Source organism: Parasteatoda tepidariorum, chromosome 9, assembly GCF_982258835.1.
Source record: "Parasteatoda tepidariorum strain Cologne lab strain chromosome 9, Ptep-v5.0, whole genome shotgun sequence".
NCBI classification, from domain to species: domain Eukaryota; kingdom Metazoa; phylum Arthropoda; class Arachnida; order Araneae; family Theridiidae; genus Parasteatoda; species Parasteatoda tepidariorum.
In genome coordinates, this window is record NC_141763.1 from 85,056,542 (window position 1) to 85,200,720 (window position 144,179).

Here is a 144,179-nt window from a genome sequence, read left to right on the forward strand (position 1 = left end):
GAAAATTTAAGAAATTAATTGTGATAAATCGTAGGTGGGATATAGAGGTACTACCTAACAGAAAAACTTAATCACTATATTCAGGATATACTTTGCAAACATAACTTGTTAGTCTAGGAGTGAAACAAGAAGAGAATAGGTTCACGTTGTACTGTGTAAAATAAAACCTAAATTTTATTCTTTTTTAACGTGTTCAATCTTGTTTTTGCCTTTCATACACTCAACTGTAACAATTGAGTCCTGACAGATATAGCATGTACCTGCCCCTGAGTAATGGTAAGGCTTAGGATCGAACTCTCAATCGCTTGCTCGGCACTTGAGGCATCAGTCAACTAACGTTGTTGAAGTTCACCTAGGAAAATGCTACTCTATCAACTCAATAGGTGCAATTCAATCTTATAATTTAACTTTATACTTATTTTTATATCTATTTAGAAAATACTATATTTTAATTTTTAAATTCTGTAACAATTTGCTGTCAACAATTATTTAATAATTATTTTATAAATTATTTTTTGCCTTTTTTAAGTACTAAATACATTGCTATTTATTAACCAATATGATCAACATATGAAATAAAAAATATTAATAAAATAAGAGCTATGTATACAGTATATAATTTATGCAGTACACAATGTATGCAGGATAGATATATAATGGTACTTTTATTTTAATTTAGAATTCTTTTGAACATTTTGAAATCATATTCAAACAATATATTACTCTTGAATTTTCTTTAAAATAACTGGATATTTCTCTTTGTTTATTTAACTTCAAACTGTGTACCTTTTACGCAGTTTACTTTCGAATAAACATAAGCTAATACTTCGTCTTTTATATTTCACTAGACGCTATAAGCTTGAACAAATATCTAGTACTCTGAAATTTTTTTTAATAAAAAGCTATTTTGCACGTAAATATACTTGTCTACTCGATTCCTACTGTTTACATTTGAAGCAAAGAAATAACTATTTAAAATACTTTAATTTTTTTTCTACCCATCATGGAATATTTCAAGTATTATTGAAAAGTACTTTTTACTTTGACAAAACTTGAAAGTCTTTATGTTAAAAATATTTATTTTTCGCAAATATTTAAAATAGTTTTTTTGTCTCTGCTTTTTAAAAAACTCGACGGAAAACTTGCCGAATGAATAAATAAAATATTTGCTTATCTATCTCTTAACATTTCCATTTGTTTACACAAGTATCATTAGTTGCTTTCAATATTATTTTTTTATATACCTTACATTCAATGAATAAAACATTTGTAGAAAAAGGATACTTTTTAAGAACCAGCTATATTTTTTAATGTTTATTGTAGCTAAAATATATGAAATATTATAAATTTTCAAATTTCTGAAAAATGTTGTTTTGGATAAAAGACAAAAGTAAAGTGAGCATTATTGTTATCGTGATCATAGATTTGTTTTATTTCTTAACAGTTATATTAGTTAGTTTTCTACCATTAGTTATTTTCTTAATTTATTTTTTACATACCTTAGCTCGAATATGTAAATTATTCATGAAAAATTATGGGCATGCTTTTATATTTTTGAAGTATCAGCTCCTATGATGATTGCTTGAAAGTTTCTCCTTTCATCATAGTCCCGCAGTGGACTGATCGTTAAGACACGGTTCCCAGCAGATCACCGAAGTCAAGCATCACTGGCTGCGGTCAGTGTGCGGGTGGGTGACCACTTGGATCAGTCTGCGTAGGGACCGAGGGTGTGCGGTATTGGACCTCGTTAAACTGTGCTACCGTAAAGTGCTCGACTTTGCGCGCAGGTCGTCGGGCTACCGAAGCGGGGGTGCCATCCCCTCCGCAGAGGATCAGAATTGTGGTGGCATGTCTTTGGATCATCCTCCGGGATGTTTCCCAGACCGTCGCCAATAGCCCATTGCGCAGCTCTAGTGCGACGTAAATTAACAACAACAACAACCTTTCATCATAAAGAAAAAAATATAAAAAAGTGTCTACACTTTGTTTTTTTATCTTTTAGTTTGTAATCAGAAATTAAATCGTCAGCACTTTTTTTAAAGAATAGAACTGCTTTTTCATAATTGTTTACTGTGCATAAAAAATGGGCTATCCTGAATAGCTTTTCATTTAATGATAGGATCATCACTTTCTGGGACTCAATCTTAACGATTCGAAGAGGACGACCTCAAATATCCTTATTAATACAGATGATATTTCTAGTTACGAAATCATAATCAAAAACGTAACCTGCCTTTTTATGCATGGATTCAGATTTCTGACCTCTAAAGTATGGGTGGTAGACGCAATATGGGAGAAATGGTCAAAATAGTTTGGTTATTGTCCGTCGTAAAAAAAGCCGTATTTTTTAAATTCGATTTCTCAGGAACTATTCGACTGATTTCTCTCAAGTTTTGTATTTTGCCACATAAAATGACATTCTTTAAAATAAAGTAAAAAAATGAATTTCTTAGAATCCAGAAAATATTTCGACGATTATTATTTAAAATTAAAAAAAGTAATAAATATTTATTAAAAGTTATATTTTGCAGGTAATCATGTTTGTATTAGCGAGTTTTTACAATTGTGTGCAAGAATTTTGCAATTCGCTTGAAACGTACGCTAGATATGACAAAATACTCAAAAAAATATCATTAAGGGGTTCAAATTGAGGATCGCTCTCTTGACTAAACTGTAAGAGTCATAGATTGCGGCTGCTTTCTGTATTTCGGGGGTCAAAAATTCAAATCTGTCGGGAAAAAAACGGGTTTTTTTCAGAGAAAGTATGTGTTTGTGTTTGATTTTGTAACTTAAAACATCATCTACACTAATTAATTAGCATATTTGAGGTCACTCCCTCATTAAGTGTGAGTCCCAGAACGTAAAGATACGGACATTATTGGATCAAAAGTTATTCTGGGTGGTCCGTTTTTTTTCTCACTTTGTACATAAGTGCCATTAGTTCTTTTTTTAATATTATTTTTTATCTGCCACAGGTTCAGTGAATTAAATATTCATTAAAAAACCAAGGGTATTTTTTGAGTGTAAATTCTTTTTATTTTAAATGCTTATATATTTTTTTAAATTCAACTGAAGCATACGAAAAAATATACGTTTTCCTAAACATAGCAATCATTATTGAATGATTTTTTGTTTGAAATAAAACTGCACACAGAGAATTGCAATAAACTCAGATTTCTGTAGCTAATATTTTACAATAACACGATTTAAATTTTTAATTTATGGAACGAATAAAAAATATTGGATAAATTTTTGCTTGAGTGAGAGATTTTTTCATTAAAATACTACTTTAAATGTAAAATTATAAAAAGCACATATTTTGAAATTATAATAAAGTATATAGTCTTATTTGAGAAACATGTTACGAAATTTCATGATTGTAAAAACTTTTTCTAAAAATCATCTACTACCTTTTCTAGACTTAGGCTTCCAAATTTAAAAATGAACTTATGGACTTGACTTTGAACTTTCAGTAAATGGGTTCTATCCTAAGCTATAAATTAGGTACTCTTGATAGTAATAGGATACAAATTTACTAAAATGCACATTCACTCTTATTAATGTGTTTAATTAAACCACGTTTTCATTCAACTCAAACCAACGTATCGTATAATCAAGTTTTACAACTACAATTAAGTGGTTCAAATTAATAAATATGTCTAGGTTGAAATATATTTCACAGTCATTATGAAAACACTAATTTCAAAATTTCAACTGTTGCCACATAAAGTCCGATAAATTTATGGTACTACATAATAATGTTTTTCTGGTTTAAAAAAAGCACAATAATCCTATTTTTTAAAAAATATATACAGTATTTAAATCATTACGTTAGTATTTTTTTCCGTTTATATGGCAACAGTCTATTGCCACATAAAGTTCGGATATCCTATCCTGTCTTTCAAGGATAAATTAATTGTAGTCTTTAGTTCTGTTAAATTACAGTTCTTATTACACATTTAGTAAAAAATGCAAAACTGAAAAGTTAATGTAACTGAATAAATTGCTTTTATGCCATGCTCAAGGTATCATGATAAAATTGTTAAATTATATTATAAAACCGTATTTTATTGTTCATTTTATTAAAATCATAACCAATCGAGATCTTTGGAGTACCACTGAACCAGATACTTGATGCATTATATTGTTTTCTGGAAATTTTGACCACCCATTTTTTCACAGTGCTGGAATAGTTTTCAAGAGTGTCGATCTAGAATAATTTTAAATTAGTTTTTATGTGTGTGAAAATGTCAAGAACAATTGTTTTCTTTTTTTTCTGCACCACAACAAATATTGAAATGTGCCTAAATTATTACATCTAACGCAAAAATTAATACACTTAGGTGACAAAAGTTATAAAATACCTGTTAATATCGCGTCATATCTCCTCTAGTTCTACAAATTCCAAAATGGAGAAAAAATTGAGGTAGCAGGATTTTTTGCACAAGCTGATCACTCAATTGTATTCCATAAATGTTCAATGGGATTTACATTGGCTAAGTCAATATAATGAAGAAGCCAGATCCTACGCTGAAATTGTCCAGAATGCCCTAAAGACAGTTGCGAACAATTCAAGCCAAGTGACTTAGCTCATTGCCATCTATAAAAATTCCATCGGTGTTTGAGAACATGAGGTCCCTAAATGGCTTCAAGTGGTCTTCAAGTCACTGAACAAAACCATTTCCAGCCATTTATAGGCGCAATTGGACCATAGAACCCATTCAATGCCATGAAAAAGCAACCCATACAACCATCTATCTATCTATGGGGTCTATGTCACATTCTAACTCACCCATCATTTCCGACCTGATTAAATCGAGATTCATCTCATCCAGCTGCAGTTTGCTCGTCCTCTGTAGTTCAACGAATATGGTCACGAAGCTAGTAGGGGAGCTGGACGTGATTTCGTGGTGATTTCGTGCTAGAAGTATAGGCACTAGAGTCGATCTTTTGCTGTCCTATCCCATTACAGCCAAATGTCACCGCATTGCCCTAATGGACACGTCCTTTCTTGTTCCGCTTTGATGCTTGCGGTTATTTCACGAAATGTTACTTGTCTGCTAACACTCGCAATTCTACGCACAAGTCAGGTGGTGTCGGTTTTTAAGTGCAGGTGGTTGGCCGCTCGTTGTTCATGTTGGGAGGTTATAACTGAAATTAATTATTCTTGGCCCACTCGTGATACTGTAGATCTAGGAACTATGAATTCCTTCACAATTTTTGAAATGGATCTCCATCAACTACCATTCCACGTTCAAATTCTGTTATTTCTTGAAACATTCTGAGATGAATAACATGGACACAAATAAAAGTCCTGTCAGTGCACTACCCATACTTACATTTTGTACACGATACTACTGCATCTGTATATTTGCATATTGGTATTCCATGATTTTTGGCTCTTCAGTGCATGTTTTGATATTTAAAGTTTTGAAAAGAAGCAAGGAAATCTTGAATATCACTCTATAAAATTTATCCTGCTGTTGTCAGAAGTGTTTTTTCAAATATATTAAATGATAGATATTATATTTTATTTTCCCATTTTTTTCGATTTAATTACTTTAATATACAAAGATTTTGACCATCACTAGATATAAACATTGCAAACAAATGTATAAGGACTGATAACCTTGTTGTGAGATTTTTAATTGTTGGAAAAATTAAACAAATTGGTATTTTAATTTCCTTTTACACATCCATTTTAAATATTTTATTTTATTTTATAACCATCGTTTAACAACTGACTCAATTTTTGGGTTTACGACTACTAATGCTCTACGCTAAAGTTTTGCAATTTTGACCCCAATCCAGAAGACAATGGAACTCTTGGTTTAAGCATTGAGAAATTTCCTTCATTGAGGAACTAACTCGCATTTATATTCCATGGAGAGGATAACCATGAAAACCTCCCTTGGTTTGCCAAATGGCGAGGGGACTGTAGCCAATGATCCACCCACCACTGAGAATATTTTACGTCGGCACTGTGGTCGGTGTGAGTTGGGTGCGGAATTCGTATCAACAAGCCATCACTGTGAACCCAATCCAACTCTTTGGAAGGCGAGACATTTAAAAGAATCCATCTATGAATGAATTGATCTATGAACATAATTTTGTCTATGAATTCAAACTTTTGCCTTTGAATCAAACTTTTAACCATGAAATAAGGATTGTATTCGTTTAATATTAAGGATTTATTTAAAATAAGTCTTTTATCGATCTTTAACATTCCAATGTCTTATTGTAAATGGTTCAGTTCATTTATATAGAGAAGAGAGGGGGGGGGGCAGAACTGACATCTTGAATAAGTTTTTTATTCATTGGTCATATTCCCTCTTTGAGATCTGGCTGATTAGCAACACTTATATACACTTCCAAGTGCAGCTGCATAATCTAAATGTGAATACTAGGATAGAAATCTGTAAAAGGATGTTTTTAAGGTGCAAAAGTAACTTTCGAATTTCCACTTTATTTGAAATTTTCTCTTTAATTTTTAAGATTGGAATTAATTTTATTTTGACTTTAGATATACACTTCTGAGTTATAACAAACTGTAACTTAATGCGTTATCAAATTTATCCACTTTAGTTTGACCCGTGTAGTTTGACTAATGAGGTAAAAAAACATCCTTCTGTTTTAAAAAAAAAGAAATTTGTGGTTAAACGAAAGAGTTTTGAACTTTTAAATAAAAAGGAAAATGCAGCTAAATGACCAAATTATTGTTACCTCATAAGTTAAGAAACTATTTTATAAATTTCTCGTAAAGAAACTAAAAACATGAAAAATGAAAAAAAAAACACAGAAAAATCAACGAAAATGTAATAATAGCAATGCATAAAAAGAATGAAGATAAACCTTCAAGTAAGTCTTTAAGGAATATTGTGGCCAATTTTGATTAGTAATGTTTGATCAAACCACAACTATCTAGCTCTTTTTGCATACATTTATTAACATGTCCAATATTATCATATAGACAAGCTATGTAAGAGTCAGCCGTAAAAACATAATATACTATATAAACATCGCAAACATGGGATCCGAATGTTATTTGTTGCAGTAAATCGAATAAAATTGAAAGCAGTTTAATATACAGAAAAAAATACAATAAAACAATACTTCACTTGTCTAGATATATTTACGTATCTTCCTCTTTTTTTACACTCATTTTCCCTATTTCCCACTTTTTTTTCTTCTTTTTTTTCGTATGCCTGTTTAGGCAGTGGGGGTGCGATTGTTCATGTTTTTCAGTGGCGCCATCTATGGCCAGGAATTCGACTTCTGCCACGCCATTCACACAATCACAACCCTTTTATAGGGCGGGTCACATTCACACACAAAGGAGAAAGGACATCCATGCCTTACCTGGGATTCGAACCCAGGACCTTTCTGATGCAAGGACAGTTCCCTGCCTCCTACTCAGGCCGGCCGGCCACTTTTTTTTAAAATTTCTTTTTTTTAAATTTTCTTTTTCTAACTAGCAACAGAAGTAAAATTTGGTCTTTCATAGTACTTACGAGGTAAGTATAATCCTTATAGTGTTTTGGAAACTTGTTTTATTGATATGAATGCAGATTCGCTTGTTACTACTTCTCTATAGCGCATTAAAATGCATTAAACCCTGATTTACTCCATCAGCCACATTAGTTATCCCTTGTTTTGTTCTTTTCATCTTTATTTTTATTCCCTTTAGGCTACAGAGGTTTTTCTAGTCTTGTGTCTCCACTTTTTCTTAAAATTTTTAGCTAGCTACTTTACATTTTATATCTCAAATCCTTTTTGTTTGTTCTGATTCACGTCTGGCAAGTCTTGAAAACGGGTGTCAATTTTTGAGCGATTGAAACACGTTGTCGGCTATTTTCAATCTATATATTTTTTGAAGCAAATGAAGCTTTTAGTTAAGTAATATTTTACCGCTTTCGTTTTTTAGGATTATTTATAACTACGTGATTGTGAAGTTCTCATTTTAAATAAAACCATGCTTTAAAAAGAGCATGATTGAAACAAAATACAGTATCTGTGGTCCCTTAGGCAAAATAAAACGTCTCAAAATGTCAGCTAATTTAATATTAAGATTAATAAAAGGAACAGACAAGGTGTGCATTCGCGATCGAATGGTTGATGCTGACGGCACAAGGAGATATCTTTGTTGCAGTAATTTTATAATTAACATATATTTTTTATGAGAAATGTTTTTTTTATATTTAAAGTATGTTTACTAAAAAAAACTAATTTACGTAGTATTTATTTAAAAATGCATTTATTTATTTCAAATATTGTTATTTTCTTTTCATTAGCTAAATATAAATTTTTATATGCAACAATTGTTAAGAAATTAAATTGTCAAAGTGCAACTTCTTACTGAAATAAATAGATTATGATAACTTTATGTCAAAAAATAAAAAAAATAATATTTATTGTTTTCTAATTCACTTTAATAAAAATTACATTTCAATTATTAATTCCTTAAAATAAAAATCCTGTATTCTATTTCCACTGAAAAAAAAATCAAAGTATTTCCTAAAATTTATTATTATATTTTATTTCGAAAACAAATTAAGTATTTCTCTGGTATTTCTTAAAATATTTGATGAAAAAAATTTATTTAAAAAAAAATCATGTATTTAAAAGATGAATTAAGCATTTTTGATCAAAAAAATTGAAAATTAATACAGTGATATTATATTAGATATTGACTAGTATATACTACTACATATACTCTACTAGATATTGAGTGTTGCGGCAATAAAATAAATAAAAAAAATTTCTTAATTTTTGCTTAAAATAAAATAAAAAATAATACATTCTTTTATATTAAGAGATTTGCCAACAGGCCTGTGTAGGGGGCAGGGAACAGCCCTTGCATCAGAAAGGTTCTGGGTTCGAATCCCGGGCAAGGCATGGATGTTATTTTCTTCTCTGTACTATCTGTCCTCACTGCGGGAGCGACGTTGGCCCTCCTAATATGGTGCCCCTGAAAGAGAGGCCAACAGAATCGCTCTGTAAATGCCTGAGTTGACGGATGTTAACACAGGTGGACATTAAGAAATTTGAATTAAAAGTTGACATCGACTGAGATCTTTCAGTCACCAGTCGGATATCTTAGCCGTTAGCCACGAATGCATATCTTGACCACTAATCAATTCTGACATCTAAGTACTTATACTGTGAGAGTTAATATCTTAGGTCAGGGGACGCAGTTGTGGTAAATATTTTCTAAACCTATTTATTGCAAAAATACCCTTCTAATTTTAGCTTGTATCATATTGTTACGATTTAAGTAATTTAGAATAAAATATATTATTACAATTTTAAATTTAAGGGATTAATTGACATCATAGGAGGAATCATTTAAGGATCTATTGCAGTATATAATATAAATGAATGTAAACATGAAAGGTGATCGTATTAGTTTTGAAAACAGTGTTCAAATGTTACCTGATCCTTCCTCCCAGAAGGATCTCTAGATTTTTCTGGTCGGTGCTGTAACAGTGAGTCATTAAGGGCAAACAGTTCTAGATGTCAAGATTTTCACTTTATTTTCACATATCTCATGATGAAGGCTCATTGATGAAGCTGGCTCCCTTTATAGATGGCATTCAATTGCTCATGTGGAACGCAAATTCTAGATCAAATTTTTGAATCAGACGAGACTTCCTTCTTTTAAGGGAAAAATGAGAATCAACTTGTAAACATGAGGGATATGTGAACTTGTAAACATCAGAATCAAGCCGACCGGCCTGTTTAGGGGGCAGGGAACTGTCCTTGCATCTGAAAGGTTCTGGGTTCGAATCCCGGGCAAGGCATGGATGTTTCTTTCTCTCTATCTGTGTTCTATGTCCTTTCTCCTTTGTGTGTGAATGCGACCCACCCTATAAACGGGTTGTGATAGTGCGACGTGGGCGACGCTGCTCCACCGCCGTGGCTTCGCCGCAGGTGCCCACTGGGTAACGAAAAGAGAGTTAGTAGTTCTGGCACTTTCTGTGGACAATGGACTATAGTTCCAAGTTACCGCCATTAAATAAAATAAAAAAAAACATCAGAATCACATTAGATTTGGTAACTGTTACTATGAAAACTCGCCAACTATTGGTGACAGGCACACGTGTCGCCATCCGCGTTGTGCATCTTATTCCGCTAACGTTCGAATTGAAATAAAAATGTGATTTTAAAAATTTAATTGATAAACTTTAATTTAAATGTATTGCCATATTGTACTTTAAAAACTGTGAAGTGCGAGATATTCAACAGGAAGGCGAGCGCGTTGAATGTATTATAAACTCACACCGTGGCTTCCCCAACTGCAGCCAAGAAGGCACGCGGAAAGGAGCAAAGCGCTTCTCGGTTAAAGTTAAGGTGTGAATAATCGATATAAAAATCAATTGATCAATTTAAAGTAGTAGAAGACTATTGTGGTTAAATGAACGAAAACTGAAAAAACTATTAAGGAGTATAATATCGACGCACGTGTGATGTAGCAACATCACAGCTTGGTTTCGTTTCAATAAGAATTTTATAACTGTGCACTTCTCTTTTTAGTCGGAGTTTAACACACGAAACGTAGTTGCAAAAAATAATATTAAGTTGGTTTAGTATGTTGTTATTAAGTTAGTAAGCTTATCAAGATTCGTTTTTTATTGTACAGATGTTTTATTGATAATTTCACACGCGTTTTTTTAATTTATTTTAAATGTTATTTTTTTCTATTTAAAATTAAAAAGTTTGCCCTGTTTTAAATCACTTATATTTGCTGAAGGTCAATCATTTCTGCCATTTCTTTTGGAAGATAAAATGACATCTTAAAGACTATTAATGTTTTATAATTTAGTGGATATATTTTCGAAAATCGAAAAATACAAACTTGTAATAAAATATTTTTATCATAATAATACATTACTAAAGGTTCTTACAAATGATCAAGAAAAAAATTAATTTCCTTTGCAAGAAAGAAAAATCTAAAGATAACTCATTTGTTTGAATGTTTTTTCACGGCAAAAGGGTTAATAAGCAAAGTATGGTTTGCAGTTTGCTAAAAAACCCGAAAAGCCGTTAGATCTAATGATCGGATTCAGCGAAAAAACAACAAATATAATACAAGATAATAATAACGTCCAGATATTTAATTTATTTAAGTATTTAAATATTTTATAGCTATAGCATACAAATATTTAAATACTTGAAGAGCTTTTCCGAAAGAAGAAAAAAAAATTGAAAAAAAAATTGAGGCCATTCTGTCTCTGCATTACACTAGGCACCACGGTTTTCTAATATTAATGAGGCTAAACGAAGGTATATAACTAAGATAAGTATTTCTTTCAATTGTTAAAATAATTATTTGCATAAAAAATACTTTTTTTACGGAATTATTTAGCTTATTAGATTTGATTGTATATCAAATAGAAGTTTAATATTTTTTTGTAAAATTATTTAGCTTCTTGAGTTTTTATTCTTTAAAATGTTATATCCGTTACCGGTGATGCCTGATAAAATTAAAAACAAATATTCATGATATTATTTACAACGATTTTATTTCAGAAAAATAATTAAATTCATATATAATTAATATTAAAACTGTAAATGAAAACATGGTTTGTCTAGAATAGGAAAAATAATGGGGATTATGGTAACAGACGCGACAATTTTCATCATACCAAAAATATGTAAAGTAAAAATAACTAAAAAAAAAATAGCAGCATGAAAAGTATTTAGAAAAAACAAAAAAAAATTCAAATTTTAGAATAATTTTAAAAATTATGCGTTCTTGTACAATTTTATTATTTTTTTTTTCAGTCTGAAAATGACACAAGCTTTTGAAAATCAATGATATAATAACTATTTAGTAAAAATGGCCTTTTAAGTTACAAATTTAGAACAAAAAAAAAACGTTAAAACTATTTTCGTAGAATAAAACGAAGTAATTAATTATTTACTGGTTTATAATCATAAATAAATAAATCAGCACTTGGTACTTAAAATTTTAAGAAACTTGCAGACAAAATAAGTTTTTTCAACAAAAAGCTTACCAAAATCAAATTAGTAGGGGTGCAGATTCATTTAAAAGTATTAATATTTTAAATTTTATTTAAAATATGTGTTATTTAATAATATGAGGACCATATAACGAAAATGCCAACCTGAATTTTCCTATAAACTTAGCAAAATAACGAAAGTCATTATAAACGCTTAAGATAACTTAATAAATTTATTGATCTATAGACTTAACTTTCGAGACAAAATTTTATGATCTCATATAAAATTGTGTATCTTAAAATAAAGTTATTAAATAATAATTTCCAATTTCATAAATTTTGTTAAGATTATGTAAATTTTAACATCATAATTCGTTGTTCAAAGCTAAACTTTCAAATACACTTAAAGCGTTAAAGCGTAGTTATTAATGACTGTTTTAAAAGTAAAACTATGCAGGGATAATTTTGGCATCGTAATTAGTTAAAATACCGCCCACGCGGAGAAAATTTCTAATTTAAGAATAAAAGAACTTCCGCTGAGGACAGAACATTTATGAAATACATCTTAAGTCATTGTTCAAATATCTTCCATAATTTTGAAAATGGGTTTAGTTGTTGTTCGTTTAACAAAGTATAATAATGTTACAAATTCGAATAAATGCGACGAAATTTTAATAAACAATTATCTTCCAGTTAATAATAATTCTTTTAAGTATGAAAATTATTTTCTCAATTCTCTTATATATTTTTAATTCTTTTATATATAAAATGGTTCATAAAATTAATTTTTTTTTATGTTTTGAAGTTTTTATTTATGTCTCAGTAGCTCAGTTATTTATGTCTCAGTAGCATTACGCCTAATAAGGGTAGAATTTTTGTTCTATTTTTTACGATTTCCATATTTGACGCATTCACTGCGTAAAATGGACACTCAGATAATACCAAACTTTGTTCGCTTTTGACAAATCGTTTCCTGGTATATGCGCAAAGTAAAAATTTCGTCAAAGTCACAAAATAACTATTGTTACCTCTTTGAAAAAAAAAAAGGAAATTTCGTCAGAAAAATTGATTTATTCTATTTATTTAAAGAAATAAATAAGTGAACGGCGTAGTTCCTATTGAACAAACTCATCTAACAATCATCATCATCGTCGGCGTGATGTAGGTAGATCAATGTCACTCCAACTACACTTAAAAAACAGATAGCACAGAGAGATAAATTACACCCATGCCTGGATTTGAACATGGGATCTTCCTAGTAACAGGCAGACATTTTAAAAGCACAATCTTTTCTATCCTGACAGCCCCACAAATGTTTAAAAATTGTTCTCTCTGTACCCCAAAGGTTTAGCAAAACATCCAGCAAGAGAGAAAAAAGAATACAAATTACAAAAATTAAATACAAAAGTAAAAGACAAAATAATTACAAAACGAAAACAATGCTCAAAAAACCTACATAAAAATTTTACTTTTTCAAATCAAAGGACACATATTTCTGAAAAATCTTTACCAAACTGAAATTAACATCAAACTACGAACCCATTTAATGCGCAGAAAGAAGAAAAAAAGAATGGAATCTTTTCGATTCAATGAAACTGGGGTACCTAATACCTATTAAAGGGTACCGAAACCTACTTGAGGTATGGGGTACCTACTAAAATACTGGAGGGGTAAATTTAGCCTCTCTCGTTATTCTAAATCAGGGGTTTCCAACTGGCGGCCCGGGGGCCGCATCCGGCCAGTGAAGCCCTTTTTTGTGGCCCGCGAACTTAAATATATTAGTTGTCATTTTTTTAGGACAATTTTCGGAAAAAATCTATATGGGTTTAAAATATATTTCTCGTTAAAAAAAACTAATTTCTTTGTTGTTGTGAAATTTAATATACCAATGGTGAAAAGAAATTTATTTTTCAGGTTTTGCACCCAAGAAAATATTTATTGAAATACAAAAATAATCGTGTATGTTGCTCTTTTTTATTTCATTTTTTTGTATTTTGTGAATATAATTTAGCGTGCGTATCAGAAATTTTCTGGAGGAAATTCTCCGATTTAACTTTTTGAAACCTCTCATTTTAGACGAAAATATTTACACACACATTTGTAAATTTTAAATTTAAAAGGTAAATATCTATTCTCTGGTGGTTGCAGCAGACAAACCTCAATTTTCTCATTGAATATTTTGTGTGCTTCTATGTAAGTTTTAATACCTTAACAATTAGATATCTGTTGCATATTAATTGTTTAATACATAGGTGCACATTAAAGTTTGTAGCCCGAATTTTTATTATTTATTTAATACTTTTAAAATATTATTAATATATAAATATTTTTAAAAATCTACTTCTTATTTTAATTTATTATTCAATACTTTTGTTTTGTACAACTTGGTAAAACTATGACGGTAATATTCAATGTTTCTTCAAACATAAAAGAGTCCTATAGAAAATTTTGATAGAGTTGCGGCCCGCCATTTGATTTGTGTTTTTAATTGTGGCCCCCGGCCTCGTTTAAGTTGAAAATCCCTGTTCTAGATATAAGGTCCTATATACATGCTCATATAAGGCTAAAAGTGGCACTTAAATCGGATAAAAGCACTTAAATCGGACCAAATTATTAAGTCAAAAATACTCAATACTTTCAGTAAAGTATTTTTGAATTACAGATCAGTAAAAACGAGAGGGATCAAAATGGCTCAAGCTATCTTTCTAGGTCGAATAGAAAGACTTAATTCTTAAAAAGCTTGAAACTAGATATCTTGCGAGTAAAAGTTGGTTTGAATCATACCTATAATTAGTGGGTGATCTCCAAGTTTGATCTATCAAATTTTTGTCAATTCAAATAAAAAAAAAGTGCTGAATCGAAAATCCAAATCTTAAAATTCTTGAAATAAATTATTTTTTATCTTGAATTAATTATTTTGAAATTAATTCTTGATTATAAATTTTATATATTGAAAATAATTAATTTTTGAATTAATTATTTTGAATTAATTATTTGAGATGCTTTGTAGACACAAACAAATTAGTAATAACAGAACGAAAAGCTAAAAATCTGAAGAGAAAAAAACATTTTACATCAAGAAAACCATGCTTATTACAAACCTTGCTATAACAAGAATAAATAATTAAAACTTAAAAGAACATTAAATTAACGTTTAATTTGATTGGTTTAGATTTAACATTTAAGTCTAATTCGCGATCGCAACGCTCGAGTACGCCGTCTAGCGGGAGCCTGTAAATATCGGACATTAATTTATCACGTTTTCATTTAGTTCCATCAAAGTCATTGACTGAATCAGACGCCATTTTTTAGCAGCAAATAAGAAACAAAATTTCCCTAAGGAAAAGGCCGAAGAACTTGAAAAAAATCTTCAGAATATTAGTAAATCTTTCAGGAACAGAACACGCCAAACATTTGAAGAAAAATTCCTCAATAATTTTTAATTTCTATTATCAACAAACTTGCAACTGATGACTTCCGATTTCGGATACTGTTACAGATGTGTGTATTAAGGTAAAATGCATTTCTTCTGTCTTCAATTCATTACGAATTAAAGTGAAGTCAACATTGCTTTCGTCATTCCAGTGAATAAATATGAATTCAGAACATACAGAATTGTAATAGTTATAGCATATTCTTCTTCGTTATAGAATAGTATATATTTCTGTATCCATATAATTCGGAAAACAACAATAAAAAATTATCCAAGTTACTTGAAATAGTGCCATTTGTGCTAATTCTTAATTAATTTAAATCGTTTTCTTGGTAAGTTTTTTTTAATTTTGAAAGAATAAGTTCAACTAGAATTCAGCTATTCTGCTTTTAGCTACATATTCAAATTCATATCAATTATAAAATTTTGCTGTGTAGTATGTTATCTAAAAGTAATGAAGGTATAAACTATGTATCTATTATTTGAGAATAAAGTTTTCAAACAAGTAACTTATCATTTTGGAATTCTCCGGGAATCATAAATCAGGTAAGTGCAATGATTTTTACAATAAAAAATTTGCTTGTAAATATTTTTTTTTCATTTGATGATGGTTCTCTACAGAATGGTTTTTTACGTCTGATTAAGAACTATAAGAATAATAAAAAAAGAAACAATATGAAAGTTTTTATTTCAATGTTAATAATTCTTAAAATCGTTTTTTTTATCCTAAGAATTCTTTATTTTCCGTTTTTTAGTTTATAATTTTTTGATAAAAATTGTTCTCAAAATACTTTTGAAAAATTAAATGGTATAACATTATGTGTTTATGTATACTTCTTGTATATTCCAATGTTTGAAATAATATGATTCAGAAAAGTATGGAATAAAAATTCGGTACTTACGATGTATTAACGCCACCGCCGCTACAGATTTGGCGGTTTTTAAGTGCCGCCAATCTACACTTAAAATTTTTGCGACAGTTCATAAAATAAAACACTTTATTTAAAATCAAAATAGTTAATTGGATTTCGGTGGAAAATGAGCCGATATAGAGTTTAGCATAGATTCAAAACAATCATATCGCCATATGAACTCTGATGAATAAGATTTCAAATGAAATAACATTTCCAAAACGTACGTTTGCCAAGATAAAGTTTTATGTTGTGGGAATTGGTACATTTTCGTTTTTTCGGTCAAATATTTCCCTCCTGAAAAAATAAAATTGCATCTTGTTTTGTTTTTCGCAAATCCCAAAGACGAATATTCGTAGCACTAAAAATGGCGACAAAAAAGAATTGTTATTTTGTTTTTGTTTCGTCAGCATTCTTTATTTTACGTTTCTTAGTTTCTAAATAATGATTTTTATTGAAACTTGAAATTTTTTGATAAAAATTGTTGTCAAAAAACTTTGTTTAAAAAATTAAATTTCATAAAATTATGAGGCTTATGTATACTTTTTGTTCATTTTAATTTTTGAACTAATATGATTCTTAAAACTATAGAATGTAAAGTTTAAATGGGCCTTTCATGTTATATCATTAAATTTAGTAATACTTTTTCTCGGGCATTAGGTTTTAACTCTTATAAGAATATACATATTTTTTTCTGTTAATGTACAAATATTTTTCCGATGAGTTTTGGATATTCCTTCTCTAATAAAAAGAGATACCATTTTGTTTTCGGTTGTACAAGAAAGAAGATCAAGCATTTTTCTTTTTTAAATTTAATAAGCCACACTAAAGAAGGAACGTTGCAATGCTACACGCTACATTAACGACGTCTCCAGAGTAACTGAATGACGGTTCATATGGAAATCGCAGGTAAGCGTCTCATACAACAACGCCCCCTATAGTTCGTTGCGATCGCGAATCAGTTAAATATCTCGATCCATAAAACAGTTTAATATTATGATTTAATGGATTATTGAATTAATTAATATTCAAAAACTTTATCGTATTAAGCACGTGAAAGAAAAACTCAATATTATAAATAACAGTTTTATTTTCAAAATGTCTCATTTATAAATATAATACAAATTTAAAAACATCACAATAATCACAGATAATTTTAAAATAATCTTAATTATTTTCTTTCAGAATGTAGAAACTAAAAAATGCAAATAGATTGTAAGTAATTAACGATTTTCAGATATATCTGCATATTTAAAAATTTAATTTACCCGAATATTTGAAACATATAATATTTTACTTTTAATGAACGTACAACTCAATATTAATAAAGTCAACATTTGCACGACCAGTGTGCTATTAAAGTCTTAGTTGCCCATGAACTTGAAAATATTTATAAGAATCATTTAGTGTAGAAGTATAAGTTGTGACATGAAACTACAGGAAAAGTCAAATATAATTAGACGATTTAAAACTTGAAATAAAAAAAAAACAACTCAGCAGATTTAACAGAAAAACTGCGAACTAAAAATAAAGGATATTTGTTTTATTTCCAATTGTAAAGATAAAAATAACGCAGAACCCAATTATAAAATCTCTGAAACATCCTAACACATTTCACATCATTTTGTATTCTTTAACACCATACAGAGTTTAATTAAAATAGTAGGTGCGTTTTCTTGCAACAAAAGAATACCCTTTTTTAAACTTATAAGCACAAAACATGACAAAAATTTCATTGTTAAATTATATAAACGTTTAAAACAAAATAAGAAAATAAAAAGGAGAGAAAAACAACAACGGTAGTGCATATTTATTAAATAAAACAATAAACTTTTTTTTCCAGAAAAATGAAAAAATAAGCCATTTCCAAGTACTAGAATATCAGGATATTAATTAACGGTAAATATGAACAGTAAAGTTACATGTTGATTTAGTTTTCATTTAAATAATGCATATCCATTAAATATGCAAATTATTTAGAAGATCGTTAAAATTTTAAATATGCCAGTAATCGTTTAAAAGATTTCAAAAATTTAGAATATGCCAGCCATCATTAGATAATTAGCTAAATTTTTAATAACCCATTTGTTAGTTAAGTAACCATCAATATTTAGAGTTTAATAATCAGTCATCAACTAGATAATTTTCAAAATTTTGATTGCGTCAGTCAGCATTTAGACAATTGTCAAAAGTTATTATATGAAAGTTCCCAGATAGTAAATCGTTGAAGTTTAGATAACTCCAGTCATCATTTAGATTGTTAATACATACAACTTTCAAGTTGGATAATCGTCAGAATTTAGAATGTGACAGCCATGTGTCATATTATCGCCATTAGGTACCCAGGTAGCACAGATTATCACAGTGACGGTCACATCAAAAACGGTCACCTCCAACATGAGACCTCACTGAGCCATTTTGTTGTCGCACTGTGACGAAACTATGACATATTCACGCCTCAACAGGGTTACTGTGTGACGCCTCAACAGGATCTACGTGTGACTAAGTTGAGACGTGAATATGTCATATCTTAGTCACTCGGGGACATCACTGCTACAATTGAATGTCTCACAATGACCTCATGTTGTCGTCACCTAAGGTGGAGAAAGTAACCTTTTAGACTCATCTGCGCATTGTAATAGAGGGCGTTGTTTTCTTTAGTTTTAAGTGTTTCCTTTTCATTCGGTTTGCTTATGAAATCGCTGTTTGACCTCGTTAAAGTGAGTTTTTATTTTCTGATGATTTTGTTTGAGTTTCTTTTCTAATTTGGATCTATGTATTTCATGTGTTTTCCTGGACTTCTATACAAAACCTTCGGGGTACTGAGGGAGTTACTTTAGGCATTTGCGTCTTCCTCAATAGAAAAGGCTTTGTTTTATGGCTACCGGGGCCGGTACCCCCTGATGACGTCGGTTTCGGTGGTCATATTTTTATTTTTATTTCCTTCCTTTCCTTTATTGCTTCACCTTTACTTTCACATTTTTATTGTAACCTGGTAACGGGGCTATCTGGTTTAACGTTTATGGAATCAACAAAATTTGGTACATGGCAGCTATCATGCAGATAAATGTTAAAATTTAAAATAATCGCTTTATGACTTAGATGATCTTCAGAATTTTCAATATGCCAGGTCACAGTGAGATAACCTTAATTATATATATCAGTAAAACCTGTCTATAACGATACTGTAGGGACCTAAATAAAATATTGTTATAGGCAGGTTATCGTTATAGACAGGTTTGAAATTTAAAAGTATACGTTTAAAACTAATGATAAATTAAACTTCTTTTATAGGCTTCAAATGAAAATTTTACTTAGAATTATGAAACAGCACACAAGAAAAATTTACTTACAATTTTATGAATCAAAACAGAAATTATTTAGAAAAATAATCGGTTAGTTTTGTTTGCTTATTTTTGGAAGCAATTTCCATGCACATAGATTTCAGTTCATCTAATGAATTCAAATGAACATCAGTTACATTTGGTAATGTTGCAACAAAATCTTGCAAAGCGTTATTTAGCAATATGGCATTCTCGGGTGAAATCTTGTCGTGTCGCTGCTGCATCGATGTCTCGTCAGTGTGTCCCCCGTTTTTCTGACGAAGCTCTCTCTCTCCTATAATACCCCTTCACCCATTTCTACTGCTCTAATTTCCCCTAAAAGTGGCTTTTTTTCTCAGAAACAACGAAAGAATATTACATACAAAAGAGATGAAAAAAAAAACATTTTGTTATCTCACATTTATGCTCGATGGGGAGTCGTTTTCCAACGGTAGAAAAATCGGAATAGAACTATCAACTATCAAAAGAGGAAAAATTATCGTTGTAGACATGTTTAACTGAAAAATGGTTATCGCTATAAACAGGTTAAAAATACATTGAGTAAATAGGAATTTCACCGGGACCTCAAGGAAATATCGCTATAGACAGGTTTATCGTTATAGACAGTATCGTTATACACAGGTTTCACTGTATATATATATAGGAATTTCAAAATAATAAACTTTCAGAAATATTGTTGCCATAAAACAGTTTTTCTTTGGAGAGCGTTTAATAATAAAATTAAACGGTCACCTCTAATAAGCCTACCTCTAAAACACCTAGTGATCATCTGTTTCTTTTTAGAACTTAAATTAAAGCTAAATGACGCTTCCTTACAAAGTGCTAAGTTTGCATTTTATTCATTTTAAGTTTTAAATTGTCTAATTATATTATGTGGGGAGTTATGAATCATATTATAATATGAACAATAAATCTTTTTCAAACCATTAAAATTTTATAATATCATTTTGATTTCACATAAGAGAAATAAGTTTGCCTGTTTTGTGAAATAGAATCTTTTAACCAGTACATGGTTTTCCGTAATTGCCATTCTTGATAAAAATTTTTTACAGAATTAGCAAAATTTACTTATATTAAGAGATTTAAACTAGTTTATGCAAGAAAAGAAAAATGATATTAAAATTGATCAATCATTATCGAGGTAAATGACAACAGATTGAAAATTACAAAATTATTTTAAACAAATATAATTAATAATATAATTAATAAATAACAAAATTATTTATATCAAATATATTTGTTTTTGGATGAATCTGAAAAAAAAGTAAATGTTAATTATCTTTTTGACATTTTCAATTCAGCTTCCATTGGAGTAGATTTTAAAAATGATCTGATAATGATTTATGAGCTTTTGAAAAAGCACTTTGTTTTATTATGTCGTTTAATTTCTAATGACTTCAGTTTTATGAAATTAAAACAGGTAGAAATACATTAGAATTGGTGATAACGTAACCTGTTGTGTAACTGTATGTCACACATTTTGTTCAAATTCAGTTAAAAATACATCGAAAATCATGATAACGTAACATCTTGTGTAAGTCTGTCATATTTTGCATTCAAATTTAATAAAAGTCGTATTAGAAATAACGATTACGTAACGTGCCGTGAAAGTGCATGTCACTTTTATGATCAAATTTTTTAAGTAATTGTCACATTTGTATGCCACATTTTTCTATATTTCTAATACATCCTATTATCAGTACTTGTTATTGCTTTCTAGTGAAGGTTTGCTACTGGCTGAACTGACATTCGGTGTTTGTTTAGAACAAGTAATCAGCGCAATAAAAGTCCTCCTAATTTCTGAGCTGCACATGCAATAAACATAAAAATTCATAGCGTAATTTGAAAGTTCTAAAGTGTTAGCAAATGCTCTGAAAAGTTGGAATCCAAAGTGGAACTCGCGATCATCACTTATCAGAATGGTAAGGACCGCTGCTGGCGTCATTCCAATAAAAAATAGAATCACTATTCCAGCTAACAGGATCACAAGTCTTCGTTCTTCTCGATATCGTTTGCTACTTCCTTCTCGCTGTTGTCCAGTCGAATTCGTATTCGACATACTCAACAAATCTCTTCGTTTTTTTATAGTCTTGCGGAATGTGATGATAATGGTAGTATTCAAGATGGCTAACAAAACAACAGGTCCCAATCGAACGATTACTTCCTTTATCATAAGATACACTTTAAAAGCTGTATGAGATGTTATTTTGGAATATTCACACGCAATATATTCCGTTTTGTTTGCAAACTGAACTTCAACGGGATGTTTTTGGAAACAAACTGGTATATAGAGAGCAAAAGCACAAATATACGCAGCGGCAATGGAGCGTTTTGCTCTCTGAGTGTTATGAACTTCTTTAAATCTGGTTGGTAAACACACAGAGAAGTAACGGTCAACAGTTAATGCGACTACTAAAAACACGCTACTAGCCATAAAGGCATTCACTAGGGGCATTTCTACGTGTGCATAATACACAGCTGCTATGTATGATCTAGGCTGCATCCCATGCAACCTAAACATTGAGCTAAGGCTTACAACCAGCGACATAAGATCGGATATGGCAAGCCATGTTAGATAGACGAATGTTACTCCTTTTAGGTTTGGTCTCGTAAGAACGGCTAAGTTGATCGAGTTGCCTAAAATTCCGAGACCAATGATGATCGAGCTGATGATTCCATAAGTGATGAATTTGAGTTTTTCTACAGCTTCGTTCGTATTGTCCGATGGTAGTGGGTAAGAGGTTGTATTGAAGACGCTAGTGTTATCTGCTGCACTGACAAAGTTGTTTTCTGTTGCAGGGCATTCTCCCATTTTGAATACTCTGAAACAAAATAAACAGAGATAGTTAATCTAGTCGGAAAATAAGCATTTTAGTATTTTAAAAGGAATATAGTAAAAATGGAATGAAAGTGAAACAGAAATGCTCCTTCACATATTAAATTTTTTCCCACCTTAATAATAATCTATCAGTTATATTACTATATATTTCCTTCAATTTAAGCTCCTCTTTATCTCTATTTTTCTTAAAGAAATTTAATTGCGATTTTCTTCAACTTTGGAAATATAATTTTTAAGTATGTGACTCTCACGTTTTACAGAGGAAAAGAGATACTACCATTGGGCATTGTTTAATATAGTCAATGTTTTAGAAAATGAACAAGCCTACTGAGCTTTCAAAATTTAAATTCAATTTTAAAAATTTATTCTAATATGTATTATTCCCACATTTTATAGATAGAAAGAGAAACTACTATTGGGCATTATTTTATTTGTGGCTGATTTTCAAGATAAATAAACATATATGCCAAGCTGTATTAAAATTAGACTTTTTAATATTCATAAAATTGAATAAATAGAATTTTACATTATAGTATGTTTAATATAGAAATCACAAAATTTCCTCTCTCCTTCAATGAATTAAAATACACTTCTATAGATAAATTTTATTTTATATCACTTTCATTAAGTTTTCATTAATTCGTAGCATTATTAAATAAGTTTTCGAGTGAATAACTCAGTTAACTTAATTCTTTAACCATTAAACCAGTATAAAACTGCTCACAACAAATTATATATAATTTTTTTCCCTATCGTTTATTGTACAGCGATTAGAAATGGCATTTATTACAAACTTTATTGCAAAAAAACATCAGGTTTTTTTGGTGAATAAGATAATAAGTTAATCTTATTCACCAATGAAAGTTTTAAGCATTCCAAAAATAATGAATTTTTCTTGAATGCAATTTGGCAAAATAGCTGAATATATTAAGCAATACTAACTAATTTAAAGTATTTTTAAAATATACCGATTTTCTAAATTTAAAAATTTAAAATAATACAGAAATCATCTGAAAAGCTGTATTTTCGTCTAACAAGTATAATTAGTTATTAGATTAAATAAATACTTCTATCTATTACGCTGTAATTCTTAATTTGTTAATTAAATATTCCTTGTCATGATAAACAAAACGGCCAATGATAAATGTTCATTTTTAACATAAAACAATTCAAATTTTCGGCAGAACTACTATATTATACAGAGTATTAATGCTAAGAAATAAATGAAAACGAGAAATATAATTTTAATTTAATTACCAAAGCTTGAATATTGGTATCATCTTAGAATTATAACTTCAAGCCAATTGCAAAAAAATTGCAAATCCTTAATTCAGAATTAATTGTGATTGAATCATGAATTGTGATTGAATTATCCTTTAAAATTTTGAATGAATTGAATTAAATCACTGAGTAATACTAACTTATTTAATTAGACTCTAGGAATGAAATAAAAAATATGCAAGCGAATGCCGAATGAACGTTGAATGTTTTCGGATAAACGAAATTGAATCTTCTAAAACTGTTTGGTTAACAAAATAATTAAATATTTTATTAATTTATGCAAGGGGAGCTATTTTTGCAAAATGTTTTTAACCAGAATTATAAATACAGGGAAAAATTACTAAAACATGAATTTCATCATTCTTATTCTTCCTTAATTTAAATTATTTTACATTGATATGGAGAACGAATATAAAATATTTTCCTGAGAAAATTTATAAATATTGCTTTATTTTTCAAATTAGAAATGAAATAAGAAGCGCAGTTAAGAAATAATTTTCCTTTGCAATTTTATCCTCCTAAAAAAGGATATAAATCCTTCTTGGAGGCGAAAAGCATGATTTTTTACAATAAAAAGAAGCGCTTTGTTCAATAATAAGGTATTAGGCATGTTGTATTGATATGATTCAAAATAAATTTTAGAATAAATAAATAATTACAACGCACGTGTGATGTAGCAACATCACAAGGCATGCATGTATAAAAAACGTTCTTTTGCCAAAATTAGTTACACTGTTAGAATTTCCACCCTAAAGTTTCGGCATAATAACCGGCAACAGTCTGTTCATTCAATTGAACATAAAGTTTACAGCAAAAGAGCATTTTTTTTATCTTTATGGTTTTGAAGCAGTTTACAACTAGTATGGTTAAAAAACATGAATATAAAACTATACAGTTTTCAAAGCATTGACAACTAGCATACACTGGTGGACAAAATTAAGAGATGGAAGGCATTTTCGCACATTTCTATGACGCTATATTCTTCTATGACGCTATGACACTATTTCTGGATGGTTATTGATATGGAGGGAACCTGGAACCCGATACCATCACAGCAACATTATCGAAAGGGACCATTATGCTGGGGGAGGACTCATGATTTGGGTAGAGATCATGCAAGATACCTGCACACCGCTCCATGTGTTTGACAATGGTTCCGTGAATGCCCAGAGGTACAGGCAGGAGGTCCTAGAACCCTATGTGCGTTTTTTCACTGGCGCTGTTGGCCCTGAGTTCATTTTTATGGACGACAATGCGCGACCACATGGGGCTCTCATGGTTGATGAGTATCTTGAAAGCGAGGATATTCAACGAATGGATTGGCCAGCCAAATCCCCATACCTGAATCCTATTGAACATGCTTAGGATGCTTTTGGGAGAGTTATTGCGATGCGCCAACCTTCCCCCAGAACTATTCTGGAGTCAAAAATTGCTCTGGTGGAAGAATGGGAGGGTCTTCCACAAGTCCTCCTTAACTCCCTTATTAACAGCATGCATACTCGTTGTGCATGCTGTCTGTCTGTCAGGGCTGATCATACACCATACTTGAGGCAACACACACGGTACAAGCCTCACTTTTATTGTCATCATTTATCCTTAAGTTCAGACTACATTGGATTTATTGGCAATAGGTCTTGCCAGTGAATGCCACTTTCATTTTTGTTTTACATACTTTATTATCATGGAATAAGCTATATCCATACCAAATTTCATTTATTTATATTCAGTATTTTTTTTTAGATATTTGGGAAAATGTCTTCCATCTCTTAATTTTGTCGACCAGTGTAGTTTCAAAACCAGAACAAGGAAATTTAACGGTACTTGCGGAGAGTTTAGTAGCTTTATATTGCTGCAATCTATGCGTAAATTAGAGCATCGTACTTTAATAGACCAGAGTCATATATTGGGTAGTGCAGGACACTGGGAACTCTTCATTGTTGATAGGAATGGAGGAAATAAAGGAGTATCGACACTGGAACTCGAACCCTTCTTCTGTCGGTCACGAGATTGTCTGATTAGCCATCCCGGCTGTAATATGTCCCCAATTGCAAGGAACTAAGTAGCTTCATTAGGTGAGGCGATAAAATTCTGGTTGTTTAATCGTATTCGATGAAATCAGTTAATAAACGATTTTTCAAGCAGTTAGCAGTTTGAATACCGTCTTATTTATGTTAATTTGGCTGTTTTGTTAGAATATGGTAAAATTACAATTAAATAAATTGTTATTTAACCATTCTAACAGAAAAATTTCTAACACTGTAGATTCATCCTTAAATCAAAACAATAAACTGTAATATTCGAATAATAATAACTCTAAAGATTTTCAAGTGTTATACTGCACTCATAATAGCAAATTAAAGGACCTGTGAAAATATAATTTTAACCACATTTCAAAATTGTTACAAATAATGTTTTTTTAGAATGTTTCTGGAATAAAATTGCATGATATCCAAGCAAGTGATGGGAAGTTTTTTTTCTTTATAGAGTATTATACTTATTGGAACTTTCAGGAATTCTAAATCACCTATCAGGAAAAAATATTCATGGACAGTTTTATTAAAATATGTCACAATTGAAAAAAAGGGCGTCTTATCTTTTTTATGTTGTTATCCTAAATATTTTAAAGGCTTTGCAATATTAGGTATTGAAAAGCTGCGCGTACTTAAAAAAGATAAAAATTATTTTGCCCGTAAATATAAAAGGAATTCAAATATTTAAGCGAGTAAAAAATTCCGGTGAAACTAACTTAATATTTCAGGTAAAAAAAAAATAAAAAAAACATAATTCTGGTAATAAAACCAAAAACCATTTATTTGTTAATTTTCCCAGTAGCAATTTACTGAAAATTCTGGTATTGGAAACTATAGTTCGTATTGGCACACATTTAATATAATATACAAAGCGCAAAAGTAAGTTTAATAAAATAAATAGCTTTTATGCCGTGCTCTAAGGTATGATACAATTACAAAATTTTACCACTTCTATAAAATATAATAAATTAATAATAAATTTACATTAATTTAAGTGTTTATTTTTCTACTTTAATTTATTCAATATTAGCATTAGTGAAATATCATCAGTGGTAGACGGATCATGGGTTAGAGTCCCCTTGCTGTCAGGCTAACCGTGGTAGATTCACGTGATCTTCCTCTAAATGTGACGCAAATGCGGGTTAGCTCCATCAAAAAGTCCTCCACTGTGGCAAATTTCCCCTATACTGGATCCAGGAGTTCCCTTGACTTCTGGATTGGGTTCAAAATTACAAGGCTACGAAGTTGAACATTAGTAGTCGTAAACCCAAAAATTGGGTCGGCTGTTCAACGACGGTTATAAAATAAAATATTAGTATTAAAACACACATATTTGATCGAATAATATATATTTTTAAAAATTTCTTTTTTATTGAGTTAAATGTATATACACATAATGTAAATATTTGATTGCTCTTTACAGCACTTTATTTTAAAGTAAATTGCTGTTAAAATATATCTATATTTTTTCCTAAAAACATAAGAATTTGAAAAAAAATAAGTGCCTCTCTTATGAATATTTAATACAATTAAGTCTTGACTATACCTCAATTTAAGAATAAATATATTTGCCAACATAATAGATATACTGAGAACAAGAAAATTTCTATTATATTATAAATATATTTAACTTTGATAGTTCCTATTTTATTTGCATTGTATTTTTTAAAAAACATTAATTTTGAAATAAATATAAAGTTTGAACTCATAACTAACGCACTGCATAGTTTTTCCTTGAAAATATTATATATTTCAACTGGTAATTATATGCATATCTGAATTAAATGTATGTTTTAAATTTGTTTTTTAATTTACCAACAACAATAAAATTTAATGAATTCTATAATTTACCAACAGCAGAACATCTGAAATAGTTCAAATATATGAGTTTAATAATTGTTATTTTAAATTTTAAATATTATTCTATTTATTGTCTATGTTGTATAAAGTCAAATTTTTTAAAAGCTAAAAGTGTAGTTTCATACACCGGAAACATTATTTTTTATGGAATAGATATTCTATATTTTCTATATATTGGAAGTTTTTTTAATCATAATATCAAAAATGAAAGAAAAACTAGCAATGAATAAAGCACAGTTAGTTTTTGTAATATATAAATGTTTAAAAAATTAGCCATATAATTTATAGTATGTACGCAATGCTCATTTAATATTAATTTTGAAACGAAATTTGCAATAACAAAATTCATGCAACAAATAAGATGCAATTTTAATTCACACCGATTTACCCTATTGAGTTTACGAATGAAACAATGCACAGAAATTGGAAGCAAACAAAAGTTAACAGTTATATAATGCTTATAAATATAATGTTAACAGGTATATAATGCTAATGCTGCATATATATACTTTTCGGCTAGCTCAGAGATTCCCAAAGTGGTCTATATCGACCCCCAGGGGTCGACGACAGCCTGCAAGGGGTCCATGTCAAGTGAAAAAAAATTGGGGGTTCATGGAAAGAAAATGGGGGTCAACGACAGTGGATCTCATATAAGTAGGTCCTGATTTTAATTTTGGTATTTCATGCATAAAATAATCAACATACACTGATAGTGCCTACTTACTTACGTTATACAATATTATAATATAAAGACATATATCTATCTACATTCTACATAACTTATAAAAGTATCTATGAAGTAAACATTTTATTAAAATTTAAGTTATTAAAATTATTTTTTGATTTACTACGTTTTTATTTTCTCTGCTTGTAAGGTTTTGTTTCGTAACAAAAAAGTATTTTTCTGCTGTAAATTGTAGCCTAGCCTGCGTCAACTCTTTAGCTAGCTAGACCTCCAACTTTATCTGTGCACAAGATTACGGAGATTTGTCGCTTAGCTTTTACGTGAAAACGTAATAAACAGACCGACAATACACTACTACGGTTTTGTACACACATTTATTTAAGCAATTATAATATTAGTAGCTGAGTACAGGTTTCATAATGCACTATTTTATTCCATTTACATATTAATTATATTAAATTAGTTTGAATTTAATTAATAAATGTAAAAAATTAACATGTGTTATTTTCTTAGGTTTTTTCCCTCTACACTTCACTACAGCTGAAAATTTAAGTCTTTCACAGTGAGTAGCCCTATACCTGCTGTCAAAAATACATTTGAAGCTGATGAATTTACAAAAACATTAATATCCGGTAACCCAAAACCGAAAAACATGGCAAGGGGTCTACGAGACTAATAAGTTCAGGAACCACTGGACTCGCTGGACTCAAGCGAAAAGTAGCCAAAAAAAATGTAGATCAATACAATTTTCAAAAAAAAAAAATTTTTTTTGTTTTGTTTTACATTTTATAACCGTCATTGAAGAGCCGATCCAATCAAGGGCTTGTGACTACTAATGTTCACCTTCGTAGCCTCGCAATTTTGAACCCAATCCAGAAGACAAGGGAACTCTTTATCAAGTATTGAAAGAAATTTACTTTCGTGGAAGACTTTTTAATGGAGCTAAACCACATTTGCGTTACATGGAGAGGAAAACCACGAGAACCCTTAGGGCTAGCCTTACGGGGACTCTAACGCGTGATCCGACCAACACTGAAGATATTTTATGTCAGCAATGTGGTTTGTGCAAGCCGGGTGCGGAATTAGTATTGACCAGCCATCGCTGAGAAAAGAATCAGACAACACTATAGAGACTCTGAAAAATATTAAATTAAATAAATAAAAAAAAAGACAAATATTTCTAAGAAATAGTTAAATTGCTTTTCTTGAGCCAAGCTAACCGAAAACTGCTTTTTTCTTTGAAAAAATCCAGTAAAAATCAGTCCATTAATAAAATTAAATACATTTAATATCAATTCTGAAAAATTTAAAAACCAAAATTCAACATACATATTTAATTTCATTTAGATCATTTCTGTTAATATCCTTTGATTTACGTAAATGAATACACATAGAATTTGATTATGCAAATAAATGCACCTAGAGTTTTGACAGAATGTTTTAAACGTAAAACTCACCCTTCATTCTTATAATATATTGTATAAATATCCTAATGCGTGCATATATGTATTTTATTTCATATTAGGTCTAAAATAAAATTTGTATAAAAAATGATAATCGGTATTGTTTTTTAGCATATTTTTAAAGACAACATGTATTAAAATAATGCTAACAAAAACAAAAATAGATATATTTATCTTTAAAAAGTTAATGCGTTGTTTTTCTCAAAAACTCATGTTCAAAATACAAATTTTCACGAGTTTGAACACTGATTAGGAAAAGTCTTTATAAAAATGAATAATATTATGTATATAAACATGGACATTTAAGATTAATTCTGAAATGAAATATATAAAAATTAACTCACCCTGTGTGTAATATAACTTAAAAAATAATTTCATACTGGTTATCATGAAGTTAATTTATTCACAAAACTAAACAGTCTTAATAATTAGTTTCCCTAAAAAAGCACACTGTATACTATTTTGAGAACTATTTGAGTGCATGAAAATTATTTTTATGACTTCAAACTCTTAACCCGCGTATCATTTTTAGAAATGGAGTCTTGATGCTTTCTCCAAAACGAGGAAGTTCTGATAAAATAGGATTTACGTTCACGCAGTTGTCGGGTATGTCAGATATCATTACACCATGTGTTCTTTTGAATTATTTTTATTTTATTCTGACAGAAAAGGTCGAATTTTACATGCTCATTTTATTGTGTTAACCCACGCGTGAAAATAAAAATTAAGTTGAACCGTGTGTCGATTTCGTAGTATTTTGCTTTCATAAACGTGTTTTTTTATTGTTTAAAATGATCAATAAGTCATTAATGCATTGTTTGAGTTTTTCCGATTTTCCTTGTTCGAATTAAAATGATTTTTATCGGGTGAAGAACTGTTTTATTTATCGATGTTTTTTTTCTTTCTTTTTTTTTGAACTTGAAAAATGTTTCATACTTTTTCTTTAACATATTAAGCATAGTTGTTAATATTTGGTTCATAATGAAAATATTTTTCGGTATGTAAAATCAGTTAATAATTAGTATTTTATAGTTTGGATTTATGCCTATTTTTAACGCAAGAAAGTTTTTTTCAGGTTTTTCGAATGAAGTAATCATATGCTGAGAAAAAAGTATAGTCACAACAGACATAAATACAGACAAAAGTATAATCACAACAGACCAGAATATGGTAAATGTCCCATTTTTCCTGCTCTAGGGGAACCTTAAAAAGCTCCGTAATTCTTATCGAAGAGCATTGACAATAGTATTGATAAAATTATGAATTAAATATGGTTTTAAAAATGTTATAAAATTAGGTTAATGCGCTAAAATTTAGTAATTTGTTTCTTGATTTCTTAGCATGGCATTAAAACCATTTATTTGGCTTAATTTACTATTCAGTTTCGGATTTTTTACAAAATGTGTGGTAATAAAAACTCTAATTTTGGAATATTAGAATTCCCGGTAAACTGTTACTATATGTACCAAAAAAATTATCAAATGATTGGTTTAAATACGCATATTTTGGCTTTATTAACCAAAATAATGTATTTTTTTTTTCATTTTTACCAAAAGAGTCATTACTATTTAATACGGCAATTCTACCAGAATTTATTTCTCTGAGTAGTTATTTACAGTTTGATTTCAATATAGACATATTTCAGTTTGTAAAATGTATCAATAACTATTTTTGTTTTTGTATTGGGAAATATATAAATATTTTTTTGTTTAAATGAATGTTTATATCAGTGTATTTTTCTGAACATATTTATAGTTATTGCCAATTTTTATTTATATTTATTGAATTCTTCAAATTTGAATGTAATAAACACAAAATATAATTTTAAATAAGACTACGTTAAATTAAATGTAGCTTAACTGAGCTTGTGTATTTTCATTTAGGTTTTATTAACAAAATCAACTCTCTTTTAAAAAAGATAACAAGAATTAAACATTATGTGAATGAAAATATAATTGTTGTATTAATAGTGCAGTCAATCATTGTTTTAAGGTGTCTTTTGCATGATAGAGAAAGCCATTTACAGTGCGATTTTACTCTGCATTTTTACTCTTGTCTTGATTTTATTAACTTTAATTCTATATTCCATTAACATGATTCTTTTCTCTGACAAAATAGTATTTTAAACATATTATACCAGTGAAATATATTTAAATTTTAAAGACATAAGATGTGATGGTTTGGAATATTATATGAGGAATCAATTGATACAATATTAAAATCAACGAATATATAAAATATTTTTTTGTCATTTTTTAACTTTTGCTTTTTAACTTTGTATATTTTATAAGCTATTTACGCTTGAAAGTTCTGTGCATCCATTTTCTTACATAGGAGTTAGAGAATGTTTTCTGTGGTGAGTTACGAGTAAAATCTGAGGAAAAAATTTCAAAACAATTTTCGTACACAAAGTGGCATTAAAAATAATTTTGAACTCCTATGCAATGCACATATTTAATAAATATACTGAAGGGTTTGAAAACGTTTACTCCAACTCTATCTTTAGCAGAAAAGTATCCTAAGAAAACAAATAAGAAAAAACATTCATGTAAAAAAGTAATTTCTTTAAAGTTAGAATATTTCAGAGTATCGTCCACCTAAAATTACTCATTACCTTATTATTAATAAATAATAATAATTTAATATAAGCCAAGAATCAAATAATAATTTAACATAAAAAATATTTTTTTTCGATACTTTTGTCAATTATTTTGTACTCTGACCCCTTAAAACAAATAGAATTTATGATAAGAAAAACATTACATATTTAAAGGCATTAAATTAATTTTTTGTATAGATTTTTAGTTAGTTTTATTCAATTAAGCAATCTACCTCTGATAAGCATTTTAATGAATGATAAGCAATTTGAAAACTCAAAAGATTATTTTTTAATAAAACTAATGATTACAAGTTTATTATGATGACAAATATCTGTTAAAACAATAACTCTATATAATTAAAATTATATGACGTCCTATTTAAAGCAATTAGTTTCACTCCATTTATCTATAATACTAATTTTATTATGTGTTTTTATTTTGTTAGTTCAAGCCCCTTCAGTAGTATTAAGAGTATTAAGAAAGTATTAAGAGCGACTAGTTAGCTGGTTGAGCAAAATAGTCACTCTTAATACTTTTTCATCTATCGGAAAAATTCAGAATATCCCCTTAAAAATGAACGACTACTGAATAAGATAAGATTGTAAGCATCAAAACCTGTTTGATTGCTGTAAGCAAATTGAGAGATTAAAAAAAGGAAATGGTATTAGAATACGATATTTATTTAAACACTAATTTACTTTTCTTTACAACTGATGTATAAGTTCAAGTCATGCTTTCAAAAAATAGCGGTAACATAAAAAATACATATTTTGCGCATTTTAGTAAATAATTATACTCTACTTTTTCAAGCATAATGGAATGTTTTTTTTTAAAGAAAACTTCATTTATAAATATCTGTTTTAAATCAATCGAAACAAAATCTATTAGCACTTAACGTCTTCTTTAAGAAATTTATAATATGTTTTTAAAATGTTTTTTATCCGAGTTTTGACAAATTTGCTTCTTTTTTTTAGCAAACACTCTTTATGAAAAAAAAACAAATTCATTAAACATATTTAATATTGATTATCAATTTCCTTAAAAGTAATGATAAAAAAGAGAGGCTTACTTCTTGGATTGATATTTCCTTAAGATAAGTGTAAGAAAGGGACAATCATTTGAAAGCTGATAAGGAGTCAAATTATTACTTTTCTTCTTTTATCAACTCTGTTTGTGATGTCTTCAAAATTTCGGCTTGCTTTGTATCCATTAAATTTGATAAAGTTTGTAAATAAAGGTGCCACCGGATTAAAGAATCATGATTTTCATTCATAATGATAAAAAATTATCCATTCTATCCTGAAAAGAAAAACAACAAAAAATATATTATAAAAGATCAGACTTTATATCTTTTAAAGATAATATTTTACTATCAGAGATTAAAACATTTTTAAATAACGCTTAAAATCTCTGATTGTGCTTAGAAAACTGAGTGCTATTGCAGTATGCTCTCAGAAAAATTAAGCTAATATAGAAAAATAGGAAGGAGAACTTATTAATATGAATATAGTATATTAATTCACCATTATTACCCATTAACAAAATGGGTCTTATTTTGAGTTTGATGGCATGCGCATCTTATTCGGACGTCTAAGCAGTGCGAATGCGTCGTCATTGCATGCGTTGCTATGGCGACAGCTGTTGTTTGATAATTTTTTTCAGAATTCTTTTTTTCACTTTTAATTTTATTGTGCATTAAGTTGGCGAGTTTATTTATCATTAACGTCGATTAGTAACATAGAGTCTTTAATTTGAGGTAATATTTACCTGAAAAACTTTCTAAATTAATTACAGTGTAATCATGTGGAGCAGAAAACGTTACAAATAAATGAACAGCAACCTTATAAAATCATATAACGTAATAGAATAGTTACAAATTATGTAAAATAAATGCAACAATTATCACAGAATTGAGAAATACCTTAATTACTTTCATCCTTAATTCGAGGAACTAAAAATGTATCCATCAAAAAAAAAAATCCTTGTCTTAAGAAATGTACGTTTTATTCATGATTTCTGATTTATAGCACTATTGATATTACATTATATATGACAGACACAAGTAAAAAAAAACACTACGTTAATGTGAGGTTTCTCTAATTATCCTTCAATACATATAAAACAGATGCTGTTATGATTCATTAAAGAAACCCATCATAGGTACAAAGTGTTATGATCTTTCTCTTCCAAGTTAAATTAACCCTCCTTTTTTGAATAAAATAAAATGGTAAATCAACAATATCGAAGCAATATTCCAAGTTGATAATAAAATACAGAGAAATTCTTAATAAACGTTATGAAATTATATTTTAAGAATCTTTATGAATATAGAAGGCAAAAAATATTCATATCATAAAATTATTTATATTAAATATTCTAAGTGAATAAAACAAGGAAATGCATATAACGAAGTTCAAGCAGGACGCAGTAAATGTATGGTTACGTAGGCCTTTTTACACTTCATTTCATATACTATATGCAATTTCAGCTGTTTTAATACCCCCTATGTTGTACATTTTGGGAAATTAGGATAGAATAAAATGTTTTTATAAATGTTCTTAAAATTTTTTACTGCATATGAAGGTGTTTCTGGTAAATTTCACTCGCATTTTTAAACTTGAAATTATTGTCAAAGATCCATCTAAAAAGAATAATGGGTAGTAACTCAAATGCAAAGTGGGCCTTTTTTTGCATAATGCATTAATTATAACTAAACGATTAAACTTGTTGCGAAATTGACAGAATGCAGAACTATTGGGATAAAGCTTTTATATAGTAGAAGCGTTTAACGTTTACCAAAACAAAACATTAAAAAAAAATTAAATAATTTTAATCTATTAAAATTTCTTTTACAGGTGACTAAGTACAATCTTTTGATAATATTAACTGCTACACTCGTTGCCAAACAAAATGAAATAAAAAAGAAAGGAAAAAAATAAAAAAGAGACTGACGTTAATAGTTACAGAAAATATCGTTTGAGCTTTCGCTTTAAAATCTACTTTTTATTGTGATATATCAACGGGATATCTGCAAGTGACGGTAAGTGTGGATACCTCGATCCTGATTGGTCATTGAAACGTGTCATTTGCTTAGGTTAGCAACTGTTCTTTCTATTCGATTTCGAGTAAGCCAATCCCACCAATTATCAATTCACGTGAGTAACATATTCTGCATTCTTCCACAAAGATTTCAATTCTTTCACTATATGGTTCGTACTTAACACAGAAACAGGCACGAAGTCATGTAAAACATAAACAAACTAATTATGCATCGAAGTTGCCAGGCACACAAAGCAAAAATATAGCATGATTACAATAAAATACGTAAATTAATAATTCTAAGTTAAGTAAAAGAAGTAGACGAGAAAGAATAATATTTTAACGAATTCTATGAGTGATATGGTTTTGTATTAAATTAATTTTACGTTAATTGACATTCTAACTTATGTGGGGAAACTTAGCAGCTTAATTTTAACACGCCATTTTGCATAGAAACGATAAGCTGGTGCTGACGTCATAGGTAAGATGTTTGTGTATCAGCATCTTCTTCTTGAGTAACAAGTACCCAATTATTTGAAGTGATACATTTCAAATGCTGATAAAATACACTCGACTTATTTCGCTAAAGATTCATTAAACGTACGTCTCTGCAGTCGCTTACAACCCATCTAATAATAAATATAAATAACCGACCTTCTCTTAATAGGGTATACGTCATAATTCACAATTCAAGAAAGATTAAGTTTCACAACATAATTAGCAATGATACAAACAAACTACAACAATAGGCAATGATACAAGCAAATAAGTTACACAATGATTCACTTATATCCCAATAAACAACCACAAAAACTGGGTTGGCGGCAACAGCAAAATTAAAACCATTGCAAATAAACCATAGAAAAGTAAGATCATGCAAGGGGATAAAACACCAGTATAAGACAACCAAGTTTAATAGATGATTTTAAAGATGAGAAAAAAAGGAGTTAAAAGGTTTTGAGATAGATAAATCAAAGAGAACAATAAAATCAAGTAAATTGTAATATCAAAAGCCAAAAGGGCTTGTAAAATTAGAGGAAGTTAAAATCAAAAGGGCTTGTAAAATCTAAAATGGTTAAAGTCAACTAGAGAATTATTTAAGAGTAAGAAAAGCCAAAAGGCCAAAATAAAAACAATTAAAATTAAACAATAAATTAATGCTAAGAACAAGAAAATTGATTAAACTTCAAAATAAAACAGCCGCCTAAAAAGTAAAAAACTTGAGTTAAAACAATGCTGATCAACATCAAAACAAAATCTGAGTAGACAATTAAAATTCAGCTGATTGAAAGATGATAAAACGTGATAAAAACAGTGAGACACCCGAATAAAATGAGAAATTGGTAAAACCTAAGTGGGCAAGATAAGTGATAAAGTGTCTGGAGCAGGCAGGTTCTGATGCTAGGTGATTATATTTGTCAGTACCTCTTCAAGCGTGGTCTTGATGATTGTTATGATTTTATTCCTGCAGGCCAACTCTGCTTAACACTGATGTTGACTTTTACCATCAAATTGATCTCCACGGAGTGTCTGGAAGTGGGTGCAGTCAAATACGAGGTGGTCTATTATCTGTTCAATTTGGCAATAGTTACAGTTAGGAGTTTTGTTAAATAATCTGTTTTGGTGTACCCCAAACACCCCGTGGCCAGTTAAAAATTGATTTAGATAAAAGTCAGCCTGCAGGCGTTTTATTGAAGGGTCCTTGAAAATACAACCCGTCTAATATCATGTTTGCTTTATCAGTGAAAAGTGACTTATTAGTGACTTATGCTCTATATACGTACAGAATATGCATCATGGATCTATACCGTAAATCTGCTAACAAGCCAGTAACATTAGATATAAAAATTAGTTGATGGATCTGGATTGGCCACATATTAAGAAAACATACCAGAGAGAACGAGAGAACTGCATTGTCCTTGTCACCAGACTGGAAGAGGAGAAGAGATAGGCCTAGAACAACATGACGAATTATTGCGACTTTTAAGGGAAACCAGTTTAATTAGCCGAGTATGAATATTACCTAAGATATCACAATGGACATGAGAGAACTACCTCTAGCGCCTTTCAGGCGAAAAAAAAATCAAGTCAAGTCATGGCAAAGCAATGCTGTACATATAGAGGGACTGAAAGAAAATATTTTTCCAAACAAAATGTTATAGTGACATTTTTCATTGTACGAAGGTATTTTTCGAAAAATTTGCGCCAGTTTCTTAACTTAAAATTCAAAGATCTATCTCTTACGAAAAAAAAAGTATTTAGACTAACTAATTATAAATTGTTCGGGAAATGATCTCCTCAAATTACATTAACGATATTATGCAAACCAAGCAAGCAAAAGCGCAATATCAAAACGAAAGAAGCACTCCTTATATGTAGGGCTACGCAACGTTTTACAATTCGCCAAATAATATGTTTGCATTATCATCGATTTTAGCCCAACCTATGCGATTAATATTGCATAAACATTTTTCATCAAATAAATTTGCCTTTGTAAGAATTGATGCCCAATTTTTAACTTGAAATGAATATCAAAGATCTACCTTAAACCAAAAGAATATAAAAATATTAAAAATGTTTTCCGCCTAATGATCCTTTGAAAGCGGCTTATCATAATATGACGTGATCAAAACAAGGTTACTAAAATACCTGCAAACTACAAATTTTTAGAAACCAGAACTTCTAAATTTGAAATTGTTGACAATCTCACTTATTTTGGTTCAAATATTAATTCCTTAAACGATATAAGCGCGAAAATAAAGATACACATTAGAACAAATAATCGATGCCTTTACGGCTTAAGAACATTTCCAAAGTTAAAATTAAATAATAACGAACAAAAATAATGCAAAGTACAACAATCTATAGACTTGTCCTAATTTATGGATCGAAAACATGGTACGATTAGCAAATACAATAAGATAAATCGCTTGAAGCTTGCGGCTCACATCTGTCTAATGGATTCTTCTTCCTTGAAATTTAAAATCTTCAATTATAAACCAATATGAACTAGTGTTAAAGGTAGGCTTAAGATCAGATGGTTCGACTGTGTGGAAGATGATTTCAAAATCCTATGAATTACTAACAGGAGAGCAATCGCAAAAAAAGAGGAGAATGAAAGAAAGTTCTAGCGAAGGCTCTGACTCACAAAGGGCTGTCATGCCAATAGCAGAAGAACATTACAAGGAAAGCATAATAACCAAATCGGAGTAGGACTTTTTAATGACAGCGATGATATATTATATAACAGGGGTGGCCAACCTGTAGCTCGTAAGCCACATGCGGCTCTTTGATTGATTATTTGTGGCTCTCGATAAAAGCACCCGAGTTTCCTTTTAATTTTGTGCTATTATATTTTAAAAAATTAAATTATTATCGTTCCGTATGTGTTTCAAAATGTCTTTAAAATTACTGACAACAAATATTACTGGCAAACACTGAATTTACAATTGCAGGGGAAAGATAAAATAATATCTAACTTCTCGCAGAGTATATTTAGTTTTCAAATTAAATTATAATTTTTTCAAAAGGTCATTAAAAGTAAAACATTTTGTAATTTTTTTCGAATTAAATTTTTTTTCCAATACTAAACAAGAAAAACTCAACGAGTATATAAAAAAGCTAGAAGGAATATTGACGGAATTCCAAAATAGATTTCAAGACTTGAAATATTTTAAATCGTCTCTTAATTTTTTTCTGAATCCATTTGAAATTATCATAATTCAAAGAGAGTTTTCCATTTCCAATATAATTATGACCCAAAAAGCATCTGGATAATTAGAATTAATTGAGATGCAAGAAGATTAAGCTCTGCAATTAAAATATAAGTAGACGTCGATTACTGAATTTTAGAAACTTGAACTAGAATTGAAGTATCCTGAATTAAAAAAGGCTGCTTGTCGAATTTGAAGGAATTATCAGGAGAAGTAAAACAAATGTGTTTAATTTTTAATATTTAAAAATTCAATGCACATATTTTGCACTTATAATTATGTTTTCAATAAATATAATTTCCTCAAAAAAATTTTAATACCTTTTTTGCGTACCTTTTAATTACGGTTTTAATTGCAGCTCGCGAAAAATTTCGAATTTTAAAAAATGGCTTGACTATCAAGCAGGTTGGCCACCCTGTTATATAACAAAAATCGTTCTTGTACTTTATGCAAATTTTAAATATATTATCCCAATTAATAAGTGATTGAAATCTAATGAAACCTTATTTGATTAAATGAAATAGTTCAATTACTAAATTTAAAATGCCTGCCTTATATTTGAAAGTTTTGAAAAAAAATAAGCTGTGCAAAATGCATTGGTCCTTTTAGAAAAAATGTTTCTCATTCCTTTCATCGGACACCTATCATTCTTAAGCATGTTCCCGATATAACCTTATTCTTATGCCACTGATGATAGTAAATTTGAGATTTTATTTTTATTTGAGTAATTTATTTTATCTAAAACTCTGTCAAAAGCATATTCTCAAAAACATTATTAAAAGAAAAAAAATGCACTATGGATTTATTTCGGTACATTTTTCAAAACATTAACGAAAAAAACACCATTTGATAATATTTATGGAAAAGATGAAAAGACTTATGGTACGAAAAATTGTATAGTCGTGTTCTGTGCTTCTAATTTATTGCCAAGAAACTTACTCATCCTTTATCAAATAGATTTTAAAATGTATGCATAAATCAGAAATTTAGTTTTACTTGAAAAGCCCTTCACTATATAAAAATACAAAAGTTAATAAAGTATTTCAGGAAAACACACACCATAACACTTTGTGCCATTATTTCTCCGTCCAGTTTATATGAAAAATAACCTTGACTGAAGTTTATAAATTTTTAGAATATCAATCATGCAAAGAAACATTTTAAATAGCCTTACCATGAAATTTAGTTATAAATTAAAGCATATAAATAACCAAATTTAAGTTTTATATTAACTATTTTAAAAAAACATTTACCTATGCAAAGAGTTTTAAAAAACATAAATCTTGGTTTCGGGTTCCACTTTTTTTTACCTACCTTTGATGTAATATTTGCGCATGAAACATTTTTTAAGAATAGAATATTAAAATATTCATGTTATATTAACTAGTTTTTAATAGATATATTTTATCATTTTAGGCTAAGGCAAATAGTCAGATTTACATATGATCCCTTTTAATATATTTAAAAGTACCATAGTCAACATTAACAGAAATTCCCACAAAACTGCTATTTTTTGTGTGCAATTTTTAGGCATGAAAACATTAACTTTTTATTTTATAAATTTTTAGAAGATCCATCTATTATGCAGAGATTCATCAAAAGCAACGTTGCTTTTAAATTTAGTTATGAAGTAGAAGATATATGGAACCAGTACATTTTAAAGTTAAATAAGTTCTTAATAAGCATAGTCAAGCATAGTTCTTTCAAAGTAAAACTTAAATGATAGAAATATTTTATACCTCATTTTGCTTCAAAAAATATCTAAAAAATATGCATAATCCGGTGGCTTGAAAGACTCCTAATTAAAAGTCTGGAACAGAGGCCTTCAGACAATTTAACTTATAGCCGCTAGGACTCCATCCCTGAGAATCAAGAACTTAAGCCTTGGATTTACTTTAGTGGGATGGAATTTACAAGTTTAGGAAAAAGGTGCTCATTATAAATCATTTTTAAACTAAGCACTTTTTTAAGGCATTCTGACACTCTTGCCTCTGTACTCGTAAGCTTTTGATTTATTTGCCCAAAAGCTATCTCACTTTATCTTCAAAGTCTTGTTTGGAAATGTGGGAAAATTTCCTCTTCGAAAATAACCAGATAATGAGGTATTTATGGAAGATTGCAAGTCACTTATTTTGAAACTCCTGGGACACAGCCGATGAAAACATTGTTGTTGTTGCTGTTTCTAATGCCACTTGCCACACGGGCAAGCCTGCTTGGTGAAACCGAGCAAATTGAAGGCAGAGTGTGCGCTTCGTGTTTTTCAGTGGCGCCATCTATGGACAAGAATTCGACTTCTGCCACACCATACGTCGCATCCGTTTATAGGGCGGACCCATTCTTACATCTATTCATTCATCCACAGATCGTAATTTTGACCTGAATCAGAGAACGATCGATTTCCAATCCAGTACCCCCAGAGGTATTGATTTGTTATGGGAACATGGAGGACTTTTGCGACACGACAGATTTAACGTGCATCAGTCACTTTACTACACGGGGAATCTTCAGCCCGGGGGTGTTCGAACCCGCAAACATGGGACCAGCGCCCTAACAACCAGGCTATCCCGGTCCCTTGAAACATTATTCTACCCCTAAATATTATTCTACCACTGGTGGACAGCTGGGGGTTCTGAGTTCGATCCTGGTAGTCTACTAAACCAGCGTGCATAGCAGCAAGGTGCTTGTTAAATCTGATGAAGTTGAAAGTTCAATCGTTGATTGTGGTATGGAAATTTGAAGAGAGCCGTACCAGCACAGAGGCTGTCAACGTCATCTGAACAGGGTGAAAATAACGTGGCATTCCTACCACGGTCACTAAATAATAGAGCTCTGAAAAATGGGGCTAGCTGCTGGGTCATGATTTGATTGTGTTTCACTTGTTTTTTTAACTTTGTAAGACATAATTTCCTATCATTAATTAAAATGAAAATGATATGCGAATTAAGCTGGTGAGCTATTTCATTAAAAGTGAACGAAACAAAGTTGAATTGCAAAATTGAATCCGATAGGCGTCCCAGTTTAAATGATTGACACTGATATACATTTCATTAATTTTAGGAATTTCGCCTTTTATGCTAATTCCTTATGATTGCTTTCAAATCATCTGTGATTATTCGACGATAAACAGATTGTCATAAATTAAAAATTATTCAATTAAAAGAATACAAAATAATATATTTCATTAACACTAATGTGGTTTCACAGATTTAGTTTCTACATCTATTAGGATAAACTTATCCAATTATTTTGATAATTTACTACTGCTACTTCATTTACTAACTTCAATTTTAAAGTTCGTTAAGTTTTTCTTGTTATGAAAACTCGTTAAATATATTTTGTCCAGGAGAATATTAAAAGATAACGCAAGAAGTTAATTTTAAATAAAGCCTAAGATTAAATAGTTTGATAAGAAAAAAATAGTTGATTTGTAAACATTATTTTAATTTTAATAAAGTTTTGCGTGAAGTTTTATCTGAAAGAAAATGCATTTAAAGTAATTACAATTCAGTAAAAAATAAATGAAACTTATTTACTGTTTAAAAATCTAAAAATGAAATGTAAATATCGTTATTAATGAATGTTTCATGATAACTTAATATTGATCATAATACAATGCGATTATAATATCATAAAGGAATTATATCGTTTTAGGTTTTTCATAATATTAAAAATTAAAAAAGTAATGTAACAGAGAATATAATTATTAAGAATGGATGATAAGTAAATATTTGAACAAAATCAGTCCAATAGTTTCTAAAGATAAAATTTAAAAAAAATTGTTTAAACTTGTATTTGTATAAATTTGTATTTGCGTATACTTATATTTTTATAAACTTGTATCTGTGTTTCCCAAAACTATTTAACTAATTACGTTTAAAGTTAGATATTTCTTGTTAAAAATTAAACAGTTTAAGATGATGTGAGGATTTGTAAAGCATTAAATTATTAATATTATTTTCCTTTTCTTAATAGCATAACATTTTTGAAATTATTTTTCGCTTGCAGTTATCCTTCAGAAAGCGAATGTTTTATTTGTGTGCATTTCTTATTCGCTTGAAAAGTTCTATAAATCATCCATTTTATTACGTGAAAATCAGACCTTTAACGCTTTGGCGTAGATGGGACACCATAAGTGTCCATTTTACATATTTTTTTCTGATCCTCTAATTACGAACAAAAACATATTTTGATATTTTTTAATTATAATAACAGTCTAATAGTTACTGAAAAATTTGCAATCATTAGAATTACAATGTGTATTAAAACATAATATCCACGAAACTTAGTTTGAAAAAAATATCCTTCATATTCAAAATTCCATGGGTAATTAATTTTTCTAATTAAAGAAATTCAATGGTAAAAGTGTACCTTTCAGAGGTAAAAAATTGCAGGGAAGTGCGGATTTGAAAAACTATTATTTGAAAGTTAGCCGTGTTGGAAAGATTTTAGCTTTGATACAGAAAAAGACACCTGAGTTTCATGCTGATAACCATAAATAATTAAATTGCTAAATATGATATTTTTCATTTATTTTAACCTAAATTAATGCAAAATAACGAAAAAGCATGAAAAATATGTATAATAAATTTTCTGCTTTAAAAAGGTAATTAAAAGTCATCCGTTTTTTTTCTACTTTGCGAACTAGATTTCTTTCAGCTTAATGACTAAAAAAAATTAGCTTTGAAGCGGCACGAAGGTGCACCCCACACAATTTTTATCACGGAATCAATATCTGTATCTTTGGTTTTCCTACACATAACAATGGAATCCTATATGTACTGAAACCACAATTTCATGCTGTTTCATTATTGTCTCCTCAATAGATACCTCGATTGCTCACTTCAGTGATTGTCCAACAACAATAGGCATCCATCTGATCAATGGAAAGCATTGAAGTTCCTGCTTTCCTGTTAGAGTGAGTTTCCTGGATAATCTGGATTCTAGCTTCGATCAGGAAGTTTAATTGGTGGAAAAGTTATTTGTAACGAGTCAGAAGAGTTTATCGATCTCATTTTAAACATTGCGTTTAGAAATGTTTGGTGAAATACCTTTTAAGAATTTTTAAATTTAAAATTAAAAAATAAATAATTTCAATAAAAATATATAAAATTGAAAAGTATAAAAAAAATATAAAATAAAATAAAACACTGTTAGAAATTTAAGGGGAAAAAATGGTCTTAATTGTTATTGTTATTTGTTAATGTTATTTGTTATTGTTATTTGTTATTGTTATTTGTTATTGTTATTTGTTATTGTAATTTGTTATTGTTATTTGTTATTGTTATTTGTTATTGTTATTTGTTATTGTTATTTGTTATTGTTATTTGTTATTGTTATTTGTTATTGTTATTTGTTATTGTTATTTGTTATTGTTGTTTGTTATTGTTATTCGTTATTGTTATTCGTTATTGTTATTCGTTATTGTTATTTGTTATTGTTATTTGTTATTGTTATTTGTTATTGTTATTTGTTATTGTTATTTGTTATTGTTATTTGTTATTGTTATTTGTTATTGTTATTTGTTATTTGTTATTGTTATTTGTTATTGTTATTTGTTATTTGTTATTGTTATTGTCATTTGTTATTGTCATTTGTTATTTGTTATTGTTATTTGTTATTGTTATTGTTATTTGTTATTGTTATTTGTTATTGTTATTTGTTATTGTTATTTGTTATTGTTATTTGTTATTGTTATTTGTTATTGTTATTTGTTATTGTTATTTGTTATTGTTATTTGTTATTGTTATTTGTTATTGTTATTTGTTATTGTTATTTGTTATTGTTATTTGTTATTGTTATTTGTTATTGTTATTTGTTATTGTTATTTGTTATTGTTATTTGTTATTGTTATTTGTTATTGTTATTTGTTATTGTTATTTGTTATTGTTATTTGTTATTGTTATTTGTTATTGTTATTTGTTATTGTTATTTGTTATTGTTATTTGTTATTGTTATTTGTTATTGTTATTTGTTATTGTTATTTGTTATTGTTATTTGTTATTGTTATTTGTTATTGTTATTTGTTATTGTTATTTGTTATTGTTATTTGTTATTGTTATTTGTTATTGTTATTTGTTATTGTTATTTGTTATTTATTTTATCGCACCAACTAGGCCCACCTAATGAAGCCACTTAATTCTTCTCAGCTGGGTACATATTATAGCCGAGAGAGCTAATCTGTCAACTTCAGAACCGGCAGGGGATTTATTCCCAGTGCCACAATATTTACTCCATTCCTTTCAACACATGAGGAATTTTCAATGCCTCTGGAGGTACTGGATTGGAGATCGATCGTTCTCTGATTCAGGTCAAAATTACAATCTGTGAATGAATGAATGGATGTATGAATGGGTCCGCGCTATAAAACGGGTGTGAAGTTTGATGTGGTCGAAGTCGTATTCTTGGCCATAGATGGCGCCACTGAGAAACAAGAAACGCACACTCTGCCTTCAAATAGCTCGGTTTCACTAAGCAGGCTTGCCCGTGTGGCAAGTGGCATTAGAACCAACCAACCATCCAACCAGAATTTTCAGTGTCCAGCATTTTCCACTTTGTGAACTTGGACTACTAGAATACAATATTCTCATTCATGCACAGATGGCAGCACCGAAAGACTGCTTAACACAAAAATTCTAGTATTTTCCGTCTCACACGATAAGCGAAACAACCAGATAAAATTTTCCGGTGTGCTCAAACTAGAGCTGTAGGGTCAAAGAGGAAGAAAACGATTGCAGGTGTCGGAATCGCACTCAGGTCCCATGCACTGATCTCATGAAAATCATTAAGACATATAATTAGTATGCGAACAAAATTATTATTCAAATAAACATTTTGTAAATTATTTAAATAACGATTTATAGCAAGTTAACCGTAACACACTTCAGCATTTTTGAGCCGACATTGTAAATAATTTGGGCTCAAATTACGGTATAAACTACCAGCACTTTAGGGGCATTACGGTAAAATCCTTTTAAGCATAAAATCGTTTTTCTTATAAAATCACACCCTAAAATTATTCCATAAATTTCACAATAATATTTATTTAATTAGTCTGCTTCAGTGGTTTCACGATAATTATTACTATAAAATTTACAGCATGTCAGAGTTTTTTTAGTTCGTAACATGTTCCGGTAAAAGTGGATTTTACGGTAAAAAGTACCAACACCTGAGAGCTAGAATTTTTTACTGTAATTTGCTTCGGATTTTTTTACAATGCATGTTTGATTTAGTTGGTGAAAAAATACAGAAAATTCTAATAACCAAATTAACTTTTCTCATTTGAAAAATTAATTAAGAAGATTATTAAATGAATTTTATGCATCATTTTTAATGGTTTCCTTGTTCCAAAATATTCTTTAAAGATTCTTTTGCAATAAGATTAAAAGTGTGCGTCTGAGATATTGACATTGATCTTTTTTCTTATAATAGTTTTGTACAATTTCAATACTTCATACAAATATATTTTGTCACATATATTTCACATAGAAGTATATTTAGTTTTATTTCTACAAATATCTAAAGTTTATATCATGTATTGTTATGTAATATTATGAAATGTGAGTTTCAAAATATAAAATAATATTTCAATTATAAAATAGACCATAGAGCTGTTGTTTAAGTGATTATTTTTATAATCATAATTCCCGGAGAACTGTCCTTATTTATTTTTAATGAAAATGCAAGCATAAAAATTGTGTTGCTACAGGCTTTTAAACAAAATAAATTAATATGCTAGTCTGAAGAGCACTGATGAAAGAGAGTTGTGGTGATCCAGCAGGGGATAGAATGTTTGCCTCCCAATGAGGTGACCCGGGTTTGAATCCCAGCGATGGCTGCTCAATACGAATTTCGCACTCGGCTCGTCCCTACCACTGTGCTAACGTAAAATATCTTCAGTGGTGGATCATGGATTAGAGTTTCCTTGCCGTCAGGCTAAGTGGGGATTCGTGGTTTTCCTTACTATGTTTTGCAAATAAGAGTTAGTTCAATGCAAAAGTCTAAACTTCTCCCAATATTTTTTTAGAAGTTTCCTTGTCTTCCGGGTAGGCTTCAAAATTACAAGGCTACAGAGTTAAACACTGGTAGTCGTAATTTCAGAATTGGCTTGGCTGTTCAGCGAGTGATATATACTAAAATAAGACAGATGAAATAGTAATTTGTAATATCATTTGAAACGGTTTTTGAAATAATAAAGTATCACAAAATGCTTTGTGGTACTTTAGATACTTTGTGATAGCAAAATGCTATCAAACATTAATAAAATATAAATCATATTTTCATAGTGCAATAAATATAACATATCTATGAAGCTAGCATATCTTTTGATAAAAAAAAATTAAGTGTGAGAGATATGTTAAAGTTAGAGAGAATATTTCAATTGTTCAAGTTTCAGTGTGTATTTAGTATGGTCATTTTCGAAATAATTCGAAAAATATAACTCTCAGTTGAAATTAATTGCTATAGATTGAAACTTTATAATCGCAAAAGTATATAATTTAAATCAAACATATTCATTCGTGCAAGCTAAGAATGCTTGCTATACCACAAATGGAATTTGTTTTAATGGTAGAAATACATTTGTAAATGCACTCCTTTACGCAACTGCGCATACCAAAGAAGGATAAGCTCCATGTACTTTGAACCATTAAATGTAATAATGGAGCTTGCACTATCATTGTTACTAAATAGTAATTATTTTCGATGAAGCATTTAGAAACTAGTGGTGTCTGATAATGGCAATTACTTTTAATGCGAATATTTCGTGCAAAATCAATGGTGAGTAAAATATAGAATACTTCACAGCTGGAATTTTCATTGTGCAATTATGATAAAACAACCGGCAGCGGTCTTTTCATCCAATTATTCGTAAAGTTCAAAGAATATTTTTTATCCTTACGGTTCTGAAACTTTACAACTAGTATGGTCATAAGATCGTAAATACAAACTTTACAGTATTTGAAACCGTTTACAACTATTATGGCTTCAAAACAGTAAAAAGGAAACTTAACTGGACATTGGAGCTAGGATTTTTGCTAGGTAATGAGCACTAGAGAGTGACGACGCAAACTGGGCAGTGCAGAACACTGGAAACTCTTCGAATGTTGAAGAGGATGACGAAAATATTGTGGTGCCAACGATGAGATTTGAACCCCGTGTTGTCATTCACGAGACTGGCAGATGAGCCCTCTTGGCTCTAATATGTATCCAAATGAAAGGAACTAGGTTGCTTTATTATGTGGGCTTAGTCAGTGTGGTAAAATTCCGCTTGTTTAACTGTATTAGGTGAAAGCAATTAATAAACGTCTTTTCTCACAGTTCATAGTTTAAATATCATCTTATTTACGGTAATTTGACTGTTTTCTTCGAAAATGGGTAAAATAACAATTAAATAAATTGTTATTTAACCATTCTTTCCAAGAAATTTCTAACAGAGTTGGATGAATTTCAATATAAAGAAGGAGATTCAAATTATTGTTAGTAATAATATTGCTAGTATTCCAAGTTTTAAAATTAAAAAAAAAACTCTATTGAAATAAAACAATGATTTCAGAATTATAAAAATATAATCCATAAACCTCACTTTAATAAATTTTATTAACTTCAACATTGTAACAAATTGGCATGCAGTTCATATATTCTTTGTTCGATGTTGAGGTAAATAAAATACATTTTTAAATACAGAACTGAAGTTATCGAGCGAAAAATTGCATGTAAATCACAAAATAACAATCGTTTGAAGGAATTAGTGCTACAAAATGTGCGTGTTTTTTAGGCGAAATGTTTTTACAATGAAGCCTTAAACTGATTTTAAGGACCATGAAGGCATGCTTTGTACGTAAGCAAGAAAAAAACGCAAACATAATACACTTTACAGGGAACGTAACTATTTTTATATGTGGTAGGAAGATATAATTCTTGATAAAACATCAAGAAATAGAGATTTATGTGCAATTTCAGAAAAAAAACTTTACATAATATTCATACAGCTATTAAATTATTAACAGTAGAAGAGTAATATTAATGGAATTTTTAAGTATATTGAAGTATGTGTTTACAAAAAATAAATATATTTAAGTTCTGCCCTAAGGAATGTTTATACATGCATAAGTGTTCAGAATATTTAATGTAAAAAAATGTATGTATGTGTGGTGTATATATATATATATATATATATATATATATATATATATATATATATATATATATATATATATATTATGCAGAAAAATGGAATTTTTTTATATAAAATTTGAAAGCAAATTAAAAAGAAATTTTCTATCAACAAAAGATTTAACAAATTAAAAACGAATATCTTGTGGGATAAAACTGGAACTTTATGAAAGTCTGAATAACGTTAAAAAAGAAAAGAATTGGTTTAAACCCAAAATTTACATACAAAATCCTCTGATCCCTCTTGTAAGTCTTTGTAATTTATTCAGTCTATAGAAACAAGAAAACTCTTCAAAAAAAATAAAAAATAAAATTTCAAGATAAGTCTCAGAAAAGCAATTAATTACGAGAATACCTCGAGTAAAGTTCCGTAGAGATTTTGAACAGGATATTCTGATAAAACTAAAAATGTGACAATAGATAAAACGATAAAAAAAAAGTGAGACAACTGAACTCCCTGCACAAAATGTGAGTTGAAAGCTGAATCTGGCTAATCGTAAACGAAAATCAATAGAGTCAAATGGACAACAACAGTCCATGATAATGAAAAATGTGTAACATCATGGCTTTTATTCTTTTCTTGCTTGCATTTTTTAGTATACTTTATGAATTACTGAAAATCTATTTGCCATTACTGAAACGTTTTTAATAAATATATAAGTAAAATAATAGAAAAATAATTTAGCCATTAATTTACGCAAATTTGGTGGGTAGGTAGGTATTTTATTTTTGTCACATTTGCGCTGCACGATGGGTTAATGACGACTGTCGGGGAAACATCTCTGAGGATGATCCGAAGACATGCTTTCACAATTTTGGTATTCTGCTTGCTGTCCTGCTTTGGTAGTCCGACGACCTACGTGTGAAGTCGAGCACTTTATGGTAGAACAGTTTAACGAGGGGTGATACTACGACCCCTCGGTTCCTACGACTGATGAAAGTGGTCACCCACCTGCTTACTGACCGCAGCCAGTGATGCTTGATTTTGATGTTCTACTGGGAACCATGTCTTTAACGATCAATTCATTAAAACTGTTTGAAGCTGGCAGCTGACTAAACAACCTATTAGTAGCAAGATCCGCGTTAAATCTGTCTTGGCCGTGGCTAAACGTTCTATCTTTACTTTTGGTTTGAAATTCTGGAGAGAGTGGCACCAGCTGTCTTCTTTATTTGATCAGAATATAAATTGTGTGTTCCAACTATGACTATTTAAAAAAAGAGTCTAAAAATGGGCTGAAACGTCTGGTTATGATTGGGTGTCGAGACTTAAAAAAATATCAAATACGTTAAGTTTTATAACCTATTAGCTGAATATTCTTTCTTTGCACTAGGAGAGAAAAAAAAAAAAGAAAAATGATCGATAAATCGGGATTAAAATCATGCATAAAACTTAAAGACACATCAAGACACTATTTTTTAAGAGAAAAAATCTTTTTTTATTAATTGTTGCCTTTCTTGTGAGTTTTATGCTACCAAATTGAGCAAAGCATGTTTTAGAATTTCTTCTCTTAGAAATAAAAACTAATTATAATTAATATCATTTGGAGAACTAATTATAATTAATCAACTAACTATAATTAATATCATTAATATCACTCGAGGTTAACTCCTGATAGTTAGAAATTACAACAATTAACAATTTTCACACGTATTTATTCCTTTCGGTGGGCCGTAAAAAACCAATTTCAACCGAGGTTTATTGGTACTAATATACCTCGCTTGAATTAAGCTTTTTGAAATATTATGTAATATCATAAAAATATTTGTAGCAGTAAGCATATTTATATTTTAATAATGATTATGTAACAATTTTAAAATATTTGTAACTGTAAACATATTCATATTTAGTAATAAACTATAAAAAGTATTTATAACCATAAACGCATTTATGTCTTAATAATGAGTGACTAACACTATAAAAATAAATCTTAACACTAAGCATATAATGAGTATGTAATAGTATAAAAATATTTATAAGATAACATTTATTCTTATTTTAATAATGAATGTGTAATACACTCATTATTGAAGCACAAATCTGCTTATTATTATAAATAGTTTTATAGTTTAACACTATAAAAGTATTTATAACAAAAAACATATTCATAGTTTAATAATGAATGCTCAAAACTGTAATACTGTTATAAAAATAAGCATATTTATATTTTTATAATGAAAGTATACCACTATAAATGTATTTATAACGATAAACTTACTATTTTAATAAAATTTAGTTATTTGAAAAGCTATTCTATATGTTCTGCGTTTATTATTGTTTCCTTTCATGTATAAGTGTTGATACTTTTTACTTCATAACTTTTATATCGAATATCGTATTAAACGGAGTTATTCACGAAAAAGAGTTCATAGGATAAATTTTTATATTTTTCTTTTGCTTAAACTAATATTCCATTTAAAAAATAAAAATTTTATTTTTAAATAATTGGAATAAAATTTCTAGTTCAAACACTTGTTATAGATCAAACAAATCGTAATATTTTATTTTTAGAGCTTCTCCGCTTTAATAAATTTAAATTTAAAAAAAAAAGTCAAAAGTCGCTTCAAGCTATTCTGGCAACTATATATCACTTTTCGAAATTTTATCGAAAAATGTAACCTAGTTCCATTTTTTTGGAATGATATGTAGTGCGGGAATTTATTAAATTCAGAATTTCATTACACTTGACTATTGACACTCAGATTGCCAACGGAGATATTTATTAAAGAAATGTATAACATGGAAGATTTTTTTTGTTTCAAATGAAATATAACAGTAATCAGCGAAACTTATTTATAGAGAAAGCTTCCAATTTTTAATAAGTTAACTTATAACCGAAAGTTCAATTTAAATGTCAAATTTGGCGAAAATAAAAATGATGAGAGCAAGTTTCAAAATTAAATAAGGTAAAAACTTTTAATGTATTTTCCTTTCTAATATAGTCTATGTAAACTATACCTTCTTTTTGAAAATGTTGTCATTTAATAATTTATTTCCTCACATATATTAGTAAATTTGTTTCGGTATACTATATATTAGGGTACTAAGAGGTATTTATCCAGTAAAAATGTGACGGAATAGTGTTTATTGGTTATTAAATATAAAAAAAAGCAACGTATTTTACATTTCCCTTTTTCATTATGTGTTTCCAAATTGAAGAAGGGGCTTCATTAAATGATGGTATGTCTGTGTTTATTTTTAACTATTTCACTTTCTTTTAATTTTATTTTTGTGTAACACAAATTTAGTCCTCATTTATTTGTAATAAATATACATATTTAAAATAAATTAGTGAATATATTTATATATTTTGATTAGTGCTCCATCGTGACATTCGTCTAACCTAACATTATTATTCTGTTTGTGCGACATTTGTGTTTTTTCTTTAAGTTCTTAGCATTGCCTTTTTGTACCACGAATTTAGCCTTTGTTTATTTAATGTACTTCAATTCACATGTGGAATGTGTATCTACTATTGTTTTACAGTGTTCGTATTTAATGTTGTTTAATTAGTACGTCGTTGAGACAGTCCTCATTTTAGCGAAATGGCTGTATAACTGCTATTGTGAAGTTATTCATGTCATTTCCACGTTCTTCTAATTTTATTTATGTACAACGACATGTTTCTCTCTGTTTTATATAAAACAACAAAAAAATATTTAAAATATTTCAGAAGTGATCTTATTCAATTTTTTTTAACTAATACGTCATTGTGACAATCGTCATTTTAGCGAAATGATTGATTCTACCTTTGTGACATCAATGGCGTCATTTCCACGTTCTATTGTTCTATTTTATTTAAAATTAAAATAAATAAATGCTTAAAATATTTTAATATTGATTGTATATAATTCTTTTTATTAGTGCGTTGTTCTGATAATCGTCTTTACAGTACCAAAGTAGTTTTATACTCTTTATGTGAAATTTTTACAGATGGCTCTAGGATGGGGGTTGCCAATGATGAAGATTTTAACGCTAATTAACAATACAGAACTGGTTTTATGATTATTGTGAAGAAAAATGGAAACATTGTAAAGCAACTTCCACCAGAGTCTCTGACAATTGTAGCGTTTTTATGGCCGAGCTGATGGCCATTAACCATGCTTTCTCATAACTTGTGGAGAGGGATTATACACACGCTGCAATATACACTGACTCGCTTTCCTCATTGCAAGTCCTTGGCGACCCAACTCCTAAACTTGCCATCATCGACGACACGAAATCACTATGGAGACAAAACAATAAATGCCATTGGGTAAAAGCGCATTGCGGGAATAGAGGCAATGAGGAGGCGGATCAGGCAGTCAAACAGGCCACAAGCATTGGTCAGGTCAATATTGAGGTCCCGAGTACAACCGCCCAGATCAAAACCTTTCTAAAAGCTCATAATATGAAACAGTGGAAATTAGAGTGGCAGAGTTCTGACAGAGGCCGGCCGACGTTTAAATTTTTCAAGGACCCTTCAATAAAACGCCTGACTTTTATCTAAATCAATTTTTGACTGGTCACGGGTTGTTTGGGGTACACCAAAACAGGTTATTTAACAAAATTTCTAACTGTAATTATTGCCAAATTGAACAGATAATAGACCACCTCGTATTTGACTGCACCCACTTCCAGACACTCCGTGGAGATCAGTTTGAAGGTAAAAACCAACATCAGTGTTACGCAGAGTTGCAGGAATAAAATCAAAACAATCATCAAAACCCCACTTGAAGAGGTACTGGCAAATATAATCACCCATCATCAGAACCTGCCTGCTCCAGACACTTAATCACTTATCTTGTCCACTTAGGTTTTACCAATTTCTCATTTTATTCGGGTGTCATACTGTTTCTATCATGTTTTATCGCCTTTTTGCCTGTGAATTTAAATTGTCAACTCAGATTTTGTTTTGATGTTGTGATTGTTTTAACTCGAGTTTTGTACTTTTTAGGCTGTTTTAACTTTGAATTTTAACCAATTTTCTTGTTCTTAGCATCCTTTTCTTTATTTTAATTGTTTTTATTTTGGCCTTTTGGCTTCTCTTATTCCTAACTAATTCTCTAATTGACTTTGATTTTAACTTCAACTATTTATTTTAGATTTTACAAGCCCTTTTGATTTTAACTACTTCTGAATTCCCTTTTGGCTTTTGATTTTACAATTTACTTGATTTTATTGTTCTCTTAGATTTATCTATCTCAACACCTTTTAACTCTTTTTTTTCTTCTCATTTTTGAAATCATCTTTTATATTTGGTTGCCATATACTGGTGTTTTTTCCCCTTGCATGATTTTACTTTTCTATGGTTTATTTATTATGGTTTTAATTTTGTAGTTGCCGCCAACCTACTTTTAGTGGCTGTTTATTGTGATTTAATAGTGAATCATTGTGTATCTTATTTGTTTGTATCATTTCCTATTTGTTGTAGTTTTTTTTGTATCACTACCTATTATGTTGTGAAACTTAATCTTTCTTAAATTGTGAATTCAAAAAATTACGCCATATGCCCTACTAAGGGCAGGTCGGTTATTTATTTATTTATTATGCTCTTTATGTGACACGATTCATGCTTTTTTTCTCGTTCTTCTAATTTTCTTTATGTGCAGCAAAATTAAGTTCTTTTTTCGCTTAAAATAAATTACGTATATAAAATGAATTGCGATTATATTCGCATTATATTTTTAGTACAGTGATTGTCATCATAACAACTAAAACTATTTTATATTGTTTATATGACATTATTTATGTTTTATTCGTACTCTTTTAATTTTATTTATGTATAGTGAAATTTAGCTCTTTTTTGTAATATTAAATATAAAATACGTGTGCAAAATATTATAATAGCGATCGATTTTAATTCTATCGTATTAAGACAATGCAGCGATAATCGTCATTATAATGAAATAATTGCATGCCTGATTATGGGTATAATTTTTTTCATGATGTTTTACTTTTTTTTGTACCAAAGTCATTCTTCGTTATTTAAATAAAAATACTTATATAAAATATTTAATGTTTTTCGCTCTGAATCTCTTTATATTAATGCGTCTTCATTTTAAAGCCAAAAGAAGAAAAAATGCAGCTTGTTTATGGGAACCTGATAAGGTGTTTTTCGTATTGTTTAAATTTTATCTATGCTCTTTATAAAGATAACTCTCCTTTACTTGGAAAATAATACAAATCTAAAATAATTTAATAAAACTAAATTTCATTATTTTTTAATCTTATATCTATATGAAACCATCTTTTAAAATATTATGTAATATAACAAGTTGATACAGAGGTGAATCAATAAATCAATAAATCCGTTAAATTGGGATTTATTTGTCACATTAGTTATTTGCTGAATCAGTGAGTCAGCTAGCAGTTAGTAAATATAAAATCAATGCATTTAAGTGAACCAATAAATGAATGTCAACAGAAGAGGCAAATCATTCTTTAAATCTTGCAAATAAGGCTAAACCGTGATTACAGTTTAGGATAAATACAAAGGCTTACTCTGTAATTTTTTTTACACTGTCTGCGATCTGATGATTAGAATACGCTTCGAACATAATTTTAGCTCAATTAGAATCATATTGGAAAATATAACTTTTATAAATCAGCCCAAATATTAAGGTAGTTTAAGGGTTCAAATAACATAAAAACATAAAAAAATCAATAAGTGTCTAAGCTGACATAAAAGTTTTATGATTATTATAAATTTGATTTATGCATTTTTAAGGAGTGGATATAAAAATCTTAGTATTTAAACAACACGTTTGTTAACAAGAGGTCTTTTTTTATTTTTAATGGAATATATGCATTATGTGCAATAAGTATATAAATAATTTATTTTATTTTAATTAAACTATTTAAATTTCCATTAAACTATTTAAATTCCAAATAGACTATTAAAAGTAATGGGATTTTCCACTTCTCTTCTCAGTAAAAAAATGATACATATAAATCAGAGATCATGCTAATTTCTCCATTTTGACTAAATAGTTTCCTGACATATACCCTGAGTGAATATTTCCTCAAATTAATGATTATCTTCCCTCTTGATTTGATTGTCTTGAGGATTCAAATTTCGTCAAAAGCATAAGACTAAGCGCAGCACACATGATGCTGCATCTCTAGGTTAAATAAAGTGCACATTTAATTAAGAAATGCAGCTTAACAAAAGGAGTAAGAGTAAATAAATACTCACTCATCACCTGGAGTTGGAACCGGGAACTTGCTTCATTAGCAATATCTACGAATCCCTGTATCTTTCCATCATACAAAACAAACTTTTTTAATATTGAGATAAAAAAAAATTTGCGAAGCTCCAGAATTTCTTTAATACTGCACGCAAGGGATCAAATAGTTTTAAAAATTATTTGCTACTATAGTTCGCATTTCGCAAAAATTCAAATGGTTTTGTTAAAAAATAATTGTTCAAAAAATATACAGTTCACGAAATGCTAAAATGATAGTTTTAGCTCATAAAAAGGATATTTATTTCGAATTCTATTTTAATACAGGAAGAGTTTTCAAAAGACTGCAAACACACTATAGATGTTAAACGCGAGGAAATTTGCCAGAAATATGACTAAATAAATAGTCTAAAAAAGCAATAAGAGGAAAGTTAAAAGCGAAGCTCAACACGTAATCTAACTTTTTTATTTCAGTTTATTTTGTATTATTTATTTTCGTCATTTTATGTCACGTCATAGTTGTTCCATTTGCAGCTGCTTTTCTAATAAATTCTATACACAATAAGCCACCCGCATGCTTAAAGGTCAAGAAAAAACTATTCTCAACGATTAATTTGTGGAATAGTAACTAACTTACGTCAGAGGATTCTGCCTGACGTGTTTCTACCTCTATGACATTAAATATCACAAAAACCATGATTTTCGAAAAATGATATTATGGATATTTGCGTATAAATAAATCAGTTGCTCATAAATAATAACAACATAAGCATGACAAATTAGTTTTAAAAAAATCCAGAAGGATGTGATTGTTTTCAATGCAACAGCAACAATTAGGGCATTGTTTATTAGTTTAAAAATGCGAACTCAGAAAGACATGATTTGTTTAAAAAAAACCAAGAAGAATACGAACGTGGTTCATTAATTAAAAAATGCAAACTCAGAAAGACATGACAGATTTCAATAAAGCAAGGGCAATACAAATGTAGATCATTAATTTCAAAATGTGTATTTAGAAAGACACGATTGATTTCGATAAAGCAAGAACAATACAAACATGGTTCATTAATTAAAAAATGCAAGCACAGAAAGGCATGATTTAGTTCAATAAAACAACAATACGAGTATGGTTCACTAATTAAAAAATCAATCATATTGTATTATTGATTTAAATATAGATTTTCGTTATTAAAAACAAATAAGCAGTAGGCAATTATGTAACAGACATTGATAACATATCTCATATTATATTGCGGAACCTAGAGCACCTGAGAATGTCATAATTCAAAGGGTTTAATGTCTGTAGGAACCCAAAAGGTTGAATGTATATCATGATGCGCAAATATTAAATTACGCAATAAACATTCCAAAGGACTGTTACAAGTAGTTTTGAATTTATGTAAAAGTCAATTGGGGAGTTAAAACGATCTCCCCCGATGGGGAACTTGGTGACACTCGTTATTTGACTGCATAAATAAATATTTACAAGAGGAAATTAAAGAATGTATGTCAAGAAAGCACATACAATTATAAAAAGTTTGCTCAAAATATTCACTTGGGACATTCTATTGCAGCAGACTCTAAATTATTAATAAAAGTTTGGAATTTCTTCATAAATGCATAGAAAAAGGCTATTCAAGTGCGGCTGCATTAGTATGTGACATTGCTTATTAACTATATAAGTTTAATGGCATTAACAAAATAAAATATTTAAATATTTTAAACCAACAGGCGAGCATTTACAAACACATTTTAATTTAAATATTATAATTTCAGTTTATTTTACAACAGTCGTTGAACAGGCGACTCAACTTTCGAGCTTACGACTACTGATGTTCAACTCCGTGGCCTTGTAATTTTAAACCCAATTCAAAAGACGTGAAACTTCTGCATCAAGTATTGGGAGAAATTTGCCTTAGAAGCGGACTTTTTGAGGAAAAATAAACCGCATTTGCGTTTCATGCAGAAGGAAACTATGAAAACCTCCCACAGTTAGTTTGATGGCAAGTGGACTGTAACCCATGATCCGTCTATCACGGAGAATAATTTACGACAGCACTATGGTCGGTGCGAGCCGGGTGTGGAATTCATTTCGACTAGCCAAAACTGGGATTCAAACCCGGGTAACCTTAGTGGGAGGCAATCGCTCTAACCCCTAAGCCACCTCGGCTCAAATTTTATATTTGAAGTAGTTAAAATAAAGTAGTTCATAAAATCTATATTTCAAAATGAATGTTTAAGAAGAAACCTGACGATTATCCAGCTCCCCTGAGACATTTTTTCATAAAGCTCACCGCTTCCAAACTGTTACTATTGCTCTAATTTAATAATTTCTTTTTATGAAAAATAAATTAATTGTTTTGTTTTTTTGCATATTAACAATTGAACCATAACCATTGAATCAGTAGATTAACGTCTAAAATGTATTTTTTTTATTTCTTAAAATCATGTTTAAAATATAAATTCAAAGAGAGGAATTGTTTAAGGAATTTTACATTAAGGAAAGAGAGGAATGTTGTAAGGAAGTTTACATTTTTTTAAAGCATAAAGTGTTATTAATGATAATATAACACACTAAATGCTCTATTTAATTGAAGTTTTTCACTGGATATTGAGGAGGAAATAAATGAATTGCTAAATTCTAGTAGGCTAAATTAATCCTAGCGATAATCTAAGATATGAGAGTGTGACACGTGATTCGTAACCACCTATATTTTCATGTAAGTAAGCATTTACAGCTAGAGTAGTGTGGGTGGGACACTATTACATATAATTTAATAAGTAATGAGATTTCGTAGTTTTAGTCTAGACTAAAGAAACAGCGTAACAAATTTTCCTTGAAGAAAAAATCTATTGGTTCAATTCAATTTGATAAATTATTGAAAAACGTTCAACAAAGCTGATTACTAAGCTACAATAGTACGTTAAACGTTCAGCGAATTTAGGGCTTCAATTTTGTGTTCAAAGCAACTTGATAAATTATTGACATAGGTTCAATAAAATTGATATTCAAGCTGCAATATTGCGTTGAATATTTGAGAAATTTTTGGCTTGGATTTTATGCTAAATGCAGCCTGACAAATTATTGACATAGGTTTAATAAAACTGATAGCCGAGCAAAAATATTACGTTGAACGTCTGTCGAAGTTTAGAACTGCAATTTTGTCAAAAAAAAGTAGACTAGCTGTAATTGGAGTGCATAAAATTGAGACGTAAATGTTTTTGCTTTGAAATTTCAACATCTACAGAAACAGTAAATATAACGTAAGAAAACCACATAGATTGTTCAAAAGATCTATAACCATTTCGGTACAACGGATAATAAAGTTCACTATCCCTGTTTCCGTGTCTTGTAGTTGATACTTGTTTAAAGTATCAAATCAACTGTCTATGTTTTTAACTTTCTTCATATATTCAATTCTCGCGTGGTTCTGTATGTTATCGTACTTCAGCAGCTAGATAGCGTATGCTTAAAGGAAGAAAAAAAATTTCTGAGATTTCTTTTCTCATATCTTTTTCTTATTTTTGTTCAAAAAGGACTGAAAGAGCAATTTTTTGTTATTAAACCTTAAGAAAATGGGGAGAAAAAAAATCAAAAACGTCCACTGCATTTTATTTATACATACTTCCATCTATATCTCATACCTTCAATATAAATGCTGAAAGAAAAAAGACCTGAATGCTTCTTATATAGCTTGCTATTTCTTTCTAAATTGAAAGAAATAGGATAAATAGCTAAGCCGTTTTGATAAAGAGTTGCAAAAAATCTGCTAACTCATTTAGAAATCTGAAGAAGAAAAAAAAGGGTTTTAGCTCCCCGTCGAGCTATTTCTTTTCCCCTTTTATTCGAAGACTCGATAGAAGAAATAGAATAGTCTCTGGGTGACCCTTACACAGACTCCTACTGAAACTCTATTAACTCCCCAAGAGTTTCCACTTCGAAGTCTTCTGGGAAGGATCACGTGACCACGGAAGTGATCAAAAACTTCCGTCATCTCGGTATTTCTTACGTATAAGCAGTTCTTTGAATAAATGATATCTGATTACAAAGCACTCTCGGAGAAATAAAAAAAAAAGAATAAATAAATAAAAAAAAATATATCGCATGGCTTTGATCAATGAATCGTAATGATAGCCCTTTCAATGAATTATTCATTAGATAGCTCCTTACTTCCGTCGTCTTGCAAATTTGTCTATCTGTAGACGAATTTTTTATGGAGCTTTGATACTAGAATGCTTTAAAAAATATTCGGTAAAAGTACATATTTAATATATTCGTTATTAATTTTATCGTCATCCTCAGATTTAAGAACGTAATATTTCAAGGAGAAAAAAAAATCTGGTAAAATTACCGCACTTTACAATTAATGGTAAAAAAACTACAATTCTGGTTAACAAAACCAAAATATTTAACCATTCATTCAGTAATTTTTCCTTTCATATAGTAACGGTTTACCTCAGATCCTGGTTTTCAGAATTATAGTTTTATTACTAAACATTTAGTGAAAAATATAAAACAGAAAAGTAACTTTAGCTTTAACAAAACCAAAATATTTAACCATTCATTCGGTAATTTTTTCTTTCATATAGTAACGGTTTACCTCAGATCCTGGTTTTCAGAATTATAGTTTTATTACTAAACATTTAGTGAAAAATATAAAACAGAAAAGTAACTTTAGCTTTAACAAAACCAAAATATTTAACCATTCATTCGGTAATTTTTTCTTTCATATAGTAACGGTTTACCTCAGATCCTGGTTTTCAGAATTATAGTTTTATTACTAAACATTTAGTGAAAATATAAAACAGAAAAGTAAGTTTAGCTTTAACAAAACCAAAATATTTAACCATTCATTCGGTAATTTTTTCTTTCACATAATAACGGTTTACCTCAGATCCTGGTTTTCAGAATTATAGTTTTATTACTAAACATTTAGTGAAAAATATAAAACAGAAAAGTAACTTTAGCTTTAACAAAACCAAAATATTTAACCATTCATTCGGTAATTTTTTCTTTCATATAGTAACGGTTTACCTCAGATCCTGGTTTTCAGAATTATAGTTTTATTACTAAACATTTAGTGAAAAATATAAAACAGAAAAGTAACTTTAGCTTTAACAAAACCAAAATATTTAACCATTCATTCGGTAATTTTTTCTTTCATATAGTAACGGTTTACCTCAGATCCTGGTTTTCAGAATTATAGTTTTATTACTAAACATTTAGTGAAAATATAAAACAGAAAAGTAAGTTTAGCTTTAACAAAACCAAAATATTTGACCATTCATTCGGTAATTTTTTCTTTCATATAATAACGATTTACCTCAGATCCTGGTTTTCAGAATTATAGTTTTATTACTAAACATTTAGTGAAAAATATAAAACAGAAAAGTAAGTTTAACTAGATAAAGGGTTTTTGCGCCATTCTCTAAGGTATCACGATAAAACTACTAAATTTTACCACATTTACCAAATTTCCAAATTTACCAAAATCACAGTTCAAAGACCCATATCTTATTGTTAAATTTAACAAAATTACTACTTCAGCATATAGGTAAAAATTACTGAGCTTTTTGATGTTTCCATAGAACCAGAAACATGGTAAATTTTACAATAATCTGGTAGTTTTGACCATATTTTTTTCTCATTGTGGAAGAGAATGCTTTTCGTAATTCAAAATATGCCGAGCTTAAAAATGACCAAAATCTTTTCAAAAATTCCAGGCGTGTAAAAAATTTTATCGATCACAAACTGTTTTAAAAAATTTTCTGGTTGAAAAATTACTAAAATGCATATATTTGAAATCTATTTTTTTTCTTTTAAAATATCCGTAACTGCCATTCAATTTTTTTTACACTCTTTATGATTCAGTCAGTATGTCTCTTAACTGTATGAATCTAACAGAAAGAATAACGTTCAAAATTCGATACTTGATATCGTTCTATGAGAAGGCTTAGTCACGAGTGCGTTGGCAGTTTATTGATGCTACAAGACATTAAAGCAATAACATTTCTCTTCGTAACTACAAAATAATGGTTGTTTGTTTGGACCGTATGTATAGAGAAAAAAAGGAAGATAGAAACGTAGGAGGGAAGGTTTTATAGCCACTATTTCTCCAATCTTTTATCTTTTATCTTAAAAGACACCCATTAGTTTTCTTTTTTTTACAATATTTTAAGACCAAACGGAAATAAACAGGAAAGCAATGAGTTTTTCCATAAATATGCACTGAAAAAAAACCTATATTCAAAACTACCAGAATATTACAAAATTGATCGCGTGTCTGGTTCTATGAATAAACCAAAATACACCTAGGTAATTTTTACTAAAGCGCTTTGGTAATTATTTAGTAACTTTCATAATAAAATTGTTTTTTAATATATGATAAAATTTCGTAAAAGTGGTAAAATTGGGTAATTGTATCATAGTACTTTTGAGCATAGTATAAAACAATTTATTCTGTCAAATTAAATTTTCAACTTTACTTTTTTTCCTAAGTGTGTGGTCATTAGAAATATAATTTTGAAAGTCAGAATATTCGGTTCATCGTTACCGTATGAACAGAAACCGTTACCATATGAATTTAAGTACCGTATATTCTGCTTTTTGTTACCAGAATTATGATTTTCGTACGATAAATATCAATACCATAAAGTACGGTAATTTTGCCAGAATTCTTTTCTTCGTGTGAAAAGTATTTTTTTTGAAAATTATATGTTTCTAGAACCATAGCTAGAATTACATATAAATGTAAAGAAAAATGTTAATGGATGAAAAACTTACAACAATAATCATATATTGATAGCCTATGTATAATATTTACCTTGAATAGCATATATTTATCTTCAAGCGAATATTACTATGTAAAATAATATAGCGAATATTTCCATGTAAAATAACATATTTGAAACCTCTATAACTTAATTTTTTAATTCCATTTTCAGTTTGTGTCATTATTGAATAAGGGTTATTGAAAAAAAAAAACTTAAAGAGGACAATTTATACGTAATAGCGTCGAAAAGTAATTTACAAACACATCTAAGTACAAATGACAAAAATGTTAGAATAGCAGGAAAACTGTTTCCTTACTGGTCAAAAAATCATTCTACATTGGTTTTTACCTGTTGACCTGAACTTTTAGGAATGATTTCAAACGCTAACGAAGTTAAAAATATATTCATAACTTTTCTGGTATTCATTATTTTCAAACTCTTTGGAAATAGCTTTACCTTGACTTAAACTTCTATTTAAAGTCTATGGCATTATAGAATACGAATAGTTGAAAAGAAATATTAGAAAGACAATAAAATAAATTCAAATGAAGTGGACAGTCATTTCACAATCACCCGTACGTTAAAAGAGAAAAGGTTAAAATACAGACAGTTGTTTCATCACTATTCCAAAACTTTTTCAACACTGTTTTTGCTCTTTTGACCAGGATTTCTGGGAGCCATTTCACATTCAAAAGAAAAATAATGAATCAATTAATGACTAATTGTTTGCTCTATATTCTTATAATGTTTGAAAACTTTTTACTTTGATTCTTTTAAGTTTATGGTACAGAAATAGTAAAAATTTTATAACCTTTAACTTTTTTAGGTAGTTTAGGTGTTGCAAATTTAACAGGCGAAAACTGAAACTATAGTCTTATTTTCTTTTTAAATAATATAGTCAACTTAATTTTTTTATGTCCTTTAATGTAGCAGTAAAATGGCTCAATCGAGATAATACTCTTCTTAATTTACCACTCTTCTTTAATTTGCCATTTTCTTATTCTAAATGGTTAATCCTAGATTTACAGCAAACGCACTAAAGTTTATTGTAAATAACGATATGCTTTGTAATTAGTTTTCTAAATTTATAAAATGTAAATCCTGTTTTCCTCAGATTTGCACAGAGATTTAGTGCAAGGCGAATGATATATCAGTCTTTGATTGCAGTTTTAATATTAAACTATTAATTTAAGATCAGTATCTTAAATTATTACTCCTAACACGCATTGAGCAATGTGTCGGAGTAATATGTCTTCGAAACGTTGTCTCAAAAGATTAATTACATAAAATGAGTGCAATAATTAGTCATTCTCCAAAGGTTAGTTTTACTCGTTTATTCAAGTTTCGTTCGTTTATTCAATTGCAAATTTGCATTAACCATACACCGTTATGATAAATCCTGTACTCGTCTTGGCTAATGCTCTGTTGCTCTCGTGTTTCTAGTAAATGATAGAGAAGAGATAGAATTGGGAAGATTAATCACTTTTGACAGGTTTTAAGTCACAAAGGGATGAAGGATTACAATTAGTGCCCACTGAAAGATATGTAGTCATTTTGTAAGCATTGAATTATGCTGCAGAAAGCCGCTGTTAACAACTGTGATAGTCGCTTTTTTAAACACGTTTAACTGAAAAGGTTAAAAACATGCATTAATATTAGATTCGGATTAAATGATTCTTTTGGATTAAAATTAAAATATGACATTTGAACTAGAACAAAGTTTTCCTACCTTTTATTTTTCAAAAATTAAGGAACCAATATCCAGGTTCGTATGAGAAACTTATTCTGGATTAAATTGTAGCTTAAATAAGCGGAGGATTATAAGAGAGGTTCCAGACTTTTCTTTTCTTTACCTGTGAAATATCACATATAAGGTTCAGGAAAAGTTTTATTCTGGATGAAAATTGTGCTAAAGAATAGGATTAGAACAGATGTTCACAACTGTTTTTTTATCCACCCATAATGTGTTATAACTTTAGACTTAAAAAAAATACTGAGGATTAAAGTACAGCTTAAAAACTTGAATTGGAACAAAGTTTCTAAAATTGTTTCATTGTCAATATTATCTTCCAAGAACATTTTCTCTTGGAATAAAATTGTTCACACAGAATCAATCTGGAAACAAGGTTTTCCTACATTTGTCTTCATATATCAAGAGTCATTTACTAGATTTAGGAGAAAATTTCATTCTGAATTCACACTGAACTAAACGAATTTGACTAGAACATAGGTCACCAATGATTTTTCTCCATACATGAATTATCACATATTATGTTGATAATTTTTTTTCTTGCTGGATTGAAATCAAGTTTTTAAAAAAATGAAGAAGATCAAACGTTCCCAGCCTATTTTTCGCGCATTGTTTTGAATTTTTGTTCTCCTGGAGTAAAATTGAACTATAAAAAAGAGCTGGAACACAGGCTACCAATATCTTTTTCGCATGTTTAAAAAGATTTTTTTCTCCCGCATTGAAATTAGGCTATAAAAAATGAACTAGAAATTAAATTGGCGGCCATTTTTGAGCATTTTAGGTTTACAGGAGCATTTTTTTTTAAAAATGAAAATCGCATTAAAAGAATTGAACTAGAACAAAACTCCTCGATCTTTTTTGTTTATGTATTAGGTGTGCCATGCATTAGGACGAAAAAATAATCTGGATTGCAAAAATTAACCTTAAAATCTAAACTAGAACAGATGTTTTTATCAATTGTGTCTTCATATGATAGTCGTTACATTATAGTAGTCACACATTATCCCGAAAACACATTTCCTATAAGAGCTAAATTGTGCAAAACAAATTTGACTGGAAAAAAGGTGAAAAATATTTATACTAACCTGTTAGATGTCACGTTATAGTTTTAGAGGCAAAGTTTATTATGCGAAAAGTATTGAACTAAAACAGAAGTTCTCAGACTTTTTTTCATAACCTTTATGAGCTACTTATTAGTTAAAAAGACAAGGTTTCTTCTCCTGTGCTAAAAAAAACTAACAAGAACTTGGTTTTCAATCACGTTTCGTACCCCATAGGAAATATTTTCGGTTCATATCACTATACATATACATACAAGTTTTTTTCTTCAAAATTCTAGATACTCAAATAAATTTCTAAATTATAATTGAGGATTTTCATATTTTCATAATATTTTAAATATATTTATTTTAAATATATCATATTTTCATAATATTTATATCTCGTATCTCAAAATAGATGCAACAATTTTTTTTATATGTATATTATTTTAATAAAGTCTTTTTTTAGTTTGCAATTTATACGAAAAGCATAAGTAAAAAGCATATAATCTTTGAAAATTTTCATTTTAAACATTTCTATATTAATAATCTTTAAAAATTTAAATGGAAGAAAGATAATTATGGCTTAGTATAATTTCTTCCGAAATAAATGCAATAATTTTAAAAGAACAAATGTGATAAATTTCAAAAGAATGAATAGGTTTTCTTTCCATTTGTTAATATTTAAAATTTGGAAAAACAGAAATGTCTGACATTTAATATAAATTTATAATGTCAAATGTTACTGGGAAAGGGGGATGAGAGTTGATGTGTAGAACTACCACCAACTCCAACTCAAAGTTATGTGAATATCATAACAATATATTTTAATCCCTTTATCTAACAGTGCAATGTTACATAAACAAATGCTTTATGTAATGTACGTTTTATAATGTTATAAGGAATAATTTTAATTATGTTTAGCGCTTATGTAACGTACGAGGGCTTTTCAAGTAAGAGCCGTTTGAAAATAAAAACCAAACGAAAAAAAAATTACAAGAAGTAAATTTATTTTTCTGATTCTACATATGTTTCTCTTTTTTTCAAGATCGTTACCAAGTTTACTTAAACACCTATCATACCTATCAACTAGATTTAGAATACCCTCTTCATAGTAACTGACCGCCTGCTCCGATAACCAAGAGGTCACGATCGTTTTCACGCCTTCGCCATCATTGTTCAGGTTGCTGCCAAAATGATGCCCGAAGCATCAGAAAAGATCAAAATCACTTAGCGCAAGGTCAGGGCTGTTTCGATGGATGGTCCAAAATTTCTCAGCCAAGAGAATCCAATAAAACTTGGGTTGAGCTGTACAGAGAGTCATTGTCATGGAGTAGCAAAATTTGTCAGCAGGAAGCTTCGTTAACTTCACAAATCTGCCTTTGAATGTGTACAGCACAGCAAACAAGTTTTTTTCCGACTTAAAATGCATCACTGACTTTACTCTTCCAGCGGTTTTTTAAGCTTGAACATTTTAAAATGTCACAGAATTGACTGTACAGGTTACCTACACAGCTGTAACTGAGCACAGTTGTTCCCAATGAACGCCAGGACACAGTACAAGCACTCGTTGCGACGCACGAGTCGCCTATTTAGTGAACACAACAAAACGGCTGTTGCTTAAAAAACAGGCCTCGTATTTCGAACCGTTTAATCCGTAACAATGAATTTTGATCCACTTATAATGTCAAAGTTGCTGGGGAAGGAGGGGTGGTAGACGTGTGGGATAGAAATTCCATCAACTACATCTCAAGTTATGTAAATATGATAATAATGTACTTTAATCCGTTATAATATCCGTTATATATTTGAGGTATACTGGAACAATAACGTATGGTAAAACTGGACAGAAAATTATAATGATCTGAACACATTTTTATGTTTCTATCAACGGCTACCAGAATTAAAATTTCAGGAGAAAAATTAGTTCAATCCCTTATCGTAACATTAACTCAAAATTAAATTTAAAATTTCTTTGTTGTTGAAAGGAAACAGCAACTGTAAACTTTTTAAGTCACCTAAAACTAACTCTTAAACCTCTAGACTAGTAATAGCGAATTAGTAGCCAATGGCTACAACTGTAGTCATTAAAAATAGTAGCCATTTTTAGATAAGTATATGCGCCAGCTCTAGTTTTATTGATTTAATCTATACATTTGGTAAAAAATAGATTGGTTGATATAAATCAGTTTTTATTTATTTGAATCCCATTTTATTTCAATGATCTTTTTATAAATATCTTAAAATTAACTGTTTGGAAATTAATTTGCAATGCAGGTTAGCTCCATCAAAAGTCCTAACCTTGTGTTCTTGATCGAGTTAAAAACTACAAGTCTATGGACTTGAACAATAGTAGTCGTAAACCAAAAAATTAGGTCATTTGTGCAACGTCACTTTCAAAATAAAATAATTTATAAGTGTCATGGTAGTTCAGGGGGTAGAGCACGCTCCTACCAAAGAGGTTATCCGGGTTTAAATCCCAGTGATGCCGAAATGAATTCCGCACCCACCGCACACCGGCGAAAGCTCTAACATAAAATATCTCAGTGGTAGACGCATCATGGGTTAGAATCCTCTTTCTATCGGGCAAGTTTTTGTGGTTTTCCTCTCCATCTAACGCAGATTAGGGATAGTTCTAACAAAAGATTCTACACGATGGCTAGTTGGTTCCAATGCTTGACTCGGGAGTTCTTTTCTCTTCTATATTGGGTTAAATTACATGATTAGGGAGTTAAGCATTAATAGTCAGAATCTCAGAATCAGGTCGGCTGTTCAACGCCAATTATAAAATAAATATAAAAAAAAGATAAGATGTAATAAATTTAAATTATTTATTTATTTCGGTAAAACTGCAATTTTAATTTATATAAAAAACTAAAGACACTAATGACCTCTTTAAAGTAAACACATTTTTTCCTCTCTAATTTTGCGTTAGAAATTTTTAACGATTACTTGAATTGATTTTATTTGATAACTCATTAATTTTCGAAATATATTTTTAACTATAAGAAATGAATTCTTACTACCAGCAGTGCCAATTATTATTTATGAAAATTTCAAGAAATTTATTAGTTTGTCAATGACAAGTTTATAAGCTTAGTCTTTTAATGATAAATTGAAGGCCACAAAGTCTGTTGATTGGATCACAGATCTGGGATAATTAATGGTTGAAGAGTAATATATTCAGCATTTGGCTGTAATAAAGCTTGAATCTTAGTTTCAGCTGACAAATGAAGCTCGCAATAATGAAAGGAAACATTAATATCCAGGAATTTAATAAAAGAATATAATATTAAGTTAATGTTTGTTAAAGTTAAAAAAAGTAAAAATTTGTCAATTGGTTTATCCGGTTTTACAATGTAAGTTAAAAATAAAGATATTGAAATCCGTATTATAATATATATATATATATATATATATATATATATATATATATATTCTTGCTTTCTCTATATTTTAAGCCGATATCTAAAACCAAAAACTAGTAACGAAAATATATAATCTCGTCATCAGCTTACACGATTATATCCGCAAAATTAGTGCTTTCTAATATTCAATATATCAATACTATTGTATATTTTGATTTGGATATGTTAATGTACCGCTTGATGGAACCGCTATTTTTGTGGATATAATGATGCAAGCTTATTTTCTAATTATTTTTTGTAAGTTTGGATGATTTTTAGACTTTTTAAAACTTTTTTATTCATATATAATTTTTTAAATTTATGTTTTAAATTTTCAATATTTTCATTTTTTTATGTCATTTCTTATCTTTTTCCTTCTTTTCTTCACAATTTTAATTTTTGCTTATTCTGAGAGATTTATTTAATTCCAGCTTATGCATCGTTAATACATTTCTGATATATATATATATATATATATATATATATATATATATATATATATATATATATATATATATATATATATATATATATATATATATATATATATATATATATATATATATATATATATTATTTTAATTTAAATTTTTAACTTGAGCTATTAAAATATATATTAAAAGTGCTAATATCCCATTTTCTATTATTGAAAAATAGTTTTATTCTAAAATTTGCAGATAGATTTTCTCGGTCATAAGTGTTAGGGAAATTAGGAGATAATAAATTCAATTTCTATTCGAGAAACTTTTTCCGCAGTCTAGAAAATTGTTAAAGGGTAAGTGCGTGTTTTAGGCTTCGTTATTAATGAATCTTTTCACGAATGGAACGAGGTGCAAAAACTTTTTTTTCTCATGCTTCATTATTCAACTGCAGCCCACGCAGTTAAGTGTTTTGGCTATATAATCGTTCTCAGAAGAAATCAGAAATTGTTATAAAATGCATAGAGGAAGTGTTTATTTTATAAGCATTAAGGGTTAATTCAAATTGTATATTGAAATTCGTCAACTAAACTTTAAAATTCAAAGTCAATTGATGCAAGTAACCTTTTGAAAGATTAAGGCATACCATCAACTTTTAATTATTCTAAAGTAGTATTTATGAATAAATATGTTCTATAAATGTCACGGATTTCTAACTTTTTTGTCATTAAAGAACATACATAGCTACGAAGGCTCGGGGGCTAGAGCATTCGCCTTTGAATGAGGTGAACCGGGTTCGAATCCCGGTGATGGCTGGTCCATACGAATTCTGCATCTGGCTTGCACTGATCACAATGCTGACGTGAAATATCCTCCGTGGTAGATGGATCATGGGTTACAGTCCCCTTGCTGTCATGTTAACCGTGGGAGGTTCTCGTGGTCTTCCTCTTCATGTAAAGCAGATGCGGGTGAGTTCTATCAAAAAATTCTCCACGAAAGCAAATTTCTTGTCTTCTGGATAGGGCTCGAAATGACAAGGCTACGGAGTTAAACATAATAGTCGTAAACTCAAAAATTGGGTCTGCTATCCAAAGACGGTTTTATAAAATAAAATATAAGTACTTGAAAAAATATTTCCATAGTTATTTCCTTGCTTTTATTACTTCAAGTCGCTAGTGTTTTTACTTCTCAGTTTCGGTAATTTACAGATTTTCTTATATCGACAGATTATACAAATTTAATTATACCATTTAATTTACTGATACTCCTAATTTACTGATTTTTACACTATTAAGCTGGTTTAATCATAATAATTCATAGAACTGCTGATAATTAATTCATTTTCCTTCCTTCATTTTTTATTCTTTCTTTCCTCATTTAATTTATTTGCTGCGTCAAAAAGCATTTATGATAGAAGTTGCTACACTTAAGCGTTATTCATGAAATCAATCTGTGTCAATTGCTATTTGATTACAATAACTATATAATTACTATAGCTATTTAAAAACTGACCCTATTAAAAGGAGATAAAAATTTTATGTCAATTGTTATGAAACAATAATTTAAAGACAATTTCAACAGTTCATATTTTTTATCATAAAAACAAAGTAGAACTAAAAACCTATAAAAATTCCATTTATGAAGCTAAAAATATATTTTTGCATTTATTTAATGCAGATTCGCTTTGCCTCACTAACATCAATATAATAACGGAAATAAGAACTATTAAAAATTGCTTATGTTTGCCATTTTTTTTCGTTTATGTTTAATATTTCATGCTTAGCAGAAATTTATTTGCTATTATAATAGTCTGATATTAATATTTCTTTTTGAAATTACTTGGCATTGCCCAGAAGCTTTGAAAACATTAACAAAAATTTATAATGATGATCATTTATTTCTTTAAAATGTAAATTATATAAATAACAATATTTAAGCTCGCTATTTATTCAAATGACTTACTTTTCGAAGCTTATTTTGAGTTCAAATTTAATGCTTCTTATTTTTCTATTGGGGGGGGGGGGTTAAATGTCACAACCCTTTTTCTTATGTTTAAACAGTATTTTTTAGAATCCATAATTGCCTGAAGTCATTTTTAGAAGTGTTTAAAACGTTTCTAGTTTTAAATATGCAGTTAAAGAAGTCTATAAATGATGACATTAATTTGAAGAAATTCTTTCACCGAAGGGCGATTTTCTTTTTGTTAAAAATTGCATCATTTTTAAAAATAAAGACTACTTTGGTAAAACACGAATTTTTCATGAAAATGTAGTTAATACTTTGTATCACAAAAATAGAATTAAAAAGTGTTTAGTCATAATATAAGCGTCTTAAATTAGATAAAAATAATGTGATTTTATGCTGCCTTTTTTATAAAAAAATTGGTTTATGAGTATAAAATTGAATGAAACTTATTGTAATAGGAATTTAATGAGGATGGAATTATGATTATACTGCACATTAAAATTGAATGAAATTTAACAAAATTAAAAAAATAATAATAATGTGAATGAGTTCTTGAAATTGTTGTTATTATACATTCTATAACAAAAAATCGACGCACCAAGAAGCAATCATCCGATTGCTTTGAAATTTCGTATGCATGAATGTTTTGGCTCGATCAGGCTGGAGTGATGCCGACTGGGGACGTATAGTCTTTCGCGACGAATCCCGCTTCCAACTGTGTCCTGACGATAATCGAAGACGTGTTTGGAGACGCACAGGGCAGAAGGGGGATCCTGCCTTCACTATTGTACGCCACACCGGCCCTCAACAAGGCATTATGGTCTGGGGTGCCATTTCCTTTGACAGTCGGACCCCTTTGGTCGTCATTAGAGGTACACTTACTGCAAAGCGGTACGTCGACGACATCCTAAGACCTGTTTTGCTACCGTTCCTTTTGCAGTGCCCTGGACTGGTTTTTCAGCAGGACAATGCCAGACCACATACGGCACGTGTTGCTATAAACTGTCTGCAAGCATGTCAAACACTTCCTTGGCCTACCAGATCACCAGATCTCTCTCCCATCGAGCATGTCTGGGATATGATGGGAAGGCGATTGCATCTGGCACGGAATGTTGATGACCTCGTTCGACAATTGGATCGAATTTGGCAGGAAATACCGCAAGAGACCGTCCGGGAGCTTTATCGGTCTATGCCACGCCGTGTGGCAGTTTGTATCCAGGCTAGAGGCGGGTCAACACCTTATTGAATTTGTTACTGTAACTCTGTAATAAATTATTCAATTGTTCTGAAATTTTGATCATTTACTATTCTGTACATTGTCTTCATATCCACCAATTTTCGTTTCAATCGGACTACTCCTTCTTGGTGCATCGATTTTTTTGTTATAGATTGTATATCCCATTGCAGTTGAGAGAAATTTTATAAAATTGAATGTGTGAAAATTCTAAAGAAAATGTAATTAAGAATATAATTGGTTGGAATTATCTTTTTACTGCACGTTAAAATTGAATGAATTTGAACCAAATAAAAAATAAAAAAATTCCAATGTTTGCTTGAAAATGCTGCAATTATATATCACCTTAAATATGAAGGAAATTAAATAAAATTGAATAAAAATCATTCTAATCGGGATTTAATTAAGAAAGGATTATTAGTATACAGGACATTAAACATGAATGAAATTTAATAAAATTCAATAAATATTATTCAAATTGGTGATTGAAAGTATTGTCTGGATTTATCACGTTAAATATGAAAGAATTTAATAAAATTGAATTAAATCTCTTCTAAAAGGTTTTTTGATAAATTAGCATTAAACAGCACATTAGAATCGAATGAAATTGAACAAATGTGGAAGAAACTTATTTTAATGGGTAATTAAAAGAGTACGCATTACAAGACATATGAAAAAAAATCAAATTTAAATAATTTTATTGAAAATGATACTAATAAGTGCTTTAAAGTATTGTCAGTATATGCCACATTAAGATTGATAAAAATTTTAAAAAATGAATGAATACTTAGGAGAGGTTTTATTCAAAAGCACCTTAAAGCTCTTTATTGAAGGGAAAAAATTGAGAGAAAAGAAATTATATAGTTTTACATCCAAAATATTTTTTCTAAATATATGTTTTGAACGCCTTATAGTTGTAATACAGACAGCGTTTTCTGTTTTTTTTTCTACGTTATAGCTACAAGGAATTGTAGCAATATGCTTTTTTTTTTTTTAATTTTAAAAGGAAAATCTTGTTCTTTTATTTTCAGAGAAAGTTTTGTTTAATGAACCATAGCGCATTAATGTGAAAGAAGAGCAGCCCTTACAAGAAAACAAGGTGTTTTCGAGGTTGGCAGATATAAAAATTACACCTGAGGTAGAAAACGAGGCTCTGTTTTGCACCAAATAACCATTAATAAACCTCAATTTGAACCTTATTTACATCTCACAAAATCAACCTCATATATAACTTGGAAACAATTTAGTTTAGTTCGGAACAAATTATTCACACCAGGAATATGCGTATTTGCTTAAAGTGTGGAAAAAAAGTGATCCGTTCACCTCAAAAACAACCTACCTAAGCTGGGTTGCTCTAAAGTATATTTCCATCAACCTCAAGACAACCACCACACGTGTGCATAAAAACTACTTCATACACCTTGGGAGGTTGATTTCTTAAGATTGTTTTTGCAATCAACTTCGAATATACCTCAAATCATCACTGACACCTCAAAACAGATCAAATAAACCTCCAGAATACCTTAAATTGCTGTAAGGTTGCATACAAGTTCAAGATATTTTTTGAATTAAACAATAATTATTATCAATCATCCTCTCAATGTGTGAGTGCTTTATTATTTTATGTGGTAAGGAAAAATATATATTTAATAACTGCGTTAAAGTGCATCAAGTCGTACGCTTGTTATCATCACAATTTTCTTTTTCTCATAATTGTACCATAGTTTACTGAGTAATAACCGTTGCAGTATTTTCCCGAATGAAGATGGCTTAAGATTTTTAGTACCACATTTTAGCTCCTGGGAAAAAATTCTTATTTTCATTATTCATACTTATTTATTGCGTACTCTAATCTTCCAACTCTAATAACACTAGCGTCTCAAAAATACATATTTGATAGTAAAAAAACAATAATAATTGAAAGTTTGTAATCAATATGTAAATGGTTTTGGTATTACAAATTGTACCTTACTCAATAGAAAATAGCTAAATTATTTCTATATCATGCTAGGAGGATAGGCTCCTGTTCGCTCCTGCTCACCAGTGTCAATGATTGCCTCACAATAATAGCTATTGTTTCGTCACAATACGAATTTCTAGATAAAATCATGGTAAAAAGTACTGGTTCCTTGAATGAAGCTTCAAAAAATCCATTTAACCACGAAATCCCACTTTTACCGTAAGATTTCATACCGTAAGTTTCACTGCACTAATTATTAAATTATTGTGATTCTGTGATATTACAGTAAATCTTATTGTTTTAAAACTAAGCTAGATCAGCTTTTGTGAATGCTCACGATAAAAAATACAAGTACATAGTGTGCTAGTACCATTTACCATAACTTCAGTAATTTAGTATTATGTATCCACAGTTTGGCATAAATTATTCACTTGAAATTATTCACTTGCATATGTACTAAAAGAATCGTGTTTTTTTACTCTTCTTTCGTCCCAACATTCCTCTCATGGTATGCATTAAGATCCGATTTGTTAACATAAATAATTTTTCTCCGAAAACAATTCTAAAAATAACATTAAAATTTTAAGTTATTAGTTCAAATTAGTGAACAAAATTAGTGAGCTTTTAGCCAAAATTTAATATGTTAACTTACCAAACAGGTTGCTGATATGTTATATAAAATTTTTACATGCACCACATTGCGCCTGAAGCTGATCGTTTATTCTAAATCATTTAATAAATCTCTTTATCTGACAAATGTAAAAGTATGTGATAATAATTTTGGCTTAATCCTAATATACGTTACACAGTGGATTTGGTTACATGGGTGATGTTTTATGGGGGATCAAATTTGTAATGTAAAATTGATTTAGTTATACTAGAATTTTAATGTAATTTGCACAATAAATAATATTGTAAAATGGTTCATAAGAAACGAAGAAAATTTTGATCGAAGTATATTAAAAAAAATGGTTTCGTCAAAAACGAAGAACGTTCCGTGTAATTTGAGCATTCAGTTTTCAGCATTCAGTTTAAAATGTTTTTGTTCTTTTAAAAAAAGTAAATGTCAATGCTTTTATGAAAAATAATGTTCATCGGATATTTTTCTTACCATTACATTAAGGAAATATTTTTCAACGTGAAACCTACCTTATGGTGGTTATTTGAAATAAAATGGACTCATGTCTAAACTGATATTTCCTGCAATCCATATTAAATTCTAATATTCTGAAGAAATATATTAAAAAAAAGTTGAATGAAAATTTTTCCGAGTGCTGAGTTTTTCAGAAAGATATTGATTTTATTTACGTTAGGTTGAGTTCGTTTCGATTTTCGCGATATCCAGGGTATATTATTACTTCTACTTCAAGAAGTTCAGAGACACAGAGCATCGAAAATTTAATATGAAGGTGAAGAATCACTTAAAATGCTTACTCTGTTCATATTCATATATACCCAGATAGCAGGCAACCTAACGGCAAACGCAGTATTTTTATTTACATTTAGTTGGCATAGTAAGGCTGATTAATTAATATTTTTATAAACTTAGTATAAATATTAGCTTGCTTCATTAAAGATTAAATGCAAAGAACTCGACATAAAGAATCTTTTTTTTAGCTTTTACTGAAAGTGAAAGCTAAAAATAAGATATTGATTTTATTTACGTTAGGTGTAACGTTAGGTAGGTTACGTTAGGTAGGTACGTTAGGCGCAATTTAATATATGTATATATATATACATATATATATGTCACGGCCGAAATGCGAAATAATTGAAACGATCAATTATTTCGCACTTTGGCCGGCCATTTCGCGAAGTGGCCACGAATTTCCGGCCAAAACGCGATGTGTTCATTCAAGAATGCTCGGGCAAATGCATACCGGGCAGTGGCACTTAACTAGACCTAGTACATATTTCGGACATTTACCAAAGGTCTAGTTCAGTGCCACTGCCCGGTATACATTTGCCCGGTATATCCTACACTGATGTTTTTTAAGGTTCAGTGCCACTGCCCGGTATGCTTTTGTCCGATATACATTTGCCCGGTATATCCTAGACTGATGATTTTTTAAGGTTCAATGCCACTGCCCGGTATGCATTTGCCCGGTATTTATCTTATAATCTATCGTCAGTAAGTATTAAAATATCGAATAAATGTAATTATATCATCGAATAAATGTAATCTATCGTCAGTAAGTAATAAAATATCGAATAAATGTAATTATATCCGGCCAATTCCCGAAATCAAGAAAAGATCGGACATTGGTCAGCCAATTTACAGCGTTCTTGGCCAATTCACGAAGTGGCCGAATTCGGGCTTTGGCCGTCACAAATACATATCCAGGTACAGGCAACTACTCTGTGAACGTTGTATTTTCTTTTTCATTTAGTTGGCATAGAAAGATTGACTAATTATCTACATTGTCTAAGACTGACTAACTACTAATTGTCTATTTGACTAATAATCTATTTTTTAAACTTCGGGGAAATATTAGTATGCCGTTCTTGTTCCCTTAAAGATTGAAAAAAGACTAGCGACAATCTTATATTTTAGCATTTACTGTATACCTTTTCTCAATGATAGCTTTGTCCTAGCTCGCAAATGCAAAATTTTATTTGCGTTAAAACTTTGAAGGATTAGGCCGACATTAACTTTTAAAGTGTTAAGGAGAGTATATAAAAGCCTGGTCAAATAATTCTTGTTTCAGTGCTGGCTATAAATGAAACTTGAGAAGGTGAGTTTCTTTAACAGTTCTACACCAAATTGTTATGGTCAAGCAACAAATGATTTTTTTTCTAGATCAATTACATGATTGGCTGTGCTTTAATTTTTTTTTAAAAATATTTATGTAGTTAAATATTACCAAATATATTATTCAATATTTATATTTTGAACAAAATATCAAATATTCGTAGCTATCCCTTTCAGGGGCAGAGGGAAACATTACCAAACTTATTTCTCTTAATAATGAAAGCCAAAAAAATTGTGATGGTTTTTACTTTTTAAACTGCATGAAATTTAACAAACCTTATTTAAATTTTGGAAAAAAATTAAAAATAAATGTATCATGTGCATACGCTGTTTCGCAAACGATGACCACATTTCTTTTGGAATTCCTTGACAAAATTGTTTATTTACACTTTCTTAACTGGTTAAAGCTTGATAAAAATAATATATTCACTCTTAAACTTTAACTTTCAATTTACAATATAGCCAATATTATACAAAACCCATATAAAAAGTTTCAAATAATTCTGTAATGAATTTTTTCCTACTATGTTAGAGTAAAGAGATGTTCCCAAAATAAATGTGCTTCAGAAAATGTATTTAAACTATGTAATTGCCGAAAATTACTACATTAACTTATGTTGTATTTTTCGGTACTAAAAATTAAATAATTAAAAATCATATCACTCATTTTTGTAGAAATCATTCATTGTTATTTACTGTAAAAACGGTTTTCTCAAAATTGAGTAAGAATGTATCAAAATAGCTCTGAAACATATAATAACTGAATCTGAAAACTCCATATATTCAAAATTGAAACAATATGCCAATGCGTACTAATTTCCTATTTTTTGGTTTGAAGCCGTTTTGATACATTTTTGCTTAATTTTTGGAAACTTTTTTAGAGTGTTTTTAATATTTAAATTGAAGGGTACTCTTTAATTGTATCTGAGATAGAAGAAGCTTAATAATAAAATTTAATGCAACAAAAAAAAAATTAAGAAAATCTTTTCAACGATTGTCAGTTTTTTAAATGTCTAATGTATTAAATCTGAATATGTACGTTCATAATAAATGTCTATTAAAGCGTCTAAGCCAGTAATTTCAAATTGAGATTTCTCTAAGAAAATAGATTTTCAAAACAGAAATACATCTTTTGTCTATAATTTTAACATCATCCTTTAGGACTATTCTCCCTCTTAATACGAAATAGAATATTGTTGCAGTTTTGTTGTCGCTTTTACAATTACTTTATTCAGATGTACGACTTGCTCCAGTTAAGTACTTTCTTCGTTAAACTAGAATCATTTAAATAATTGAGTTTTTTAAGAAATTTGTAGATGCGTTTACTAAAAATAGCCAACTGCCATCCATTACTAGACATTAAATGTTCGAAGCTTGTAGAAAAGACGATTATATTTTCCATTCTACGATACACTATGATACAAGGTATCATGATAAAATTACCAAATTTTATCACATATTAGAAAATTATATTTTATTATTAATTTAACTAAAAAATCATAACCAAAGCATTTCGATAAAAATTACGTAGTTTTTTGGTGTTCTCATGAAACCAGAAATGCATTAAATTTCGCCGTATTCTAGTAGTTTTGACCATGCTTTTTCCCAATTTATAAAACACGTTTATCCGAAGAAAATAAATAAATAAAAAAAGAGAAAATAACATTAATAAAAGGGATCTAGACTTTCAGTTTTTCAGCAAATTTCCTTTCTAAGCTCTTGGGACTATATTTTCTAGTTTGCAGCAATCAAATACCGCTGGAGGTTCAGAAATAAAATGCGTCTAAAACGTATTCTTTCAGACAAAATAAATACGATTTAGATCTGATAGCATAATTTAAAAAACATTTAAGCGAATTAATTAGAATATTTATGTTTAAACCTTAGAGCTATTAAAATGTCATCTTAGTACATGAAATTTTGTGCATTAGATCGAAAGTTAACAAGGTGGCATCGAATGCAAGTAAACGTGTTACCACTATATAATTTTAAATAATGCAAGAACTGTATCTATTATTTTTTAATTTATTTCATTTATTTAAAAAAAATTAAAAATAAATGAAATACTTTTTATTCATGGCACAAATAAGAATTACATATTAATTAGCAAAAAATTTGGAATCGAAAAGACGTTATTCGTCATATTTTGTTAGCCAAAGATTAGTAAATAATGAAGATTTTTGATCAAAAAAGGCTTTAGAATATGAAAAATGTGAATTCTTTCCATACGCTAACATGAAAAGAGATTTGTGATCTTGAAAATTAATCCAGTTTTACAGAACACTTTTATAAATTTCGATGTGACACTCATAAATTTGAAAGCAAATACAATAAAATTATACAATTTTACTTGACAATTATCGAAGAGCTTTGGTAAAGATTTTGGTAAAATTAATGCATGGTAATATATGATTTTAAAATATGCAATAAAATCTTGTAAACGCGCTAAGATATGGACATTTTTTCATGGTATCTTAGCGAGTGGCATACGAACCATTCATTCGATTAAATTTATTTTTTAGTTCTATATTTTTCATTGAATGTGGGGTAATACAAATTATAATTTTAAATACAAAAATTGTTTCAGTAAACAGTTAAAATATGAGAGGAAATATTACCAAATGAATGGCTCAAATACCGTATATATATCATAGCAAAGATTGTAAAATAGAAAATTGTCCCTGTTTCTAAAAAAATTCAAAAATTTAAAGTCTAGCAGTGAGTTGTTAGGTTAATCAGGTAATATATTTTGGTTTCATTAACGAGAATTTCGCTTTTTTCTTTCTAAAAACAATGATTATTTTCTTAAAATTACTCAGAAAAATTATTCATTCAATCATTGGTAATAATTGAAAGTTTTTTTTAAATATTTTCAGGCCAAGAAATTAACAACTAAACAAGCAAAATTGGCAATTGCAAATTTCTCATTTCATTATTTGTAATGAAAGTAATGTCTAATAATATAATATTCTTATAATTTCTTATAATTCTTAAATCTTAAGTAGCTGGAAAGACGTCCAGCTTAAAGTTGGAGGACTTGTAAAGGTCTGATGTTCTCCATTGCTGTTTCTGAATTAAGTAAACTATGCAAGGTAACAATAAAGAATATCAATAAGAATAACTAGCTTCTCTTTTACAATTAAAAAATATATATCAAATAAAATGCAACATTATATAGGGATTTAAATTTTTCAGCTAATTTGACAGAATTTTAACTAATTATGAGCCAGACAAATCGCTATTTCTCTTTTTCTAAATGAAGAAACAAATATTAAAGGGACGAATTTTAAAAAAAATATTGAAAAAAAACTAACTACCATATATGGCAGTACTTTTACTTTCGTTACTTGTACCGCCGGTACAAGTAAAAAGTACGTACTTTTACTTGTACTTCGTTACTTTTTAAATTTAGTACTTTTACTTGAACTTTCGTTACTTTTTTTGGGAAAAAGTACAAGTATTTGTAACGGAAATGTTGAATGAAATCGTTACTTTTTCCTAAAACTCGGTAAGCTTTCTAAAAGAAAAAAAAAATTAAAAGAAAAAAAATGCTGTCAAAATGCAATTATTTTGCAAAATGAACAAAAATATTAATTTAGAAGTTATTTTCATTCATTTTCGAGTTTTATGCATTTGTTCAATACATTTTAAATAAAAAAAAATTTGGATTTTGTTACTACGTTTTTCAATTTTCTTTTTGGACTCACTAATAATACATTTTTGTCTTAATACATTTTTTACTAAATACATTTTTACCTAGTACACTTTTTACTAAAATTATGTTTATGCCCGACCTTGTCAAACAACGCCCAGTCAAATCTCTAAGAACTTCGGAACTATTTGTGCTACTGAAAACTATTATAATTACTATTTTAACTCTTGAACACTCGAAGGTATTAATTTAGCCGCAGATACTAAAATTCGTTTACAAATTTTAATTATTCCGTTTGGCAGAAATGTTCGGAAAATGATTTTCTCGCATGACTTCAGCATTAGCCATTGTTACAAATAAAACTGTAGACTGTTCTGTTTCAACTTATACTGATGCACATTCAATTATTTTTTATTAGCTCAAAGATCACAAAGCTATCTGAAACCTCGTGTTTGCTTTGTTTATGTTTGTGCTTTTAAAACGCGTTTCTATCGAGCAAAACAATTTTAAATCAATGGTAATTTAAATAAATAAAGATAATAAATTAAAAATTAAAATCAATAGATAAAATTTCTTTTTCGTGCAAATCCATAAAAAGTTTCATATTAAAATTATATTTGATTTTAAAATTATATTATACGATTATATCATAAAATTATATTATAATATTCCTCCGAATTTAAAAATAAATTAATGTCCATAACTTTCAAAATTAAAAATAATTAAATAAATAAAACCAATTTTGCAAAACCATTGAAGAACATAAGAATATTATTAAATAAAATTTTAGGTTACTTTGAATTTTCGATTTCCTAGAAATGTACTTTTAAATCGTTACTTTTTTTGTTTAGTACTTGTACTTTTACTTGTACTTTTTACTCGTTACTTTTTAAAATAAGAACTTTTTACTTTTTACTCGATACTTTTTTTAAAAATACTTGTACTTTTACTCGTTACTTTTTAAAAGTAACGTTGCCATATATGCTAACTTCTATAGATTAAATTAATCAATATCAATTTGCAATATCAATTTTGCAATAAAGAATATTTAATTGAGCTTACTTCACGAAAATTGTAGAACATGTATTTGTTGAAATCACATGCCGGTCTCAGTGGAAAGAAGAACGATGCTTTCTTCCTTCACCTGTAAAGATTGAATACATCCTCCGTTGGAAAGAAGTAGCATCCCGCTCTTGGGCTTCCCTTGCGCATGCGCATTAACAAGAATAGTTCTTTATCAAAATAGTGCGCAATCTTTAGACACCTTCATTCATGGGGATGGGCGATAGTGCAACGCGAACGCAGACTAGAGAAGTTTGATGGAGTACCAATGAAACAGACTCAGCTCATCTGTCTGTCATTGAGGCATTACATTAAACACGCATAAATAAAGCAAAGCATATGAAATAAAAATATTTAAAACTGAGAATTTGATTTTATTACTTAGCAAAAAAAATATGACATAATATATATATATATATATATATATATATATATATATATATATATATATATATATATATATATATATATATATTGAATCGAATTGGATAATCATTAAATAATGCCTTTAAGTGTAAAAGCTTTTGTTCATATAATTAGAATAGAGTGAATTAAAACTAGCATTCAGGTTTTTTTCAATTTACAAGCTTAAACTAATTTAAATGAGAATCTGCTTGTAAAGTATTGTGTATTTTACGCCATCTACACTGTAAAAAAAATTCGGATCAACTTACGGGTACTCAGGTGCTTTTTACCATAAAGATTTGATGTTTTTACGGTAAATTTTCTTACCGTAAAAGCATCAAATCATTCTAATTAAATAAATATTACTGCAGAAAATACGATAATATTTACGATAACATTAACGATATACCGTAATTTGATCCGGAAGGTTTTGCTCTGAAGTAGTCGTAATCTAAAATTAATTAGCGAAATATGGTATAGTCAAAATTTTAAGCAATGCCAACGCATTTTAGAGAATGACTAATACCAAAACCACAGATATTGTGTACAAAGACTCGTTAAAGTTTGTAATATAATATGCAAGGTTATTCAAAGAGTTCAACGCAATTTCATTATAAATCGAAGGGATATTCATTAATTAATACCTTTAAATGTGAAAGCTTTAATCAATGTTCTTTATAATAGAGTGAATTAAAATCACCATTCTGTTTCTTTTCAGCTTGCAAGTTTATATTAATATGAATGAGAATCCTCTTGTAACGTCAAAGTACCTAATCTACGCTGCAAAAAATTACGAATCAAATTACGGACTGTCAAGATGACGGTATTTTTTACCATGAAATCAATTTTTACTGGAACATGTTATGGAACAAAAACTCTGATATACCGTAATTTTTACAATAATACTTATCGTAAAATCACTGAATCATTCTAATTAAATAAATATTACTGTAAAAAAACGGTATAATATTTTACGGTAAAATGGATCTGATTAACGTAACGATATAGCGTAAATTAATTCGGGATTTTTCACAGAATTCCGATTGTAATAATCGTAGAATGTCTAAAATTAATCAGCGATATATGGTATGTTTAAAATTTTAAGCATTGCCTGCTCATTTTGCAGAATGACTAATACAAAACCCATAGATATTGTGTATAATGACTTTTAAGTATGTAATATAACGTGCAGGGTTATTCAAATTGCTTAACCCAATTATATTAATCTGTATTTCACAAAATTTAAATCATATATGAATCATATTATTAGTAAACCATGTTAATGAAACATAACTATGAAACATATTAATGAAACATATTCATGAAACATATTCATTAATATATAAATGAAAAATATTATTGAGTGCAGTGGGGTTGAGTAGTATTCTTAAAAAGTTGAAACAAGATCATCAGAAACACCTTCAATTCTCATATGACAAATCATATTTAACATTTTCAATCCCGTCTTCTTCACCAATAATTTGAAAGAATTTGTTTTGATATTTCTTGGCTATTAATTTGCGATACGTTTAAATTTTATTATTATTTTATTAAACTTAAGTCGCTAACAAAGAAAACGAAATTAAACACATGAAAACCTATTTGACTGACGGAAGAAATAAGAAAAGTTCAAAAGCAATTCTTAGAAAAAAAATTTAAGTTTTATCAGGTAATGAAACTAGTTTCAGTGCTTTTAATCTAAACTTTCTTATTAGAAATTTTCTAGATTACTTTTCTTTGTTTTGTATTTCTCACTAAAATATAGGTTCGCGGCATTTATTCTTTAGAAAACTTATGTTTTTGTTTTTTAAAAAGGAAAGCAAAAACTTATTTCTATTATTCAATTACTCTCATAAATTACTTATGCAATTTACTTTTATTATAAATGAAGTCAATATATAAGAGCTTGACATTCTGTGATAGAGAATTGAAGGCAATCACAAAAGTTAAACAGCAATGTTTCAAAAATGATAAAAGTTTCAAAATAAAAAGAAAGTATGGTTGAGGTCAATAAACTTTTGACCATGGGACTTAATATTAAGCACTTGGTTAGTTAAAAAAAGTAAATTTATCGAAAATGTTAAGTAGATTTAAATAGGCATAATTCTAAATTTCATATAGTATTCAAAATGATGTTGAAACCAAAAATATCTAATCTGAATGAAATCGAATTAACGTCATTCAAAATAATAAAAGTTGGCAGGAAAGTATTTGAAAAGTATTTTTCTGCGAATAATTGGAATTTATTTTCCTATTTAATCGTAAATAAACTCAATTATAATTTAAAGTAAATAAAAACGTTTTAAAAGTTAGATATCCAGAAAAATCTAAGATGTTATGATTGCTAAAATGTTTCATGATATTTCAAACTTAACAGTTTATATTATAATTCATTGACCCATTGATTCAAAAACCAAATTATGTGTTTAATTTCTTTCTGTACATGTAAAATGTCAAAAGTTTTCTTTTTAGTCAGATAAGTTAAACATTAGATAAAGTTAAACATTTAGTCAGATAAGTCAAACATTTAAAATTTGTTTTGAAAGTAACTATTTAAAGCCTTTGAATTTTCTAATTCCTTTTATTCATTTATTTATAGTTGATTTATATATTTTTCCTTTTAACGGCAGGCACCTTCCTCTGAAGCCCTCTTCATTTGCCTTGGAAGATGGCGGAAATGTTACTTTTTAACGTTACTCGGAGGGCACCTGTGAATCATAGTCACGGAGGCGAGTAACATTACTCACGACACATTGCCACATATACCCGTTCATAGGGTGGACTACATTCACATATTCATAACAGAGGACTACACAGAGGGAAACTTCCATGATCCGGGATCGAACCCTCGACCATTAGTTTCGAGTTAGGCACTCCAACTGCTCGACCATCTGACCAGCTTGCTTGTACAAAAAGGGAAATATTTTTGTCAAAGCAATTTTATTTGAAGTATTTCTTAGAAATTTGAAAGTGTCTGCGACGCAAATTGCAATTTATCCTAAATTCACACAGCAAAAATTACTTGAACACTTTAAATAGCTTGTGCTTATATTTTTTGCATACAGACAACCACGTTATGGAGCTTAAGGATTTTAAACCATACTTATTTGTTTGTTTTTTTATAAGATGTTTCAGAAACGTAATTAAACTATTTCAAATCATAGTTTTAGGAAAAAAAGAGTTATTGTCTAAACCAAGTTCTAAAAAAGCATTCTAGCTCTACTGTCCTTAATTTAGTGTAGCATGATGTTCGTAATTGAGAATTAGCAAACAAAAGCTAAAAAGGTTTTGTTTTTCACTTTACAATTAAAATTTAAAAATTGTTTTTTTTTTCTGTAAATGCATGCTTAACAAACTAGTATAACCAATAAACTTATGTTAAGATAGGAGTTTAATTATATAGATAGGCTTCAAACAAATTTAGCCTGTTAAAATTTTAAGCATAATTTTTAAGAAATAAAAGCATTTTCAATTGAGTACTGAATTGAAATTTTGTTTTTATTTGAACATAGTTTAATTAGTTTCATCTTTTCTGTTGACTGTTAAAAGATTTTTTAAAACTAACTGTATAAACTGTAATTTAAAATTTTTCTTTAAACTTAACTATGCATTTAGTTAGTTACAATTTATTTTTTTATTTATAAGAAATAAGATTTCACTACTTGTGTAAATACTTTATAATGTTAGAAACTTAAATTTCGAAGCGATTTTTTCAAAGGAGACGATAGCATATTAGAACAGAATATAACTAACTAAATAGATAATTATTTTTAAAACCAAGCAAAATATTTTTCAGTAATTATGCTTTGAAATCGTGGTAATTAATTAATTAATTATGGTATTCAAATTATTTAAATTTTAAATTACACTCTTAATTTAAAAACCAAATTATGTGTTTAATTTCTTTCTGCACATGCAAAGTACCAAAAGTTTTCTTTTTCCTAACCAAACTATAATTTATTTCGTTATACTAATGATGTGCTAATGATTTAAATAGCTTGCAAAACCTTTATAATCTTCATATAAAAATAAAATCTTTCGAAAAATATTTTTTTTGAAAGATTTGTTTAAATTAAAGAGAACCTTCTGGATAGGATATAATTTCTAAACAAATAAACTAATAATTCGAAATAGAGTTCATCCAAATCCAAATTCAATCCAAATTCGTGTCACTAAACGTGTAATTTGCAGTTGAAAATTCAATTATATTTTGAATTTAATGAAATTCATGTATTCAAGTTTGTTTCTTTTTAGTTTATTTAAACTTTTTAAGTTTTTAATAGCTAAATTATACATTTTTATTAAATTAATTAAATTAAGTAATTAATAAAACTATTAATAATTAATACTTATTAGACTAATTCAATTAATCAATTATGCTAATTAATTTAGTTACTAATTATTTAAATTTGAAATTACGGTTTTTATTTAAACTAAATTATGTGTTCAATTTCTTTCCGCATATAACTTTTAAGCAAATAAAATAATAATTTACAATTGAGTGCTTCATTCAATCCAAATATGTGTCACTAAATGTATGTGTAATTTGCAATTTAAAATTCAATTATATTTTGAATTTTATGAAATTCATGTGTTCCAGTTTATTTCTTTTTAGCTTATTTAAAATCTCAAAGTTTTTTCATTGCTAAATTATACGCTTCGTTCCGTATAAATATTTCTTATTTACTAGAATTTAAAGAATACATAAATAATTTAAGGACGTTAGAAATCCAGTTTTCCAAATATTTCTTCAAAAGGCACAATGACGTGCTGCAAAGCTCTTTATTCTTCAACATGCAGCTATGGGCATCGACTTTATGGCACGTCAGAAACTCTTGTTTTGAAAGGCGACGTGAGAATTTTAACGTCAATTCCAGAAAGCAGCCGTTAACATTTCCAGCAGAGTTTGTATATTCGAACTGAAAGTATTGTTTGGAAGCTGTAACTCAAAAGAACTTGCTTATCTATCTGAAAACTTAATTAATGCATTTATATATATATATATATATATATATATATATATATATATATATATATATATATATATATATATATATATATATATGTATATATATATATATATATATATATATATATATATATATATATATATATATATATATATATATATATATATATATATATATATATATATATATATATATATATATATATATATATATATATATATATATATATATATATATATATATATGTATATATATATATATATATAGATATATATATATATATATATATATATATATATATATATATATATATATATATATATATAGATATATAGATATAGATATATTATGCTTGAAAGCTTTGTAATTACAGGATGGAGCTAAGTTATAAAATTTCGTAATAAGTAGCTATTATTTTAAACTATTTTAATATTATTTACTGAAGTGATAAATAATATTAAAATAGTCTAAATAGAATAAACTGAGTTTTTTCTAGAGAATTTCGTTATTTTTTTCTGGTTGAAACCATCTATATTAAATATTTTTACGAAATCATAAGTATGACGGAGAAAATTATTTTAATGATTAGTGTGTCAAATAAAAAGAAATATGATTTAGAGAATGATTTTCCAATATTCAAATGTTTATAAAAAGTATTCTTTATCATTTAAAGTAAATGCACTTAAAATATGTAAGTTAATAGGCGCATAAAATAATAATTTAATTTACGAAATCAAAAACAACAAATTTCGTTCCTAGCTTAAACAACTATTTTATTTTCTAAATATTATATATTTGTCTATCTAAATGTTTAAATATGAGATAAAGTCATTCTCAGTATAAATTACCAATTTTAGTACCAATAGTTAGATTTAGTACCAATAGTTCAGTCAAAAGTCGATATAGTCGATAAAATTCCGTTGATTTGTAAAGAGACGAACAGATATATTTCCAGTAATCTGTAATGAAAATAATTCAGGATCAAATTATGATATGAAATACCTAAAGTCTGGTACATCATCCATTAAATTCATTTTACCGTAATTTTACAGTAACTAAACAGTAAAAAATTATAGTATATCAGATTTTTTTGTCTCGTAACATGTCTTGGCAGTAATAGATTTAACGGTAAAAAATGTTGGTACCCTTAGTGGCGGCACTTTTTACTGTAATTTTACACGAATTTTTTTACTAAGTAGCTATGAGACAAATATCAAATACAGTAAGTGGATTTCAACATAGTTCTGTCAAGAACTAATCTCAGAAAAAAGATATCAATAGTTTACCAAAGAAACCGATCTGATATATATGGTTTAAATTGTAAGGTACAGTTTAGTCGCAAATTCTGATAAATTGTAAACTACATTACTTTTTAATTGTGAAATACGGTCATCTTGATCTACGCAATTTACAAAAAGAATAATATATTAAATTTGGTTAAAATGGTTTAAAAAATTTCTGAATTTTAAAATCTCAAAAGGGAAATATATTTCGTTATTTATTTAATTTTTATTTCCTCGCAATTATGTAACTAAATCGTTTATATCTTCGATTTTGATATTTAAAATTATTTAGTTAGCAATGATGTAAGGGCCTTAGAGTCTAAAGAGTCTTAAAACTTACTAAATTAAATGACACAGAATAAACTATTACAATAAAAAAAGCAAATTAAATTTTCTTGATTGAATAACATAAATAAATTTAAATCACTTATTTGAGTAGTACAAGACAATGTTTTGAATGAGTGAATGGAAAATAGTATAATAATAAAAGAGAATTACAATTACTTGCCTGATTAACATAAATAAATTTGAATTACTAATTTAAATAGTGCACGTTTGATCATTTAGTGTTAGTGAATAGTGTTTTGAATGGAAGTCAGTATAATAATAAAAGCGAAATGAAACTGCTCGTCTGATTTACATAAATTAATTAAAATCACTAATTTAAAAAGTATAAGACAATGTTTTGAATAAATGTCTTGAAATCAAATGAAACCCATATTCACAGTAGAAGTTTACTTAACAAAAATGTGATATGCCGTAATTTTTTAGGTAATAATTACTGTTTCACTAAAATTAAATAAATATTGTGAATAAAAATAAGGTAAAATGGAAATGGTAAAATGCTGTCATTGCTTTTTGCAGTTATTTCTACCGATTTTCTTTTTACAGCCTAAGTGAGTTAGAATTACTTATTCAAATCACTTAAGTCACTTCACTTTGAGTCACTTATTACTTATTCAAATCATTTATTCAAATCATTTAAGTCAAATCATTTAAATCACTGATTTGAAATAAAAATTTAAATAGTCTCTGCCTAACTTCATTATAAAAAGTATTTACTGATTCTTTTAAGCTCTGAAAAATAAATCATTTGTATTTTTGACTTGTTATAACTTGTATCAGTCCTGTAACTTTTTTTAAATGTTTTTTCATTGAAACTTTTGTTTATTTTTAAATATATATAAAAAAAATTTTTTTATTTTTTTCCTTCTCTTTTTAACTAAGTATCAAGAAAAATATCTAAAAAGGATTTTTCCTTTTCTTAGTATTAGAGCCATATACTTAGTTTTTAAATGATGTAAAAAGAAGTGGATTTTTTTTTTTTGAAAATGAAGGAAAAATTATCTGTTAGGAAAAAAAAAGAACTTGTTACTTTCGCTTTGAAATAAATTGCTTTTTTTGCGATGATTCTTTTGAAGGTGATTCTTTTAAATTAAACTATTTCTGTCACTTTACTTCCTTAGTTTGAAATGTGACGCAAATTAGTTTTCCATTTCATCAGTAATAAAAGGTTGACATCGACAACTTTATCTTTTACAATCATAGCGCATGACTACATTTTTAAAAGAATTTTTTCTTTATTGATTAAAAGAAACAGATTAAATATAAGAATAACAAGTTTAAAGAAATAGACAAATACTAGTTCGATATTAAAGAAATAGTGATATATTTTTCATATTAAAGGCAGAGGGGTTGCCCATAAATGACATCATACTTTTTTTTCAATACTTTTAATCAGCTTTCTCACGTTATCATAAAGTATCACACTTCCCCATACCTTTTATCCCCTTGTCACATGTCACTCTATGTAATAAAAACATATGATAGTAGTTTAGTTACAAAACACATGGTATAGATCACATTTAAATTTTTTTATTTAAACTTTAATACTAGAATGACCATCGCTGTTATTTTGACCTTTAATCAACTTTGAGCTGCGCTAAGTCAGAAAATAATTATGCCAGCTTACTTGAATTTCGTGACTTTTTCTATCGTTTTGAGACCTTCAAAAGCAGTAAAGTTAAATTTTATTAGAATATTAAATGAGTGCATAAAATGACGATTTAACTGGATCATCCATTTGTGGTTAATATGACCGCTGTAGATATTTGAGTGCATTAATTAGATTTATCACACAGTTTTTTCTCTATTCCTTTATTTTATCTTTATTTCATTTAGTAACACTCATGATTGACACTTGTCATTTTTTTCGAAAAGGAAATACCTTTCATGTGTCTTCTGCTATCCAATAACTCTTAAACTTCCTTATTTTTCTTCTAATATGAATCAGATTAGATAAATGAGTCTGTTCACCCTCATGATCCCCAGCTTTATGCCAGGTTTGTTTAAAAGGTCCTTACATGAATCAGATTAGATCCATTAATCTGTTCACCCTCATGACTTTATGTTAGGTTTCTTTAAAAGGTCCTTACATGAATCAGATTAGATCAATGAGTCTGTTCGCCTTCATGATCCCCAGCTTTAAGTTAGGTTTGTTTAAAAGACTCTAACGTGAACAAAAAATTTTCGGTATTTAGAGATGACATCACAGTAGTTACACAATAGTTTCCAAACATTTATATTTATTGCGCAGTGTATAAGACCGAAAATTATTTAATTATATATTCTTCTAATAAATAAACTTTATTTGCATAGTATTTTGAAAAAAAGTATTCAAACCTGAATTTTTGAAGTACATAATAATATTAATAAGAATACTTTCTAAATGTAACCAAAAATTTGTGATGCAAATAAAAAAATATTTACTTTGAAATTATTCAGGCTGTATATTTCCCATTCAGCCTGTTTCCCATACAGTCAACTCCCATATTTATCTTAAAATGTTTTTTTTCTTAAACTCTATCATGAGTTGATATCACTGAAAGTTAAAATCATTTAAATATTCATTAAAAAAAGTCGTTATTATTTGTTACGGATTTTGTATTAAAATTCGTATCGTGACATTGCCAGATGTGAGTTCATAGTAAGTAATGAAAATAAATGCGGATTAATTAGTTTCTGATTACTGAAATATTTATCCTAGTGCTTCATTTTCAGTTATATGTTTTTTTCTCTCCAAAAACATGTTACATCGAGAACAGAAATATTGATGCATAGTCAAATTGAAACTCCTGTTTTTAATGAAAGAATGAACTTTCACAGAAACTCAGAGTCTAATTACCGTCTTTTCACTTCAAAGAAAACTGTGAGTCTTAACTTTACTTAATTAATTTGCATTATTTGTATTTAATCTTAGTTAATCAGTATTGATACTTAAATTTCTAATACATTTGCAGATAAAAGTTTTCAAACTTTTGCACGACAATAATCTTATGATATGTTGTATTATACTTTTTCTACTTTTTAAATCAAAATATATATAATGTTTTATACAGAATTCCAAAATGAAATGAAATATTAGTTTCGTAAGGAAGAAAATTAAAAATGTTCAAGTCTATTTCTATTTAAGCAAACACACATATTTAAAAAAGTGTCTTATTACTATTTAAGTCAGAAAGCTATGTATAATTTTGAAAAACAAGTACGAAATTACTTTTTGAATTATTAAATAAATCATATACCTTGAGAAAGTTTTGCAAAGTTATTTTAACTTTTGTAACGTATTTCAAAAAATTCAAATTCTGAATATCTTAAGGAAATAAAATTCATTAATATCATTTAAATTTATGAATACACGTACTAACTTTGCGAAAATAAAACAACTTTAATGCATTCATGTTCGAAACTTATATATAGTTAATTTTTCTGTGAATCTTTTGAGAAAAGCATTAGTCATTAGAGCATGTAAAATGAATTTTAAAATAGTTTTAAGCTTCAGAAAAAATTTTTTGATGGTAATGTAACATTAGATTATGATATATGTGTATTACAATATTAATGGATAACTGTATTTTAAGTATTTTTGCTATGCAACTCGATGCTGGATTATGTATAAACAGTAGTTTATGCTTTATTCTACGAACATCGAAATGAAACTTTTTTCATAATTCCTTTTTGCTATCCAAGTCATAATACATGATTTTTATGTATGCTTTATTGCACAAACATCAAACTTTTTCATAATCCTTTTAATTAATTTGCATTATAAATGGATGGTCGAAAACCAAAAGGAAAACTGTTCAAGGGAGTCAAAGGTTATGTTCTTATATAAGGCAAAAACACACAAAGAGCGATGAAATTAGGTTATAAAAGCAAATTTAATGGCATGTGATTATGATAAGTGTTCAAAAAAGTGGCCGGCAGTGGCTATTCACGCAGCACAACGGCAAAGATAATATTCGCGAACATTCTGAAGCACACCAGGCATATCGCGAACTTCCCCTGCAGCGGTCGAAAGCTTGGCGAAAAGTTCTTCTGCAGATTCATTGGGAATCTCATACAAAAGAGCCTCCAGCTGTCCCTACAAAAAGAAATCCAGACATGAAAGATCTGGTGCGCACGGTGGCCAAGCTATAGCACTACCTAGCCCAATCCATTGGTTTGGTACAAATTAGAATTACATAATAATTGGCAAACGATTCGGAATCAAAACGATGTTATTCGTCATGTTTTACTCGTCAAAGATAAAGCAAATAATGAAGATTTTGATCAAAAAAGGTTTTAGAAAATGAAAAATGCAAAATCTTTGCATGCTTTAATATGTAAGAACTTAAAAATTAATACATTTCAATAATGGAGCACTTTTATAAATTTCGATGTGATACATGCTTTAAAGGCAATACTTTAAAAGAAAAGATAAATTTAAAAATAAATACTATAGGATTAAACCTTTTTACGTAATTAATTAAAAATAAGCAACGAAGCAAAACGAAACATTGGTTTGGAAAGGTTACGCCCAGATAGTTTCTCACCTCTCGTACGTAATGAGCTGGTGCTCCATCCTGTTCGAACCACATTACCCACCATATGTGTCGAGGAGCGTCGTTCAACATGTCTGGCAGCACCTGCTGCAGAAACTTGAGGTATTTTTTCCCGTCAAGGCGTTCTGGCAGAAGAAAAGGTCCGAGTGAATGGCCGTCGATTATTCCTGCCCAAACATTGATAAAAAAAATGTCGCTGATGTGAATGTGGATAAGTGGCATGTGGATTTACTTCTGCCCATACATACTGATTGTGCGTGTTAAATGCACCATCTCGCGTGAAGGTAACTTCATCCGTGATAAGAACAGTTGCAAAAAAATCAGGATTTACAGCGTTCTTCTGCAGAAACCAGTGGACAAATTGCACACGACTAGGATAATTCCTTTGAGTCAGTCCCTGGACTCGTTGAACATGATAAGGGTCCAAGCGTTCATCCTTCGCTATTTGCCATGTTGTGGATTGCGATACCTGTAATTGTACCTCTTGTGTATTGCCTCCGCTCGTGTTTTTGTACTTGACTGATCAGCCAACATAACAAAATAGCTTCCTCCACCATTCCGTCTGTCCTTGCACGATCTGCAACCAACCAGGCTGAAAGAAAAGATCCCATCTCCCACAACTGTCGGTGCAAGCGCTGAAATGTTTTTCTGTTGGGCAACCACCTGTTTGGAAATCGTTCTCCGAGCAATCGTTGAGCCTCTAAGCTATTTCCATTTGCAGCTCCATAAACAAAATGCATATCGACTTTTTCCTTATTAGAGAAGGGCAACATCTTCAGATGCGTTACTACCGCGATTGACATTGTATTCTTGAATCAGCAGCTTTTTTCTAAGAATCGGGACGAAAATTTGCATACCAGTTCTTCTTCATCCCATAACATGCAAATTATAACTCGCAGCAGGAATGGAGCTTTCACGTTTGCATGAAACAACATTCCAAATGCCCCAGCACCTTTGTGCTTTGATTTCGACCATGCATTCTTTGATAAAAATTGTTTGCTTGGGTGTGTACAATCACTTCCTAAAATTTAGCCCATCTTTCTTTAATCACCCTGAATGTATGCGTGTATGTGTCTGCTTCAGTTAATACCTCACTACACTGACTCAAAATCAAACTTTTTCATAATTCTTTTTCTCATTCTAGCCATAATTATCGTTTTATTATTATTAATATTCTCCAGTTAGTAAAATCAAAACAAAACATTTTAATGTTGCCAAACTTTCAAACTTCATTTTTTATAATTTAAAATTTTCAAAGATATTAAAGTTTCAAAAGTTATCCTAAACTTTACAGAACTAAGCCTTTTTTTCAATATGATATTGTGCGTTACTTCATATTTCTGACATTTTACATTATCATGACAGTCACAAAATGCCTTTTTCTTTCTAATATGGTACTGCATTGCTCCATATTTGTGGTATTTTATATAATCATGAAATTCTCAAAAATAAATAATTTTTTACAAAACGTTATGTTGCAAAATTCCATATTTCAGGCATTTTACACAATCATGACATTCTCAAAAATGGGCCTATTTTTCTAATATGATATTGTTGTACTCCATATTTTGGGCATTTTACATATTTCGGAATTAAAAAAAATCTTAATTGATATTCGTAATGGATATTCATGACATTTACTTTTTAATGGAAATGCATTATACTATCTTCTGATTAAAGAATCCTATACAAAAATTATACCTCTCTACTTCTTTTTTCATTTATCAGTTCTTACAGTTTTTTTTTTTATTTCGCATAAAAGGCAATGAAAATGTTTTAAGAAAATAATTGTATTTTTCTTATGTTTCTATGGCAATAAAAAAGATAAATTAAATTGAAAAAAATATGCTAAATGAATTCGATGCACTTTACTCAAAAGTGTTGAAATAAGTACTGATAACTCAACTATAACTACACAAATATTTCTATATATTGTTTTATTTTTTCAAGTTATGTAAAACCCAACATAAATAATGTAAATATTGTTTAAAAAGAAATAGAGCAGTAACAAACGAACTAAACTATTTCAATAAATGATTTGAAAACAAAATTGCGCATCATTTAATAATGCGAGGCTTAGAAAATACCAATTTATCTTGTTTATTGGAACGAAAATAAAGTTAATTTTATAAAGGTAACTAGTTTGCAAATTTTGTTTTATGCATAGTTAGAATAAAAAGCATAAAAATGCGTACTTTAGTATTTTTATGTTTTTATGCTGGCAGAGAACGGAAAAATGTTCAAAATTAAGTAAACAAAATTTACTATAATCTGGTGTACTGATTCATAAATAAGGAATAAAAACAAAACACAAAAGGGACTAAAAATATAAAATTTCTTCCCCTTGGGTCTTGAAATATGATAAGAAACTTATGAAATATTGATACTTATTTCTTTTTAATGTATTTTTTTAGAAAAAGCTTGCATTTTATTGATACAATTCAACGTTAAAGCAATAACATAACTCAACTAAACTGTAAAATAATGATTTTATTTGTGTTTTTTTTTCCTTCTTTGAAATGGGATTTCGAAAATAAGAAATGTTTTAAATGCAGGATGGTTGAGTTCTTTTCCTGCGGTGAAATTATCTTTCTTTTCCTTTCTTTTTTTTACTAAACCAAACTATTTTTCAGAAATATTAAGGAAATAAAGGACAAAAAACATAAATTCTCTACTTATTTTTTTATCTAACTACATTTTTAATAATATTTATTAAAAAAGAGAAGAAATTTAAAAATCGAAATTTGTTTTTTAAAATTCTCTAAAAAGTATTTGATCTTTAGTTTCCTAAATAAATAAATAAATGAAATTTAAAATTAAAAATACACTTAAATACATAAAAAAAATACTCTGTGCTTAAAAAAAAAGATTTTTATACATGAATATAAAATATTAAAATGAAATAAAACCTATCTTAATTAATCTCTAACGATAAAAAAAATTATATTTAGAAAAATAACTTGAAATTAAAAGCTTATTTTTCGTGTACATTTATGCATAACATTAAAGAAATACCTAAACTTCTGCTATAAACCATGCGTTTACCAAATTAAAGTGTTTCTTAAATATTCCAAGAGAAATTTAAATTCTTTATAAGTAGTTCAACGAGACCAAATTGCACAATTGCAAAAGAACTTTACATGAACATATACTCATTACAGCTGCCTTTGTTCGCAGATCATAAATTAACAATAATCTGCATCAAATTTATTATATAATTATTCTAATAAAATACAAAAATAAAACAATTTAAAAAATCTCAAATAAAAATGCAAAAAAATATTCGTGTTCATTAATATTGATATTAATGATAAAATATAAATGTTAAAGAGCATTGATAAATAATTGATATTAATGTACATTAAGGAAAAACATTGATATTGATATTTATAAGCATTGCTGAAATATTAATGAAACATTAATAGGGCTATAATGAAACATTTAGATTAACATAATTCAAATTTTAATGAAAAGTTAATGTAGCATTAATGAAATATTAACGTTAACATTAATGAAAAATTAATGAAACATTAATGTAACATTACAGAAACATTAACGTTAACATTAATGATAATATTAATGCTCAATCTGTTCTACTCAGTTTGCTAGGAAATGGTATCAAGAATAATAATAAGAGGAACCTCATGACTTAACTTTTTCATATGTAACTTTATAAAGGGATTTTGTTGAATAATCAAAATTAAAGAGAAAAAAACTGAAAATTTACTTTCAGCATAATTTAGTCAAAATTACAAATTTGGAGTATAATACTAAATATATCTTTTCTCTATTCAAATTATTCGGAAAGAAATAGTTTCATTTAATTTAAAATTGTTAGCAAAATTAATATTTAAATTTATATAAACTTTTTTCACAAAGAGATAATTAAAAATTAACAAAAACAAAATTTATGTTTATTTATAAAAAAATGATCAAAATCGGAATGAAAGTTTCCTGAGTAGCCACATCAGAACAGGTCAGCTTTTTTTAAAAAAAAAAAAAACTCTTTGATCTTGGATTTTTCAAAAGTACTCCGACAGCAATAACGTGTGCAAGATATCAGAATTTTAATGTCGCCATATATGACTCGGAAATATCGATATTTTTCCAATTTTACTTTTTAACATTGGTCAATATTTCCATTGCCCAGAGATAAATTACTAGCCCTCCCAATAAATTTCCATTGAAACCTGTTAAACTTACTATTGATCAAACTAACACGGTGTTATAGCATTCGATATTTATCAGGGTCGATAATGATTGCGATGTTATCTAGTTGACAATCATCGCATATTTGATATTTATCGTAAGTTGACAATCATGTTCGATATTTATCGCAAGATGGTCATAATGCATCCTATCCGAGATAATGCGTTTGAGGATAGTCTTTAATATAGTATTTATTACATAAATTGTGTGCTGCCTGGTCACAAATGTTTGGACACTCATTCAAATGGAGAAACTCATTCAAAAGGTGTGAAGGTCTAGAACTAGGGGATTTAGGCCAAATGTATTGGCCTTAATTCATACAATTGGAAAAATGAACTCTGTGCGTGGGCTTACTGGACAATTTCACTCTCCCGCACTCCATGGTAATATTTCGTGGAATTCACATTTCTCTTCCAGCAAAATAGCTGTCCCACTCATTCATCCATCGAGGCTTCTGCAGCCATTGTTTGAAGCAATGGTTCTATTTTATTTTGCAACAGGCCTTGAACAGTTTTTAATTTCATTGCCTAACTCCGTGGTTTATAATTTTGACACCAATGTAGAAGACAAGGGAACTCCTGGATCAAGTATTGGGACAAACTGGCCTACATAATTGACGTTTCGATGGAACTAACCCGCATTTGCGTTATTCATATCCCACGATTAGAAAGATGGCAATGGGTTATAACCCATAAGCCATCTATCACTGAGGATATTTTATATGAACTGGGAAAGGTGAACTGAAGGATGAATTCGCATGGAACAGACATCGCTGAGATTCGAATTTGTCTCCCCTAATGGAGAGACGGAAGTCTATTCCCAAAGTCAGCGTGATTTGACGTAATTATTATATATTATGTTATAACTAGTGTTGAAAAGTATAGAACCCAATTTTGAGTTTACGGCTATCAATGTTCAACTCCGTAGCCTTGAAATTTTAAACCCAACCTAGGAGACGAGGGATCCCCAGGTTCAAGTTGTAGTACAAACTACCCCACGTGGTGGACTTTCTTATGGAACTAATCCAACAACATTATGAACCTAGTCTGGCTACATAAGAAGGAAAACCTCGAGAATTGTCCATAGTTATTCCAACTTCAAGGGTATTCAAAACCATGATTCTAACCCATTGAGGATACTTTACGTGAGAAGTGAGGTTTGCTGGCGTAAAGGGTGTTCAAAAGCTGTTTGAGGGTTTTACATTCTGTTGACCACCCAACAGGCTCTTACACCCTAGAGTCAAAGTGCAAGAAAACTGATGTAGGTATTGGTGACGGAGCTTGCCTTTTACGAACTACAGCATATATATTATACTTTACTCAAGTTATTACTCGAGAGGTGCGTTAGGAAGTAGTGCAGCACATAACAAAGTGTTGGGATGGGTTTTCTACCTTATTTCATGGCAGAGATGGAAGAAATTTTAATACTTGTGCTGCCTACCTTGATGAAATATCTCGAACTCATACTCATGGTGGTTGTTGGGAGTTAAAAGATGTGTACCCTAATTTCCTGTAAGCAGCTGCAATTTGTACACCGTTACAAAATATTAGGAAATGAAAAGTTTTAATATTGTATAATTTGGTTTCATAAACCAGAATTATGTTTTTTGTTTTTTTTTGCTAGAAATATCAGCAATTTAACCAAAAGTTGTTTCTCCTTCTAATATTGAAAAGCAATCTTCGGGGATCGGCAAGCGTCAGCAAGCAGGGGGTGGAGTTCTCTAGTTTTAATTTATTTAAAAAAAAAGTCATAATATCTAATCTTCTTTAAAATAACACTTCAAAATTCTAAATTTCTTTAGAATTAAATCCTTATGAATAAATGAAATTTCAGGAAATGTTTCAAATTCATTTCAAATGTAATTCTTTCTTTATTCACGTCATGACGAAAGACTCCTTTCAAGAAGCTGATAGCATTCTTAAATAATAAATTAAAATTTATAATCTTAATTTTTTTAAGAAAGTAACTTTCATTTTAAGTAAAAGGAAAAGGGAAGTGCGATAATCCTAATTTATTACATTTTCTTCCACTTTTATGCTTCCACTTTTACATAAAGCTCCCCCTCTTTTCATTGTTCTTTTTGATCATTAGTTTAACTGAAGTTACATTTTTTCAAAGGTTTTTGACTCGTGTGACAAAAGATTTTCCCTAAGAAGCTGAGCATTTCCCTTCTTTTCGTCTCTTAGGGAACTTTTAAAAACCCAAATGCGTTTTATCTGTGTTGTTCATAACAAATATAAAAAGTTATCCTTAGAACTGTTTGAATTGTTCAATCGAATATAAGAAGAATGAAGAAGAAAATATGGGAGAACAGAGCTGCATATTAGTGTTTATGCTTGAACATTTTTATTTTGTCCCAAAAGATATATCTTTATGACGTAAAATGCTTTTATCTAATTTGACGAAATAAGAGAGGTTTTTTTTTCAAAGTTCCATAAAATATAAATTTATAACAATAGTAATGACATTTTAAAAAGTATTGTTTTGATCGACAATTTATTTTTATTTAAAGAGTTGAAACACAATGAATTGGTATCTTAAAGTAGAATATCATTATGCAGGCTTGTACATTTCACAAAACTTTTGAAAATTATGAAACTGATATACTTTTATAACACGAATAAAATAATAAGAATTGAAATGAAAATGTAAGCTTTTTTAAAAGAATTGTTTTCTAAAACCAATTTTGATTTTTCTGAAATAAAAGACGCAATTATAAATGAACGAAAAACGAAATGAATAGTCGAAAATTAATTTTTTCGTAATTTAATAATTTAATGATTTTTAAATTACAAATCACTTTAAAAATAAAAAAATAAAATTCAGTTTTAAAAATTAGGAATTATTTTTTAGTTAAAAGGATTTTAACGTTCATTAAAACATTGAAAAAAATTTAGTTATATAAAAAATAAGAAATTTCGGAAATAATAATCTAAGTAAAAATTTAGTATATATTACGACATTTTATAAGACTGCATGTTAAATATTTATTGTATGCTAAATATAATTTGCATCCCCAGCAGAAAATTTCTGAGCCAGTCATTAATTAAGAAAAATGTGTGTAATTGTTATGGTCGTGAACCTCGTGAATTTAGTAAAAGGGTCAGATTATTTTTTAAATAACTGATATAAATATAAAAAAATTCAATAGTAAAAAATCATAGAAATTATAATAAATATGAAATACTGAATCGCAATTATAAAATATAAGAAATAAGTTCCGATGGTTCAGACTGTTAGGGCCCTGAACTGCCTATGTGGAAGACTAAGATTCGATCCCCAGTGATGGCTTAAGGTCCACACACTTTCAGATAGATGATCGACAGCTGACTGGGAAGTAAAGACGGCCTGTGCAAAACTAACTGCAGTGACATGCTGTAAAAAATTCTAGATCAACTTACGGTATGCAGCATTAGCACTTCAAGTGCACTATCCGTAGAATCCATTTTACAATAAAATCAGTTTTACCTCACATTCTATTTTTACAGTATAGTCTTGGGGGGGGGGGACCGGAAAGTTATGTCATTTCGGTGCATTTGATATTTGTTAACAATATTTTTTTTAATCAATATCATATTCACCCTCGTTAGCAGCAACCTCTCAATGCCGGATTGAAAATGAATCGAAAAAAGGAATTGAAGTTTAAGACTAACGAATTATTATTGCGCCGAAACGATTTCACTTTCCGTCCCCGTAGTATTTCCGGTACTAATATTATACCGTAATATTTACAGTAATATTTCATTATAATAATTCATTATCTTCACTGCAAAAATTAGGGCATATAAGGTGCGTTAGTCCGTAATATGTTCCAATAATAAAGGATTCTACCTGTAAAAAGTAACGGCATACTGACTGCAACACTTTTTACTTTATTTGAGCTGGAATTTTTCACCGTGCACTATCATGTCGTTGGTACAACGAACAGACACGGCTAATGTTATTTTTTATTTATTTTAATGAAGTATATGAACCTAGTCACACTTTCTTTATAATATTTTTGAAATTAGATTTGAGATTATCACCATAGCTTGTAAGCTAATGTATACTTTTATGCTAATTTTAAGCAAGAAAAGTCTTGCGAGTATGTGCTCTATATTTCATACATATTTTCTTTCACTTATTAGTTGAGTTCGGAAATTTCTGGCTGGTCTTATCTTGCCGAATGAGGACTATCCATTTCCCAGCTTTTAATCTCGGATAAACTGGAAGTTTATAAGTCAACTTTCGAACTTTATCCAATAGAATTTTATAAGTAATCGATCAGAAAAATTCCTCCTTCTAACTCTTATGAATTTTTCATATTCATATTTATGAGTTAAAAATAAGATCGTCTAATAGATGAATTATATAAGAATAACCACTTAATATTTTTAAACAGGATTCATTGTAAAAAGATTCATTAAAAAGGGGTTCAAGGAACATTGTAGATTAAGACAAAAAATTCATTTCCTACGTAATTTGGAATTTGAACTAATTTCTAAAATACAACTTTCAATGAATTATTATCATTTCAATTTATCTGAGGAATCTTTTTGTGGAAAAATATTTAATATCCTTGACCTAACTGTGAAACTTTGAGGACCCTGTGAAAATGGGTACTTAAATTTCTCGAAACTTTCTTCGTTTTTGGCAATCGTTTCCTAGAATATGCTTCAAGCAAAAATTTCGTCAATATGACGAAATAGATTATCATCACTTCTCCTATACCTATTGTATCTAACTTTTCAAATAATCACTTCATAGTGGTCATCATATAGGTGGATCATTGTCGCCTAAAACACTCAAGACTGATAGAACAGAGAAATATAATACACCCATGCTTGAAGCAGGATTCGAACTCGGGATCGTGCTCGTATGCTTCCAACTCCTTGACCACCATACAGACCAGTCAGCTTGATTGTGACTTTATTTTCAATCGTCTAGTCTTAGTTCTAGTTTGGTCATTCAAGTTAACAATCTCCCATGATGCTTTACGAAGAAGTTCCGTAATTGAGGAACATTTTTGTCATATACTTGAAAGTTCGCGTTTCGTCACAAACCACGTAATTTGGTGACGCAATGATTCTCAATTTTAACAGATTACAGCTTTATGCATTCTAAATCGTCAATTTAGTGACCTTTATTTCTGCGAGGGGAGTTCTAGTTGAAACCAACTCCAAGTTCAACTATTAATTTCAACTCAGTCATGATAAAAGAATCAGTATCCAAGGCTATATTGAATAATGTACTTCATAATTTCTATAATATCAGAAATTAATGATCTCATTAGAACTTCATAAATTCAATAATGAATAAAGGTTTATTGTAACTAAATAATTTTGAACCATTACGTCTAAATTACTTGAACACAAATTTGGATTCATGCAGAGTTGTAACATGCTTTAATTTCGAATTGTTATATGAGAATGTAATTACTTAGTTACACAGTACATTTTATCCCATTTATATCATTAATTGTAAGACAGCAAACATAAGTATAACATTAATTCGAATTTAATTTTTCTAAGGTATAACGAAGTACGGATTTATGAATTGGCTCGATGAAACACATATCATACCAAGAAGATCTTAATCAGTAATAGAATGGATAGTACTTGGAATACTAAACCTACACTGAGAAAAGAAACGTATGGTCAAAACTACCAGAATATGGTAAAATTTATCCTGTTTCTGGCTCTATGAAAATAACAAACACCTCGGTAATTTGTACCGAAGATCTTTAGCTATGAATTTGTTAAATTAACGATAAAATATGGTTTTATAAAATGTGATAAAATTTGGTAATTTTCCAATGTACTTTAAAGCATGACAAGTTGTTGTTGTTGTCGTTGGCCATTAAGGCACTGGGGATGCGTTTGTTATTGTTTTTCCAGTGGTGTCATCTATGGCCAAGAATTCGACCTCTGCTACACCCATACGTGACTCCCGTTTATTGGGTAGACCCATTCATGCATCCATAAAATCATCCACAGATCGTAATTGTGTCCTGAAATAGCCAGCTATCCATCTTGGATCCAGTACCCCCAGAGGTATAATTTGTTTTGGGAACATGGAGGACTTTAAGATTTAATGCGTGCACAAGTCACCAGTTTCTACATCGGGAGTCTTCGGCCGGCTGAATTAGAACTCCCGTTCTCAGGAGCGAGAGTCCAGCACCCTAACAACCAAGCTATCCCGGCCAAATCGTGTCATAAAAACAATTTATTCGAATAAATTTACTTTTCAGTTCTGTTTTATTTACTAGATGTTTGGTAATAAGAAGTACAATTTTAAAAACCAAAATTTCTGTTAAACCGTTACCATATAAAAAGAAAAATAACCAAATAGTTCAAATTTCGTACATTTTGGTTTTATTAACCGGAATCATGGTCTATTACCAGAAATGTCCTTACCATATAGTACGATAATTTTACTAATTTTTTTTCTTTGTAGAGTATGAAGTATAAGTTCACGTAAAGGCATCCAAAGCTCTTATTTGACAACGGGTTAAATAATGTACCAGAAATATTTTCGCATTGGAATTTTATATAAATTAAATGCTTAGTATCCTGATTTAATTTGTTTTGTATAAACTGCATGTTTATAAATTCTTAAACATAATTAAATAGTTATAAGGCTGATAGTGTTGAATTTTAATGATCACTTCTAAATAGAGACTTCGGGCGGGTAATAATAACCTGATTATTAGATTTTACATAGAATAAAATATTCCTTAATTTGTGTCAACAGTAACTTTCTAAAAAATTATTCTGAAATTTTTTCATAGCTTAAAAAGAGTTACTTTTTATACATATATTTTTTCTATGCATAAATAATTGTTAATTCACTTGAATAATGTGTTCTACACAAAACAAATGTCAAATTTGTGTAAAATAAAGTGCTAATTAATAGTACAAAGTGTTGTACTTTTAGTACAGTATGACCCCTGAAGAGATCCTGTTACGGTGAAGCACAATTTAATAACGTGATAAATTTACAAACAAAACATGATAAATGTGATATTTCTTTCTCCTTGGGAACACCAAAAAATCCGGTAATTTTTGTCGAAGGACTGCGCTTTGGTAGTGATTCTCGTAAAATTAACAATAAAATATAGTTGCATAATAGGTGATAAAATTTGACGAATATGGTATAATCTGGAAATTTTAACGTTCTACCTCAGAGCATGGCATAAAATCATTTAAGCGGTTATATTCACGTTTCAGTTTTGTTTTCTTTACTAAATGTGGGGTAATAAGAACTATTTTGGAAACCAGAATTTCTGGTAAACCGTTAACATATTAACGATAAAGTTACGAAATAAATAGTTTTAATATTCGAAATTAATAATTTTAATATTCGAAATGAATAGTTTTAATATTCGAAATGAATAGTTTTAATATTTTATACTTAGGTTTTTTAAGCCTGAATAATGTTTTTTTCTATACCAGAAATGTCAGAGCTATACAGTACGATTATTCTACAAGAATGTTTTCTCTCTATATGATGTGATGAAACAGAGAAGAGTTGAAAGCCGACATATCATTGACTTTCAACAAGCAATCAAGCACGTATTTATGCTCTGTGCACCTGTTTTTCTTAGAAACCATTTGTATAGATTTCTATAGTGTTTCTTATTCTTTGATTCTTTTTGTTTCCCAAAGAGTTTAATTTTCAGTCTTTATTTTTAAAAAATATTTTTAAAAAGATTATTAAAAATAATCTTCCCGGAACATCAGACATACAAAAAAACTACATTAAAAATAGAACGTCTCAGAAACATTTATGAGCAATTAGAAACATGAAAACAACCTATGATATAGTACTTATATATGATTTAGGAACAGTGTGCAGCTATTTGTAAATGTTCAATATGCATTATTACTAATTTGATATAATTTTCTTAATATTAAAAATATAACTAAATTTATGCATTAAAATATTTTCCATATAAAAAAATAGATCAAATAAGTACCCCATTTTTTTTCTCACAATTTCCGTGATTTGGAATTTTTTTCTGTTTTACTATATTTGGGATTAAAACATGGAAATTAAACTCACTATTCGAAGAATTAGTTGTTTGCTATGGAATCCATTAGTCACATGACAAGTAAGAGCGGAAATGACTTGGTCTGCTTTAGCCTTTCGTAGATCCTAAATAAATAGTGAAAAATCCACAGCATCCCTTTCCGATCTTGAGCTTCCCACGAACATGCGCAGTGAAGAAAACAAATCACTTTCTCTACTCGCACTTTGAAAGTCAAATAAGCTTTACCGTTCTTGGATTCAACGTGAATTACTTCATGAACAAAATAGTGTGTTAAAAAATTGTCAAAATTGGTTTCTTAGAAACTATTGATACAATTCGAACTTTTAAAAATGATTATCGCTTTAGCTTAAAAATAATGTATTTATTTCATTTCCTTTACCTGTATTTTCATTTATTCTCAAGCAGTGCATGAAAAAGTTTGTCATTTTTATTGCTTTATTGAAATAAATGGGGAAAATTTTTGCTATCAAATATTCGATAAACTTTGAAATTGTATGTCATTTCAATTTTATTTAAAATATTTTTTTAATAATGTGTAGTTATAATTTGTTTTGTTAAATAATCACATGATCGATTTAAAAATTTACATTCTTGGCAAATATTTAACTACGTGCTGCATGTAATGCAAGTTTTGAACGGTGCATTTTTTCGCAAAATTTAAAATTAAATGTTATTATTTCTCTAGTTAATTTCATTATTTTACTATTCAAACTTTTATTATAAAAGTTTGACATTCTAGAATATACAAAATACTCGAAATCATTATAATTTTTACATTATGTTTAAAGTAACAAAAATGGTTTAATAATGACAAAATGTTTAAAGCATTATAAAAACTGTCATTTTATGAATTTAAAAAATTATAATTTTATAAATATCACTAGCAATAATTAAAATCTCTTATTCATACAATATTAATCTTTAAGGTTATAATGGTATGCAATTATGTATCCAAGTGTTATTTTAAAACATAATTAGTTTGTTTCATGTAACAAAAGAGATATTAAACCCCAGCTTGACAGCGGCCTCTGACCCTCATGATTGCTCTTTTCTTATACTCTTATCTTTTTCCCATTACTCGTATCTTATTAAAATCAAAAATGGTGGCAATTATTTTGCATCAAAAGTAATATTATAAAGCACCATAGTTACTACTTGGTGCAATAAACATGAAGAACTGTTCTTGATATAAAGAAACCTCAGGAATATTTTTAATAATACTTTTGAAGTAAAGTATATTGTACAATTTCCTAGTGTTCAATGACGTTAAAGTTTGTAATAAAAATATAAAATATGATACTTATAAGAGACAGTAAACTTATTTTCCAGGCGCAATGTACAAAAAGAATGATTTATTGAGAAGCACATATATTCTAATTCTTAATTTGAACTGAAATTATCTCGTAAAGCACACTGTACTGTGAGAAGGAGAATGTGATGGGATTATTTTGAACTGAATTAAACTGAACGAAACAGCCGTACCGAACAAAACATGATGATTAGACATGATAGATTAGACATGACTAGATTTTACAATCTGCGAAAGAGTCTCATAGCCTAAAAATAATTAAAAACGTATTCATTCGTTCCCATACCTACCTTCTAAAAACAGTATCTAGTGCAAACGCATTTCATATAAGAGATACATAGCTTATGTATTATGTATTACATGAATATAGAAGACACAACGGTACAACGAAAAGGTACAAGAAAGGTTTTCGTTCATTGAAAGGTAAAAAAAAAAACATTTTTCAACGCTTTTGTACCTTTAACGCACTGACATAAGCATACATGAGGCATGAGGTATAGTTCGTTCACCAGGAGTTGGCACTTTTAAAAAACACGGACGAAAAGTTCATTGAAGAGCGGGAAGAGAAACGTCCCTGAGTTTGAAATTCAAAGAGCCCTTAATGTGCGCCAAACGCAAACAATGAATTCTTTTTAGTCACTTACTTCGTTTTATCATCTGCTATTACACCTACTCTAGCCAATTAGCTAAATATATTGTTGCAAAATGTCTAAAAAAGGATAAACTATTCACTAAAAAGAGAGAAATATTATCCAATTTATGAAATATTTAATGTTAAAAAAAACAATAAAGATTGCGAAATGAATATTTTTGTCATACGATCACCAAATAGCAACCTAGTTCAGGATTGTTCACATCCTTTTCCCAAAAATACTGAAATATTATCGTCAAATACCACACGATGCAGGTGGAGCCAAGTGCCAACTCCTGGTGAACGAACTATACACATGAGCAGAGAATTTTCGGTACATGCGCATTGTTTTCACGCACTTTATTACAGATATCCGCTTTCAACTGTCGTTGTCACTTCGTTACTTTTCGTCGCAAGAAGAACCTAGACCTGGGACACTGACGACATCTCGCGACTGCTTACTTTTATGATGGATTGTCCACAAATCCTTAAAATGAAACTTAAAGTTGTAAAGTCCCCCGATACTGTTTATCTTCAATAATACACTTTATGGCTAACATTAAAGTTACGTTACTTTTATTTCATCATTTTATGATGCATATAATTTATTATTATTATCAAAGTTTTTCTTCTTCGTAGCTTACAGCTGTGGCAAGCTCGTAGCAATTGTATATAACAGTTTGTCTGTAAATAACCAGTGCCCTATGCGGATTATAAAATGGGGTAAAATAATGTGTCCGAAAAAACATGAAAGCACAATACCAATTAAATAACTATGCTATTTATAGGATTACAAGCAAAAAGTAAAAGAAGCATTTACTTTACATTTCTTCTTCTTTTTTTATGGCGGTCACATGGGTCTATTTTCCATTGGTCTCAGAAATTAAAGAATTGCTACTTTCTTATCATTAGCTAGTGGGCACCTGTGGTTAAGCTACAGCGGTGGAGTATTGTCGCCCACGCCATATAACCATAAACCCTCTTATAGGGAGGGCTACATTCACACAGAAGAAAGGACATAGAACAGAGAGCGAGGAAAAGTTACATCCATGCCTACTGTGGGATTGGAACCAACGACCACTCGCCCTGTAGTCCAGTACATTAACCACTAGCCTAGTGATCGGAGTTTACTGCACCTTTGAAATAAGTATTACAATAAGCGATACAAGGATAGAGAATTATAATCAAGTCGTTCCTTTTAAATTCAAATAAAATAAAAATTCTAATTCCGTTTTTAGAGCGCAATATGCGAACTTTTTCGATTTCAGAAATACATCGTGTCTCTAAAATTTTTCGAATTAAAAAGCAGGATTTGAAACAAAAATTTTAATTATTTTTTATTCGAAAGTGAAGTTTGGAGGAAGTTTTCTGGTTGGTAATGGCGGAACCATAATGTTCATTATCTTAGCTGTTCCATGTAAGACAATGTATAATTTCCTATATAAGGTAGTTTAAATCTCACGGTTTCATAATTGCGTTAATTAACTTTCCTCTCTTTTTTAAAAAAAAATGAAGTAACATACTTAGCCGCTTCAAATAACTTTTCATGCTGGCGTTTTTTTAAAATTTTTTTTTACGTGAAATATACTTTTTTCAAAATAAATTCCTCAGACCTTAAAAAACATCGTAGTTAATTAGCTTTTTAAGAAGATCCTTCCTTTTTTTTGCTTTAAGCAAACCCCAGTTTTAAATATTTTATAAAACACTTATTTTGAGCAAAAATTATGCTTTTTTGTGGGACATAAAATATAAAACCACTTATTGCTAAACTGAGCTCCTATTAAACTGGATATTTGCAAATGTATGTCTACATACTTTACAATTACATTTGTGACATAAAAAATAACACTTTTAATTTCGGTTTTAACTTAAAAAATATCTGTGCATGAATATTTTTTTTAATTGGATTTTTTATTCAGCGGTTAAGAGGAAGGTAACAAAAAATTAAAATTTGTTGAATTTTCAGTCTGTAAAACTTTAATTTAGTTCAGTAAATATTTTCCTTAATGTGTTTTTAAAAAAATTGCTCAAGAGGAAGGGGTGATTTCACTTTATCGACAAAGAATCTATGTACAGCTTTTATTTCTTGCTCTGAGTAACTTATCTAAAATTTAACTTTGGAATCTGAGTTTCTTAGAAGAGTTTAACTTAAGTACAGATATTATTTCAATGGAAACACTTTGTAAAATATTGCAAAAATATTTATATTTTAATTTCCCTAAAAGTTAAAATTGGAAAAAAAAATTGATATTAATTGATATTAAGAATTGATATTAGATTGATTGATATTGATGGTAAGAATTGATATTCTCCAATATTTAAATGATAATCTGATTTTAATCAACATACGATACTTTAATCAATTACAAATTTTAACTTAATTGGTTCGTTAGACGTCGAATAATCTTGCAAGCCAAGGTAAGAAAAATGATGAATTGAGAAAAACAGATTGAAAGGCAAAATTTTTAATTAACAACTTTAAATCCACTCTTGGGTTTACAAACGATTTCAATTTAGAAATCGGGTGTGGGATTTTCTGCTTTCAGTGGTTTTGATTATTTTTGCTGCTGTATAACTTACGTTTTTTGAGTATTTTCTTAAATTTGGTGTCAAATTACTCTGAATAAAACAGGTTAAAACGCATTTTTTTCTTCAAAAAATTGAATTTTTTGTGAGGTAACACCTTAGAGCTATTTAAAGTGAAGTGGATCTGAATCTATCAGTTACAAAAGAATTTATTTTTCACCTAACTGATGTTTTACTCTTTAAGGAGAAATATTTTTAAAAAATGAAAATCTTTGTCGAAATTTTTTATTTAGTAGATTAATTTCTTGTTGAATACAGTAAATGCATTTATGTGAAGACAAATAAATTGTCAGTTAGAAGGACCAGATCTTTATCCGAGTTAGTGGTTTGAAGCTTTCCCAGCTATTGATCAAATGGTACCAGCTACTTTGAGAAGAAAACATGGTCGATGCCCTAAGTTGATTACATTGCAATCATCAAAATTGTCTGACTTCTAGCACAACAATAAACGTGGACGATTACTGACTGTTGTGGAAAAGTTTCATCTATGTTAAAAATATGTCCAATTAAATGAATAAATTTATGAATAAATTATTACTGCTGTGGAAAAGTTTCATCTATGTTAAAAATATGTCAAATTAAATGAATAAATTTATTTGCTTCAAAATGAAAAACAGTTACGCTGTTTGAAGGTTATTTAGAACTAAAATACACTGTTAGAATTTTCCTTCTAAAATAAAAAATAATAAACGGCAGCAGTCTGACCATCTAATTTACCTAAAAGTTTACTGTTAAAATTTTTTTTTTGTATTTACGAGTTTGAATCCTTTAAATATGGTAAGGATAGGAAAAAAACAGTAAATACAAAACTAAACGATTTTGTAGCAAATTAAAACTAGCGTTACTCTTAGAACTGTAAAAACGAAATTTAACTGTGTATTAGGGTTAAGTTTTGTTAAACTTTTTATTAGGTATAGGACATAAGGGTAAGGTTGTGTCTGTGTTGTGCTTTGTCAAGTGAACCATGGAAATATTTATTTATGGAATTTAAATGGTTTATCTAGTAGTTCCGTCTATCGTTAGCGAAGGAAAATCCTAGACCTAGACATTTTTTGTGACTTTGCAGTAATAAAACCATTCTTCATTCTTTTAATAAAATCAAAATTATCTAAACCATTCATATGGAAGCGGTTTACCGGAAATTCTGCTCTTAAAAATTATAGCTCTTATCACCACATTTAGTAAAAATTCAAAACTGAAAAGTGAATTTAACTGAACAGATGGTTTTTATACCGTTCCCTTAGGTATCATGACCGAATTACCAAATTTTACCATGTTTGCCAAAATTTATAAAATATTATGAAACAATATATCATTGTTAAGTTTACTAAAATCATTACCAAAGCACTTCTATGAAAATTTAGCAGGCTCTTTAGTGCTCTCAAAGAGCTACAAACATAGTAAGTTTAACCATATTCTGGTACTTTTGCCCATACTTTCTTTCTCAGTGTATACAACCAAACTTTTCTGTTTTGTATTGCATTCATATTTAATATAGCATTATCTTAAAAAATTATAAAGCGTGGTTTATTTTTAGACTTTTAGATAACATCTACCGAATTCAACAAGCAAATAATTAAAAAAATATAAAATGATAATAATAGTAAGAATAAATAGATAATAGTAATAATAATAATAATAATAATAATATATAATAATAATAAAATATATAATAATCATAAATTAAATAATAATAATAATAATTAATAAATTAAAAATATAAAATAATAATAATATAAATTAAAAAATACAAAATAATAATAATATAAATTATAAAATATAAAATAATAATAATATGAATTAAAAAATATAAAATAATAGCAATATAAATTAAAAAATATGAAATAATAATAATATAAATTAAAAAATATAAAATAATAATAATATAAATTAAAAAATATAAAATAGTAATTGTAATAATAAAAAATATAAAATAATAATAATATAAATTAAAAAATATAAAATAGTAATTATAATAATAAAAAATATAAAATAATAATAATATAAATTAAAAAATATAAAATAGTAATTATAATAATAAAAAATATAAAATAATAATAATTTTTTATATTTTTTTTTATTGGGTATTTTATTATTTATTATTAAAATAGCAAAATATTTACTCAATAGACAATTAGTATTTTTTCTCTTGTAAATAAAAACTAAAATATTTTTGGAAGAAAATAATTTCTGTTATAACCATTTTTTTCTTCTTGTATTACGATTCCTTGTTATAAAAATTATTTAATGGCAATTCGCTATGTTTTGTTTTTTTAAATCATCCATTTTAAAAAGAATTCTGTTGAAAACGAACACAGATTTGAAGGACAAGCTCGTGATTCTTATAATCAGAGCAAAATACATACCTTTTATTAACTGGATTTATTAAAACAAGCCAGAGACAGCGATTAATTATCTCCGAAGTCAGGGTTTCCCATGTATCATCCATCTTGACGCAGACTCCTTCTCGCAGGATGACTTAATGACAGAATTCGTAGTCGTTATCACAACTACTTTGTTCCTCACGTGTTGACAATAAAGTGTCCCAAATGTTAGAGAGTCATGAAAGATTGCACTCTGTCCACTTGGGACTGATACCGTAATTACATATTGTTGGACACCACTAAATATGGAAGAATAGATTTATAAATCAGTTCACCTAAGGGACGAATTTCTTCTTGCATTTATGCAAATACTTGATCTTACTTATAATGGATGTGGGGATTTCAAATCTTAAATCAGTTTTACTCCTAAGTTTACTCCCTAAATGACATTTTTAGTCTAACTTTCGGCGAAATGTTACAAGTATAAAAATACTATATATCAGGGGTGGCCAAGCTCCTTGATAGACGAGCCATTTTTCAAAATTTTAAATTTTTTGAGTGCAGCAATTAAATACGTATTTAAAAGGTATGCAAAAAAGGTATTAAAATTTTTTTTACAGAAATTATATTTATTGAAAACATATAAATAAGAGTTCAAAATATGTGTATTGAATTTAAATATTAAAAATTAAACACATTTATTTCACTTCTCTTGATTATTGTTTAAAATTTGGTGAATAATTGGTGACAGCACTTCTCAGTAATTCTTTGAGTTACTGGTTAGTTAAGACTAATCGGTGTTTGGATTTAACGAATTTTAAAGTGGAATAAAATGATTCACATAAGTACGTTGTTCCGAATATTGAAATAATTCGACAAGCAGCCTTTTTTTAATGTAGGATACTTCGATTCTGGTACAAATTTCCAGAATTCGGAACATACGGAACGATAATAATTTTTAAAAATATAACAGCACAAAAATGAAGCATGAACTCGGGTACTTTTATCAAGAGCCACAAATAATCCTTGAAGGAGCCGCATGTGGCTTGCGAGCCGCAGGTTGGCCACCCTTGCTATGTATAATAGGGTTCGCGTAAATATTGCGACAAATTTCTAGGGACGTTAGGTCTCTCCATCAGAATTAAAATTGCATAGGAATAGAAGGAGGCCCATACACCGCTATGGGCCTCTTCTATTTTATGAACTGTTTCTTAATGTGCATCTGAACAGGTCATAATAAAGAAGCGCCTTGTTCCGCATTCGACACTGTTTCCATGCATGGGTTCCTATTCTATTTTAATCATGATAATATGGCCTAACTCCTTTAAAAGTTTGTCGCAGCATTTGCGTGACTCTGTGTTATATTTAACATTTTTGAACTTGTGCATTTAGACAAAAAACAGACTAAAAATACCATTTAAAAAATGTGGCTTGGAGGCCGAAACTGATAGCAGATTTGATATCAGTGATACACAAAACTATTTAGTATCTGTTGAAGTGATTAAAGTATTCTGTTTATTAACTGGATTTATTAAAACAAGCCAGATATAAGAATTAATTATTTCCGAAGTCAGGGTTTCCTATAGATCATCCGTCTCAACGCAGGAACCTTCTCACTGAATCACTTAATGACTAAATTCGTAGTCGTTATCACAACTACTATGTTCCTCACGTGTTGACAATAAAGTGTTCGCAATTTAAGAGACTCATGAAAGATTGCGATTTGTCCGCTTTGCACTGATGCCGTAATTCCATACTGTTGGGCACCACTAAATGTGGAGGAATGGATTTATAAATCATTTCACTTAAATTACACTTTAAATTAATTTTATAGCATTTACGTCCCTGTTGGACAAATATTTTTTAATGATTTTAATCTTAGGGTATATTTTATCTATACTTGTTATTTTATCAATTTTGTCTTTTTACATCTTTATCCTATCTTCTATCCACAAATAATTATATATCTTGAAATTTTATGCATGCTAATGGCTTCGTACAGTCGAATTCTTATTTTAACATAGTGTTTTAAAATTGTAATGTTTTTACAATTTTCATTTTTACTGATTTTTACAAATTTTATGTTCTATTGGACAGGCTTGTAGTAATGTGTCCTTTTACCTTGTGTGTAATTCCTAACTATTTATTTTCACCCAGCAACTAGCTCTAGCTCTCCGTTCGATCCTATTGACTTTTTCTAGCTCTCCATTTGATCCTATTGACTTTCTCTAGCTCTCCATTCGATCCTATTGACTTTCTCTAGCTCTCCATTTGATCCTATTGACTTTCTCTAGCTCTCCATTCGATCCTATTGACTTTCTCTAGCTCTCCATTCGATCCTATTGACTTTCTCTAGCTCTCCATTCGATCCTATTGACTTTCTCTAGCTCTCCATTCGATCCTATTGACTTTCTCTAGCTCTCCATTCGATCCTTACTTCAAGTGTAGTATCTAGTAAGTAAAAATGGGTTTGCGATGTAAGATATATTACGTTACTATAAGGGTCCGTTGGCCTGAACGTAACAACACCAAACACGACAAATATTGTTTTAGTTTATTTTTATGTTAAATTTTTGAACGATATGTTAAATTATAACGGTTCATTGACCTTCTTTCTGATGTATTTCAATGTTTTAGAGGCCTGTTGCCATCGTTGTTACTGTAAAATTTTTAACATTTTATTTCTATGTACTTGCTGCCAAGTTAAAAATTGTTGTTTCATTGTATTCGGCGTATGGGACTATTGGCCTAGGCCGCTGTAAAATTTCAATATTTAAATTACACTGGAAAACAAATTTCCTGCAGAATTATGCAATTAATAGATCTTGCCAGTATCAAGTGAGCATATTTAAAAACTGAAATCCTTGCTCCTGAAACTACAGATTTTAATGACATTTTTAGTCTATTTTTTTACGAAATTTATGCTTAAAAACGTTATATATAACAAGGGATCACTTTTGTGTTAAATGCTGCGTAATTTGGTGACAAACTTCTACGGAAGTTCACGTCATCATGTTTAAAATTGTATAGTAATTCGTACCTGGAAATTCCCTCGTATGCGGTTAAGTGTGGTTCACTATTATGTCCTGTTTAGGAGCGTCTTTTTTTGTTTGAATGTTTGTTTAAGAAAGTTATACATAATAAGCGGTCACTTTTGGGTTAAATGTTGCTTAATGTTATGACAAACTTCTATGAAAATCACGTAATCATGTTTAAAATTGGACAGGTAGTCATGCCTGGAAATGTCTTCGTATGCTACTATGTGTTGCTCACTATTATGACCTGTTTAGAAGCGAACGAAAAAAGAGTTCAAGAAAAATGCCCGACTTTTACACAAAACACTGTGAGAGTCGTAGCAATATCTGAACATACAAAAGTGCACTTTTATGCATTAACTCTTAATATATCACTTGCACTAACTATCTAGCAAATTTCAAGTTAACCCCTTGAAACATCATGACTGATCCGATTCGTAAATTAAGAGTCATAAAAGTATTCCATTTCTGATTTTATGCACTATAGTACAAAACTATGCAAAAGAACTCTATCACAATGCAGTTTCTTTCTTAAAGCATTTACTAACAACCTGGCATTAAAAACGAAGAAAATTATATTGATACTTTCAAGGCGTAAGAGTTTCTAAGTATTTATAACATAAAAAACAGTAGATTTAATTTAATGAAGGTTCACATATTTCCGAACTTCTACGAAAGTAACTATTCTCTCATTATTATTCTGTTTATACTCTGGGAAAAAAAATGCTGAAATAAAAACGTAGGAGCTCCTCCCAAGGTGATATTTTTCTTTACGATAGTCTAGCGTCTGGAAGTAAAATCTAGAAACAACTAAAACCTAATTAGCACGCTAACTATTCCATTTCGTAACGTTTGCGGTTCATCGAAGTTTAGAATGTCAAAAAATTGCATCGACTGTTTGGCTAGAACTGTTTTTAATTGTTTTTGAAAGTTAAAGAGAAATGTGTGTTATAATTACCCGCTAAGGAATAATTTAAATATTTATTTTGCAATTTTCTTCCACTTCAGAAATATATATATATATATATATATATATATATATACATATATATATATATATATATATATATATATATATATATATATATATATATATATATATATATATATATATATATATATATATATATATATATATATATATATATATATATATATATATATATATATATATATATATATGTATCAGGGCTCGAAAAAACTCAGAAATTTTACCCGTCCCCGAGGACGGCTTGTCCAACCATGTACCCGTCCTTCTTTGAAACTAACCCGTCGCTTCTAAATAAATAAAAATATAATTTTCTCTTATTTATTACAAACATTTATATAAATTGCACAATGAATTAGTAGTTACTAGGATGACAAATACTAGGTTACTAGTAGTAAAACCTAGTATTTCTATTATGAAATAATTTACTTCTTTGATGAAATAATATAAATAACAAAGGTTAAGTGATCTATCAATTATCATGTCAATTTATCCGATGGTACTGCGTTTTTTAAATGAATCAAATATGACGTTTGCCAGTTCCACAATCAAGCCAATGATTTACAGAGGTTTCTGCACAGAAATCTGAAAGAGGTTTTCCATTTAGGTAGATGTTCATAAATGCGTTTAACGCTTCTTGTTTAAGACCAGTAAGTAATGTGTCTTTTTGTAAGTTCATTGCTGAAAAGCCCCTTTCAACCGCTGCAGTACTCCCAGACAGAGAAGACATCAATTCCACCATGCGCAGCATGTTGCTATATTTCGAGATTAAAAGATCATTTTAGAAGTGAGGCGCTAGACTCTTGTAAGATAACAAAAATTAAAAATGAATCACGAACATTAACGGGAAAATGACCGTCCGCGCGGACGCTGGATTCGGATAATTTGTTGTTCGTGGGGAATTTTTGACCGCCGAGGACGGGCGGTTTTATATATATATATATATATATATATATATATATATATATATATATATATATATATATATATATATATATATATATATATATATATATATATATATATATATATATATATATATATAGTTCAAATTGTAAATTAAAGCAAAGAAAAATTATAGACATATGAAAAAAGAAAGAAAAAAAAGGGGGGAATAATAAGTAAAAAAATAACAAACACTACAGTTTAGAAGGAAAAAAAAAAAGAAAAAAAAAGGATGGAATTTTATTTAAAAAACCGGAAAATGATACTTATTGTTTCTCTTAACTTTCTTCGTGTTTTCTTGTATTTATTTATTTATTATATATATATATATATATATATATATATATATATATATATATATATATATATATATATATATATATATATATATATATATATATATATATATATCAAAATTAAGATAAAAGAACGGAAAATTACAGACATATGAAAAAAGGGGAGGAAAAGAAAAATAATAATAATTAAAATAACAAACAACTGGGGAAAAAAAGGATAAATTTTTTTTAAAAAATCCGGAAAATAAGAGATGTAATCCTTTCATCCGCCCACGCGATTATATCAGCAAAAAAGAGTGCTTTCTGATATTGTATCAATATAGCCAAAGCAAAATATATCAATATAATAGCGTGAGGAGCACTCAAATTTTTTTTTTTACAAAAATTACAACAAATAAAATAGAACACAATAAGTAAAAATAACACGCAAAGACAGAAAATAAAATAAAAAGAAAAAATAGAATAAAACATAAACTATAAAGCGAGTAGCGAATTCAAATGTACTTATATGAACGGGATTCTTAATTTTCTTCGTGTTTTTTTGTATTTATTTATTTCGCTATATATATATATATATATATATATATATATATATATATATATATATATATATATATATATATATATATATATATATATATATATATATATATATATATATATATATATATATATATATATATATATATATATATATATATATATATATATATATATATATATATATATATATATATATATATATATATATATATATATATATATATTATTACTCCTTAAAGAAACCATGAAAATTGCCGTTCTATGTTTAACTCCCTTGAGTCTTAATTAGTTTTCGTAATACTTACGAATTGAAATAGATATGTACCAAAATGAACTATTAAAGGAGAAAATGCATTAATTTGCTTATGAGAAAAGTAAAAAAATCAAACTATTACGCTCTAGTTATGCTTAAATAATTTTCATAATAAGCACTTTTTGAAACTTGAAAAAAAAAATTCTATGTACTATAACACAAAATCAATAGAAAAAAGTGCTACACTGTTAAAGAAAAATGTAAGAGAAATCACCATATTACTAATGATGTTGTTGATTCTTATTTAGCTTTGGTAATAATTAGTAATTCAAATTTAACACTAGAACAGCTGGAGTTGGAATTACCTATTACCGCCATTTGGGGTTAATTTGACCCTTTAAAGAAATTAACGTTTTTTAAAAGTGAATGATTTCTTTAAAAGATGAATATTTTGTAAATTATAATCTGTAAAAGTTTTCAGAGATTAAAAAATTTAGTTTAATTTTTTTTGTTTATTAACGCAATGACAATAAAACAATATAATGTAATATTGTATTACAGATTTTTCTTTCGCAAAAGTGCAAGTAATACGAAAATAAACAAACGATATGAATATAAATAATACACATTAAGGGTACAATATGGCTGGCATGTGTAGGGAGCAGGGGACTGTCTTTGCATCAGAAAGGTCCTGGGTTTGAATCCCGGGCAAGGCATGGATGTTTCTTTCCCTCTCTGTGTGTTCTATGTCCTTTCTCCTTTGTGTGTGAATGTGACCCGCCCTATAAACGGGTAGTGGTTGTGTGAATGGCGTGACAGAAGTCGAATTCCTGGCCATAGATGGCGCCACTGAAAAACAGGAACAATCGCACCCCCAATGCCTAAACATGTATACGACAAAGAAAAAAAGGGTACAATATGATTTAAAAAGTTAAGTTTCATCATTAATTTGGCATTAGCGCAGGCGTATACAGTATATCCACGAGACGTAAAAGTGACAATATAACATTGAAAAATTGTTTTCTAGTATTTCTTATAGCTTGTGTTGGTTTTATTGTCCTACGATGTTAAAACAAATTTTCTTACATTTCGACTGAATTTTATCAATTAGGAACAATCTGATGTGCTAAGTACTAAGTTGTAGTTCTTCAAAAAAGAAAAAAAAAACAGGAATAAATTCGCGATGAATAATTGGGATGGTAATGGTTTCATTAAAAACAATTCAAGCACTGAGGACAGCAATGTCACAAACGTTGTAAGGAAAGTTACAAGACACCAGCAATTTTTACCTCCTATATTTGAGCATCTAGTTTCATAAACCTTCATCGCATTTCACATTATTGTAGCAAGTAACAGTGCTTCACTGCGCTATCGTCTACAAACACATTCTCATGTATATTCAGAATTTTTTTTGTTTTTGTTTTGAGTCTATTAGTAAGTATATAGTTTTCATTTTGCAGTGCAAAGATGAATGTCATGTCGAAAAAGCGACTCTGGTGACACTGAATTTAGGAGGAAAAATTTATTTTGCTTAAATCGTAACTTCCCTGTAACCTTTTTTTGAAAAAAAAGAAGAAAAAAAACAACACCAAGTCTTACTGAGACAAAAAAAAGGAAAAAAAAAGAGTGGTCCAGCTGGGCATGGAGCTTAGAACTGGTTCCATAATAAACAACTATACTTTCTACAGGTTTTAATTTATTTGTCCGTTTTTTATTTTATTTTATATTAGTTGAAATCAAAGATACGTGGCTTGAATCAGGGTTCAACTTATCCTAATTCTAACCAGAGGCAAAAGCTTCCTTGAGACAATCCTTCCTTGACTCAATTAAGCGAATCAGAAGCTTGTACTGGTGTAAACATATCGCATTTTGTGAAATGTGAAAATACAGGTTTCTAATCTGCTAAATTTGTCCATCATAATTACAAAAATTTAGCTGAATTTCTCTCTAGAAAGCCATGGATTTACGAAATATAGATTGTGTTCATACGATAGATTAATGAAGAAGCTAGTATAAAACTGATGGATTTTACACTGTGCTGATATTTTGTTTAAAAAGAGTTCATTAAAGAATGAGACGCAAAATAAACTTTCTACTCGTTTTGGGGGCCCCCTCTGATGTGAGAGCCCAGGGCAACTGCCCTGTATGTCCCTGCCTTAGTCAGGTTCTGGCTTGAACGTCATACAGTAAATTTTCATTATTACTAACATGACAATAACTGTTCCCCAATAAAACTTTCTTGTCCGGGATTACAACAAATACAACTGCTTGTAATCAGCATGTGCATCAACAATTTTTCAGATGCAATAACGAAATTCTAATATAGTTGGAATTCAACTAAGTTAAATCGGTTATCGAATCTAAGATGTTATATAATTTTTCAGAAACTGTTGAGCGTGGTATTTTCTAACATGCTGGAACCTAATTTCTAATTTATTTAAATGTTTTTATTATTGCGTTTCCTAATAACTAATCAATGCATAGTTAAATATCATGAAATATTTCAGATAATTTCAAATAATATAAAACATTGCATAACTTTTACTGAATCTGACTTATTCGGAAAGCATGCCATTAGCCATTAGAAAATGCAGAAGACTTTTGAATAATGACTATAGATAATGATGTTCTGCAGAAAATAATGAATGTTTATTCAAAACAGACAACGTTCTTTGTGAAAGTTGGTCTCTAACTCTTCAAGAATCGGTACGAATAAAGGTCTGTTGCCAATTTGGTAAACTATTCCTTGCTTCCAAGCTATTGTTTTCTAATGTTTGCTTTCTTTATAAACTTAAAGATAATGGCAAATTACTCTTTGAATAAATTTTCCATGAAATTCTTTTCTATCCTCTGGATTTTGGATTAAAGCAAGTTGTGTTTATTTGTTTATTCATTAGATTCAAATATATTACTATAGAAATTTATATGTTACTTTATATTTAACTTATACTTGTTAAATTTATTTCAGTAAGATATATAGTGTACAGTTTAAATTTAATTTTTTAAAATAGTTTTCTTTTATTTTAGCTGTAGATTTTATCAGGGTTTTTTTTAAAACTGCGTTCAGTTATATTACTTAAGAAAACTCTATGTCAATTTAGAAATAACTTATACTAAATCAATTTATATTAGCTAATTTATGCATATATATTCTGCTAAATTAATTTATTTTAATTTATTTTTACATAGTTTATAGTTTATTTTAAGTGTTTTAACTAGTTTTTATTTTATTTTAACTGTTAGTGCTTTCTAAAAAAGCTTTCAAATATATTACTTAGAAGACTCAGTGATACTTTGAATTAAACTTATACATTTAATTATTTCAATTAATTTATACATAGTTTAGATATGGTTTTTCTAATAAATTTTCTTTCATTTTAACTATTCATTTTATTCTTGGTTTTTAAAATTGCATTCAAATATTGCACATTTGAACTTTTCATGTCACTTTAGCTTAAACTTATACTTGTTAAATCAATTTATTTCAGTTCTTCTATACATAGTTTATAGTTTAGATTAAGATTTTTTACTGAATACAGGGTATCAATACAATTGAATCAGGCATCGATATTTTTTAATTAATTTTAAAAACAATGCTCTGTAAATAAAACAATGTTTAAACCATTATCACTTCACTTCAAAGCACTTAACACTTCAAATCAAACACTTTTTATCACAAACATCATTAAAACACTTTTTTGTGATTTTTCGGATTTAGTTTTGCTAATTTACAAATATGTTGGAAATCAAATTAAATGAATTTTAGATTTGCACTCAGTTTTTCTAAACTAAATTGATCTTTACAATAAGATACCTGCAAGTGACGTAGAGTTAGTACATAGATCCTGATTGGTTGTTGAAACGTGGCATTTGTTTACGTTTGCAACTGTTCTTTCCATTCTATGTCAAGTAAGCCAAGCATGTCAAGTATCAATTCTCTTAAGTGGCGCACTCGATATTTCTGGACGTAGATTCTTTCATAAATATTATGGGAAAAGGCAATGGGCATAACTTGATTAACAACTATTTTATTAACAACTATTTTATTAACAATTATTTTATTAACATGAAGGACATAATACAGGACACTTAACATATAAGAAGAGGCCGTCTGCCTCGTCAGCTTTCATCATATTCGCTGCTCGGGATGAATCACAATCTAACCACTGTTTAGTTAAAGGGTAAAGGTGTGCGCAATGGGATGCGTAATGAGGTGCGCAGTGATGTGCGTGCGCATAAAGTGTGGAATACGCTTCCTACAATATTTAAATTATTTTACTATATATTTCTTACTAAACACAACGACAGGCATGAAGCCATGTAGAATATAAACAAACTAATTATGCATAGAAGTTGCCAGGTACACAAAGCTAAAATATGTCATTATTCCAACAAAACACATAAGCAAATAACAAATCTAAGTTAAGTAATAAACGTAGGTGAGAAAGAATCATATTTCAACAAAGTCGATGTGCGATACAGCGATGCATTTAATTAACTTTACGTTGATTAACATTATAACTTATGCGAATAAACTTAGCTCAACCTTAACACGCCATTTTGCTTAAAAAATAATCAGCTGGAGCTGACGACATAGGTCACATGAGTGGGTATCTGTGATCTTCTTCTTCTTGAAGTGCAAGTACCCAATTGCATGCATTGTAAAATTAGAGTAGACAACCACAGTTTTTTTTTAAATAATTTTAAAAACCACATTTTATAAGTAAAATTATATTTATAAAGCGAAAATGGCTAAATTTTATATTACATATGCTTGTGATGTTCCGAAGGATCGTTTAATATTATTATACAATTCCTATGAAATGATAGATGAGTTAATTTACAAAAATGCTGCTAATCAAATTAAAAATGTCTTTTCAAGCTATACCTATTTTTTTCAAATAAGTATCCATATAATGTAAGTGGACAGCGATATTTTTCAAACAACATTAAGAACTACGTTCTGTGAGTAAAACTATGCTGATTTTTTCAGTTTACTGATTATTTTTTTCTCATCAGGAGGAAAACCGATAATATCTTCAAGTGGAAACAGCACCATTATCTTTTCAATTTCTCAAATACCTCCCAAAGCCATCTAAACACTCTCTTTTTTGCAACGTTTCAGTTATAAGCTGAGGGAATGAACTGGCCATAGTCCCATCAGAAAAAAGAAAACAATGCAACAGTAAAAAGCTGTTGCAACGGGAATCATTTTCACCCCCGAGGAAATGAGCTTTTACGGTAAAGTGACTCCGGGAAATGAAGAAGAAATGACAAATGTTGCAGCAGCTGCACTTGGGAATGAATGGTGCTTAAAAGAAGTAAAAACAAATCTCTTCGATTTACTGCCACCACTGATGCTTTGTGAATTCTCTTAAAGCTTTTCGCTACTTACCTTTCTTACCCTTGAGGTGTTTTTGAAGATCATTTAGAGCTGAATGTTTGTCTTAAAGCTTAAATCCTAAATTTTTTTTGTAACCTTTAGAGGATATTAAATTATCTTTTGATAGTTTTTGTTAAATATATCCACAATAAAAAAATCGAAATTTCCTTAAGCAATTCACTTAACTTTTTAATGAAAGAAGCATGTAAGATCCAATGCACTTTGAACTGAGTTATTATCAAATTTTAATGATATATGAACAATATCAAGTACTATCATGAGAATTCTTCTTGAACACAACAGTAATGTATTTCTTCTTGGAAGCGAAGAAAAGTAAAGTAATTAATTAATTTTAAAATGTTTGAATTTTGTCACGAATTATATTGTAAACATGCACACTATAAACATTTTTCTAGGAATTAAAGAAAAAATTTCAATATTTGAACTATATCAAACATTAAAATGTGATTACTTCCTGATCATGCACAATAGTATAATACAAATACTGTCCGGGTACTCAAATTATGGATTTCTTCAAGATAGGGCAAATATTTTATGAATTGTAATAATATTGGAACTTTATAAATTACCATATTGTGGATACTGCTTGAGCATGTGCAGAAGGAGTTTCTTCTACAAAATATAGAGAAAATATTATTTGAATCATATCAAATATTAAAATCCAATTGCTGCCAGACCATTTAGAACTTTTCTAGAAAATAAAGAAGAAATGATAAATGTAGCGTCATCTGCAATGGAGAGTGAATGTTTTTTTTTTAAAGTAAAACAAATCTCTTCGATTTACTCTCATCACTGTTATTTCATGATTTTTCCTAAGGCTCTTTCACCCCTGAGTTATTTCTGGAGAGCATTGAGGCAAGTGTTTCTCTCAAGGCTTAAATCCTAGATGGTTTTTGTTTATTTATTTCTTGTAATCTAGGATCTAAAATTAATTTATGATCATCTTGTTTAAATGATCTTCAGAAAAAGTGAAACTTATTAAGAAGGGCAATTTTCTCGACATAATAAAAAAACCATCCCTGAAAATATAAACAATAGGAAATTTGTGTCTGAAATTCAAACAAAGGTCCCTGAAGATGAGGCATGCCATTAAAGAGAAAATTAGAAGCTCAGAAAGTAGCCCGACAGCACATTTCCTGAAGCAATAAAGATAAGATAAAGTTACATTTGAAACTAAGAATTTTCCCATCGGGTAGCAAAGGGACACATATATTATCTAGTCTGGGGATGAGTAAGGGATGATTTGGTAACAATGAAGTATATGAGGGAATTGGCTTAAAAACAAGGATATATATATATATATATATATATATATATATATATATATATATATATATATATATATATATATATATATATATATATATATATATATATATATATATATATATTATTATTATTATTAATATTATTATAATTACTCCTTAAAGAAACCATGAAAATTGTCATTCTATTATTAACTCCCTTGAGTCTTAATTAGTTTTGGTAATAATTACTAATACAAATTTAAAACTAGAGCAGCTGGAATTTGGAACTAAATAATACAGCCATTTGGGGTTAATTTGACCCTTTAAAAGAAATTAATGGTTTTTTTGATAGTGAATGATTTTTTTAAAAGATGAATATTTTGTGAAATATAATCTGTAAAAGTTTTTAAAGATTAAAAAATTTAGTATAATTTTTTTTGTTTATTAACGCAATGACAATAAAACAATATAATGTAATATTGTATTACAGATTTTTTTTTCGCAAAAGTGCAAGTAATACGAAAATAAACAAACGATATGAATATAAATAATACACATTAAGGGTACAATATGGCGACTGGCATGTGTAGGGAGCAGGGGACTGTCTTTGCATCAGAAAGGTCCTGGGTTTGAATCCCGGGCAAGGCATGGATGTTTCTTTCCCTCTCTGTGTGTTCTATGTCCTTTCTCCTTTGTGTGTGAATGTGACCCGCCCTATAAACGGGTAGTGGTTGTGTGAATGGCGTGACAGAAGTCGAATTCCTGACCATATATGGCGCCACTGAAAAACAGGAACAATCGCACCCCCAATGCCTAAACATGTATACGACAAAGAAAAAAAAGGGTACAATATGATTTAAAAAGTTAAGTTTCATCATTAATTTGGCATTAGCGCAGGCGTATACAGTATATCCACGAGACGTAAAAGTGACAATATAACATTGAAAAATTGTTTTCTAGTATTTCTTATAGCTTGTGTTGGTTTTATTGTCCTACGATGTTAAAACAAATTTTCTTACATTTCGACTGAATTTTATCAAGAACAATCTGATGTGCTAAGTACTAAGTTGTAGTTCTTCAAACAAGAAAAAGAAAAAAAAAACAGGAATGAATTCGCGATGAATAATTGGGATGGTAATGGTTTCATTAAAAACAATTCAAGCACTGATGACAGCAATGTCACAAACGTTGTAAGGAAAGTTACAAGACACCAGCAATTTTTACCTCCTATATTTGAGCATCTAGTTTCATAAACCTTCATCGCATTTCACATTATTGTAGCAAGTAACAGTGCTTCACTGCACTATCGTCTGCAAACACATTCTCATGTATATTCAGAATTTTTTTTTTTTCTGTTTTGAGTCTATTTAGTAAGTATATAGTTTTCATTTTGCAGTGCAAAGATGAATGTCATGTCGAAAAAGCGACTCTGGTGACACTGAATTTAGGAGGAAAAATTTCTTTTGCTTAAATCGTAACTTCCCTGTAACCTTTTTTTTTGAAAAAAAAGAAGAAAAAACATCACCAAGTCTTACTAAAACAAAAAAAAAAAAAAAAAAAAAAAAAAAAAAAAAAAAAGAAAACAGTGGTACCGCTGGGCTTGGAGTTTAGAACTGGTTCCATAATAAACAGCTATACTTTCTACAGGTTTTAATTCATTTGTCCGTTTTTATTTTATTTTATATTAGTTGAAATCAAAGATACGTGGCTTGAATCAGGGTTCGACTTATCCTAATTCTAGCCAGAGGCAAAAGCTTCCTTGAGACCCCCCCCCCTCTGCTCCACTACTTCAGTAATGAAGAACCGAACTTTATGGAGGTATTTACATTTTCATCTCATTATAGATAACAAGAAAACTGACTAGAACTTCAAATAGCTATAAAGTCCTTCCCCCTCCAATGGTCAAACGAAATATCGTTCTGTCCATTGTATTGATTTTCTGACAGTTCTTTGTACATCATGCCGAATGCAGTTTTCTGATTTATAACTTTGTCATCTTGCTGTGAAAAATTCATATCCTTGCTGACTTTAGGGCGGAATTCAGCTAAATTTACGCAATTACGTTGACTCAATTAAGCGAATCAGATGCTTGTATCTTTGTAAACAAATCGCATTTTGCAATTTGTAAAAATACAGGCTTCTGATTGGCCAAATTTGTCCACTGTAATTGCGAAAATTTAGCTCAATTCCTCCCTAGAAAGCCATGGATTTACGAAATATAGATTGTGTTCATACGATAGATTAATGAAGAAGCTAACATAAAACTGACGGATTTTACACTGTGCAGATATTTTGTTTAAAAAAAAGTTCATTAAAGAATGAAACGTAAAATAAGCGTTCTATTCGATTAGGGGGGCCCCTCTGATATGGCAGCCCGGGGCAATGCCTCTCTCTTAGTCAGGCTCTGGCTTGAGCGTCATACAGTAAATTTTCATTATTACTAACATGACAATAACTGTTCCCCAATAATACTTTCTTGTCAGGGATTATAACAAATACAACTGTTTATAATCAGCATGTGCATCAGCATTTTTTCAGATGCAATAACGAAATTATAATATAATAGGAATTCAACTAAGTTAAATTGGTTATCGAATCTAAGATGCCATATAATTGTTCAAAAACTGTTGACCGTGGTATTTTTTTTTATCATGGTGGAACCTAATTTCTAAATTATTTAAATGTTTTCATTACTGCGTTTCCTGATAACTAATTAATGCATAGTTAAATATCACGAAATATTTCAGATAATTTCAAATAATATTAAAACATTGCATAACTTTTACTGAATCTGACTTATTTGGAAAGCATGCCATTAGCCATTAGAAAATGCAGAAGACTTTTGAATAATGACTATAGATAATGATGTTCTGCAGAAAATAATGAATGTTTATTCAAAACAGACAACGTTCTTTGTGAAAGTTGGTCTCTAACTCTTCAAGAATCGGTACGAATAAAGGTCTGTTGCCAATTTGGTAAACTATTCCTTGCTTCCAAGCTATTGTTTTCTAATGTTTGCTTTCTTTATAAACGTAAAGATAATGGCAAATTACTCTTTGAATAAATTTTCCTTGAAATTCTTTTCCACCCTCTGGATTTTGGATTAAAGCAAGTAGTGTTTATTTGTTTATTCATTAGATTCAAATATATTACTATAGAAATTTATATGTTACTTTATATTTAACTTATACTTGTTAAATTTATTTCAGTAACATATATAGTGTACAGTTTAAATTTAGTTTTTTAAAATAGTTTTCTTTTATTTTAGCTGCAGATTTTATCATGGTTTTTTTTAAAACTGCGTTCAGTTATATTACTTAAGAAAACTCTATGTCGATTTAGAAATAACTTATACTAAATCATTTTATATTAGCTAATTTATGCATATATATTCTGCAAAATTAATTTATTTTAATTTATTTTTACATAGTTTATAGTTTATTTTAAGTGTTTTAACTAGTTTTTTTTTTATTTTAACTGTTAGTGCTTTCTAAAAAAGCTTTCAAATATATTACTTAGAAGACTCAGTGATACTTTGAATTAAACTTATACATTTAATTATTTCAATTAATTTATACATAGTTTAGATATGGTTTTTTTAATAAATTGTCTTTCATTTTAACTATTCATTTTATTCTTGGTTCTTAAATTTGCATTCAAATATTGCACATTTGAACTTTTCATGTCACTTTAGTTTAAACTTATACTTGAAAAATCAATTTATTTCAGTTCTTCTATACATAGTTTATAGTTTAGATTAAGATTTTTTACTGAATACAGGGTATCAGTACAATTAAATCAGGCATCGATATTTTTTAATTAATTTTAAAAACAATGCTCTGTAAATAAAACAATGTTTAAACCATTATCACTTCACTTCAAAGCACTTAACACTTCAAATCAAAAACTTTTTATCACAAACATCATCAAAGCACTTTTTTGTGATACTTCGGATTTAATTTTGTTAATTTACGAATATGTCGGCAGTCAAATTAAATTAAATTTAGATTTGCACTCAGTTTTTCTGAACTAAATTGATCTTTACAGTAGAATACTTGCAAGTGACATAGTGTTGGTATATAGATCCTGATTGGTTGTTGAAATGTGGCATTTGTTTACGCTTGCAACTGTTCATTCCATTTTATATCAGTATGCCAAGCCTTTCACGTATCAATTCTCTTAAGTGGCGCACTCAATATTTTTGGACATAGATTCTTTTATAAATATTATGGGAAAAGGCAATGAGCATAACTTACTTAACAACTATTTTATTGACAACTATTTTATTAACATAAAGGACATAATACATGACACTTAACATATAAGAAGAGGCCGTCTGCCTCGTCAGCTTTCATCACATTCGCTGCTCGGGAAGAATCACAATCTAACCACTGTTTAGTTAAAGGGTTAGGATGTGCGCAATGGGATGCGTAATGATGTGCGTGCGCATAAAGTGTGGAATACGCTTCCTACAATATTTCAATTATTTTACTATATGTTTCTTACTTAACACAATGACAGGCATGAAGCCATGTAGAATATAAGCAAACTAATTATGCATTGAAGTTTCCAGGTACACCAAACAAAAATTTGTCATTATTCCAATAAAATACATAAACAAATAACATATCTAAGTTAAGTAAGAAACGTGGGTGAGAAAGGATCATATTTCAACAAAGTTGATGTGCGATACTTGGCTGCATTTAATTAACTTAACGTTGATTAACATTCTAACTTATGCGAATAAACTTAGCTCAACCTCAACACGCCATTTTGTCCAAAAATTAATCAGCTGGAGCTGACGGCATAGGTCATATGAGTGGGTGTCTGTGATCTTCTTCTTGAAGTGCAAGTACCCAATCGCATACATTGTGAAATTAGAGTGGACAGCCGCAGTTTTTTTCTAAATAATTTTAAAAACCACATTTTAAAAGTAAAATTATATTTATAAAGCGAAAATGGCTAATTTTATGTTACATATGTGATGTTCCAAAGGATCATTTAATATTATTATACAATTCCTATAAGATAATAGATAAGTTAATTTACAAAAATGCTGCTAATCAAATTAAAAATGTCTTTTCAAGCTATACCTACTTTTTTTCAAATAAGTATCCATACAATTAAAGTGGACAATGATATTTTTCAAGTTCTGTGAGTGAAACTACGTTCTGTGAGTAAAGCTAAGCTAAGTGGAGTTTACTGATTTTTTTTCCTCATCAGGAGGAAAACCGATAATATCTTCAAGTGGAAACAGCACCATTATCTTTTCAATTTCTCAAATACCTCCCAAAGCCATCTAAACACTCTCTTTTTTGCAACGTTTCAGTTATAAGCTGAGGGAATGAACTGGCCATAGTCCCATCAGAAAAAGAAAACAATGCAACAGTAAAAAGCTGTTGCAACGGGAATCATTTTCACCCCCGAGGAAATGAGCTTTTACGGTAAAGTGACTCCGGGAAATGAAGAAGAAATAACAAATGTTGCAGCAGCTGCACTTGGGAATGAATGGTGCTTAAAAGAAGTAAAAACAAATCTCTTCGATTTACTGCCACCACTGATGCTTTGTGAATTCTCTTAAAGCTTTTTTGCTACTTACCTTTCTTACCCTTGAGGTGTTTTTGAAGATCATTTAGAGCTGAATGTTTGTCTTAAAGCTTAAATCCTAAATTTTTTTTGCAACCTTTAGAGGATATTAAATTATCTTTTGATCGTTTTTGTTAAATATATCCACAACAAAAAAATCGAAATTTCCTTAAGCAATTCACTTAACTTTTTAATGAAAGAAGCGTGTAAGATCCAATGTACTTTTGAGCTGTGTTATTATCAAATTTTAATGATATATGAACAATATCAAGTACTATCATGAGAATTATTCTTGAACACAACAATAATGTATTTCTTCTTGGAAATGAAGAAAAGAAAAGTATTTAATTAATTTTAAAATGTTTGAATTTTGTCACGAATTATATTGTAAACATGCACACTATAAACATTTTTCTAGGAATTAAAGAAAAAATTTCAATATTTGAACTATATCAAGCATTAAAATGTGATTACTTCCTGATCATGCAGAATAGTATAATACAAATACTGTCCGGGTACTCAAATTATGGATTTCTTCAAGATAGGGCAAATATTTTATGAATTGTAATAATATTGGAACTTTATAAATTATCATATTGTGGATACTGCTTGAGCATGTACAGAAGGAATTTTTTCTACAAAATATAGAGAAAATATTATTTGAATCATATCAAATATTAAAATCCAATTGCTGCCAGACCATTTAGAACTTTTCTAGAAAATAAAGAAGAAATGATAAATGTAGCGTCATCTACAATGGAGAATGAATGTTTTTTCTTAAAGTAAAACAAATCTCTTCGATTTACTCTCATTACTGTTATTTCATGATTTTTCTTAAGGCTCTTTTACCCCTGAGTTATTTCTGGAGAGCATTTAGAGGCAAGTGTTTCTCTCAAAGCTTAAATCCTAGATGGTTTTTGTTTATTTATTTTCTTGTAATCTAGGATCTGAAATTAATTTATGATCATCTTGTTTAAATGATCTTCAGAAAAAGTGAAACTTATTAAGAAGGGCAATTTTCTCGACATAATAAAAAAACCATCCCTGAAAATATAAACAATAGGAAATTTGTGTCTGAAATTCAAACAAAGGTCCCTGAAGATGAGGCATGCCATTAAAGAGAAAATTAGAAGCTCAGAAAGTAGCCCGACAGCACATTTCGTGAAGCAATAAAGATAAGATAAAGTTACATTTGAAACTAAGAATTTTCCCATCGGGTAGCAAAGGGACACATATATTATCTAGTCTGGGGATGAGTAAAGGATGATTTGGTAACAATGAAGTATATGAGGGAATTGGCTTAAAAACAAGGATATATATAACGTTTTTAAACTTGTATGTTTTGACAAAAAATCTTCTAAAAATATCTCTTATGAAAAAATCTGCAGCCTTAGGAGCAAAACTAATTTCAGATTTGAAATCCCCTCAGCTGCAAATTCGGCAAGGTCAAGTATTTGTATAAATGCAACAAACATTTTTTTCCCCGTTGTATTACTGTTTAAGCGTTATTGCTAATCAATATGATGTATTAAATTTTCATTGCACTATGACTGCATTAAATAACCACCAATGCTTTTAAATCTGGATTTAAATATTTAAATTTCCATTAATATTTTTTATTTGCTACGTTCATTACTAACATTGCTAGTCAAATGTAGGTTGTTGTATTATATCAATCATTGAGGAATGGTAATTAAGATAAAATTACAGATAAATTTTCTCACTTTAGATGCCTTTTTTAGTGTTTAAATTTTACCATAAGTTTATTTTAGTGAAAAATATGCTATTGTCATAAGGAAACATCATATTTTCTGCTAAAGCAAGTTAGATATTAATATGCATTTTCCTGCTGAAACATGCTTAACAGATTTCCTAACATTTAAAAACTAAATTATTATCTTAATCTGTTTCTCAATAAATAAAACTCACTAATGAAATATTTTTATGCTGCAACCTTGAATTAGGTGCGGAATTTTTAGAGGTTTTCTCTACATAAGCATAGAATTAGTGAACCGTCACATGTTTACTAAATGGTTTGATTTTATTAAAATTCATTGTTATTTGATTTTAATAAAGATCCATTATTAAAAAAAGGAAATTTTTATTATTTATTAAATTTGGTTCTTCATTATGATGTTTAATATTCAATCCCTTGTCAATATCAGTCTGGAATAGAAAATAATGGACAATTGTAAATAGATCAATATAATTACTGACCTATATCACTCTGGAAAAGACAATAATGGACAATTGTAAATAAATAAATATACTTGGATGTCTATCACTCAGGAATAGAAAATAATGGACAATTGTAAATTAAACTATCAGCATCTTCAATCAACGAACCTTTCTTTGCATGCAGCTTGCTAGTATATATTTTATTTACCCTTAATATGTTTTATTGACAGAAACTGCCAAGAAGAAATTTGTCAAGTTATATCACACGATCTGGTAACGGTAGTGTTAAAAAATAAGCATATTTAAAGACAAATTTAAAAGGTGGTTCAAATTCTAAAACCTAGAAAAACTTTAACATAACAGTAAAAATAAAGTCCAATAAAATTCTATTTCAAACACTTTGCGAAAGAATGGACATTATCATGGTCATTAACAAAACTTTACGGTTCAGTAAGATAACACCTTAAATCTAAAGGGACGATTTTCCTCCATCTTAAGTAAAAAAAGGACTGTCTTAGAAGTCCATAAAATTCTTTCGTACGTCATTTAATGAGGAAAACTTCGAGTTTTGTCTCTAAAATACAGTTTCTGCCGAATTTCGGTTTCACAATACCCAAGTATCGTATCTCTGAAGAGTCTTTAAAGACGAACGAGAACTGGCAAACTAATTAATTTGAAACCACTGTTTTATGCAGAATAAACTGAAAGCCAGCAAACGAATTTTAATTAAAGGAAATTTATAACCACGGCAAACCAATTACACTAGAAAAGTTTAAACAGAATTCAAACAGAAAAATATTATTTTGGATTAATTATTACGAATGGAAATTGTGGATTTTGGAATAACACAATCTCTCTTTTGATTACATGAGCTACTGAAATAATTAGTATTTTTGAAACCTGAGAACGTTAAAATAATAAAATAGAATAAAGAAATACGAAATTATGCTTCTCGTATGTTAGGCAGTTCTTATGAAAAAGGAAATAATTGTTTTTTTTTTTTGCTCAAAAATGTTAAAAGGTAGTGAATCATTTACTTTTAAAAGGCTGTGGGGAAAGCTTATTGCAAAATAAGAAGGTTGATTGAACCTTATTGCAAAAGTGATACACCCTGCTTTTTTTTACTTAGGTTTGTTAAAACTAAGTTTTCTTTTTCGTTCATAATTTAATATTTTAAAATTTATATTTTGTTTTATAACTTGATTCTGTTTTCTTTTTGCTTCTTCAGTTGATTGAGACATAATCTAAATAAAATTTTTAACTTACCATAATTTGAGCTTGCGTTATTTAAGCTTTTGCTTTTTCGGTTTTTATTGTTATTAAGATGCTATATTTCATTATTACTGAGTACTTACTATTAATTTTAAAATTAAAGATTATGCTACTACTTACACAATACTTATGTATTTCAAGTTATTTAAGCTTATGTTTTTTAATTGTATTGGCGACATTGTTGTTGCCAACGTGTAAAACAAATTCAGTGTTTTTTCCAAGGTTAAACCGTTTTTAATTCTCTTTTTATGTTTTTAATTGTTACCGCAGAGTTGCAAAAATTTCCTGTTTTTAAATAAATTTTTTCCTTGCTGTTTTTCACCCTCATCAAACACAAATTAAAATTGTCTATTCAAGTTCCTGTTTTTGGCATGCATGTTCGCTTACCGTAAGACAACTTCATCTTTTTTTTAAAAAAGTAATTTTACGATTATGTTCTGAATTTGCTCTTATTTTTTAGGAATTATTTCATTCTTTTAAGCATTGTACAAACGAAATTGCGATTCGACTTTATTGTTGTAATGATACTCAACCTGATTAATATCTGCTTTTAGGTATAATTTTTCGGGGATTAAAGTTGTTAGACAATATAGTTTTAAACGTTCTTGCATTAAAATATGATTTTAAAAAGTAAGATTTTTAAAATAAAGACAGTATAATATTTTTCTTCATTGCCAAACACTAGAGCTGCCATTGCTCAGGATGCTCTCCTTCCAAAGAAGATATACGGGTTCGTATCCGGGTGTTGACTGGTCATGCGAATTCTACTCTCGGTTCTCACTGACAACAATGCAGATATAGAAATTTTACAGACTTGTTCTGTCAAATTAACTGAATTTTTGTTAAAATAACAGTACTTATCTGTTTAAAAAACAGGCATCTGTTTTTAATAGCAGTATTTTTCAGTGAAATAAACTTTTTTATACTGAAACACTAACTGACAGTTTTGTTTATTTAATTTACCAGATTTTTTAACAGTGTAGGTATTTTATGCACATAGATTTTCTATATTTCCTATCAATTCCTTATCAATATATTTATGTTAACATTAATTTTTTGCTGTATACAAGCATTTTAAAGAATTTTAAAAGATGAATGAAAAATCTCAAACTAATTAACTTAAAGCCAAAAATTTAAAATTAAACTGAATAACTTTCAAGAGAAAATAAATTTGTTTAACGATAATTTTTAGCCATAACAAGCCAATGAAATTTAAATAGTTTAAATTATATTGCAACATAGAGAATAGGAAGGAAGATTTTATTCCAGTTTAAACTTTGCATTTAGAAATAGCTCAAGTTCACTATACGGTACAAGATATTAGTTCAATTATTAATTACAAATCATTTTATTATCGTATAACAGTACAGCATTCTTAAAATCACAGTAGAAAACCATTAATTGCGATTAATAATAATGAAATTAGGGAGGTTTTAGATATTGATTTCAAATATTTTTTTCCTAATTCAATTGAAGATAAATATTAAATCTAATCATTTTTTCCTTGTAGAAAATGTTATTTTTATTACGCTTTTTCTTTATGAAGTCCAACTTAGTTTTTTATCCCCATAAAAACTCATTAAATATTTTTCGCCGAAGAGGTTATTTAGTACTAATGCAAAAAAAAAAAATCATAATCACGTTTTTTTTTTTATAGTTTTGTGATCATTATTTCAATTACTTACGCTGACTGAACACGGCTCTACACAAAACTTGCAATAAAAATAATTATAACTTATTTTCTGTGTATAAATGTTTTAGCTGTTAATAATATTTAAAATATCGATTCAAGATATCGACCAACATGTTTATTACTAAATGTAGTATAATAAGGTTATATCATCATCATGAGAAATATTACTAAGGAATGAATCATTCTGACATCATTACTATGCTTTTCTTTAAGCTTATTCTCACGCAGCGAGCCACAGAGCCTTCTAGCAACGCTAACGAGAAACTGTTTGTTCGTAATATAAATTTGAATAGTAGATAAACGAGAATTAAATTTCTTGTACTCCGCAATTTCAAAAAATTATCTTTTCAAGAAAAAAGTAATATTTATAAGTAAATAATACTTAACGGGGACGGGAAATTTTTTGAAAGAGGAGCGGAAAATTTATTTATATATTTTTTTTTAAATTTTTATTTTTAATGCTAGAAATCAAGAGTTTAGCATTCCATCGATACTGATGTAAGTTTATGTACCTAGTTTAAAATAAAATCTGAAATGAAAGAAGGAAAAAGAGAATAAAAAGGAATTTTCTTCTTAATTTTGCACACAAATGCAGTTTTGAACAAATGTTTTATGAAATAATTTTGAAAATATACAGTGTCGACAAAAAAAATTCTCACAAATTGAAATAATTATTGTACTTGGGAAAAATGCTTTAACACTCATCAGAAAAACAAAATAAAAATGATGTTTACTCTTAAAAATGGAATAATAAAACTATGAATATTTAATGGAATAATTAAAAATATAAAACAGACTAAGATACATTATTGATCTAGATTTGAGTTAACAGGATCGATTAGACTGATTAAACAATTATTTTAGATCGATTTAGATTAGATTTCTATCAATGAACAATAAAATCAAATAATTAATTACATGGATTCTTTAAATGTATACTACACTTGTACACATAAATTGAACATATAGCTTAAGAAACCCAACAATTTTTTAAAATCAATCAAACTTTCAATCTATAAAAACTATTGTCATGCTGAAATTTGAGTTAACATATTTTATAACATTTGAAAACCAAATTATTATCTTTTTGAATCCATTTTCAATAAATAAAAATCATCAATATAATCTGTAATATATTTATTTCACAACCCTTAATTGAGTGCAGAATAAAATATATTTTTAGAGATTCTCTGTACATCTGCTTAACAAATAAGTATGGAATTCAAAAACTGTTATACGGTTGCTAATGTTTTGAATTTCTTAGAATTCATTATTATTTTTCTCATTTCCTTTTCCACAAACACATTTGAATGCGTAAGGCTAAGAAAAAGTGCCTTGGCAATAGATTAAATCAATTAGTAGCCAATACACGATTTCTTTAAGGTTCCTTAGCGAAAACTATTTAACGCATGCATGACACTTGCATTTTGAATTTCTTGGTGAATGGAGGTGTTTTGTGGGGCCTAGCCCTGCTGCCCCACTTTCCAGACAATTTTTGAAAGTTATTATTTTTAACAATTATGTACATTAAAAATGATGAATCCTTTTAACATTGGATCTCCATATGTTTGAAAAATAAAACTTTTTAGTATTTATCAAACTTGATTCTTCACTGCATCTGTTTATCTTCACTCTCACTGGTCAAAAAAATAATTGGATTAATGGTTAATTGCGTACAATCATTCATCTGCATTCTTCAACTAATGTAAATCATAATCTTCAGGATAAAATTAATATTAATGCATATCTTCATCAACTATTGTTAGTCATCAACTTCTTTCTTCAAGCACTAAATTTTATCACAACAAATTCAAACTTTTTTTCATGACAACTATCTTAAATTGCTTAAATTTTATTGCATGTAGTAGTTGATGATTGTTAATGACTAACTACTTTCCTCAAATACTAAATTTTATCACAACAAATTCAAACTTTTTTTTACATGACAACTATTTTAAATTTCTTAAATGGTACTGCATCGAACAAACAAATAGCACTTTTAACTTCAGAAAAATTTATCCACTCATTGTGAAAAAATGGCAATGAAACAATTAAGCAAAAAGTTACGTTTCATTACTTTAACAAGCATAATCTGCAGAGTATATTGTTGAGAAATATTTGGACTTCGATAAGAATATTTATATCGATAAATATGATACTGTCTTGTTGCCCTTTCCTCAATAATTAACATCTGTAAATTTCAACAATTAATTATCTCCTAAGTCAAGGTCTCCACAACGTCATTAATCTCCTTGCTCTCGCTTATACCCGGTCACTGATCAACATTCATTAGCATTCTTTAACGAATGAATGCAAATCATCGTCTTTAAGATAAATTTCATATTAATACATATCTTCATCAACTATTGTTAAAGATCAACTACTTTATTTCAGAACTAAATTTTATCACAACTAATTCAATTTTTTTTTTTGTGACAACATTTTTAAATTGCTTAAATGATACTGCATCACACAAACAAATAGCCCTTTTAACTTCCGAAAATGTGTTCCAATTAATGTGGGAAAAAAAGGTAATGAAATAGTTCAGCAAAGAAATTATATTTCTTTACTTGTGTAAGAAAGATAATCTGCAGAGTATATTATCGAGAAATATTTTGACTTCTATTAGAATATTTATATCGATAAATATGATTCTGTCTTGTTGTCCCTTTCTCAATAATTAAAATCTGTAAGTTTCAACAATTAATTATCTCCGAAGTCAAGGTCTCCACAACATCATTAATCTCCTTGTTCTCTCTTATACCCGGTCACTGACTTGATGACAGATTTCGCAGTTATTATCATAACCACTTTGTCCTATCATCTTAAACAATGAATTATGAGTTATGTGGGAAACTTACTAAAAATTGCGTTATTCTTCAGATTAGAAGTAAATCATAAAGTTTAGAAAAGTTGTTAAACAAACTATACTTAAATTTTGAAAAAAATCAGTAATATCTCTTGGAATAACATTCTCGACAGAAGTTATTTCACTTAATTCCCTCTTTTAAAGTAAGTTTTATAATTAATCTATCAATATCGCTCTTGTACATTTAATTTAATTTCAGATTCATTATTTTACTTTCCTTATATCGAATTCTATTTTCAGTTTTTTCTAATTTCTTAATCATTGCAATCAAGTTTCTATTTCAAGCTTAACATTGTCTTTATTATGTAAACATTATCTCATTAAATCATGGCACGAGACACACTAGCAAAAATGCTCCTGGAATCATTTCATATGACAGCATTTGAAGATGAGAGAGGGAAAAATATCGTGAAAATTTGTTTTCTTTCTTTTTTTCGAAAATAATTTTACATTTTCCACCACTTTTAAATTTCATGGATATCAAGTCCCTATGCTTTTCCATGATGAATTTATTCTATATTCCACATAAATGAAAAGCTCCTAAAATGGATTGTAGGACATGATTCTCAGTAGATCACCGATGTCAAGCATCACAAGCAGCATTTATGCATTAATACATGATTTTTATCATATTTTCTTAACAGCATAAAAAGGGAAATAAGAACATGTAATAAAAACAATAAATGAACCTGTAACTGAAATATTTTCCTTTTTTTAAAAATTATTGTTGAATTGTATCGGCACAGCAATCGTTTTACCTGTAGTTTTATTGACTCTGTTTATTTCTTGCAGGCAGTGTATATTTAAAATAAATATTTCATGTTGTTGTTTCTATTGCCAATTGGACGATTCAAGCTTGCCAGTCTTTAACTTTTTACACATTAAGTCAGGTAAGTGCGTCTTTTGTTTAACAAAGGAGCATCGCAAGGGTGGAAGGGCTACCTTGCTCAGGAGCCCTCGGATAAATGACACCATTACTCATTCCAGAGGCTACTTCTTCAGTTGAGGCACAGATCTGAAAGAAAGGGAAATTTTCTCCAAATCCCTGTATCCATGGTACCGTACAAGTGATTCCACAGATTTTACAAGCACGTACATCGCATGTACTCAGTTGGCCTTGGCGAAGTCAAGGATCGAACCCCTGGCATCTCGGACAGGAGTCCGATTTTCTAACCACTAGGCTACCATCATCCCATTGATTTCTCAGAAACCAATTTCACACAAATTGTCTATTTTGCCGTGTAAAATTAGATACTTTAAAATTATGTGAAAAATTGTGTACCTTAAAATTCAAAATAGTTTTGACTATCCCTAAATAAAATAATAAAAATGATAAATATTTAATAAAATTTATTTTTTGCTTGAATTTATCGTATGATGAAAGAATTTTATAATTGTATGCAAAGATTTTTCAATTCGCTTACGAAGTTATTGAGATATGGTGAAATACGCAAAAAATAGTATGAACATTAGGGGGTTTAAACTTTGGATCACTCTCCAGACAAATTGCGGCCACCCCCTATATTTCGGGGGTCAAAAATCCGAATCCGTTGGAAAAGGATATGTTTATCCAGAAAAAGTACGTTTTCGTGTCGTATTTCGTAACTTAAAACATTGCCTTCCCTAATTAATTCTCAAATTTGAGGACAGCCTCTCGAACCATTAAGATTGAGTCCTAGAACGTGAAGATCCGATCATTAGATCAAAAGTTATTCTGAGTGGCCTGTTTTTTTAGCACTTTACTACAGCTTAAGAAGGAAAAAAAGGCAATGGGCAAAGTTTTGCTTTTAATGAGCTTTAAGTATTATTATTGTTTTTATTGCACTTTTGAATTTCCAAAATTATCATATTTTTATATTGAAAAATATAACGAAAGCAAAAAAATAATGTCATTTTAAATCCCTTTGATACAATATTTGTTTGAAAGCTTTACGATTCCTATGAGATCGAAACCATTTCCACATATCCATACACTAAAATTTCAGAATGCTTACGTAAAGATGAAGGTACTTACGTTTCCATCTGTCGCATCGTTTTCAAGAAATAATGTTGTGATATGAGAGGGAAAAAAGAAACTGTCGATAAAATAATATCTAAAACAAAATATTCTATTTCAACAATTTTCTATATTGCCTTAAAACTGAAATAGCGCCATTATCTCTTCCATTTGGCGATTTCATCCAAAATGGCCAAATATTGAGCTGAGGAAATAAACTGAGTAAAATGTAGACATTTTAGAGAAATGAGCGAAGTATTTTAGTGGAACATGCCTCGTTCTTGTAGAAAAAGGTTTTTTTTTCTTTCTATAGTGTAGGTCTGGTAAATAAAGATAGAGAACTAAGTAAAGCAGCTGCTACACTAAAATATTCTTAAAATTGGAAATAAAAGCAGTTTGAATTCCGTGAAAAATATGTATTACATACTGAGACGCTGGATGTGAATTTCTTGCTATTTTGGCGAAACCATATTGTATATGAACTAGTTATCGTTATGTGATATGCGGCTTTTAAAATAACTAGTCATTTTTTTCACTCATCTTAAATAATAAAAAAAGTAACCATAAGTTCTGTTAGAGCGGAAGTAACTATATGAGTTTGAAAATGTTCATGTGAAAATATTCTATATTGAGGGGAAGTACAAAGTGAATTTATTTCAATATATATATATATATATATATGTATGGTTACTATGTAATTATTAATCCATTATGTTGTTCCCTATCCTTTTTGATTATAATCGTTTTACTGAATCACTCTGTATTGTGAATGCAGTTAAAAATAAAAAAAAAACTAATACGTAAATAATTTCTTTCAAAACAACACGAAATAGTTTCGTAAGATTATTCCATGCCTATCTAAAATTATCTTACACTGTGCAACAAATTTCAACGTCTTCTTTCTCTTTTTTTTATTAAAGTATTGAGTTCCATACAAACAAAGATTCTCGATTTATGTATCAAAATTATAGAATGGTTAATCACGTATCACCCAACATATTAGAAGGAGAAAATCATCCAAGCATATAGTAAAATCATGAATATCTAGGTGCTTCCTAAAGCACCTAGAGCGACTCTTAGGAACTGGGGGGTCCAGGTCCGAACCAAGGAACTCCCTAAACAGGTCAAAAATTTTATAAAGGTATAAATTATTTTAAAAAAAACACGTTTTTCTGTAAATGATTTTCGTAGTTTTCAAATTTATAAGTATTTTAGCTATATCTGTAATATAAAATAAGGACTTGGAAAATTAAAAAAAAATAGAATTGAACGAAAAATTTTCCACAAAAAAACGAAATTCGCAACTTTACAGAAGTTTCCGCGTGCGAAATAATTAGCCAAATTTGTTTTTTTGTTTTGTTTTGACCTAACACAATTTTTTTATCAAGATTGTTAACAATATTATTGCAAACTATTTTTCATAGTTATACGTTTCCTATCATAAACAATGTTTAAAATTCAATTTTGCTACTGAAATATTTAAAAAAAATGGTTGATAAAATATCTTGAATATAGTTTTTAAACAATGAAATTTATATTTGCAAAAGTAAATAAAAAATTTTGCAATTTACATTTAACTTTTTTCAATTTAACTTTTGATTTGTAAAAAGTAAAACTATATGGTTTTATAAGAACATTTATCTCTTTGATTTTTTTTATTATTCTAATAAAAAAGCTATTATTCCTTGATATTTCTTCATAATTTTAAAAATTTTCTCGATACAACTTAAAATGCTTTTCTATTTTTCCATTAACTCCTTAGAAATATCGAAACTGTCTCTCATTTTCTTAGGAGCAAAACCTTTTGTTGAAATATATAGCACCTACAGCTGCTTCTATATTCAAGTCACTCCCTCAGGTTGAAAAGTGATATTCTTAGCTTGTTTACAAAATGGCAATGTGAGATTTCTTTTGACTCGAGAATTTCAATGATGCGTCAACAAATCCAGAGAAAGTTTCTGGTATCGATGAGTTTGGATCAAGGAACCAGGATGAGCAAATATTGACCCATACATTCTAGGAATTTTCACTTTTATTTTTCTCCCCTTCCTCTGTTGCAAAAAGATAATAAGGCTTCCTTCGCTCTTTTTTTATTAAATGGAATTTTATAAAATTGATGTCTACATATATTTTCTTTATATTTTTTATAAATATATAAATGTTTTTTAATTTCCAAAACGTCTTAAAGGCTTTTCAGATCAAAATAATCAGTATTATTAATATTTTTTTTTAAAAAATCTGCTTTTCAATTTATTCTGATCAATTGCCACAAAAATGTTGCCACATACCAAAATGCTTTGGACGTATCATTTAGGTTTTGATTGCTCGTGTTCATTGAACCCAAGCAATCCTCAATTTAATATGATTATCGAGTTTTCCATTTAGCTGGGAATGTGGGAAACAAAAATGCATACATTAGGAAACATAGTATCAGAGTTCATTGCATTAACTGATACAGTAAAATACTTTTATGGTTGACAAAGATATATAATGAGTTAAGAATAATACCTAAAATTGAAAAATCTGTTTGTATTGTGACAATCAATCTGCAGTTTATTATTTTAAAAAACATGTTCAATTTTAAAACTAAGCATATTGATATAAGATTTCACTTTGTAAGAAATGCGCTCAATATGTGAAAATTTGAAGTTAAGTTTATTAAAAGAAAAAGTAACTTGGCTGATTTGACTAAAGCTTTAACTAAAATTGAATAAGATAATGTCTAGAAACTT

At 28.9% G+C, this 144,179-nt stretch overlaps 1 protein-coding gene across 3 annotated transcripts; it reads right to left on the reverse strand.

The window, feature by feature from the left end:
* Positions 1 to 17,382: 17,382 nt before the first annotated feature.
* Positions 17,383 to 106,406, reverse strand: LOC107451782 (putative G protein-coupled receptor AH9.1). 3 transcript variants are annotated; one of them, XM_071186413.2, is made up of 3 exons: positions 106,304 to 106,406; positions 33,479 to 33,708; positions 17,383 to 22,473 (listed from the first exon to the last, which is right to left on the reverse strand). In XM_071186413.2, the coding sequence occupies exon 3, from the start codon at positions 22,461 to 22,463 to the stop codon at positions 21,348 to 21,350; it is 1,116 nt and encodes a 371-aa protein (XP_071042514.1). In that variant the 5' UTR covers positions 22,464 to 22,473; positions 33,479 to 33,708; positions 106,304 to 106,406; the 3' UTR covers positions 17,383 to 21,347. The 3 variants fall into 3 exon arrangements, with proteins under 3 accessions (XP_071042514.1, XP_015923477.1, XP_042904627.1); XM_016067991.4 differs by lacking the exon at positions 106,304 to 106,406 and adding an exon at positions 82,511 to 82,618; XM_043048693.3 differs by lacking the exons at positions 33,479 to 33,708; positions 106,304 to 106,406 and adding an exon at positions 30,154 to 30,410.
* Between the last annotated feature and the right edge of the window lie 37,773 nt (positions 106,407 to 144,179).

What these genes read in the sequence shown, in the direction of transcription:
- LOC107451782 (XM_071186413.2), bottom strand. Translation starts at nt 22,463, where the DNA reads ATGGGAGAATGCCCTGCAACAGAAAACAACTTTGTCAGTGCAGCAGAT.